The following is a 144,179-nucleotide window of genomic DNA, read 5'->3' on the forward strand; positions in this document are numbered from 1 at the left end:
AACAGTTGGAACTGGAGCAGCAGCACGGCCAGGTGAACTGGGGACAGCAAGGAGTCATCAAGCCAGGTAGTCCTGAGGCATGGTCCTAGGGCTCAGGTCCTCCGAGAGAGAGAAAGAAAGAAAGAGAAAGAGAGAATTAGAGAGAGCATATTTAAATTCACACAGGACACCGGAAAAGACAAGAGAAATACTCCAGATGTGACAGACTGACCCTAGCCCCCCGACACATAAACTACTGCAGCATAAATACTGGAGGCTGAGACGGGAGGGGTCAGGAGACACTGTGGCCCCATCCGATGAAACCCCCGGACAGGGCCAAACAGGTAGGATATGAATATGTCTCGCAAGATCACTTAATGATTCATTAGTATTTTACATAACAAACCGAATAGCAAAGATCATGTTAGGTTACTGTTAGACCTAAAAACACCACGTAATGTCTTATGACAATTTAGGATGATTGTGTTGAATTGTAAGTCAATGTTTTATCATGTGGCCAAACCCACCAGGCTAAATATGCTTTGATTGAAACAAAATACAGGTGGCTTCTTAACTCCATCTGCTCTAAATGGAACAGTATTAGGGCTACTTACATCATTCAAGAAGATCAAAATGCACATTCCCATGAAACTGATTGGGATCACATGGTTGTCATGCAGATGCAGCATGGACGTTTCACCTGTAAAACGTAAAGAATTATCATTCACGATTGACAGTGATGGTGGTCTAATTTAATAATAATGTAGGCCTAATTTGGTGTTTTAGTGTTTTAAAAATATATGTGTTTTCTCTGTGCCTCTAGCCTATGTGTATAGGCGTAGACAATTGTTCAATTTGGATGAGGCATTGTATATACTGTAGGTCTATATCCCAAAATTATATTATACAATATTTAGAAATGATTACATCATAAAAAACATTTTAAAAACGTGGTTGCGGTAGCTACAGATTGCAACACCAGATAATATGATTTAACAAAACATGTTTGGTATCATTATACTGGTAGTTACAAAACGTCGGCAGAGATTTTTCAACTAACCTGGTATTGGCCATACTATCTTCGTCCTTGATTCACGGGAAACAGGAGTCTCATAACATATCCAACTGCAGGGGTTCCGTTTGAATTTAGAATATGTTTTTGCTCCATGAAGTAATCCAACAATGTGTACACCGCCACCTTTTCTTTTTCAAATCTTTTCTCGTTGATTGAGATAAGTGGGTCCACCCCAAAGTGCCGCATGATGGCAGACACCTGTCTCGATCAATGCGAGAAGACTGGAAATAGACAAGATGGCGGCAACACGATGTTGGATTACTTCATGGAGCAAAACATTTTCTTATTTTAATAATGGAGCATTTTCTAAATTCAGACGGACCCCCTGGACAAAGTACTGGACTGTTTCCACGAATTGAGGACAAAGTATCGCCAATACCAGGTTAGTTGAAAAATCTCTGGTGCCGTTTTGTAGACATGTTGGTTAAATCACATAATCTGTGTATCTGTACCAGACCCAGTGTCCTTGTCAGTCTTGAATGAGCGTGGTGTGTGTGTGTGCGCGTCTCCAGGGTTATCTGAGACCATCCGTAGTCAGGAGAGAGACAGTTAAATGGCTTGCAAATATTTTTCGGCTTAAACACACTTTCCCCTTTCTCTCTCTCTCTCTCTCTCTCTCTCTCTCTCTCTCTCTCTCTCTCTCTCTCTCTCTCTCATTACACATCTCTCGTTCTCTCTCCCTTGCTCCCCTCAGGCTTTCCATGCCACACACACACACACACGCACAGGGATCCCACATTCTCACACACATAGCGGCTTAGATTACACCACCGTTTACATATAGTGTAGTCCTAACTGTCTGTCGTCATAACCACAACCCCTGGCCTATGTCCTAGTGGAACCCACAAAGCCTGTCAGTTAGATGTGCAGTTAGCAGTGCCAAGCCAGGCTTACCCTGCCATGTAACAGTTTCTGTCTGCTGTGTCCCTCTGCTGCTCTGTCCTCTCCCCCTATAAAGTCATCACATCCTCCAGACCTCTCTCTCGCCTCACAGTGGGGCTTAACACGGCATAGCACGGGACAGAGAATAGCAGCATCGGCAGGAGAGCAATGTGCTACCAGCCTGCCACGGGGCAAGAACTCCCGGGCGCTCAGATGCAGATACAGGCATTTGCGTGCTTAGACATACTCTGTCTATATCCTCTCTTTCTTTCTCTTTCTCCACCCCCCTTCCCTATCTCCGCCTCTGTCTCAATATTTGTCTCTCTCTCTTTCTATTTTTCTCTCCCTTTATATTTCTCTCTCGCTCTCTCACTCACTCTCTCTCTCTCACCATCTCAGTTCCTAGGCAGAGGTAATGAATGACAGTCTGATGGGGTCCAGATGTGCCTTTCAAAGCCACAGGAGAACAAAACAATTTGCTGTATTTGACTCCAATCTCCCTCCAGCACACACACATACACACACACATCGGAATCTTTCACGCACCCTGCTGATTATATGACAGCAAAACAAATGGACTGCCAGGGGATCAGGGGTGTTCTTACAAGTAATCACACTCTCTCATGCATATGTTCTCGGGTTCTTTTCATGTGATTAGCCTACTTTATTTGGATCCAAAAATAAAATATGAAAATAATTTGTTATGGCAAACTAAATAGTGTGCCACAAAATTCACCAGTTGTGGTGAATCTGCGGCAAAACTTTGGCAATAATAATATTTATTGTCACTGGTGCAAACAGTTTACCAGAAGCTGTTTCTGGTGAACACATACGTACAAGACCAGTAACCTTTGATGACCATTCAGGGTGAGAAGAAACATCTGTTGGAAAATGGAAACCAAGCTAACTATCAAAATAGTCCAGTGAGTGTTTAATTTATTAATTAAACTTCCTAATAAACTAAACAAAATGGTGTTAGCTAATTGATGCCTGGTTAGCAATGTCATGCTTTATGGGAGAGAATGAAACACATTTTGTTGCTGTATCAGTTTCAGTCTGTCAACACCACTGACTTGCTGGCTAGCTAGTGGCTAGAACTTAGATACTTCGCAAAGCACTTAGCTAGCTAGCTAATGTTAGCTATCATATATTGCAAATTAATATGATAGCTGGCTAGCTAGCTAATGATTTGCCTAAACACTTATATTTTTAGGTCAATATGTTGCTATCTTTTAGCTAATACCAATAATATGCATGTCAATATCCTAGTGTCCCTGTTCAGTAGCATGTTAGCTAGCAGAAGAGCCAAGATAACAACAATATGAGCTGACTTGGTGTTGGAAGAGGCTGCATTCAGAATGCATCAACACCCTGGAAAGATGTTTGTGGTGCACTCATTCATAACACTTTTTTCAGTGATAAATGAGTGTATTGTCTTCAAGCTTGATAAGGTAAGCAAATTAATGCTTAATTCTCATAAATTTAGCCTATACATTCTTTCTTTGTAACAATTAGATATGTCATTGCTTTAAACTAGTAGCTAGCTTATCTTGATCTTCCTTCTCTCTTTATTGAATCAATCAGTTACAAGGCAAAAAGACAGATTGAGGCCTTCAATCAAACTGAGGACAGAAAAATATGTCTGCACCAGACCAGGTCACGGCTTCTTGCATGCATGTATTTGAGGTGTAAGTTAACAATAATTCATTTTGGAAAAATAACATGAATTGCCATATTAGGTATAACTCAATTTGATTTCTCTTTTAATGATGAAGTCTCCAGTCTAGATTGAAATTAGTAATTAGTTGATTTGTTTGAATGAATTGCGTTGAGACATGGCTGGAGAAAAATCTTGTTTACTGTAGCTCTCTAAAAATAGTTGGCAACACATTTAAAGGTAGATTTAGTAGGCCTAGTCCCAGTTTATGTTGCTACATTATTTCCTTGCTGAAAAATACATAGAATAGCAGTTTCAGTGAGAAGCATATCAACATCAAGGCAACATTGTAATGGCTGACCCCATTTTTCCAAAGCCAGACCTGCCCATTAGCCACTGAGTCTACCTTTTTAAAATGCCAAATTAGAAAATAATTTTCAGTAATATTTTCAGTATCCTTATGTTTTTGTTTTGTGTTTTCTGATTGTTTCAGTGCATGCATTCAACAAGCTTTGGACTAAGGACTTCCACTGCGCCGCTATCTCCAAAGTTCACGCAAACACGCAATAGTTCTGAACTGGGCTTGATTTTGTTTCTGTTGTTTTAATTATTTCAATTTTGTTCATTCTCTTTTAAACATCCATCCATTGGTTGAAAGCTCATTGTAATATATACTGCTCAAAAAAAATAAAGGGAACACTTAAACAACACATCCTAGATCTGAATGAAAGAAATAATCTTATTAAATACTTTTTTCTTTACATAGTTGAATGTGCTGACAACAAAATCACACAAAAATAATCAATGGAAATCCAATTTATCAACCCATGGAGGTCTGGATTTGGAGTCACTCTCAAAATTAAAGTGGAAAACCACACTACAGGCTGATCCAACTTTGATGTAATGTCCTTAAAACAAGTCAAAATGAGGCTCAGTAGTGTGTGTGGCCTCCACGTGCCTGTATGACCTCCCTACAATGCCTGGGCATGCTCCTGATGAGGTGGCGGATGGTCTCCTGAGGGATCTCCTCCCAGACCTGGACTAAAGCATCCGCCAACTCCTGGACAGTCTGTGGTGCAACGTGGAGTTGGTGGATGGAGCGAGACATGATGTCCCAGATGTGCTCAATTGGATTCAGGTCTGGGGAACGGGCGGGCCAGTCCATAGCATCAATGCCTTCCTCTTGCAGGAACTGCTGACACACTCCAGCCACATGAGGTCTAGCATTGTCTTGCTTTAGGAGGAACCCAGGGCCAACCGCACCAGCATATGGTCTCACAAGGGGTCTGAGGATCTCATCTCGGTACATAATGGCAGTCAGGCTACCTCTGGCGCGCACATGGAGGGCTGTGTGGCCCCCCAAAGAAATGCCACCCCACACCATGACTGACCCACCGCCAAACCGGTCATGCTGGAGGATGTTGCAAGCAGCAGAACGTTCTCCACGGCGTCTCCAGACTCTGTCACGTCTGTCACGTGCTCAGTGTGAACCTGCTTTCATCTGTGAAGAGCACAGGGCGCCAGTGGCAAATTTGCCAATCTTGGTGTTCTCTGGCAAATGCCAAACGTCCTGCACAGTGTTGGGCTGTAAGCACAACCCCAACCTGTGGACGTCGGGCCCTCATACCACCCTCATGGAGTCTGTTTCTGACCGTTTGAGCAGACACATGCACATTTGTGGCCTGCTGGAGGTCATTTTGCAGGGCTCTGGCAGTGCTTCTCCTGCTTCTCCTTGCACAAAGGCGGAGGTAGCGGTCCTGTTGCTGGGTTGTTGCCCTCCTACGGCCTCCTCCACATCTCCTGATGTACTGGCCTGTCTCCTGGTAGCGCCTCCATGCTCTGGACACTACGCTGACAGACACAGCAAACCTTTTTGCCACAGCTCGCATTGATGTGCCATCCTGGATGAGCTGCACTACCTGAGCCACTTGTGTGGGTTGTAGACTCCGTCTCATGCTACCACTAGAGTGAAAGCACCGCCAGCATTCAAAAGTGACCAAAACATCAGCCAGGAAGCATAGGAACTGAGAAGTGGTCTGTGGTCCCCACCTGCAGAACCACTCCTTTATTGGGGGTGTCTTGCTAATTGCCTATAATTTCCACCTGTTGTCTATTCCATTTGCACAACAGCATGTGACATTTATTGTCAATCAGTGTTGCTTCCTAAGTGGACAGTTTGATTTCACAGAAGTGTGATTGACTTGGAGTTACATTGTGTTGTTTAAGTGTTCCCTTTAATTTTTTGAGCAATGTAGTTCCCCCTTTAAACATCCTAAGATCAACATCCCCATAGTGTTCGCATTTCTCTCATGTAAATGTTGAAGATACATTAAATAAACAATTTATTTGGGAAATGTTCAGTCTTTAAATAAAGTTAAATAAAGGTTAGCATGCTGATGATTTCAAGTTGTACTGGATATATTTTTATCTGTTAAGATGTTGAATACATGTTTAGTATTGTTGAGTTTTCTCTGAGAAGCAAGTTCATTTAAAGTTATATGTGATTTGGTTTATATAGATACAACATTTCAATGTTAACCAAAAACCTGATCTAATTAGCATATTCATAATGAGTTTCCAGCAAATTTGCACCAAACAGTAGAATGTTTGCCACAAGTTTCCCAGAATGTTTGCCAGAGGTTCACAAGTGTCTGCAAAATTGCCACAATGGTTTGCCACAAAACTAATTTGCATGTGAAAATGACATTACAACACATTTGCAGCAAATTGACCAAAGATTTGCCAGAAGCCTGTTTTTTTCGGGAGGGGGAAAAAAAACACGTATTCTGGAGGTTGTGAGTTAAGGATCTCTTACATACAGAGATACATCAAAGTAAATACACATTTGTAACCGATGTGAAATGGCTAGCTAGTTAGAGGTGGTGCGCGCTAATAGCGTTTCAATCGGTGACGTCAATCGCTCTGAGACCTTGAAGTAGTTGTTCCCCTTGCTCTGCAAGGGCCACGGCTTTTGTGGCGCGATGGGTAACGATGCTTCGTGGGTGTCAGTTGTTGATGTGTGCAGAGGGTCTCTGGTTCGAGCCCAGGTAGGGGCGAGGAGAGGGACGGAAGCTATACTGTTACACATTCACACAAAAGTAGAAATAGTCTCTGCTCGTCACTCATCCTGTGCTACGTGACTAACATCTAAAACATATTAGCCTTCTGCATTCCACACCCATGCCTCATTCCTTCCTCTGATGCTTCTCTGCATAGCATACCATCTTCTGATCTCTTTTTCCAGCCCTTTTAAACCTGTTTACAGTACATTCAGGGGTAATATGGTAAACTGTGTAATTATTTTTTAAGTGTGCTTGATACAATATCCTTGAGCTGTAGTCCCACAGCAGGCTAATGCAGATAATGAGTCTGATCTCTGAGTGTGGGTTGTCATGGGTGTGTGTATGGACGGGGGTCAGGAATGGGAATTTAGTTCTCTCTAATCAACACAAATTGTCTCCTGTGATTTCAGGAGGACCTTGGATGGACTTCTGTATGTTGGAGAGATATGTCTTGTCCCCTCTGTCTCTGGTTAGAGAGAGTTTATTGATTTAAACTGTGCAGGGCCAAGTACTGAATCGCGCTTTCTCGAAAACACACTCACAAAACATCTCCGGTTATATCTGATGTTTACAAGAAAAAGTTTAAAGCAGCATAGTCATGTATACATAGTACCATAAAATATACTGTACACACAACCACCTTGGAAGATTACAGAATTAGAATCGCCTTTATTCCCCAAATACGTTTACACATACCCAGAATTTGACTTAGTGAGGTGCTGCCAGCAAAAGACAACATACAAACAAAATACAAACACAAGTCCACATATACATAATACAGAATACAATACAAAGTCAGAACAGTAAACATAAAAGACAAAAGTAGTATAGGCTGACTACAGGGGGAAGCTAACATTTACAGAGGAGATATCTATATAAGCAGAGGGAGGGAAGCTGCCCTGATGAATATATCCAGATGCAGTATAGTGCAGATTTGTACAACAGGTTGTTGATGACAAGGTGCAGTAGTCGGCTAAATGCAAAGTCACTTAATCGCTATGAGCCTGATGGCCGGTTGATGAGGGCCACAGCATGGGGGAAGAAAATGTTCATGATTGACCTAAACTGTCTGCTAGAGGGGAGTCTTTGAAAGATGGGGTGTCTGGAGTGGGCAGGGTCGGTGATAATCTTTCCTGCACGCTTCCTTGTCCTGGAAGGCAGGTGACAGCCGGTAACCTTCTCTGCAGACCGGACAATGCGCTGCAGTTTGCCCTTGCGGCGGGCAGACCCAAACCAGACGGTGATAGAAGAGGTGAGGATGGACTCAATGATGGCCGTATAGAACCGAATCAGAATTGTCAGAGAGAGTTTGAGTTTCTTCAGCTAGCACAGATAGTACATCCTATGTCGAGCCTTCTTTGTCACCACTGTGATGTTGCCCTCCCACTTGAGGTTGTGGGAGATGATGGTTCCCAGGTATTTGAATGACTTGGCCTTGCTGACGCCTGAAGCATCAATATCGAGGGGGAGAGATGGTGGGGGACATTTTCTGAAGTCAACCACCAACTCCACAGTTTTGACTGTGTTGAGTTCCAGGTTGTTGCGACTGCACCAGGCCACCAGGCGGTCAATCTCTCCTAGTTTCTTGGACTCGTCACCATCTGAGTTGATACCGACCAGGGTGTTGTCATCAGCAATGTTGAGTAGTTTGACAGATGTGTCATTGGAGGTGCAGTCATTGGTGTAGAGGAAGGAGGAGAGAACGCAACCCTGCGGCGCCCCTGTGCTGACAGATAGGGAGTCTGAAAGATATTTTCCTAGCTTAACACACACACACACTACTGTTACACAAAAATAGCAGGTTAAAGGGTAGAGGAGAGTGAGCAGGACATATTTCCTGCATATTTCTGTATAATCCATGCCACTTCCCTGACAGTCTCTTTATCTTTCTCCCCCCTGCCTCTCTCTCAATCCATTTCTCTTTCTCTCCCCATTCTGTCCCTCTTTCAGTCTCCCCCTCCCACTTCTCGCGAGAGTGCTTCTCTATGAGTCTCTCTCTCTCTCCCTCCCTCTTCTCCCTCCCTCCCTCCTCTCTCCCCTCTTTCTCTCCGTCTCTCAGGCACACCATGTCTCAGTGAAGGGGATTCACCGTAACCAGCTGTGGCTTATTGTGATTCTCACCTCCGTCACTCTCTGCTCCCCGCAAGGAAACGTTCCTTTTTCTCCTCATCATTTCATAGATTTTTTTTTTCTCCAGTGGCATTTTAAAGCTGTCAACCAGACCTGTGGAAGGTACTCTCAAGAGGCACTGAGAGACAGAGAGCGTAGGATAAGTTTTACTCCAGCTCAAAAGACACCTTTCTTTTTTTTCAGATCTCGGATTCATTCACCTTTTGATTGACAGACTTTTTTACTATGGTAAACTAAAGATAGTGGTATTATAGCACAGGATTTTTCTAACCCAAACTCAATTTTTTTTTATTTATCTCAATTCAAATGCAAAGAATCACCAGATTCCCTGAAGATTCTGTGTGGACTTTAATGGCTCTAGAGATACCTGCAGTATGTGTGAAATTTGGGGGACCAGAGTGAGCAAGGTGATGGTTCAACGGGCAAACGGAGCTAGATGCTAAATTTTTCTGTTCAGGCTGCCAGTCTGTCTGCGGCTTACAATCAAGGTAAGGCATGCACGCACACACCACACACACACACACACACACACACACACACACACACCTGGCACTCCAACAGGCTGCCGGGCAGATAAAGAGTAGTTAATTAAATAGGCATCAGAGTGTAACTCCCAGACATTGAGTCTGTTCTTCAACGTCACGTCTGCTGGTGATGTGTCTGGCTGGTGTCGCACAGGGAGACTTAGAGCGGATTACATTTGTATTGATTTATGTCAGTTCTAAGAGAGAGAATCTGACTGAGGCAAAGTACAATTATAATTACATCCAGTCTGGAAAACAGTCTGCTGTTGTTTTGTTTTTATAGTCAATTAATATTTGATCTACTAGCTAATTAGAATACATTTTGTGGAAAATGTTTGCGTCATCCTCTGTGTATGTCATCAGAGATGGAGTATGTGGCCTGATTTGACTATCAGTAGATATCAGGTGATATGTAAATTACCTCTGTATGAACAGCTGGATTCAGGATCCTAAGGGAACAACCTTTCCCTGAGGATCCTGACATTGATAGTGGATTTAAAAGGCTATAAGAGCATGGATCTAAGATCAAACTCTTCCATCTAACTTTCATCAGAGTCTGAAGTGAGACTGCAGAATAGAAAAAAAAGCAGGTTCATTTTTATTTTTTATTTAAATAATTGTGTAGGGTTTGTTCATGTATTATATGTTATTAATATTATTTACCACGTATATACCATTTATTAAATTGATTTGTAGACATATGGACATCAAGACCAACGGGTTTTACACTGTAAGTTAATATAATTGTTCACAAACCATAGCAGTTATATTTATAAGCAATTTATAACCAGACCAATATAATCTATGATGATCTCCCCCTAACTACGCATGTCTTATTTGATTCCTATATGCTATTATCCTGATCCTAAACTCATAGACAAAAAACATAAAAGGGTTCTTCATCTGGTTCCAGGTAGAACCCTTCTGGGTCGAATAACAACCCTTTCCACAGAGGGTTCTACCTGGAACCAAAAATGATTTTCCAATGGGGAAAGCCCGAAGAACCCTTTTGGAACCCTTTTTTCTAAGAGTGCACTCCGTATTGAACCACAGTACTGCCACTAGGGCAGCTAAGGTCACTGACATTTGTATTCTAGTCAGTCAATGCAGTTAAGTATATCGACCCACCTTACCATATTTATTGGAACATGATTGCATTTCCCAATTGCTGAATAGAATTTCAGTGAATTTTACCTTAAGTCCGTAGAAAGAAGTTTCATGCTCCCTAAGATACGCTTCTTTTGAAAAAGTTTTACTTTGTTTCTCTTTCTCTTTCCTGGGGATTTGCTGTCCGATTCATCCCTGTTCTGCTCATTCTGCTATTACAGAAGCATAATCAGCTTTGGATTTCATGGAGATTGTTTGTGGAGATTGACTTAGATTTATTAAGGGCCAGTTAAACCAGTGTATGTCTACTCCTGGACTAAAACGGCAAAGGAGAATCTCCATGGAAAGTACCTTTTAGTTGAGGAATTGGCTACATCTGGGTCTGGGCAACCTGCGAATAAGGTTTGGAACACAAATGTTATCACCCAGAAGTATCTAATTATACTCACATTTCCAAATCTGGATTAGCGAGACCAGCAGAAGGTCTAATTCAAGATGAGACTTCACTGTTAATCAAATTGGTTCCATCTAGCGACACTTTCACCAGTACTACTTCGTATGTTCTCTCTCTCTATCTCTCCCTTTATATCTCGGTCATTCTCTCTAGCTCTAATCTATCTCTTTCTCTCTTCCTCTCTTTCTCTCTTCCTCTCTTCTCAAGCTCTCCATTTTGTTCCCTGTCTTCCACTCCTCTTTCCAGCGATGTCCACCGCATCCATGGAACCAATGGTGATCTTGGTGGAGTGATCGTTAAAGAAAATATCTATTTATTTACAGTGCCTTCAGAAATTATTCACACACCCTTTTTCCACATTTTGTTGTGTTACAGCCTAAATTTTAAATGGATTAAATTGAGATGTTGTGTCACTGGCCTACACACAATACCCCATAATGTCATTGTAATAATGTTGTTTTTCTAAGTCTTTACAAATTAATTAAAAATGGAAAGCTGATATGTCTTGAGGCAATAAGTATTCAACCCCTTTATGGCAAGCCTAAATAAGTTCAGGGGTAAAAATGCACTTAACAAGTCAGACAATAGGCTGCATGGAAACACTCTATGTGCAATAATAGTGTTTAACATGATTTGAATGACTACCTCATCTCTGTACCCCACACATACAATTATCTGTAAGGTCCCTCAGTCACGCAGTGAATTTCAAACACAGAGTCAACCACAAAGACCAGGTAGGTTTTCCAATGCCTCGCAAAGAAGGGCAACTATTAGTAGATACTGTAGGTAAAAATAAATATAAGCAGATTATTACACTTTGGATGGTGTATCAATACATCCAGTCACTACAAAGATACAGGCATCCTTCTTAATTCAGTTGCCTGACAGGAAGGAAACCGCTCAGGGATTTCACTATGAGGCCAATGGGGACTTTAAAACAGTTACAGAGTTTAATGGCTGCGATAGGAGAAAACTGAGGATGGATCAATAACATTGTAGTTACTCCAACAACATTGTAGTTCCTCCAAAATACTAACCTACATGACAGAGTGAACTGAAGGAATCCTGTACAGAATTAAATATATTCCAAAACATGCATCCTGTTTGAAATAAGGCACTAAAGTAAAATTGCAAAACATGTGGCAAAGAAATGTACTTTGTCCTGAATACAAAGTGTTATGTTTAGGGAAAATCCAACACAACACATTACTGAGTACCACTCTTCATATTTTCAAGCATGGAGGTAGCTGCATCATGTTATTTGTATGCTTGTCATCGGCAAGAACTAGGGAGTATTGTAGGATAAAAGGAAATGGAATAAAGCTAAGCACAAGCAAAATCCTAGAGGAAAACCTGATTCAGACTGCTGTCCAACACACTGGGAGACAAATTCACCTTATAACAGGACAACAACCTAAAACACAAGGCCAAATATTTTTACTTATTTTTATTTTATTTCACCTTTATTTTACCAGGTAGGCTAGTTGAGAACAAGTTCTCATTTGCAACTGCGACCTGGCCAAGATAAAGCAAAGCAGTTCGACACATACAACAACACAGAGTTACACATGAAACAAATAAACATACAATCAATAATACAGTAGAAAAATCTATAAACAGCATGTGCAAATGAGGTAGGATAGGAGGGGTAAGGCAATAAAAAGGCCATGGTGGCGATGTAATTACAATATAACAATTAAACACTGGAATGGTAGGGTGTGCAGAAGATGAATGTACAAGTAGAGACACTGGGGTGCAAAGGAGCAAGATAAATAAATAAATACAGTATGGGGATGATGTAGATTGGATAGGCTATTTACAGATGAGCTATGTACAGGTGCAGTGATCTGTGAGCTGCTCTGACAGCTGGTGCTTAAAGCTAGTGAGGGAGGTAAGATTTTTGCAGTTCGTTCCAGTCATTGGCAGCAAAGAACTGGAAGGAGAGGCGGCCAAAGGAAGAATTGGCTTTGGGGGTGACCAGTGAGATATACCTGCTGGAGCACGTGCTATGGGTGGGTGCTGCTATGGTGACCAGTGAGCTGAGATAAGGCAGGGCTTTACCTAGCAGAGACTTGTAGACGACCTGGAGCCAGTGGAAATGAAGTAAGAAGCAAGGGCCAGCCAACGATGGCCTAAAATTTGATTTTATTTGATTTACAGGTCGCAGTGGTGGTGTAATGCGATGCTACTGGTCGCAGAGAAGTCAGGCGCAGGAGAGCGGAAACTGATTTACAACGGTTGTGTTTAATAACAATAAACCACCGTCAACAGAACAATACAGTAAATGGGTCAAACAAAACCCAGTAAAATATCAGCACAAGCACTACAACAAACAATTACGGAAAAGGACATGGGGGGGAACATAGGATTAAATACACAACATGTAATTGATGGAATTGGAACCAGGTGTGATGGAAGACAAAACCAATGGAAAATTAAAAGTGGATTGGCGATGGCTAGAAGGTCGGTGACGTTGACCGCCGAACGCTGCCCGAACAAGGAGAGGGACCAACTTCGGCGGAAGTCGTGACAGGTGGGTAGTATATGGGGCTTTGGTGACAAAACGGATGGCACTGTGATAGACTGCATCCAATTTGTTGAGTAGAGTGTTGGAGGCTATTTTGTAAATGACATCGCCGAAGTCGAGGATCAGTAGGATGGTCAGTTTTATGAGGGTATGTTTGGCAGCATGAGTGAAGGATGCTTTGTTGCGAAATAGGAAGCCGATTCTAGATTCAATTTTGGATTGGAAATGTTTAATGTGAGTCTGGAAGGAGAGTTTACAGTCTAACCAGACACCTAGGTATTTGTAGTTGTCCACATATTCTAAGTCAGAACCGTCTAGAGTATTGATGCTGGACAGGCGGGCAGGTGCGGGAAGCGAACGGTTGAAGAGCATGCATTTAGTTGTACTTGCATTTATGAGCAGTTGGAGGCCACGGAAGGAAAGTTGTATGGCATTGAAGCTCATCTGGAGGTTAGTTAACACAGTGTCCAAAGAAGGGCCAGAAGTATACAGAATGGTGTCGTCTGCGTAGAGGTGGATCAAAGAAACACCAGCAGCAAGAGTGACATCATTGATGTGTACAGAGAAGAGAGTCGGCCCGAGAATTGAACCCTGTGGCACTCTTTTCGATGAAGGTTATGATATTGTTTAGGACCTTGAGCGTGGCTAAGGTGCACCCATGACCAGCTCTGAAACCAGATTGCATAGCGGAGAAGGTACGGTGAGATTCGAAATGGTCGGTAATCTGTTTGTTAACTTGGCTTTCAAAGACCTTAGAAAGGCAGGGCAGAATAGATATAGGTCTGTAGCAGTTTGGGTCTAGAGTGTCTCCCCCTTCGAAGAGGGGGATGACTGCTGCAGCTTTCCAATCTATGGGAATCTCAGACTATACGAAAGAGAGGTTGAACAGGCTAGTAATAGGGGTTGCAACAATTTCGGCAGATAATTTTAGAAAGAGAGGGGCCAGATTGTCTAGCCTGGCTGATTTGTAGGGGTCCAGATTTTGCAGCTATTTCAGAACATCAGCTATACGGATTTGGGTGAAGGAGAAGTGGGGGAGGTTTGGGCGAGTTGCTGTGGGGAGCGCAGGGCTGTTGACCGGGGTAGGAGTAGCCAGGTGGAAAGCATGGCCAGCCGTAGAAAAATGCTTATTGAAATTCTCAGTTATTGTGGATTTATCGGTAGTGACAGTGTTTCCTAGCCTGAGTGGAGTGGGCAGCTGGGAGGAGGTGCTCTTATTCTCCATGGACTTTACAGTGTCCCAGAACTTTTTTGAGTTTGTACTGCAGGATGCAAATTTCTGTTTGAAAAAGCTAGCCTTAGCTTTCCTAACTGCCTGTGTATATTGGTTCCTAACTTCCCTGAAAAGTTGCATATCCCGGGGGCTATTCGATGGCAATGAAGAACGCCACAGGATGTTTTTGTAGGATGGCCGGTGTTGTTAAACATGTCCCAGTTTAGGTCACCTAGCAGCACAAGCACAGAAGATAGGTGGGGGGGCAATCAATTCACATATGGTGTCCAGGGCACAGCTGGGGGCAGAGGGTGGTATATAGCAAGCGGCAACGGTGAGAGACTTGTTTCTGGAAAGGTGGATTTTTCAAAGTATAAGCTCGAATTGTTTGGGTACAGACCTGGATAGTATGACAGAACTCTGTAGGCTATTTCTGCAGTAGATTGCAACACCACCCCCTTTGGCAGTTCTATCCTGTCGGAAGATGTTGTAGTTAGGGATGGAAATTTCAGGGTTTTTGGTGGTCTTCCTTAGCCAGGAATCAGACACACGCCTAGGACATTGTGGCATTGTGTGCTAAAGCAGTGAATAAAGCAAACTTAGGGAGTAGGCTTCTAATTAACATGCATGAAACCAAGGCTTTGACGGTTACAGAATTCAACAAATGAGAGCACTTGGGGAGTAGGAGTGGAGCTAGGCACTGCAGGTCCTGGATTAACCTCTACATCACCAGAGGAACAGAGGAGAAGTAGGATAAGGGTACGGCTAAAGGCTATAAGAACTGGCCGTCTAGCACGTTCGGAACAGAGAGTAAAAGGAGCAGGTGTCTGGGCACGATAGCATAGATTCAAGGCATAACGTACAGACAAAGGTATGGTAGGAAGAGAGTACATTGGAGGTAAACTTAGGCATTGAGTAATGATGAGAGAGATATAGTCTTTAGAGACGTTTAAACCAAGTGATGTCATCGCATATGTGGGAGGTGGAACAACATGCTTGGTTAAGGCATATTGAGCAGGGCTAGAGGCTCTACAGTGAAATAAGACAGTAATCACTAACCAGGACAGTAACGGACAAGGCATATTGATATTAGGGAGAAGCATGCACAGCCAAGTGAATCGTATGGGTCCAGTGAGTGGTTGGGTTGGCTGGGGACACGGCGATTCAGACATTTAGCAGGCCGGGATAGCAAGCTAGCAGTTAGCAGGCCAGGGCTAGCAAGTTAGCAGAAGGGCCTTAGAGGGACGTCACGAATGGGGAAAGTCTGTTTTCGCCTCCTCGTGCAGTGACGTCGATAGACCAGTTGTGGAATTAGTAGGGTTCCAAGTAGCAGGGGGGTCCAAGTCCAAAATAGGTATAGTGGTCCAAGAAACTGGCCAATGGATCAGCTAACAGTCCAATATGCTCTAGATAGCTAGTAGGCCGCGGTTAGCAGAATCGGCCTTCAGGGGACGTCGCGCCTGAGGAGCCTGTTGGAATCCTCGAGCAGATTATGTCGGTATTCCAGTCGTGAAGGATCGGCGGGGTTCCGTCCCCGTACCGGCAGTAGAAGTGGTCCGGATATTGCAGCCGATGAGTGGGCTTCAGGAGCAGCCCAGGAGCCCTCCCCGCGAGATGGTCATAGCATGGGCTAGCCCATGCTATACACTGGAGTTGCTTACCAAGAAAACGTTGAATGTTTCTGAATGGCCTGGTTACAGTTTTGACTTATATCGACTTGAAAATCTTTGGCAAGACTTTAAAGTGGCTGTCTAGCCATGAACAACAACCAATTTGACAGAGCTTGAGGAATAAAACATTAAATAATGTGCAGATATTGTACAATCCAGGTGTGCAAAGCTCTTAGAGACTTATACAGAAATATTCACAGCTGTAATTGCTGCCAAAGGTGATTCTAACATGTATTGTGAATAAATGTGAATACTTATGTAAATTAAATATTTCTGTATTTCATGTTCAATAAATGTGCAAACATTTCTAAAAACATGTTTTAACTTTGTTGTGTATTGTGTGTAGATGGGTGCGATTATTATTTATTTAATCCATTTTGAATTTAGGCTGTAAAACAACAAAATGTTGAATAAGCCAAGGGTTATGAATACTTTCTGAAGGCACTGTATTTCCCATTCCTTTCTTCCCATAACCTAAAATCACCATAATATACATGGAACATCTGTTGTTGCTGCAGAAATGCAAATAATAGATATAATTGAATAATAATGATTGATAACATTTCCCTTGCTTATCTGTCTCTGCTCTCCCATGCCCCGCTCCCCCTCCATAGCGATGACCACTGTATCCATGAAACCCCTGCTGGTCCTGGTGGAGTGGATCCCCAACGCCACCGACTCGCCTTTTGACTCTGCCCCTTCCTCTTCTGAAAACACAGCCGCCACCTTCACCATAGGCTGTATACTCTCCCTCATGTGTCTGGTCGGCGTTTCCGGAAACATCTACACCCTCGTGGTCATGTGTCACTCCATGCGTTCTGCAGCGTCCATGTATATTTACATCATCAACCTAGCCTTGGCGGATCTGCTCTATCTGTTGACCATCCCGTTCGTGGTCTGCACGTACTTCCTGAAAGGTTGGTATTTCGGCGATGCTGGTTGCAGGATTCTGATCAGTATGGATTTCCTGACAATGCACGCCAGCATTTTTACGCTGACCATCATGAGCACGGAGAGGTACTTTGCCGTGCTGAAACCGCTGGACACAGTCAAACGGTCCAAGAGCTACCGCAAAGCCATTGCGGTGCTTGTATGGGTGGCTTCCCTGGTCCTTACTTTACCTATGATCCTCAGGATTCAGATGATGATGGTAGGTAGCAAGGCCATGTGCCAGCCGACCATCTCTCCGCTGTCCTATAAGGTGTACATCACTTTCCTGTTCTGTACCAGCATCGTGGCTCCGGGGATGATCATTGGCTTTCTCTACATCGGGCTGGCTCGCACCTACTGGATCTCTCAGACAGAAACCTTCAAACAAACCAAGAAACTACCAAACCAGAAGGTCAGTCAATCAAACTAACTATCTCTCTGCCTATCCATCATTTAGATATGTCAAGCAAAACAAGTGAATGTGATTGATTGCTGTAATCTTGTAAATCCCTGTCCAACAGGTCCTCTATCTGAGCTAGTTCTAACTCCATCTTGTATTTCTCTATTCTCTAGGTCCTCTACCTGATCTTTACCATCGTCCTGCTGTTCTGGGCCTGTTTCCTGCCCTTCTGGATCTGGCAGCTCCTGGGTCAGTTCCACCCCTCCATCGACCTCTCCACCAAGGCCAAGCGCAACATCAACTATCTGACCACCTGCCTCACCTACTCCAACAGCTGCATCAACCCTTTCCTCTACACGCTGCTCACCAAGAACTACAAGGAGTACCTGCGGAAACGTCAACGTACCTGCACCGCGGGCAGCTACTTCAACCGGAGGAACCGGTTCCAGCGCTCGCCCAGGAGGTCGCTGTCCTCCAGCAGCCAGCAGTGCACGGAGAGTTTCATACTCACACACACGCCATCACAGCGCACCATGCACAACAACAGCCTGTGAGGTAGGAGAAGATGTTATGGTCTAGGTCTTATTGGGCCCTTATCTCCACATGTCTGCTCATTTACAGAAATGAAAAACAGTGAACCCATTTATAGTGATGTAATGTATGTCTGATGGGGGTGAAGGAGGTGTGTTGTTGTGTGTAACTATGGTGAGGTCAGCCTGTGAGATAGGTCTAGTAAACAGACTATGACATAGGAGATCCATGCATAGTTTGGGCAATTCCCCTGATGTTATCTCACGTCTCTCCAAACATACTTGTTCCCATGGGAACTCCTTGTGCTTTACTGTAATGTAGACTACATTACGTCTGGTTGAAGGGAAGGCTGGTGTTTTTTGATTGGTTTGGCATGTGAATTAATAGTTTGTTTAGTCTGTTTTTAGTCTAATCTATGTCTTCGTATTGTTTGAGTTAGCGTTTGGATTCAAGATTTTATCCACATCACGGTTAGCCCTTGTGGCTGGGACTGCTCGAACCTGACCCGAGCTTGGATCCTATCGGCTAGCAGACTAGCAGTGCTAGCCTACCTGGGTTATTATACATGGCTGGGCCCAATTGTGACAGGTGCGAGATGATTTCCATGCAAGAGGAGGGAAAAGGGGGTAACTGATCGATGGACGGGGGTTCGTCTGCCCTATATGCATCACCATCAAGCAGCTTCAGGAAGAGATTCTCCTGTTGTTAGCTCAGCTGCGGTAGAAGCAGGTCCTGCTATCAAACTTCACCGACAAAGCGGCATCCCAGGCGAATCGCATCTCGGTCTTGAGTGCCTCCTACAGCCAGGGTGTCGATGAGTCGATTGATCTGTTCCACTCCACCAGACAGATGGTAAGATCAACTCTGCTGCCCATAAGAGATCACTAGCCAGGCATAGGAGGTCCTGGAGGGTGGAAGTCTGGCTGGTCTACATCTCTTCTGGAAGATCCAATTGGGCTATCAAACAGTTTTGTCCCAATGGAGGCAGACCTACCGGCCCTGGGAGTCGGCTCTGTTCCTGGGAATTGACCAACAGCTGGCAGCCGGCCAGTAGCTACAACCCCTGTCCATACCACCAGCCTACCACGCCTCTTGACGCCATCCAATGCTGCTAGTGCAGTTAGGCTAGCTTGGTTTGAATCAGTTCTGGTCTAATAACTCTAATATTGGCACCATCGTCACACATGTTGGGTTTAATGACATTCGCTTTGGACGACACTTGGAACTGAGGGAGGACTACAAAACTATGTTTTTAACACCCTCATTACCATAGGTGAGAGAATAATTATCTGTGGACATCTCCCATACTATCAAAGTGGTCCGGAACATTGCAGCTGCCTCGTTGCCCTAAACCAATACCTCATGGAACTGTGCAATATAAATATTGTTTCCTTTTGTGACTATTTTGATTTGCTATGGGAGCAACAGCGCTTTTTAAAATAGACAGGATTCACCCTAACTGGACAGGATAATTTCCAGCAACATGGCAAACTGTTTTAGAGACTGACGGTCTGGGTCTGTTAGTAACAAAGGACATGGAAAGCATGTTATGTCCCGTAGTAGTGTGGCCAATGTAAGTTCCCTAATTTATGTTCCTCTTAATCCTCTGAATATCTCTGTCAACCCGGCAGCTAGCTGTTAACTTGTAAAGGGTTATTAGTTGTATTGTGAATTCCACAAATATGGCGAACTCCTCGGTTTTCAAATAATGTAGAGGGCTTGAGCTGTTGCACATAAACTTGTGAAGCTTGATATCAAAGATGGACCTTCTTGATGTCTGGGTGCATGATACGAACCCTAATATTATGGTTCTCACAAAGACCTGGCCCAAGGGGCAACATATGTGTAATCAACTTGTGGCATCATGTTCTCTAACTATCAGTATGCCCAAAAGGTTTGAGTGTTTGTGATACATTTACATTTTAGTCATTTAGCAGATGCTCTTATCCAGAGCGACTTACAGTAGTGAATGCAAACATTTCATACATTTAATTTCAAGCATTTTTTTTGTGTGTACAGGCCCCCCGTGGGAATCAAAAATCAAACCCACAACCCTGGTGTTGCACACACCATGCTGACATTGAAAACACCATGCTCTATAAACTGAGCCACAGGAAACAGTGATACAGTGCCTTGAGAAAGTGTTCATACACTTTGACTTATACCAGAATTTGTTGTGTTACAGCCTGATTTCAAAATTAATTAATAAAAAATAACAAAAACTCACCGATATACAGTCGTGGTCAAAAGTTTTGAGAATGACACAAATATACATTTTCACAAAGTCTGCTGTTTCAGTTTGTATGATGGCAATTTGCATATACTCCAGAATGTTATGAAGAGTGAGCAGATGAATTGCAATTAATTGCAAAGTCCCTCTTTGCCATGCAAATTAACTGAATCCCCCCAAAACATTTCCACTGCATTTCAGCCCTGCCACAAAAGGACCAGCTGACATCATGTCAGTGATGCTCTCGTTAAAACAGGTGTGAGTGTTGACGAGGACAAGGCTGGAGATAAGTCTGTCATGCTGATTGAGTTCGAATAACAGACTGGAAGCTTCAAAAGGAGGGTGGTGCTTGGAATCATTGTTCTTCCTCTGTCAACCATGGTTACCTGCAAGGACACATGTGCCGTCATCATTGCTTTGCACAAAAAGGGCTTCACAGGCAAGGATATTGCTGCCAGTAAGATCGCACCTAAATCAAGCATTTATCGGATCATCAAGAACTTCAAGGAGAGCGGTTCAATTGTTGTGAAGAAGGCTTCAGGGCGCACAAGAAAGTCTAGCAAGCGCCAGGACCGTCTCCTAAAGTTGATTCAGCTGCAGGATCGGGGCTCACCAGTACAGAGCTTGCTCAGTAATGGCAGCAGGCAGGTGTGAGTGCATCTGCACGCACAGTGAGGCAAAGACTTTTGGAGGATGGCCTGGTGTCAAGAAGGGCAGCAAAGAAACCACTTCTCTCCAGGAAAAACATCAGGGACAGACTGATATTCTGCAAAAGGTACAGGGATTGGACTGCTGAGGACTGGGGTAAAGCCATTTCCTTTCTGATTGTTTGGGGCATCTGGAAAAAAGCTTGTCCGGAGAAGACAAGGTGAGCGCTACCATCAGTCCTGTGTCATGCCAACAGTAAAGCATCCTGAGACCATTAATGTGTGGGGTTGCTTCTCAGCCAAGGGAGTGGGCTCACTCACAATTTTGCCTAAGAACACAGCCATGAATAAAGAATGGTACCAACACATCCTCCGAGAGAAACTTCTCCAAACCACCCAGGAACAGTTTGGTGATGAACAGTGCCTTTTCCAGCATGATGGAGCACCTTGCCATAAGGCAAAAGTGATAACTAAGTGGCTCGGGGAACAAAACATTGATATTTAGGGTCCATGGCCAGGAAACTCCCCAGACCTTAATCCCATTGAGAACTTGTAGTCAATCCTCAAGAGGCGGGTGGACAAACAAAAACCCACAAATTCTGACAAACTCCAAGCATTGATTATGCAAGAATGGGCTGCCATCAGTCAGGATGTGGCCCAGAAGTTAATTGACAGCATGCCAGGGCGAAATGCAGAGGTCTTGAAAAAGAAGGGTCAAGAAGCAAATATTGACTCTTTGCATCAACTTCAGGTAATTGTCAATAAAAGCCTTTGACACTTATGAAATAGTTGTAATTATACTTCAGTATTCCATAGTAACATCTGACAAAAATATCTAAAGACACTGAAGCAGCAAACTTTGTGGAAATTAATATTTGTGTCATTCTCAAAACTTTTGGCCACGACTGTACACTCAATATCCTTTAATGACAAAGTGAAAACATGTTTTTAGAAATTTTTATACACTTATTGAAAATGAAATATAGAAATATCTAATTTACATAAGTATTCACACCCTTGATTAAAAACATGTTAGAATCGCCTTTAGCAGCGATTACAGCTGGGAATCTTTCTGGGTAAGTCTCTAAGAGCTTTGCACACTTGGATTGTATAATATTTGCCCAATATTATTTTCTAAATTGTTAAAACTCTGTCAAATTGGTTGTCGATCATTGCTAGACAACCGTTTTCCAGTCTCGCAATATATTTTCAAGCGGATTTAACCTGTTAGGGCTAGGGGGCAGTATTGACACAGCCGGATAAAAAACGTACCCGATTTAATCTGGTTACTACTCCTGCCCAGTAACTAGAATATGCATATAATTATTGGCTTTGGATAGAAAACACCCTAAAGTTTCTAAAACTGTTTGAATGGTGTCTGTGAGTATAACAGAACTCATATGGCAGGCCAAAACCTGAGAAGATTCCATGCAGGAAGTGGCCTGTCTGAGAAGTAGTGTTTATCTTGGCTCTTTTTATTGAAGACTGAGGATCTTTGCAATAACGTGACACTTCCTACGGCTCCCATAGGCTCTCAGAGCCCGGGAAAAAGCTGAACGATATCGAGGCAGGCTCTGGCTGAAACACTTTATCGCTTTTGGCAAGTGGCCGCTCAGAGTACTATGGGCTTAGGCACGTGCCCGAGTCGACCGAATGCTTTCTTTTCTTTTGTCTGTTTACCTAAACGCAGATTCCCGGTCGGAATATTATCGCTTTTTTATGAGAAAAATGGCATAAAAATTGATTTTAAACAGCGGTTGACATGCTTCGAAGTACGGTAATGGAATATTTAGAAATCTTTTGTCATGAATTGCGCCATGCTCGTAACCCTTATTTACCCTTTCGGATAGTGTCTTGAACGCACGAACAAAACGCCGCTGTTTGGATATAACGATGGATTATTTTGGACCAAACCAACATTTGTTATTGAAGTAGAAGTCCTGGGAGTGCATTCTGACGAAGACAGCAAAGGTAATAACATTTTTCTTATAGTAAATCTGACTTTGATGAGTGCTAAACTTGCTGGGTGTCTAAATAGCTAGCCCTGTGATGCCGGGCTATCTACTGAGAATATTGCAAAATGTGCTTTCACCGAAAAGCTATTTTAAAATCGGACATAGCGAGTGCATAGAGGAGTTCTGTATCTATAATTCTTAAAATAATTGTTATGCTTTTTGTGAACGTTTATCGTGAGTAATTTAGTAAATTCACCGGCAGTGTTCGGTCGGAATGCTAGTCACATGCTAGTCACATGCTAATGTAAAAAGCTGGTTTTTGATATAAATATGAACTTGATTGAACAAAACATGCATGTATTGTATAACATAATGTCCTAGGGTTGTCATCTGATGAAGATCATCTAAGGTTAGTGCTACATTTAGCTGTGGTTTTGGTTTATGTGACATTATATGCTAGCTTGAAAAATGGGTGTCTGATTATTTCTGGCTGGGTACTCTGCTGACATAATCTAATGTTTTGCTTTCGTTGTAAAGCCTTTTTGAAATCGGACAGTGTGGTTAGATTAACGAGAGCCTCATCTTTAAAATGGTGTAAAATAGTCATATGTTTGAAAAATTGAAGGTTTTGCATTTCTAAGGTATTTGAATAACGCGCCACGGGATTACACTGGCTGTTGAGTAGCGTCCCACCTAGCCCATAGAGGTTAAGTCAAAACTGTAACTCTGTCACTCAGGAACATTCAGACTTCTTGATAAGCAACTCCAGGGTAGATGTTGCCCTTTTGGTTATTGTCCTGCTGAAAGGTGAAATAATCTCCCAGTGACTGAACCAGGCTTTCCTCTAGGAGTTTGCCCGTGCTTAGCTCCAGGCTTCTTTTTTATCCTGAAAAACTTCTGATTCCTTAATGATTACAAGCATACACATAATGCTTGAAAATATGGAGAGTGGCACTCAGTAATGTGTTAAATTGGATTTGCCCCAAACATAACAGGATGCATGTTTGCCTTGTAGCAAACAGGATGCATGTTTTGGAATATTTGTATTCTGTACATGTTTCCTTCCTTTTACTCAATTAGGTTAGTATTGTGGATTAAGTACAATGTTGTTTTAAAGTCACCATCATTGGCCTCATGTTGAAATCCCTGAGTGGTTTCCTTCTTCTCCGGCAACTGGGTTAGGAAGGATGCCTGTATCTTTGTAGTGACTGGGTGTATTGATACACCAAATTCTAATTATTAACTTCACCATGCTCAAAGAGATATTCAATGTCTGCATTTTTTTCCTACCCATATACCATTAGGTTACATTCTTTTCGAGGCATTGTACAATCTTCCTGGTCTTCCTTATTATGTCCTACACTTATTTAGGCTTGCCATAACAAAGAAGTTGAATACTTATTGACGCAAGCCAGTTCAGCTTTTCATTTTTTATTAATTTGTAAAAATTTAGAAAAACATATTTCCACTTTGATATTATGGGGGATTGTGTGTAGGCCAGTAACAAAAAAACATCTACATTTAATCCATTTTAAATGCAGGTTGTAACACAACAAAATGCGGAAAAAGTCAAGGTGTGTGAATACTTTCTGAAGGCACTATAGATGTGGCCTTGTGCCAAAATACACTTTTGTTTGTACTGCCAGCCTGCTGCACTGATGGATGCATTTGATGCTATTTCTGAATATTTCAAACCTTTTCTGTCATCTGAAGGACATATTTTAGGAGAATTTAACCTGGATTTGCTTACCCCGGCCTCTGATGATTTGAAGAATATTTGTCTTGACTTTAACCTGACTCAACTAATCTCCAAACCTACATGGATTCACGTAAGAAACCCAGCAAACTCCTCGCTGATTGACAACATTTTGAAAAATAGACCCTACAAGTACTTATTGAGGGTTGTCTTTGCTAATGTCATCAGTGATCACTGTCCTATTGCATGTATTAAAGATACCCAACAGAAAAACATTCATCCTTGAATAATTGTTTTGTTTTTATTATCCCCAGGAGTTTCATGATATGTATTGCTTGTAGCTTTCCTCTATCATTTTTATTTTATTCAACTAGGCAAGTCAATTAAGAACAAATTGTTATTTACAATGACGGCCTACCAATAGGCAAAAGGTCTCCTGTGGGGAAAGTAACAAATAAAAAATAACAAGAGAAACACCACAATGCATAAAGACAGACCAAAGACAACAACACAGCATGACAGCGACACATGACAACACAGCATGGTAGCACCACAACAACAACAACATGTTAGCAACACAACATGGCAGCAACACAACATGGTAGCAGCACAACATTTTTACAAACATTGTTAGGCACAGACAACAGCACGAAGGGCAAAAAGGTAGAGACAACAATACAGTGGCAAGAACAAATATGAGAACCCTAAGGAATTCAATTTGATCTGATCTTCATCTAAGTCACAACAATAGACAAACACAGTCTGTTTAAACTAATAACACACAAACAATTATACGTTTTCATGTCTTTATTGAACACACTGTGTAAACATTCACAGTGCAGAGTGGGAAAAGTATGTGAACCCTTGGATTTAATAACTGGTTGATCCTCCTATGGCAGCAATAACCTCAACCAATTGTTTTCTGTAGTTGCGGATCAGACCCGGATCAGACCTGCACAACGGTCAGGAAGAATTTTGGACCATTCCACTTTACAAAACTGTTTCAGTTCAGCAATATTCTTGGGTTGTCTGGTGTGAACCGCTCTCTTGAGGTCCTGCCACAGCATGTCAATTGGGTAGAGGTCAGGACTCTGATTGGGCCACTCCAGAAGGCGTAATTTCTTCTGTTGAAGCCATTCTGTTGTTGATTTACTTCTGTGTTTTGGGTCGTTGTCTTGTTGGATCACCCAACTTCTGTTGTGCTTCAATTGGCAGACATTTTGCATTCTCCTGCAAAATGTCTTAATAAACTTGGGAATTCGTTCCAGGTCCTGAGGCAGCAAAGCATCCACAAATCATGATGCTCCCTCCACCATACTTTACAGTTGGGATAAGTTATTGATGTTGGTGTGCTGCGCCTTTTCCTTGTAAACAACTCAACTGTAGTTTCATCTGTCCACAGAATATTTTGCCAGTAGCGCTGTGGAAAATCCAGGTGCACTTTTGCAAATTTCAAATATTTTGGACAGCAGTGGCTTCTTCCGTGGTGTACTCCTATGAACACCATTCTTGTTTAGTATCGTAGACTCGTCAACAGAGATGTTAGCATGTTCCAGAGATTTCTACAAGTCTTTAGATGACACTAGGATTCTTCTTAACCTCATTGAGCATTCTGCGCTGTGCTCTTGCAGTCATCTTTTCCTTATGGCCACTCCTAGGGAGAGTAGAAACAGTGCTGAACTTTCTCAATTTATAGACAATTTTTCTTACCGTAGACTGATGAAAATCAAGACTTTTAGAGATACTTTTGTAACCCTTTCCAGCTTTATGAAAGTCAACAATTCTTAATCTTAGGTCTTCTGAGATCTCTTTTGCTCGAGGCATGGTTCACATCAGGCAATGCTTCTTGTGAATAGCCAACTTACATTTTGTGAGTTTTTTATAGGGCTAGGCATCTCTAACCAACATTTCTGATCTCGTCTCATTGATTGGACTCCAGGTTAGCCGACTCCTGACTCCAATTAGCTTTTGGAGAAGTCATTAGCCTACGGGTTCACATACTTTTTCCAAACTACACTGTGAATGTCTAAATTATGTATTCAATAAAGACAAGAAAAATACAATAATTTGTGTGTTATTAGTTTAAGCACATTGTGTTTGTGTATTGTTGTGACTTAGATGAAGATCAGATCAAATTTTATGACCAATTTGTACAGAAATCCAGGTAATTCCAAAGGGTTCACATACTTTTTCTTGCCACTGTACATCATGTGAAGCAGCCACAAGTCTCAGTAAGTGTCCATGATTGAGTCTTTTATTAACCTCTTGCATCTAGACGTTCTGCTAGCGGAACCCCATTTAAAGAGTTCTCGTGACCGCGCATTTTAAAGATAAGACTCTCGTTAATCTAACCACATTGTCCGATTTCAAAAAGGCTTTACAGCGAAAGCAAAACATTAGATTATGTTAGGAGACTACACAAATAATCACACAGCCATTTTCCAAGCAAGCATATAGGTCACATAAACCAAAACCACAGCTAAATGCAGCACTAACCTTTGATGATCTTCATCAGATGACACTCCTAGGACATTATGTTATACAACACATGCATGTTTTGTTCAATCAAGTTCATATTTATATAAAAAAACAGCTTTTTACATTAGCATGTGATGTTCAGAACTAGCATACCCACCGAAAACTTCCGGTGAATTTACTAAATTACTCATGATAAACGTTGACAAAATACATAACAATTATTTTAAGAATTCTTGATACAGAACTCCTTTATGCAATTGCGGTGTCCGATTTTAAAATAGCTTTTCGGCGAAAGCACATTTTGCAATATTCTGAGTATATAGCTCAGCCATCACGGCTAGCTATTTTGACATCCGCCAACTTCGGGGTCACCTAAACTCAGAATTACTATTAGAAAAATTGGATTACCTTTGCTGTTCTTCGTCAGAATGCACTCCCAGGACTTCTACTTCAACAACAAATGTTGTTTTGGTTCCAAATAATCCATAGTTATATCCAAATACCTCTGTTTTGTTCATGCGTTCAGGTCACTATCCGAAGGGTAACGCGCGAGTGCATTTCGTGACAAAAAAATTCAAAATATTCCATTATCGTACTTAGAAGCATGTCAAACACTGTTTAAAATCAATTTTTATGCTATTTTTCTCGTAAAATAGCGATCATATTCCAACGGGGCAACGTTGTATTCATTCAAAGAGAGAAAAAAAAAAGGCGAGTTCTCGTGACCGCGCATCTCCAGTCTCACTGTCTCCAGGCTGACCACTTACAAACTCTGCTCCTATACTTTGCCCAGAGACAGCAGACACCCCATTCCACTTTCTGGCGGCTTTAGAGAGCCAATGGAAGCCTTAGAAAGTGTCAGGTAACAGCACAGATGCTGTAATTTTGATAGAGATGCAACAGAAGGACAACAAATTGTCAGACAGGGCACTTCCTGCATGGAATCTTCTCAGGTTTTTGCCTGCCATATGAGTTCTGTTATACTCACAGACACCATTCAAACAGTTTTAGAAACTTTAGAGTGTTTTCTATCCAAATCTACTAATTATATGTATATTCTAGTTTCTGGGCAGGAGTAGTAACCAGATTAAATCAGGTAATTTTTTTATCCGGCCGTGAAAATACTGCCCCCTTTCACTACAAACCCTGGTTCGATTTCAGGCTTTAACACCACTGGCCATGATTGGGAGTCCCATAGGGTGGCGAGCAATTGTCCCAGCGTCGTCCGGGTTTGGCCGGGGTAGGCCGTCATTGTAAATATTAATTTGTTCTTAACTGACTTGCCTAGTTAAATAAAGGTTAAATAAAATCCAGATGTAGTTAGAAAACAGTGTATGTGGTGGGTTATGCAAAGTGATGGGTGAAGTGACATACCTCACAAACATCCATTAATAAATGGAAAGTCCCTAAACTTTGCAAGTGTCTATTGTACTGCTGATAGCCCATCAAAGGTGGATGGCTTCTTTTGTATTCCAATTTATTGGAAAGGCTGCTAAAACATTTACACTTGGCCCACAGCATTGTTGTGTACTTACAGTACAGTGCACATTCACTCCATTCTCAGCCTGAATCTGTGCCACCAGATGCTTCTTTCTATTGTTGTTATCTACTCGGTAACATTCCACAAGTAAATTTAATGAATAAAACACATACATTAAATAGCTTAGGTCTGAAAAATATGTTACTTGTTTTTTTATTTCACCTTTGGTAGGCCAGTTGAGAACAAGTACTCATTTAAAACTGCGACCTGGCCAAGATAAAGCAAAGCAGTGCGACACAAACAACAACACAGAGTTACACATGGGATTAACAAACATACACTCAATAACATAATAGAAAAAATCTATATCCAGTGTGTGCAAATGAGGTAAGATTAGGGAGGTAAGGCAATTAATAGGCCGTAGTGGCAAAGTAACTACAATTGAGCAATTAACACTGGGGTGATAGGTGTGCAGAAGATAAATGTGCAAGTCGAGATACTGGGATGCAAAGGAGAAAAGAAAAAAAACAATATGGGGATGAGGTAGTTGCATGGGTTATTTACAGATGGGCTATGTACAGGTGCAATGATCTGTGAGCTGCTCTGACAGCTGATGCTTAAAGTTAGTGAGGGAGATATGAATCTCCAGCTTCAGTGATTTTTGCAATTCGTTCCAGTCAATGGCAGCAGAGAACTGGAAGGAACGGCGGTGACCAGTGAAATATACCTGCTGGAGCGCGTGTCACAGGTGGGTGATGCTATGGTGACCAGTGAGCTGAGATAAGGTGGGGCTTTACCTAGCAAAGATTTATAGATGACCTGGAGCCAGTGGGTTTGGCGACGAATATGAAGCGAGGGCCAGCCAACAAGAGCATACAGGTCGCAGTGGTGGGTAGTATATGGGGCTTTGGTGTCAAAACGGATGGCACTGTGATAGTCTGCATCCAATTTGCTGAGTAGAGTGTTGGAGGCTATTTTGTAAATGACATCGCGGAAGTCAAGGATCGGTAGGATAGTCAGTTTTACGAGGGTATGAGTGACGGATGCTTTGTTGCGAAATAGGAAGCCGATTCTAAATTTAATTTTGGACTGGAGATGCTTAATGTGAGTCTGGAAGGAGAGTTTACAGTCTAACCAGACACCTAGGTATTTGTAGTTGTCCATAGTAGTGATGCTGGACGTGGGGGCAGGTGCGGGCAGCGATCGGTTGAAGAGCATGCATTTAGTTTTAAATGCATTTAAGAGCAGTTGGAGACCACGGAAGGAAAGTTTTATGGCATTGAAGCTCGTCTGGAGGTTAGTTAACACAGTGTCCAAAGAAGGGCCAGAAGTATACAGAATGGTGTCGTCTGCGTAGAGGTGGATCAGAGAATCACCAGCAGCAAGAGCGACATCATTGATGTGAAACAAAAAAGATATACTTTTATTGTGTGCATGCGGGACAGACGAAGAGCAATTCTTACACTATTGTTCTAAATTCAATCGCCTCTTTCTTCTTCATCCTCCTCATTCCGTTCATTTTGTAATTGTAATACATTTTGTCTCCAGCCCAACATCTCCAAATCGCTTTTGCATGTGCTCCAAAGGGATAACTTGAAATAACATGACATAGGTTAATTAAATAATCGAAAGGAAAAATTCGACTATTTAGCCTAGTGGATATAAGTATTTTAGGCATATCATGTGAAATAGGCCACATGTAAAGACATTGTCAAAGCGCAAGAGATACTGTTGCATGACAAACAGGTGCTGTTAGATTACAATATAATTTTTTCTGCCCGTTTGGAACAGTGTAAACAACACTAAATACATTTGAAGTAATACCAGTTCAAATGAAACAAAATTGTAAAGCCTTTTAATACAGCATAACAAATTGCTTTATCCAATATTTCGCAGTTTGGTGATCACAGAATCAGTAGGATATTAAACAAACACTCAAATAGGTAACAGAAGCAGGACCCCAAGCATAGGGCTGAGTGACTCACTAATTCCTGGCTTTCGTTCAAAATAAGTTATATTATAATGCAGGGTTACAGACACATTATTTTGGATTGTCTTCAGCATATACAGTTTCTTTCCTCTTGCTACAGCATATATTTGTAAGGGTAGATGTATTTTTCGTTAGGGCAATACAGGTCTGTGATATTGAATTACAAATGTAAAACTTTAGAGGACTTAAACCTCGAATACATGGCAAGTTTGCCCTTTTTGGCCATTAGGCTACACTTTACAATAGGACTCAACTCTGACCGCAGCATCTATCGGTCATCTAAACTGTGTCACAAATTGGGGGATTTTTATCACACCTTGCCAAGCTGTTAGACTATCCTTTTGTAAATTAATGGAGGTGTGAATGTTGAAATGAATTGATTAATTTGTTGGGTAACAGTTCTCGGAGCTCAGAAATAAAACATTTATTAAGAGGTGGCTTCTATCTTCAATATAATCATTCATTCAGAAGATTAACCTGTTAGGGCTAGGGGGCAGTATTTGCACGGCTGGATAAAAAAAATGTACCCGATTTAATCTGGTTACTAATCCTACCCAGTAACTAGAATATGCATATACTTATTATATATGGATAGAAAACACTCTAAAGTTTCTAAAACTGTTTGAATGGTGTTTGTGAGTATAACAGAACTCATTTGGCAGGCAAAACCCTGAGACATTTTCTGACAGGAAGTGGATACCTGATGTGTTGTATTACCTTTAAACCTATGCCATTGAAAAACACAGGGGCTGAGGAATATTTTGGCACTTCCTATTGCTTCCACTAGATGTCACCAGCCTTTACAAAGTGTTTTGAGTCTTCTGGAGGGAGATCTGACCGAACAAGAGCCATGGAACGATGATGGCCCATTAGACACCTGGCGCGCGAGTTCATGTTGGGTACCCTCGTTCCAATACGTTATAAAAGAGTATGCATTCGTCCACCTTGAATATTATTCATGTTCTGGTTAAAAAAGGCCCTAATGATTTATGCTATACAACGTTTGACATGTTTGAACGAACGTAAATATATTTTTTCCCCTCGTTCATGAAGTGAAGTCCGGCGGGCTTAGATCATGTGCTAACAAGACGGAGATTTTTGGACATAAATGATGAGCTTTTTTGAACAAAACTACATTTGTTATGGACCTGTGATACCTGGAAGTGACATCTGATGAAGAGAATCAAAGGTAATGGATTATTTACATAGTATTTTCGATTTTAGATCTCCCCAACATGACGACTAGTCTGTATCGCAACGCGTATTTTTCTGGGCGCAGTGCTCAGATTATTGCAAAGTGTGATTTCCCAGTAAGGTTATTTTTAAATCTGGCAAGTTGATTGCGTTCAAGAGATGTAAATCTATAATTCTTTAAATGACAATATAATATTTTACCAATGTTTTCTAATTTTAATTATTTAATTTGTGGTGCTGACTTGACTGCCGGTTATTGGAGGGAAACGATTTCCTCAACATCAATGCCATAGTAAAACGCTGTTTTTGGATATAAATATGAACTTGATAGAACTAAAAATGCATGCATTGTCTAACATAATGTCCTAGGAGTGTCATCTGATGGAGATTGTAAAAGGTTAGTGCATCATTTTAGCTGGTTTTATGGTTTTGGTGACCCTGTCTTTGAATTGACAAAACATTACACACAACTCTTGTAAATGTACTGTCCTAACATACTCTAAATTTATGCTTTCGCCGTAAAACCTTTTTGAAATCGTAAAACGTGGTTAGATTAAGGAGATGTTTGTCTTTCAAAGGGTGTAAAATAGTTGTATGTTTGAAAAATTTGAATTTTGACATTTATTTGGATTCAAATTTGCCGCTCTTGAAATGCACCTGCTGTTGATGGAGTGCACCACGGGGGGGACGCCTGCGTCCCACCTAGCCCATAGAGGTTAAACCCATAGGTCTTAGGCCTGGAGCAAATTACATTTGATTACGAGGTTCAGGTTATAATAATCCATGCCTTCTGGGAATTTTATAAGGTCCAAAAGTTATGGACTGTCACGACTCCCGCCGAAGTCGGTCCCTCTCCTTGTTCGGGCGGCGTTCGACGGCGTCACCTTTTCATTTTCCATTTGTTTTGTCTTGTTTTCCCGCACACCTGGTTTACATCCACTCATTACTCTACGTGTATATTATCCTCTGTTCCCCCAATGTCTGTGTGTGGTATTGTTTGTTGTAAAGTGTTTGTGCACTCTAGACTGGTTTGCGACGGGTTATTTCGACCCGTATTTTGTCGTTCTGGGTACAGTTTGTTTTGCCTTATTAAAGTGCTCCGTTGTACTTATTTCTGCTCTCCTGCGCCTGACTTCCCTGCAGCCAGTTACGCACCATTTACAGAATACCACACCTCTCATGTAGTCAGCAGGAGCAGGTACCCCTGTTGTTGGGGTCGAGGAGCGCGCCCGAGAGCACGGGAATTTTATCGACAGTGCATTCGCCCATAGTTTAGTGATCCCTATTGTTCCAGTGGTTAGGCCCATCCCAGTTCACGCTCTGGACAGTCGACCATTAGGGTCTGGGTTGATTAGGGAGGCCACCACTCCCCTGGGCATGGTGACGCAGGTGGGTCACGAGGAGAGAATAAGTCTCTTCCTCAATGGCTCACCTGCGTTCCCCGTGGTGCTAGGCCTTCCCTGGTTAGCTTGTCATGACCCCACTATTTCATGGCAACAGAGGGCTCTCACGGGGTGGTCGCGAGAGTGCTTGGGGAGGTGTTTAGGGGTTTCCGTTGGTGCTACCAGTCCAGACCAGGTCTCCATTGTGCGCATTCCCCCCCGAATATTCCGATTTGGCTCTAGCCTTCTCTAAGAAGAGGGCGACTCAATTACCACCCCATCGTCGAGGGGATTGTGCGATAAACCTCCAGGTAGACGCCGCACTTCCCAGGAGTCACGTGTATCCCCTGTCACAGGCGGAGACGGCGGCTATGGAAACAAATGTCTCCGAATCCCTGCGTCAGGGGTTCATTCAGTCCTCCACTTCACCCGCCTCCTTGAGTTTCTTTTTTGTGAAGAAGAAGGAGGGAGGTCTGCGCCCGTGTATTGACTATCGATCCCAAGACCAGATCACTGTGAAGTACAGTTACCCACTACCTCTCAAGGCCACAGTGATTGAGTCAATGCATGGGGCGCGCTTCTTCACCAAACTAGATCTCAGGAGCGCGTACAACCTGGTGCGTATCCGGGAGGGAGACGAGTTGAAGACGGCGTTCAGTACTACCTCAGGGCATAATGAGTACCTCGTCATGGCGTACGGGTTGACGAATGCTCCATCCGTCTTCCAAGCCTTTGTAGATGAGATTTTCAGGGACCTGCACGGGCAGGGTGTAGTGGTGTATATTGATGACATTCTGATATACTCCGCTGCACGCGCCGAGCATGTGTTCATGGTGCACAGGGTGCTTGGTCGACTGTTGGAGAATGACCTGTAAGTCAAGGCTGAGAAATGCCTGTTCTTACAGCAGTCCGTCTCCTTCCTAGGGTACCGCATTTCCACTTCAGGGGTGGAGATGGAGAGTGACCGCATTTCACCCGTGCGTAATTGGCCGAGTCCCACCACGGTAAAAGAGGTGCAGCGGTGTCTAGGGTTTGCCAATTACTACCGGAGGTTTATCCGGGTTTTGGTCAGGTGGCGGCTCCCATTACCTCACTGCTGAAGGGGGGTCCGGTACGTTTGCAGTGGTCGGCTGAGGCGGACAGGGCTTTTGGTCACCTGAGGGCTCTGTTCACCTCGGCTCCCGTGCTGGCCCATCCGGATCCCTCTTTGGCGTTCACAGTGGAGGTGGACGCGTCCGAGGCTGGGAGCCGTGTTCTCTCAGCACTCGGGCACGCCACCAAAGCTTTGCCCCTGTGCCTTCTTCTCGAGGAAGCTCAGCCCGGCGGAGCGAAACTATGATGTGGGGACCGGGAGTAGTTGGCTGTTGTCAAGGCGTTGAAGGCATGGAGACATTGGCTTGAGGGGGCTAAACACCCTTTTCTCATCTGGACTGACCACCGCAACCTGGAGTACATCCGGGCAGCGAGGAGACTGAATCCTCGTCAGGCAAGGTGGGCCATGTTTTTTACCTGCTTTGTTTTCACCCTTTCCTACAGACCAGGTTCCCAAAATGTGAAGGCAGATGCACTGTCCCGGCTGTATGACACAGAGGAGCAGCCCATGGATCCTACCCCCATACTCCCGGGCTCCTGCCTGGTGGCGCTGGTAGTGTGGGAGCTGGATGCGGACATTGAGCAGGCGTTACGTGCAGAGCACGCTCCCGTCCAGTGTCCCGCTGCGCGTCTGTACGTCCCGTCTGTTGGTCGTAACCGGTTGATCTATTGGACCCACTCGTCACCCTCCTCTGGTCATCCAGGCATCGGTCAGACGGTGCGCAGTTTGAGTGGGAAGAACTGGCGGCCTACCTTGGCCAAGGACATGAGGGTTTATGTTTCCTCCTGCTCAGTGTGCGCCCAGTGTAAGGCTCCTAGGCACCTGCCCAGAGATAAGCTACACCCCTTACCCATTCCACAACGGCCATGGTCACACCATTTCCTCACAGATCTTCCCGCCTCACAGGGGAACACCACGATCCTGGTCGTTGTGGATCGTTTCTCTAAGTTCTGCCGTCTCCTCCCTCTGCCCGGTCTCCCTACGGCCCTACAAACTGCGGAGGTCTTGTTTACGCATGTAAACTGGTCTTGTTTACGCTTGTTTACCCAGTTCACGTCGAGGGTCTGGAGGGCGTTCATGGAAAGTCTGGGGGTCTCGAGGTTTTCAGCCCGAGAGCAATGGGCAGGTGGAGAGAGGGACGCGCTCATGTTCACCTCCAGCGGGCCGTGCTGCACCAGAAAGCCAGTGCAGACCGTCACCGCAGTGAGGCCCGGGTGTTCGCACCGGGGGACCGGTTCTGGCTCTCGACCCGAAACCTGCCCCTCCGCCTGCCCTGCCGGAAGCTGGGGTTTGTGGGGCCATTTAAAGTCCTGAGGAGACTAAACGAGGTTAGTTACAGGTTACAGCTTCCTCCCGATTACCGTATTAACTCCTCGTTCCATGTGTCTCTCCTCAGGCCGGTGGTGGCTGGCCAGGAGTCTGAGGTGCGGGAGGTTCCTCCGCCCCCTCTGGACATCGAGGGGGCCCCGGCGTTTTCCGTTCGCTCCATACTGGATTCGAGGCGTCGGGCGAGGGGCCTTCAGTACCTCGTGGAGTGGGAGGGGTATGGTCCGGAGGAGAGATGTTGGGTTCCGGTGGAGGACGTGTTGGACCCTTCACTGCTGCGGGAGTTCCACCGTCGCCGTCCGGATCGCCCTGCACCTCGCCCTCTGGGTCGTCCCCGAGGCCGGTGTCGGTGCGCTGCTGGAGCCGCGCGTCAAGGAGGGGGTACTGTCACGACTCCCGCCGAAGTCGGTCCCTCCACTTGTTTGGGCGGCGTGTGGCGGTCGATGTCACCGGTCTTCTAGCCATCGCCGCTCCACCTTTTCATTTTCCATTTGTTTTGTCTTGTTTTCCCGCACACCTGGTTTACATCCCCTCATTACTCTACATGTATATTATCCTCTGTTCCCCCCATGTCTGTGTGTGGTATTGTTTGTTGTAAAGTGTTTGTGCACTCTAGACTGGTTTGCGATGGGTTATTTCGACCCGTATTTTGTCGTTCTGGGTATAGTTTGTTTTGCCTTATTAAAGTGCTCCAGTTCTACCCATTTCTGCTCTCCTCCGCCTGACTTCCCTGAAGCCAGTTACGCACTGTTTACGTGGACGGTGTTAGAAAGTTGGCTGTCAGAAGTATTACAATGGAAATTAACTTTTAATCCGTTTGTCTGCATAATTCAAGACATGACATATAAGGATGCAATGAGATACCCTGTGGGTTGGATGATACATTTCTCATCAATCTTCTCGTAAAAGCGTTTAATTAAAAACTGAAAATCAATACAATGTCAGCTTTTAAATGCTTTATCATCCAAATGTTTAAAGTGCGTGGGTGATGGAGAGAAACAAAATTATGCAGTTTGAGGCCTTGTGCCCTGTGTAGCTCAGTATGTAGAGCACGGTGCTTATGAGACCAGGGTTCTGGGTTCAATTCCCACAGGGTAGCAGTATGAAAAGAGTATGAAAATGTATGCACTCACTACTGTAAGTTGCTCTGGATAAGAGCATCTGCTGAATATCTAAAATGTATATGTATTGTGGCAGAGAGTGAGGTGTGAGTCTGGGAAGGTGTGATTTAGTTGTCATTTGTATGTGCATGTTTTGTAATGTCTAAAAAAACTAAAATATATACAATAATACAAAAAAAGGAGAAATGACAAACTTGCAACACACATCTGATTATTCATTATGAATAAGATGTATTTGATTTATTTCGTTTCCATTCTTTATTTTAACCACAATATCACAGATAATTGAACATATACACAGACACACAACATGTGCAGATTAACTTGGCCAAAACATTTCTTTAATGTAATGATTTATTTTAATCCAAAGCCACGAATGACTGAGTCACTCAGCTTTATGCTGACAAATATAGCTTTATGCTGCAAAATAACCTACTAAATAGGCCAAGCCTAAACTAATATATTTCATTTCCTAAATGAACTAGTACATTTCATAAATAAAATAAATAAATTAAGTAACTCAGGTCTTCAAAATATGGGCAACTTTTTTCCCCTCCCTATCCTCGCTGGACTCTCTTTCATTCAGTTTCTTCTTCACAAGAGCAAAGAAGGACTCCATGTTTCAGAAACTTACTGTATTTAAAGGGGGTACCACTCTTTCACACTGTGGTAAATAAAGCCAGTTTGTTATTTATAATTATTTATTTATGTTTTTAGAGGGAGAGAAACCAAAAGCCCACCGTGCCTATTTTTAGAAAATGTCAGTCCACATGTTATCTATAATTCCATCATTGTATTTACCCAAGTTCTATCTCAACACCCACCAGCTATTTTTGTTGTTGTTGGACACTAGTGCCAGAGTAGAGAGACTCTCAGACTGAAACATGTACTCCTCCATTAATTTACCAAAGGATAGTCTAATAGCTCATCTCGGTGTGAAAATCCCCAAATTTTACCACCGTTTAGACTACTGATAGATCAGTGTTCTAACTCCCCCTTGTGATAGTGTGGCGCGAGGACAGAATTATGCAGATTACCACCATATGCCACAAACTGTTGCGTTATAAGCTCTAAACTTGATACCACTGTAGGGGCAGCAACCTTAAAGAAGAAAGGATCTAAACCATCTAACCCAGATGTTTTTTGGGGTCAAGTTTAAGGAGCTCCTCTAGTACCTTAGACTCAGTGACAGCCTGCAGGGAGAAGCTGTGTAGCGGGGCAGGGGGAAAAGAGGGAAGTGCATCAGGGCTAATCGCATTAGAAGGGCTGGGAGATGAGGAAGTGTTGAACGGGAAAAGAGGCATGACTAAGTCAAATAGGAATCATGACTTAATGAAGTTGTGATTAACTTCTATGGGCTACGTGGGACGCTAGCGTCCCACCTGCGGGACACAGCTAGTGAAATATCAGGGCGGCAAATTCAAAAACAACAAAATGTCATAATTCAACTTTCTCAAACATACACTTCTCCTTGATGTAACCACATTGTCCGATTTCAAAAAGGCTTTACAGCGAAAGCAAAACATTAGATTATGTTAGGAGAGTACATAGACAAAAATAATCACACAGCCATTTTCCAGGCAAGGACATGTGTCAATAAAACCCAAAACACAGCTAAATGAAGCACTAACCTTTGACGATCTTCATCAGATGACACTCCTAGGACATTATGTTACACAATACACGTATGTTTTGTTTGATAAAGTTCATATTTATATCCAAAAACAGCATTTTACATTGGCGCGTGATGTTCAGAAAATGTATTCCCACCAAAAACATCCGGTGAATGTGCATATCAATTTACAAAAATACTCATTATAAACGTTGACAAAATATATAACAATTATTTAAAGAATGACAGATAGACTACTCCTGGATGCAACCGCTGTGTCAGATTTTAAAATAGCTTTACGGAGAAAGCACATTTTTCAATATTCTGAGTACATAGCTCGCCATCACAGAAAGCTATACAGACACCCGCCAAGTTCGGGGCAACCTAAACTCAGAATTAGTATTAGAAATATTCTCTTACCTTTGCTGATCTTCGACAGAATGCACTCCCAGGACTGCTACTTCCACAAGAAATGTTGTTTTTGTTCGAAATACTCCATATTTATGTCCAAATACCTCCGTTTTGTTCGTGCGTTCAGAGCACTATCCAAAGGCATAACGCGCGAGCGCGGTACCAGAGACGAAAAGTCAAAATGTTCCATTACCGTACTTAGAAGCATGTCAAACGCTGTTTAACCTGTTGGGGATAGGGGGCAGTATTTGCACGGCCGGATAAAAAACGTACCCGATTTAAACTGGTTACTACTCCTGCCCAGTAACTAGAATATGCATATAATTGATTTGGATAGAAAACACCCTAAAGTTTCTAAAACTGTTTGAATGGTGTCTGTGAGTATAACAGAACTCATTTGGCAGGCCAAAACCTGAGAAGATTCCAAACAGGAAGCGCTCTCTCTGACTATTTCTTGGCCTTCTTGATAATCTCTAACCAAAACAGGGGATCTCTGGCATAACGTGACATTTTCTAAGGCTCCCATAGGCTCTCAGAAGGCGCCAGAACGATGAATGGTGGCTTTGCAGGTCATGGCTGAAAAACATTAGCGCATTTGGATAGTGGTTGATCTGAGGACAATGAGACTGGAGGCGCGTGCACGAGCCGACACCATGTTTACTTTCTCTCTCTTTGAACGAAAACAACGACTCCCGGTCGGAATATTATCGCTTTTTTTACGAGAAAATAGCATAAAAATTGATTTTAAACAGCGGTTGACATGCTTCGAAGTACGGTAATGGAATATTTAGAATTTTTTTGTCACGAAACGCGTCGGGCGCGTCACCCTTCTTTACCCTTCGGATAGTGTCTTGAACGCACGAACAAAACGCCGCTATTTGGATATAACTATGGATTATTTTGAACCAAACCAACATTTGTTATTGAAGTAGAAGTCCTGGGAATGCATTCTGACGAAGAACAGCAAAGGAAATCAAACTTTTCTAATAGTAAATCGGAGTTTGGTGAGTACCACACTTGGTGGGTGTCAAAATAGCTAGCCTGTGATGGCCGGGCTATCTACTCAGAATATTGCAAAATGTGCTTTCACCGAAAAGCTATTTTAAAATCGGACATAGCGAGTGCATAAAGGAGTTCTGTATCTATAATTCTTAACCTCTTACATCTAGACGTTCCGCTAGCAGAACACCTGCTCCAATATCCAATGATGGGCATGGCGCGAAATGACAAATTCTTCTAAAATCCGAAAACTTCCATTTTTCAAACATATGACTATTTTACAGCATTTTAAAGACAAGACTCTCGTTAATCTAACCACACTGTCCGATTTCAAAAAGGCTTTACAGCAAAAGCAAAACATTAGATTATGTCAGCAGAGTACCCAGCCAGAAATAATCAGACACCCATTTTTCAAGCTAGCATATAATGTCACAAAAAACAAAACCACAGCTAAATGCAGTACTAACCTTTGATGATCTTCATCAGATGACAACCCTAGGACATTATGTTATACAATGCATGCATGTTTTGTTCAATCAAGTTCATATTTATATCAAAAACCAGCCTTTTACATTAGCATGTGACGTTCAGAACTAGCATACCCCCCGCAAACCTCCGGTGAATTTACTAAATTACTCACGATAAACGTTCACAAAAAGCATAACAATTATTTTAAGAATTATAGATACAGAACTCCTCTATGTCTGATTTTAAAATAGCTTTTCGGTGAAAGCAGATTTTACAATATATAACATAATGTCCTAGGATTGTCATCTGATGAAGATCATCAAAGGTTAGTGCTGCATTTAGCTGTGGTTTGGGTTTATGTGACATTATATGCTAGCTTGAAAAATGGGTGTCTGATTATTTCTAACTGGGTACTCTGCTGACATAATCTAATGTTTTGCTTTCATTGTAAAGCCTTTTTGAAATCGGACAGTGTGGTTAGATTAACGAGAGTCTTGTCTTTAAAATGGTGTAAAATAGTCATATGTTTGAGAAATTGAAGTAATAGCATTTCTAAGGTATTTGAATATCGCGCCACGGAATTACACTGGCTGTTGAGTAGGTGGGACGCAAGCGTCCCACCTAGCCCATAGAGGTTAAAATCAATCTTTATGGTATTTTTAACGTAAAATTGCGATAATATTCAAACCGTACAATATTCAAGGAGAAAAAGAAGGAACGGCACGCTCGTGTGACCGCGCATATCCAATCCCTTTGTTGCCAGGCAGTCCATTCAGAAACTGAGCTCCTATTATCTGCCCAGTGACAGGAGAATGCTCAAACCACTTTCTGAAGGCTTTAGACAGCCAATGGAAGCCTTAGGAAGTGCAACGTAACCCCACGGATACTGTAGTTTCGAAAGGGACTAGAAAGAAAAACTACAACTCTCAGATCCTCCACTTCCTGGTTGACTTTTTCTCAGGTTTTTGCCTGCCATATGAGTTCTGTTATACTCACAGACACCATTCAAACAGTTTTAGAAACTTCAGAGTGTTTCCTATCCAACTCTACTAATAATATGCATATTCTCGTTTCTGGGCCAGAGTAGTAACCTGTTTAAATTGGGTACGTTTTTCATCCGGCCGTGAAAATACTGCCCCCTAGCCCAGACAGGTTAAAGACCTCAGCCATGTGCTTCTTGTCAGTAACAACCATATCATCAACATTATGGGACATGGGACATGGGCAGCTGTGAGGAGGAGGGTATATTCTTCAGGTCTTTCACCGTTTTCCAGAACTTCTTGGGGTTAGACCCACAGAGATAGAACTGCTCCTTATATTAATCTTACATCTAGACGTTCCGCTAGCGGAACACCTGCTCCAATATCCAATGATAGGCGTGGCGCGAATGACAAATTCCTCAAAAATACAAAAACTTCAATTTTTCAAACATATGACTATTTCACAGCATTTTAAAGACAAGACTCTCCTTTATCTAACCACACTGTCCGATTTCAAAAAGGCTTTACAGCGAAAGCAAAACATTAGATTATGTCAGCAGAGTACCAAGCCAGAAGTAATCAGACACCCATTTTTCAAGCTAGCATATAATGTCACAAAAACCCAGAAGACAGCTAAATGCAGCACTAACCTTTGATGATCTTCATCAGATGACACACCTAGGACATTATGTTATACAATACATGCATGTTTTGTTCAATCAAGTTCATATTTATATCAAAAAACAGCTTTTTACATTAGCATGTGACGTTCAGAACTAGCATACCCCCCGCAAACTTCCGTGGAATTTATTAACAATTTACTAAATTACTCACGACAAACGTTCACAAAAAGGATAACAATTATTTTAAGAATTATAGATACAGAACTCCTCTATGCACTCGATATGTCTGATTTTAAAATAGCTTTTTGGTGAAAGCACATTTTGCAATATTCTAAGTACATAGCCCAGCCATCACGGGCTAGCTATTTAGACACCCGGCAAGTTTAGCCTTCACCATAATCAGATTTACTATTACAAAAGTTTGATTACCTTTTGTTGTCTTCATCAGAATGCACTCCCAGGACTGCTACTTCAATAACAAATGTTGGTTTGGTCCAAAATAATCCATCGTTATATCCAAATAGCGGCGTTTTGTTCGTGCGTTCCAGAAACTATCCGAAATGGTAAATCAGGGTCGTGCGCATGGCGCAATTCGTGACAAAAAAATTCTAAATATTCCATTACCGTACTTCGAAGCATGTCAACTGCTGTTTAAAATCAATTTTTATGCAATTTATCTCGTAAAAAAGCGATAATATTCCGACCGGGAATCTCCTTTTCGGTAACCAAAGGAAAAATCACAAAGACGGGGGCGGCCAGTGCACGCGCCTAAGCCCACAGTCCCTTGATCGGCCACTTGAGAAAGGCGATAATGTGTTTCAGCCTGGGGCTGGAATGACGACATTCAGGTTTTTCCCGGGCTCTGAGAGCCTATGGAAGACGTAAGAAGTGTCATTTTAGAGCAGAGATCCTTTGTAATGGAATGAGATGTCAAAGAAAGACAATAAATGGTCAGACAGGCCACTTCCTGTAAAGGAATCTCTCAGGTTTTGACCTGCCATTTGAGTTCTGTTATATTATCACAGACACCATTCAAACAGTTTTAGAAACTTTGGAGTGTTTTCTATCCAAAGCCAATAATTATATGCATATTCTAGTTACTGGGCAGGAGTAGTAACCAGATTAAATCGGGTACGTTTTTTATCCAGCCGTGAAAATACTGCCCCCTAGCCATAACAGGTTAACTAACTTTGGCCTTCCGGATACCCTGAGTGCACTTATTTTAATTTGCCTGAACTTCAGCCAGTCAGCCTGAGTATTTGTGTGGCAAGCCTTTCACCAAATGATGTTATTGAGGTGGATTAACTGCCAGATCACGGTCAAACCAGGCACTGAACCTGTTTTTAATTGTAATTTTCTTTATGGAGGCACGCTTGTTAAAAATACCACTGAAAATATAAAAAAGAGTATCCTAGCATCTTCAACAGCATGTATCAAGCTGATTCTATATCAAATCACAGAGGCCAGGTCATGAATGAAAGCTTGCTCATTAAGGTTGTTAGCAATTGATGTTATCCTTCAATAACACAAACTCCAAAGTAAATCAGGGGGAGAAAAATAGGTTTATTTGAGAAGGACAAATCAAGATGTTATGCTGGGAGGTAGATGTTCAGTCTCTCCTGTCCTCAGCTTTTCTCCACTGAACAAAGGAACAGGATGTTGTTTATAACCCCCCCAATCTAGCCTGGTGTTGACCAAACAGAAGTCCTTGCAGTACAACTTGGCCAATGGCCAAATAACAAGTATCCTGCTCCCGACTCAATGTACAGAACGTAGCACACGTAGCACACGTAGCTCTGAGTTCAGGAGTGACATTCCACAGATTCTAAACAGCTGTTGAACTGAGACCCAACTCCTATTTACAATTCCCTATTGACCATTAGTACTCTAGTTTTTAGTCCTCTCATCCTCTGCGTTGTGTATTTATCTTCAAAATATTCTTATAAAGTTTTGAAGCAAGCAAATCAGGACAGGTCGTTTAACTGAGCAGCCATTACGAACACAGGCCGTAAAACAGTGATCACTAAGGTCAATACAGAAAACATCAGATTGATACCTGTCAGGATTATTTGTGAGGATAACATCAGAGAGTAGCCTTTTCTAGGTGATTGCTGTCATACCTTGTGGGATTGGTAATAATCTGAGAGAGATTTAGGGAGTCTCATTGTCTTAAGAGTTGGTCAGGTGGTTTAACACTAGATCTGCCTGGCCTTTCAGCATATAAGTACCCGCTAGTGAACATTGCCGGTCATCCCCTTCAGCATATGCATCAAATGCATATCAACCTGCAAGGAGCGCAAACATGCTTGATAAATAAATGCTTGAAAAATAGTGCATTAACTATTGTAAATTATAAATTCAATGAAGAAATACTCATGGAAATATATCAATAAAAAAAAGAGTCAAGGAAATGGTTTGTCTAATTTTAGGCCTATAGTCTATTTTTATTTCCCATACAATAAAAACATTACATGTCACGCCCTGATCTGTTTCACCTGTCCCTGTGATTGTCTCCACCCCCTTCAGGTGTCGCTTATTTTCCCCAGTGTATTTATCCCTGTGTTTCCTGTGTCTCTGTGCCAGTTCGTCTTGTATGTTTTTCAAGTCAACCAGCATTTTTCCCGTTCTCCTGCTTTTTGCTATTCTCCTTTTTCTAGCCCTCCCGGTTTTGACCTTTGCCTGTTTCTGGACTCTGCACCCGCCTGCCTGACCTTTCTGCCTGCCTTGACCACCAGCCTGTCTGCCACTCTATACCTCCTGGACTCTGATCTGGTTTTGACCTTTTGCCTGTCCACGACCATTCTCTTGCCTACTCCTTTTGGATTAATAAACATTGTAAGACTCCAACCATCTGCCTCCTGTGTCTGCATCTGGGTCTCGCCTTGTGTCATGATAATTACAGTGTAATCCATTTGATTAGTAAGAGTTATACTAATTAATATTAGTCCAGCTACAGCTCCTTTTGACAAAGTAGAAATTCGAAAAATGATAAAAATAATAATATGGGGCCTCTCGAGTCGCACACTGCATCGCAGCGCTGAGGCATCAATGCATCCTGGGGTTTGATCCCACAGCCGGCTGTGACCGGAAGTCCCATGGGGAGGCGCACAATTGTCCCAGAGTCGTCCGGGTTAGGGGAGGGTTTGGCCGGGGGCTTTCCTTGGCTCATCGCAATCTAGCGACTCCTTGTGGCAGGTCGGGTGCCTGCAAGCTGACGATAGTCGTCAGTTGAATGGTGTTTCTTCTGACACATTGGTGCGGCTGGCTTCCAAGTTAAGCGAGCAGGTATTAAGAAGCGGCGCAGCTTGGCGGGTCATGTTTCGGAGGACGCATGACTCAACCTCTGCCTCTCCTGAGCCCATTGGGGAGTTGCAGTGATGAGACAAGATTGTAACTACCAGTTGGATATCACAAAATTGGGGAGAAAAAGGGGGTAAAAAATTAATTATATAAAAAAAATATTAATATAACCAGGTAGGTGCGCAGGGGAAATTATTTGTAGTATTCCTAAACAAAAGCACCAGTGCATGAACAATTGTAAAGAATTAATTGCATAAAGAAATATTAATAGAAAAATATTCATGACAAGAAATAAAAACAGTAATTTGTTGATTGAAATGCTCATATACCCGTGCTTTTAGTATTTAATCAATCTTGTCTTCTCTTTATGCTTCGGGTCCAGAGTCAGCACACAGCTTCGGGGCTTTGTGTGAGCAAGCCCTACAAACAAATCAGTTGCACTGCACATAGTTTTCATGGGCATTGTTTTGTGTGCACCTGCCGACTTGACATTGTGTCTTATTTTTCCCTGAGTGGGAACTGTGGTGCTTGGGAAAGATGGACAGCAGGACCTGCGGCCTGCTTTGTGGCTGTAGCTTCTTTCTTGGCGTTCATGTGGTTCTCATGAAGCTCACATGCTAGACCCATGGGATGCATGGTGCTCAGGATGCAAACACTCTTATTTCTTTTACATCTTGTCACCGTGAGTGTTGCTTTACCGCTCTCCATCATATGGAGTTTCTGGTATGATTTGTGCGGAGGAGGGCAGCTCCCGCCTTTTTGTTCACTGTTCCAAGCAGGCTAGTCTTCTTTGCAAACAACTTGTCTACCAGGGAAATTTATGTGAATTAGTTGCCCATGGTCACATCTCTGTCTTTGCCCATGTAAGGCTCCCAGATTCTCAAAAACCACAGTCTCAGACAGTCGGTAAGTGTCATAGAAACTGCAGAATATGCTCAATCAGATACCATATAGAAATCACAATGTTTTACCTGCACGTAACTGAAGGAAGATTTGATAAAGCGATGTTCCTTTCCCTGCATTTGTCAATTACAAGATGCGCCCATTTCTTCATGTACAATTTGACAACTGATAGGCATAATATTGTCACTCATCAGATTGTCTAGGCTAACTCTTGGTTTTCCTAGATATAGCTATTATATTATGATCACTATATCCAATGGGTGTGGATACTGCTTTAGAGCAGATTTCTGCAATAGTAAAGATGTGATCAATACATGTGGATGATTTAGTTCTTGTTCTTTTTTTTAAATTCCCTGGTAGGTTGACTGATGACTTGAACCAGATTGCAGGCACTGGTTACAAATATTGCCTTTTAGCACTTGATTGTATATAGCAACGTCCTATGAGAATATGCTTTAGGTGAGGTAGATGAACCTCTAGCCATATTACTTCCACATCATCTGACATTAAATCCTCTCTCAGCCAGGGATATGACACTGAACATACATGTCCACACCTGCTCCATTTGCATTTATGTCTTTCCTATACATTCTATAAACATGTATGCAGTAGCTACTTCTTCATCATCAAATCAAGTATCTAAGTGTGTTTCAGAGATGGCAAGAAAATGAATGTTTTCTGATGTTAATAAGTTGTCAATTTCATTAATTCAATTACGTACTGTCAAAGCTAAAATACCACTTCTGCAGGATTAACAATTCAACTCGCCCCTGCCTACCCAATCCTCATTAATCCCTACAGATCTGATAGATGCTGCTCTGCCTTATCACTGAGCTGGTCTACAGTTAGGGACTGTCCTTAGGCAATCCCCGAAGTTGAGTGCCTATGCTCCCTGAATCGTATAAACTCGACGCCTTCTCAGGATCATCCGGGCCAGAGTTTCAACCTTGGCACACCATGAGCGGGTCGTCCTGCTCTGGCTTTCGCCTAGAGACACCCCTCACTAAGAGTCCTACCAATGCACTCAGTAACTATTGTTGGGTATCAGGTTATGTTCCTTTATACCAGCTACTCGGGTTCCCGATGGAATAATTAACCAAGAAAATTAGCTGGAGATCCTCAAATAATCAAGCCTTCTTCAGAAACCTAGAGTAAAACTACATGCACTTGTATGACTCTTTGAGGACACAGGATTTCAGAACAATTTAGCACATTTATTCAAAATTCCAGAAACAGGCATAAAAAAATCCCAGATTAGTCAATCAATCACAAATCAATATCACAAATTAATGATGAGCAAAAATGTACAGTAAAATAAATTGATAGACCACCTTCAGTGCCCTTAACTATACCCCTGTTGGGGAGTGGCAATATATATATATTTTTTGTCTATTACAATTTTATGAGAAGCACAATATTTAAAAAGAAAAAATGTTTCTTACCTTCTACACCTATTTAACCTGTCTGGGAACGTGGGACGCTTGCGTCAACAGCCAGTGGAATCGCGTCGCGCGAAATACAAAACCCCATAAATGCTATAACTTCAATTTCTCAAACATATGACTATTTTACACCATTTTATAGATACACCTCTCCTGAATCGAACCACGTTGTCCGATTTCAAAAAGGCTTTACAGCAAAAGCAAAACATTAGATTATGTTAGGAGAGTACCCTGCCAAAAAAAATCACACTGCCATTTTCAAAGCAACTAGCATGCATCACAAATACCCAAAACACAGCTAAATGCAGCACTAACCTTTGACAATCTTCATCAGATGACACTCCTAGGACATCATGTTACACAATACATGCATTTTTTGTTCGATAAAGTTCATATTTATATATAAAAACAGCATTTTACATCGGCGCGTGACGTTCAGAAAATATTTTCCCTCAAATGCTTCCGTTGAATCAGCGCTACAATTTACAAAATTACTATTCGAAAACATTGTTAAAATTTAATATTGTCATTGAAAGAATTATAGATTAACATCTCGTGAATGCAACCGCATTGCCAGATTTAAAAATAACTTTACTGGGGAATCACACTTTGCAATAAACGACGTGGTGTGCTCAGAAAAATAGGCTAGGCGATACATGTTAGCGCCATCTTGGAACCATCTAAAATCAAATATACTATTGTAAATATTCCCTTACATTTGATTATCTTCATCAGAAGGCACTTCCAGGAATCCCAGGTCCACAACAAATGTAGTTTTGTTTGAAAAAGTTAATAATTTATGTCCCAATAGTTCCTTCTTGTTAGCGCGTTCCGAAGGCTACTCATAATGTACTGAAGCGCGCGGGACTTGTCATCACGAATGTGCAAAAAATATATATTTACGTTCATTCAAACATGTCAAACGTTGTATAATATAAATCTTTAGGGCCTTTTTCAACCAGAGCTTCAATAATATTCAAGGTGGACGATTGCATCGTCTTACTAAACGTTTCGGAACAAAAGGGTTCCCATGGGCGCCCGCGTCATAGTAGTAATGGCCCTCCCCCTGTGACCAACTTCCCAAGCCTCTCTTTGGGTCAGTTTCTACCATAGAAAACTCTAACCACTTTGTAAAGACTGTTGACATCTAGTGGAAGCCTTAGGAAGTGCTAAATGATTAATAAGTCCCTGTGTGTTTCAATGGCAAAGGCTTGAAGTGATTCCACACATCAGATTTCCACTTCCTGTTAGGATTTGTCTCAGGGTTTTGACTGCCATATGAGTTCTGTTATACTCACAGACACCATTCAAACAGTTTTAGAAACTTTAGAGTGTTTTCTATCCAAATCTATATGCATATACTAGTTACTGGGCAGGAGTAGTAACCATATTAAATCGGGTACGTTTTTTATCTGGCCGTGCAAATACTGCCCCCTATCCCCAACAGGATAAACAGTTTTTTTGCTCCCCCTAAGGATGATCAGTCTCTAAGACGAAGTCTAAAACAACTATTTTACCAAACCTCTATCAATGAGGTAACCTTAAGGATTCCTCCTAGAATTGTAATAGTTTTCCCCCCCTTTTTTCGTGATATCCAATTGGCAGTTACAGTCTTGTCCCATAGCTGCAACTCCCGTATGAACTTGGGAGAGGCAAAGGTCAAGAACCATGCGTCCTCCAAAACACTACCCTGCCAAGCCACACTGCTTCTTGACACACTGCTCGCGTAACCCAGAAGCCAGCTGCACCAATGTGTCGGGGGAAACACCAACCGCCCAAACTCTCCCCTAACCCGGATGACACTGGGCCAATTGTGCGCCGCCTCATGGGTCTCCCGGTCGCAGCCAGCTGCAACACAGCCTGGGATCAAACCCGGGTCTGTAGTCACGCCTCTAGCACTGCGATGCAGTGCCTTAGACCACTGCACCACTTGGGAGACCTAGAATTTTACTTTAACTGAGTATAAAAATCTAAATATAAGTATAATAAAAGTCCCAAGCTCAAAGAGAGTACCCATCCCAAAAATCATAGCTCTTTTTTACCCTCCATTCTTCTTTCTGCTAACTCATCATGACTGACACCTGCTCCGATGACGCATTCAGTGGTTAACACCTAATGCGGACAACGCTCCTTTCCTCCCAGGATGCCCACCTTGACAGGATGTCTCTTCCTAGCCGCTCTGACCAGGCAACTTCCAATGCAAGCTAGCATTCTTAATGTACTTTATTAACCTTATCTTTTGAAACATTAATTTTTAAATATTACCATTCCCCACTTAGCTCCATTACAATCCCACTCTAACCTAACTTATTACTTCCCTTAGCTCTTAGATATCCAACAAGTTAAACATCCCATCATTACAACATTTCAGCGTTATATAACCTTTCATTATCAACCTCCTACAGGCCCTACGGCCTTGTTCCTATAGGCTTAAAACACATTGTCTATATTCATCATACTTTAATGCAAACAACATTATAACATTGTTATCCCCTTTACTGCATTACTCTAATCCCCCTTTAATAATATTTTCCACTATACATTTCCAAATGCTTTCAAACTTTAACATTTAAAATATTTAACCTTTAAACATTATTTTGGTAAATTCCAGTCCCAATTTATTTATTTTACTTATTTTTCTTATTTTCCCTCTTCAATGTCAATTCTCTCTTAATGTTCATTCTTCTTTGTGCTCCGTTTGTGTGTGAAAGGAAAACTTCTTCATGAGTGAGTGCGTGGGTGGGTGTATGTAAATTTGTCTCTAAAATGTCACAGAGAACTGGGCCTTAGCCTACTACTCTTGACAGTGCGTATGATTAATGCAGACAGTACCATCGTAGCATTAAAGGAACATAGATTAGGTTACTTACATTTCCTGCACTTCTATTTCTCTGTGATATAATACGATTTCCATGTCCTCTGTTGCTTCCCTGTAAAAACAAGGGTGTTCAAGAGAATGTTGTAGTCCTTCTTCAGTTACTCAGATTGCCAAAAGCGAATGTCAATAAATCTGAAGTGAGTGACAATGGTGCCAATATTAGAGTAGTTGGCTAGATCTGTGGGGTGAAGGGAGTTGATGTCTTGGACACGGGCGCATGGGTAACAAAATCTCTCACCATCAAGCTGCCCACGACAATGATGGTTGTGATGGAATCCGATGGGGAAAGAAGAGGGGGAACAGAACGGGCCTGTCTTGGGCAGGGGGTGTACTTTGACTCATGCCAGCCTGACTCACCGCACATGTAGCAGTGGATGGCGTCGGAATCCTCAGAGAAATGGAGGAGGGTCCAAGACCTTGTTTTCTTTGGTCAGCGATCGGTTGAGCTGTGGAGGGTGCCCCTGGATGGCTACTGGCTGTTGGTGTACTCCAAGGATAAGAGCTAACCTCCCAGGGCCGGTATGTCCGCCTCCAGCGGGGAAAAGCTGTTTAATAGCTGGATCTGATCTTCTATGATATATGGAGGCTGACCAGACTGCCTCCCACCCGACCTCCTTTGCCTTGCCAGTGTCCAGTCTCCCACTGGCCGCGGAGATGAGCTTACCATCTGTCCAGTGGATTGGATCAGGTCAGTATTGCCCGACTTATCAACCCCTTGGCTGCATGAGGCATTCAGAACTGAAATTCTGTGTGTCTTGGCTGCATCAAAGTACTTAAAAGCACATCTTGTTTATCCTACAGCTGAGCTAGCAGACAGATAATCTCTTCCCTATGCTGCTTGATGATGATACATTTAGAACAGACAAAGAATTTATGTTCAGTCATCACTTCCACCTAATTTTCCATACTTTACAGTCACAAGGATCGAACTACAAGTCTGCACCGGACTGATTTCTTCATCCCGCCCGCACTCGCAGCTTTTCATACTGCACCAGCTTTCTGTCAGACTCCCACCCGCTCAAGAACTGGTCTCGAACACACCTACAGTCCCCTAATGTTACTTTAGACGTATGTGACGCACTTTTCTTGCCAGCCACTGTGCCAGCTATTTTGCGCTCTATAGGTAATATCAAAATGTACAAATATAACCTAAGAAATAGGTTAAATTACCAGAGATTCTCACATGGCCCATTATATTAAGCTATCGTATTACGCGGTTAGATCAGCCAAAAGTCTAGATGTAGTTTGAAGAGAGCAGAGTTGGAAAGAGAGCGAACACTTGCACTTTATTTTGAGCTACGTTTTGCCTATAGCTTACCTTTTAGGAGCAGGACAATTTTCAGACAGAGACAAATATAGGTGACAAATATTTATTTCTAGGCAATGTAGTAAACTATAACCTAATCATATTTAGGGAGTGCATTTCCTTGGAAAGATAACTGTCCTGTGCTTCTCCACCCATGCATAGGCTATAGCCTAGGCTACTCTATTTAGGCCTAATTGAGAAACAACGTTCACCTGATCTTGCATGCCCAACTCCGCCTATGCAGCCTGCTCTATTTCATTGAGACCACACATACTGTAAGCGCACTTGATCTCGCACGCCCAACTTGGAGAGGAGAGGTTGGCTACTGAACTTGAAGCAGTGAATCTGCGAGTGTGTGTATAATGCTACAGAGGTGTTTTTGATCATTGAGATCATGAAAAATGCTGACCACGCCACAATGATCTCTGTCGGGACCCGAGATGCAGCCCTCTAGATCAAACTCCCAACCTTCCACTCTCATGGTGGACACTGTAACCACAAGGCCACACCTTATTGCAAAACTCTCCCAACTCTTAACTCCCGCCATATTTACCTATTCATCCCTTTTCCTAGACTTTAAATGCACACATGTCCACCCTGGGGGAATATTCCACTCTCCGCCCATCTTAACAGGGTCCTGTTTATAGTTAAGGTTTTCTTGCTTCAACTTCTGCTTTTGTGTTTCTTCATCTCTGTTTCCCTTTCTGGGTTCTTTTTCTGGTAAGAATCTATGGAGTGGAAGTTGGAAGCTGGTTCAGCTTTGTGGTGAGGAAATGTTGTCGTTGAAGGTGTTCGTTTAAGATACGAGAGCTTCTTAAGCAGCTCGCAGCTGAACAAATGTGCGCATGGAGTGTGTGGGGAGATGCTCTGTGTGGTGTGTGTAAGTGTGTGTCTCTGCATATCTGTGTGTGTGTGTGTGTGTGTGTGTGTGTGTGTGTGTGTGTGTGTGTGTGTGTGTGTGTGTGTGTGTGTGTGTGTGTGTGTGTGTGTGTGTGTGTGTGTGTGTGTGTGTGTGTGTGTGTGTGGCTGTATGTGTGGTAACCCTGTGACTTATATGTGCCTTGGCAAGGAAGCAGGGGGATTCAGAAGAGCTGATTGCAGTGAAGAGGAATGCAGGGTGAGAGGAACAGGGGAGGAAGGATAGGGGAAGAGGAACGGGGGAGGGAGTGAAGGGAAAGATAGGAGACACGGTGGACACAACGACACCACTCACCACGGAGAGCTCTGTGCTACTATCGTGTTCCACACACACACACACACACACACACACACACACACACACACACACACACACACACACACACACACACACACACACACACACACACACACACACACACACACACACACACACACACACACTCTTCCTCTCCCTCTGCCTCCTGCCTCTCTCGCACTTAATCTCTCCCTTTCTATCTCTCATTTCCTCTGTCTCTCTCCTCTCCACCATTGCAATACACTTAGTGGAAAATATAGGTGTTAACAAGCTGTGGAAAATATAGGTGCTAGGTGAAAACTGTGGGTGCTAACAAAGACAATCACTACAAGGCAGAACGGAGGGGAAATCTAATATGCTCTTCTATTACATTTTTTATATAAATCAATCAGTAGCATTTATGTCTTGCATACATATCGAGACATACTGAAAGGATATGCATTTTCAATCTTTGTTATCAGAACAAATGTGGTCATAACTAGGATCAGACTGTGTGTGTGTGTGTGTGTGTGTGTGTGTCTGTCAGTGTTGAGCTATAGCTCCTTGCCCTAGAATACAGCCTGCTGTGTATAACACACACACACACACACACACACACACACACACACACACACACACACACACACACACACACACACACACACACACACACACACACACACACACACACACAATACAGTCCCACAAGCCTGGGCACCCTACTGCGGGGTAGAGACCTAGCTATCTATCTGACACACTCCACTTTCCCAAATGTATGTTAGTCATATAAACACCTAACTGCACCGCGAGGGTTCCGTGCCTGTCCCATGAAAAGACCCACACACACATAGTTATTTTAGAGCTAGAGTCCCTCTGAAGGACATAGCATTGTACTGTGAACTGAACTCACTGTAGAGTAGCCAGTTGAGTTGTGTTTGCATAGAGGGACAAGTAGAAACTGTGATCTAAGAAGTAAAAATGATATTGATGATGTTCATTTATCAACAATAATAATTTACAAGCTAATTAATACTGTTCTTTCAGACCAGGGAAATAAAGTGTCTTCCCAATTTATTCAGTGCCTTCTGAAAGTATTCAGACCCCTTGACTTTTTAGGTTACAGCCTTTTTCTAAAATGGATTAAATAAAATAAAAAAATCCTCAGCAATCTACTCACAATACCCCATAATGACAAAGTGAAAACAGGTTCTTCAAAATGTTTGGTAATTTCAAAAAAATGAATACAGAAATACCTTATTTACATACGTATTCAGACCCTTTGCTATGAGACTAGAAATTGAGCTCAGGTGCATTCTGTTTCCATTGATCATCCTTGAGATGTTTCCACAACTTGATTGGAGTCCACTTGTGGTAAATTCAATTGATTGGACATGATTTGGAAAGGCACACACCTGTCTATATAAGGTCCCACAGTTGACAGTGCATATCAGAACAAAAACCAAGCAATGAGGTTGAAGGAATTGTCCATAGAGCTCCGAGACACAGATCTGGGGAAGGATGCCAAAAAAATTCTGCAAATTCTGCAAAGTTGTCATCAAGTTAAAGTTTGGCTACTTTGAAGTAACTAAAATATAAAATATATTTAGATTTGTTTAATTGACACTTTTTTGGTTACTACATGATTCCATATGTCTTATTTCATAGTTTTGATGTCTTCACTATTATTCTACAATGTAGAAAATAGTACAAATAAAGAAAAACCCTTGAGTGAGTAGGTGTGTCCAAACTTTTGACTGGTACTGTATAAATTGCACATCAAAGAATAGCCTCTGAACCCAGTGACATCTGTTGATAGATTATCAGCTGCCTCATCGTGCTGGCAGAATATTCCATACTTAATGCACACAGATACCATCACATGTAGACACAACACTTCCTAGTGCAGGAAGTAGCCATAGGACAATCTCCTGAGCAGGACATAGGAACACAGTTTGTTTAGAAACTAGCACACATACAATATGGCCTACTAGGCAACTGTATACTCAGCACTCAAATTGCTGTCGTATTATTTCATAATGAATTCAACCAACTATCACATTCAAATTGGACACTAATTGTGGATTCAGCATGTATCTCAAGTACACTTTTAAAAACATCTAAAAGCATGAAGGTTTGGTAATAGAAGTGGAGATTGCTCTGCGGTTTGCAATGGAATGAAATCAGATTAGTTATCGGTGGGAAGGAGTTATGTCCTCGTCTTTTCATTTACTTTTAATATCATCCATTCCTGTGTGTCGAGGGAAACAGGTACACACACTGTAGTGGTTAGGACTGTCTAGAGGCACACAAAACAGAAACAGATATCCACTGGACATTCCTGTGACTTCTAATAAAGTGCAGCTGCATATTGCATAGAAACACAGTTTCCACAAAGAGCACTACTAACAAATAAACAAACAAACAAACAGATTACAAACAGATTACGAATAGCGGGCACAATATTTTGAATATTCCCAAGATTTCAATTTCACCTAACCCTATACAGTAGACTGACCCGCTCTCAGAAAGGCCAAAAACAGGGCAGTATATCTTTGTTGCATATCTAAACTCTTCTGTACAGCTATACCCAAGCTGTATCAAGTAGAATTGGCTAACACCATACCTTACCATAGCTCTCACAGATAAGATTAGATGTAGACAGAGGTGACAAATGGTAGATAGTAGACATGGTACTGTGATGGAGTGCCCTCTTACCTAGAGGTGTCTTACCGTATGTCCTTTAACTACCTCGTTATTTCATGTTATTACAGCCCTGTACAATGCATTGTTGATTCTGTGCACCCTGCTCCCTCAAGTACTTCACTGTTGTTGGGGCAAGGACGGCGCCGAAGAGGATGGCTGACATTTTACATGCTCCTAACCAATTGTGCTATTTTGTTAGTTTTGTTCGTTTGTTTGCGTTGTTTGTAACTTATTTTTAAACTTATTTTGTACATAATGTTGATGCTACCATCTCTTATGACCGAAAATAACTTCTGGACATCAGAACAACGATTACTCATCACGAACTGGTAGAAGATTTTTCCTTTAATGAGTCCGACGAGAAGGATATACTGCTCTCCCAGAAACAGGCCCAAATCCCCATCATTTGCATGAAGAAAAGATGGAGGAAAAGAGGACACAGATCAGACTGCCTTCTGGGAATCAGCAGGCGAGCGAGTAAACTCCCACTACCATCCATTCTACCTGCTAACATGCAGTCATTCGAAAAATAAAATTGATTACCTACGATTACGATTATTATATTATTACCAACGGAACATTAAGAATGGAGTCGTTGCTGAATGACGACACAGATAAGAAAAACTACGTCTGGTAAGATGAGGGGTGGGGGTGTGTGTCTTTTTGTCAATAACAGCTGGGGCATGATGACTAATATTAAAGAAGTCTTGAAGTATTGCTCGCCTGAGGTAGAGTACCTTATGATAAGCTGTAGACCACACTATCAGCCAAGAGAGGTCTCATCTCTATTATTCGTAGTATTTACAACCACAGACCGATGCTAGCACTAAGATCGCACTCAACCAACTCTATAAGGCCATAAGCAAACAAGTAAATGCTCACCCAGAAGCGGCACTCCTAGTGGCCGGGGACTTTAATGCAGGCAAACTTAAATCAGTTTTAACAAATTTTTACCAGCCTGTCAAATGTGCAACCAGAGGGAAAAAAACTCTAGACCACCTTTACTCCACATACAGAGATTTGGCAAAATCTATCCTCCTGATTCCTGCTTACAAGCCAAAACTAAAGCAGGAAGTACCAGTGACTCGCTCAATACGGAAGTGGTCAGATAACGCGGGTGCTACACTACCTGACTGTTTTGCTAGCACAGACTGGAATATGTTCCGAGATTCATCCAATGGCATTGAGTATACCACCTCAGTCATTGGCTTCATCAATAAGCTCACCGACGACGTCGTCTCCACAGTGACTGTACATACATATCCCAACCAGAAGCCATGGATTACAGGCAACATCCACATCAAGCTAGAGCTGCCGCTTTCAAGGAGCAGGACACTAATCCAGATGATTATAAGAAATCCGCTATGCCCTCAGATGAACCATCAAACAAGCAAAGCGTCAATATAGGATTACGATTGAATCCTACTATACCAGCTCTGACGCTCATGATATGTGGCAGGGCTTGAAAACTATTACGGACTGCAAAGGTAACCCAGACGCGAGCTTCCATGTGACGCGAGCCTTCCAGAAGAGCTAAATGCCTTTTATGCTTTGCTTCGAGGCAAGTAACACTGAAGCATGCACGAGAGCACCTGCTGTTCTGGATGACTGTGTGATAACGCTCTCGGTAGCCAATGTGAGCAAGACCTTTAAACATTCACAAAGCCGCGAGGCCAGATGAATGACCAGGACATGTACTCCAAACATGCATGGACCAACTGGCAAGTGTCTTTACTGACATTTTCAACCTCTTCCTGACTGAGTCTGTAATACCTACATGTTTCAAGCAGACCACCATAGTCCCTGTGCCCATGGAAGCGAAGGTAACCTGCATAAATGATTACCGCCCGGTAGCACTCACGTCGGTAGCCATGAAGTGCTTTGAAAGGCTGGGCACTGGTTCACATCAACAGCATCCTGATACACTAGACCCACTCCAATTCGCATACCACCCCAACAGATCCACAGATGATGCAATCTCAATCGCACTCCACACTGCCCTTTCCCACCTGGACAAAAGGAACACCTATGTGAGAATGCTGTTCATTGACTACAGCTCAGCATTCAACACCATAGCGCCCACAAAGCTCAACACTAAGCTAAGGACCCTGGGACTAAACACCTCCCTCTGCAACTGGATCCTGGACTTCCTGACGGGCTGCCCCCAGGTGGTAAGTGTAAGTAACAGCACATCTGCCACGCTGATCCTCAACACTGGGGGCCTCTCAGGGGTGTGTATTTAGTCCCCTCCTGTACTCCATCCAGAGCATGCTGACTTGTTGCATTACCGCCTGGTATGGCAACTACTCAACATCTGACCGTAAGGCGCTACAGAGGATAGTGTGTACGGCCCAGTACATCACTGGGGCCAAGCTTCCTGCAATCCAGGACCTATATAATAGGCCGTGTCAGAGGAAAGCCCATAGAATTGTCAGACTCCAGTCACCCAAGTCATAGACTGTTTTCTCTGCTGCTGCACGGCACGTGGTACCAGAGCACCAAGTCTAGGACCAAAAGGCTCCTTAACAGCTTCTACCTCCAAGCCATAAGACTGCTAAACAAGTAATCAAATGGCCCCCTCCATTTGTTTTGTAAACTGCTGCTACTCGCTGTTTATTATTTATGCATAGTCACTTCACCCCTACCTACATGTACAAATTACCTCAACTAACCTGTACCCCCACACACTGACTCGGTACCAGTTCCCCCTGTATATAGCCTCGTTATTGTTATGTTATTGTGTTACTTTTATTATTTTTTATTTTAGTTTATTTGGTAAATATTTTCTTAACTCTTCTTGAACTGCACTGTTGGTTGAGGGCTTGTAAGTAAGCATTCCATGGTAAGGTCTGCACTTGCTGTATTCGGCGCATTTGACAAATAAAGTTATTTTCTATTTGATTTGATTGTGCTTGGTGACTTTTCACCCCCAAAGACAATAGTTCAGTGCAGAGCTGTAAACGGCATGCATTGATGTGTGTGTGTGTGTGAGTGCGTGTGTCTGTGACTGACCCAAGACAGCTGTATGTGCTTATAGGCCTCAGGTCCTCAGTCCGCCCGCACGCACACTTGTAAATAGCTTTCCTCTGATCCTGGGCTTGAGTGTCTGGCATTTGTAGCTTCTTCAGTTGTTTCCTACACACACACACTCATTGCCTATGACAAACCTTACATACTACTTTTCCCACCTATTAATAAACCCTAGCCTCCAATTGGCTAGGCTAATGCCTAGGCTTTAGCTCAGAGGGTCTTCTTGTGCCAGAGGTCACACTTAAGCCTATCCATTCCTCTCCCATCTGCGAAGAAAAGCAATAAGGATCAAGTGGAAGGGAGTGATGTTTTGGAATGGAATACAGCTGTGATTTCCCTCGAGAGGTATCCAATTCTGTCCCTGTCACCTTAGGCTTGTTCTTATGTTACGGCCAGGGCTGTGTTTCTGTGTTTAGCATTCGGTGTCTGTCTGAATTACCTTTTTACCAAGCAACAATTGAATTAGATTGAGTTACTTCAATCTCATGCCTCAATCACACAACCCATTCTGTCCTTGAATGTCGTTAGATAATTCATCTATTGGTTGTAATGAGAAATGAATAGGGCTGGCTCAATCTAACATCAATCTAATTATAATGGCTACATTCATTATAATGAGACAGAATTGAAGTGAAATGTGTTTTCTGCCGTAACCCTGCCACTTCAAGGCCACACTGGAGAGGAAATTACACTTTCATTTTCCAAACCTCCCCTTTTCTTGAATATAGCCTTGTGATGTTAATCACTCAGTGAGGCTTGATTTTGTGGCTATCAGATAGTGTCAGACAGTGTGTGTGTGTGTCAGGGTACAAGGAGATCTCAGTAAACAATTTTCCTAAATCTAATGGAATGATCAATGGCGGTGAGTGTGTGTTTGTTAGTGATGCAAGGGTTGACTCATAACCCGCAGACCCTGAGGTTATATCATCGCGGCGGGCGAGTTAAGGGTCAAGAAATATTGTGTGGATGAAGGGCAGGTGGGTGGCAGGCGGATTGAATAAAGACAAACCAATGTATAAAAACATCCATGAATGTATAATTATTGTGCAACTTATATCAATAGGCTACATTGAGGTTTTTCTTTCATTATTTGTATCTGCCGTAGCCTAAGCTTTATGGCGTAATTGTAAAAGGCTTTGTGGCGTAATTGTAAAAGGCTTCTACGAACATGGGCAGAAAAGTTAACATTGATCCACTGAGGCAAAAAGGACAATGTTAGAGTTTAATTCAATCAGAGAAAATCTGCAAAATGGAGAGTTGAAAATAAACAGAAGGGAATGCCAGAACAGTAGTCTAATGTTTGGGAAAGATTTAGTGGTTAAAGAACATGATAGCAGCACCAGCTATGTTATGTGTGATGTTTGTGAGGCGCTATACCAATTTGACAGTCACAAGACGGGAACTTCAAAATGGCATGTCAAGGGAACTGTACTGTTCAGATTGGTTAAATGGAATAGTAGCCTAACTGAAATCTGGACACTGACTGTAGTAACAGCCTGTTACATTTTGAAGTGGTTGCCGTAGATTTAAATGTGACATTTTTTTGGGGGGGGGTTAATTGCTTGACTGCGCTGAGACCTCCGGGGTCCAGGCAAGAAGGAACTCTCCAGGGAATTATTTACATTTTCAGTTACAATTTCCTTTTACCTCATAATACCTTCCATGATATTGATCAAAGCCAGGCTTGTTCTAACTTTAGGGTAGCTAGTGTATGCCTAAGTTCCTATCTAGATATGGTTCAGCTAAATGTCTGCATTAAGCTACAGCACGTTTACGTGAGGATGCATAAAAAAAGAATGTGTTTAGCTAGCTAACATTACCTGCTGTGTAGCGTACATTGCCTAAAGAAAGTATTCACACCCCTTGACTTTTCCATGTTTTGTTGTGTTACAGCCTGAATTTATGGATTCAATTAGGTGAAAGTGGTATTGTGTTTTTACAAATAAATTAAAATGAAAAGCTGAAATGTCTTGAGTCAGTAAGTATTCAAGCCCTTTGTTATGGAAAGCCTAAATAGGTTTAGGAGTAAAAATGTGCTTAACAAGTCACATAATACGTTGCATGGACTCTGTGTGCAACAATAGTGTTTAACATGATTTGAGTGAATAGCTCATCTCCATCACCCACACATACAATTATCTGTAAGGTCCCCCAGTCGAGTAGGGAATTTCAAACAGATTTAAACTCAAAGACCAGGGAGGTTTTCCAATGCCTTCGAAAAGAAGGACACCTATTGTTAGATGGGTAAAAATAAAAAAGCAGACATTAAAATATCCCTTAGAGCATGGTGAAGGTATTAATTACACTTTGGATGGTGTATCACTACACCCAGTCACTACAAAGATACAGGTATCCTTCCTAACTCAGTTGGCTGAGAGGAAGGAAAACAGCTCTGGGATTTCACCATGAGGCCAATGGTGACTTTAAAACATTTACAGAGTTTAATGGCTGTGATAGGAGAAAACTGAGGATGGATCAACAACATTGTAGTTACTCCACAATACTTACCTAAATGACAGAGTGAAAAGAAGGAAGCCTGTACAGAAAAACAAATATTCCATATTCACTAAAGTAAAACTGCCAAAAATGTGGCAAAGAAATTAACTTTGTGCTGAATACAATGCGTTGTTTGGGCAAATCCAACACAACACATCATTGAGTACCACTCTTCCCATTTTTAAGCATTGTGGTGGCTGTATCATGTTATGGGTATGCTTGTCATCAGCAAGGACTAGGGAGTTATTTAGGATAAAAATAAACAGAATAGAGCTAAGCATAGTCAAAATCCTACAGGAAAACCTGGTTCAGTCTGCTTTCCAATAGAGACTGGGAGACAAATACACCTTTCAGCAGGTGAATAACCTAAAACACCTGGCCAAATATACATTGGAGTTGCTTACCAAGATGACATTGAATGTTCCTGAGTGGCCTAATTACAGTTTTGATTTAAATCAGCTCAAAAATATGGCAAGATTTGAAAATGGCTGTCTAGTAATAACCATCAACCAACCTGACAGAGCTTGAAGAATTCTTTAAAGAATAATGTGCAAATATTCTACAATTGTAACGGCTGTCTTCGTGAAGAGAGGACCAAGGCGCAGCGGGTTGCGTGCTCATCATTATATTTATTGAATGTGAACACCAAAAAAAAAAAAAATGAACCGACGACAGGAAACAGTTTTGCAGGCTACACCAACACAATGCAAAAACAACTACCCACAATTAACAAACAAAACACATCCCTATATGTAGGACTCTCAATCAAAGGCAACTACAAACACCTGCCTTCAATTGAGAGTCCAACACCCAATTACCTAACATAGAAAATACTAAACTAGAAAGAACATAGAAATACAAAAACATAGAACATAACCCAAAACCCGGAAATAATAAATCAAACACGCTTCTAAACAAACCACCACCCCGAACCACATAAAACAAATACCCTCTGCCACGTCCTGACCAAACTACAATCACAAATAACCCCTATACTGGTCAGGACGTGACAACAATCCAGGTGTGCAAATCTCTTAGAGACTTACTTACCCAGAAAGACTCACAGCTGTAATCGATGCTAAAGGTGCCTCTAACATATGTTGACTCATGGGTGTGAGATATTTCTGTATTTCATGTTCATTTTTAAAATTAAATAAATACATTTTTTAAAACATGTTTTCACTTTTTAATATAGGTTATTGTGTGTAGATGGGTGAGAGAAACCCCCCCAATTTAATTCATTTTGAATTCAGGCTGTAACACAACAAAATATGGAATTAGTCAAGGGACATTAATACTTTCTGAAGGCACTGTATATTATAATAGAATGACAATATGATAGCATTACTGTGCTTTTATATTTGTATTAGAGGGGTAAACATTAAGTATTGATTTGCTATCTTTACTTGAACATAAAGCATGTTTTTAGTTTGCTAGATAGCTGGCTAGCAGGAATTAGCTGTGAATTTTCAGCTAATATAATGTGTACGGATGAGAAAATCAACCTATTAATTTTCTGCACATGCTTGTGGATTGTTGCATTATTCAAGAGTGGAATAAGGTTTAGTTTCATTATTAATATTGCAGTATGTTTTAGAAGAAAATTTGCTCAGATTCATAAATAGTTTGAGTTTACTGGCTTGTGGCTACTGTGAAATTAACAGTCAATTTGTGATGCGGACCAAGAATGTTGCGTTGCCAGCCACATTGAAAGCTAAAGCAAGGATGTTATGTGAATTTAAAAGTAGAAATCTCTTTCTCCACCCCACTCTTCAGTCTCTCCTTCATCTCTTGTAGTGGGAATAGGGCCATCGGGGGGTTGCGGATTGGTGTGGGTGTCACGATCCTCTTCGTCAGAAGATATGTTGAAATCGCTGTCGGAAAAAGTGGACCAATATGCAGCGGATTGCGTGCTCATCATAATTTATTATAATGTGAACACCACGAACAAAAACAATGACCGCCAGGAACAGTATAGCAGGCTACACACGTATAGCAGTGCTAAAACAACTACCCACAAACAACAAGACCAAACACACCCTAATATATAGGACTCCCAATCAAAGGCAACTAGAAAACACCTGCCTTCAATTGAGAGTCCATACCCCAATTAACTAACATAGAAACAGAACAGATAGAAAACCCATAGAAACACAAACATAGAAAAGAAACCCAAAACCCCGGAATACATAAACGAACTACCCTCTGCCACGTCCTGACCAAACTACAATAACAAATAATCCTCTATACTGGTCAGGACGTGACAGTGGGTGAACAAACAGCTGACCTGCGCATCACTAGTGTGTGCGAGGTTGTGTGGTGTGTGTCAAGGTACAAGGAGATCTGTGTAAAGAAACAGCACCAACTTTTCCCCAGCTAAATATAACAGGATGACCAATGACTGTGTGTGTGTTTGTGTGTATGTGTTAAACAGATAGTCTGGGAGGTGTGTATAATCCATCACTAGAAATACGGCAGAGACATAATGCTATGATGTGATCAATAGGATGTCTGGATGTCTGTGTCCTCAGAGTCCAGTTTTTTGTTCATACAAGAAATCTAACTCTGTTATATATATTCCACTGATACTGTTTCACTCACTTACTCTCAGCAGAATTCGCCCATGAGAGTTGCAAAATTGTGGGGCAACTCTCCCAACTCTCTAGTTCTATCTCAGTCACACAGGGTTTATAAACAGGGATATGCACAATCTGCATCTTTGAGTTACATTCAGCTTGTTTTACATCCGCAAGGTGTTCCTTAATATGGATGCGCACAAGGCAGACTGTGGCCCCTGAGTTATGTTCAGCTTGACTGCACTGTTTCCACCTGTTGTCAAGTATTGATTAAAGCACAAAAACAGATTGGGAAACCATTCTTCTGTGAGAAGACACAGCTCTAAACACTCCTAGAGCAGTATACAGCGAGACGAAGATGTGAGACAGCTGGCAAGTGTAACTGCACCCAAAATCTGTTTTGGAACCACTCTGAGCTGTCCATAGACCCTAGCTGTTCCAGTAGGCTATGTTACAGAAATTTAAGCTGAAAGCTAGATCTTGTGAAATGTTACTTATTTACAAAATTGTATTGGTAAGATTGCTGTTTGTGCAGTATAGTTGTGTAAGAGGACTTGGATGAAGCAATTAGGAAACACAGTACAGCAGGGATTTTTTCAAGTTTGGTCTGAATATGAAATTATGCATCCACTCACCCCAAGACCACTGCTCTCAGACGCAAAGAGGGGTGAGAGACGTTGACCCTGATGGTAATGGGTGGTTCAATACATTCTGTTGATTGTAAGATTCTTCACCTCCTATCTCCTCTTTTATATTCTAAATTCCTTTCTGCTGAAATATGCAACATTGTTATAAAATGGTCATCTTTCTAATCTATCCTACTTCCCCACAGTGTCACAAAACTTGTGTCTATTTCAACCCTGACTATTGTGACATGTATGTTTCACAGAGAGGGAATACGAATATAGTGTTGCACTTGTCGGCGACCTCCAGTCCACATAAATAAATGTATCTCAACATAAAAAATATATCTCGTCATTGCTTGAGTGTGTGTGTGCGCGCTTGTTTGTGTCTTGTCTCGGCTGCAACTTGAGAAATGTCCCTTTGGCAGCCTTTATAGAGACTCTCAGAACTTTCTATTAGTGCTTCATCACAAGATGCCAGTAAGCTGCACACATCCTTTCTGCTTGACGCTCCACCTCATGGACAAAAAAAAAACTGTTTTATGGTCCAGAAATTCATATGGTGAGAGACTGAGTCAGGGGGATAATGGTGCCCACCCCTTACAGAAAAAACACATGATTTCACGTGGATAATCATATGAATTCACATTAAATTTCATATGTGAAATCATGTGAAAATGTGTTTATGGAACACCACATGCGATCACGTTTTCACATCTGTAGTTTTATGTTATCACAAATTGCTTTACATATTGTAACATTTTATCACAATAACTTCACATAAGATCACGTAATCACATGAAAACGTGTTTGTGGAACAATTCACACGTTATCACGTGAAATTAAAGTGGTTTTCCTGTAAGGGACACCATTCACATCATCATAATGGCGCCAACAGAAGATAATGGAGCCGACAGAGAGAGATTTCTCGCTCTTAGGAAACTTTGCAGTATTTTGTTTATTTATAACTCACCAGCACTACCAGCATTACGACCAGGAATATGACTTTCCCAAAGCAGATCCTTAGTTCGCACCCCCCAGGGTGATTGAACTGATTCCAGAAGCCAACCCAAAACAACACCTGCGAAGGAGAGGTACTCGGAGCTGTCCTCTAGTCTGACTTAGGAGGCCCTCACACCACCCACCGCTTCGGAGTATATTACTCGCAAATGTTCAGTCTCTGGATAATAAAGTTGACGAGATCAGGGTGAAGGCTTCTTTCCAGCGAGACATCAGGGATTGTAACATACTCTGTTTCACGGAAACATGTCTCTCTCAAGAAATACTGTCTGAGTCGGTCCAGCCAATTGGGTTGTCAGTTCATCGCGCAGACAGGAATAAATATCTCTCCGGGAAGAAGAAGGGCGGGGTGTATGTTTCATGATTAATGACTCATGGTGTAATTGTGATAACATGCAGAAACTCAAGTCCTTCTGTTCACACGACCTAGAATACCCCACAATCAAATGCTGACTGTGTAATCTCCCAATATAATTTTCTTTGGTTATTGTCACGGCCGTGTATATCCCCCCTCAAGCCGATACCACTACGGCCCTCAAAGAACTTCACTGGACTTTATACAAACTGGAAACCACATATCCTGAGGCTGCATTTATTGAAGCTGGGGCTTTTAACAAAGCAAATTGGAGGAAAAGGCTGCCAAAGTTCTATCAACATATCGACTGTAGTACTCGCGCTGCAAAAACACTTGACCACTGTTACTTCCCAGATGCATACAAGGCCCTCCCCTGCCCTCCTTTTGGCAAATCTGACCACAACTCCATTTTGCTCCTCTCTTCCTATAGGCAGAAACTCAAACTAAGGACTATCCAACGCTGGTTTGACCAATCAAATCCACGCATCAAGATTGTTTTGATCACACGCACTGGGATATGTTCCGGGTAGCTTCAGAGAATAACATTGATGTATATACTGACATGGTGACTGAGTTCATCAGGAAGTGTATAGGAGATGTTGTACCCACTGTGACTATTAAAACCTACCCTAACCAGAAACCGTGGATAGATGGCAGCATTCACCCAAAACTGAAAGGGCAAACCACCACATTTGACCATGGCAAGGTGACTGGGAATATGTCAGAATACAAAGTGTAGTTATTCCCTCTACAAGGCAATCAAACAGGCAAAACGTCAGTATAGAGACAAAGTGGAGTCGAAATTCAACGGCTCAGACACGAGAAATATGTGGCAGGGTCTACAGACAATCACGGACTACAAAGGGAAAACCAGCCACTTTGTGGACACCGACGTCTTGCTTCTGGATAAGCTAAACACCTTCTTCGCCAGCTTTGAGGATAACACAGTGCCACCGACGTGGCCCGCGACCATGGACTATGGGCTCACCTTCTCCGGGGGCCGACATGAGTAAGACATTTAAGCATGATAACCCACGCAAGGCTGCCGGCCCAGACGTTATCACTAGCCGCGTCCTCAGAGCATGCGCAGACCAGCTGGCTGATGTGTTTACAAACATATTCAATCTCTCCCTATTCTAGTCTGTTGTCCCCACATGCTTCAAGATGGCCACCATTGTTCCTGTACCCAAGAAAGCACAGGTAACTGAACTAAATGACTATCGCCCTGTAGCACTCACTTCTGTCATCATGAAGAGCTTTGAGAGACTAGTCAAGGATAATATCACCTCTACCTTACCTGTCACCCTAGACCCATATCAATTTGCTTACCGCCCCAATAGATCCACAGACGATGCAATTGCCATCACACTGTACACTGCCCTATCCCATCTGGATAAGAGTAATACCTATGTAAGAATGCTGTTCATTGACTATAGCTCAGCATTCAACACCATAGTACCCTCCAAGCTCATCATCAAGCTCGAGTCCCTGGGTCTGAACCTCGCCCCGTGCAACTGGGTCCTGGACTTCCTGACGGGCAGCCCCCAGGTTTTGAAGATAGGAAACAACGCCTCCAATTCGCTGATCCTCAACACTGGGGCCCCACAAGGGTGCGTGCTCAGCCCTCTCCTGTACTCCTGGTGCACCCATGACTGCGTGGCCAACTCAATCATCAAGTATGCAGACGACACAACAGTAGTAGGCTTGATTACCAACAATGATGACACAGCCTACAGGGAGGAGGTGAGGCCTCTGGGAGTGTGGTGCCAAGAAAATAACCTCTCACTCAATGTCAACAAAACAAAGGAGATGATCATGGACTTCAGGAAACAGCAGAGGGAGCACCACCCCTATCCACATAGACGGGACCGCAGTGGAGAAGGTTGAAAGCCTCAAGTTCCTCGGCATACACATCACTGACAAGCTGAAATGGTCCACCTACACAGACAGTGTGTTGAAGAAGGCGCAACAGTGCCTCTTCAACCTCAGGAGGCTAAGGAAATTTGCCTTGGCACCTAAAACCCTCACAAATATTTACAGATGCACAATTGAGAACATCCTATCAGGCTGTGTCACAGAACGCGTCTCCTTCCTGAGCGGTATGACGGCTGTGTGGTCCCATGGTGTTTATTCTTGCGTACTATTGTTTGTACAGATGAACGTGGTACCTTCAGGCATTTGGAAATTACTCCCAAGGATGAACCAGACTTGTGGAGGTCCACCATTTTTTTCTGAGGTCTTGGCTGATTTCTTTTGATTGTCCCATGATGTCAAGCAAAGAGGCCCTGAGTTTGAAGGTAGGCCTTGAAATACATCCACAGGTACACCTCCAATTGACTCAAATGATGTCAATTATCAGAAGTTTCTAAAGCCATGACATAATTTTCTGGAATTTTCCAAGCTGTTTAAAGGCACAGTCAACTTAGTGTATGTAAACTTCTGACCCACTGGCATTGTGATGCAGTGAGTTATAAGTGAAATAATCTTTCTTTAAACAATTGTTGGAAAAATTACTTGTGTCATGCACAAAGTAGATGTTCTAACCGACTTGCCAAAACTATAGATTGCTAACAAGAAATTTGTGGAGTGGTTGAAAAACAAGTTTTAATGACTCCAACCTATGTGTATGTAAACTTCCGACTTCAACTGTACATAGACTTGAAATCACTGGCCACTTTAATAAACGGAACACTAGTCACTTTAATAATGTTTGCGTATCTTGCATTACTCATCTCATATGTATACACTGTATTTTATGCTAGTCTACTGTATCTTAGTCTATACCTCTCTGACATGGCTCGTCCGTATATTTATATATTCTTAATTACATTCCTTAACTTAGATTTGTGTGTATTGGGTATATGTTGTGAAATTGTTAGATATTACTGCACTGTCGGAGCTAGAAACACAAGCATTTGCGCTACACCCGCAATAACATCTGCTAAACACGTGCATGTGACCAATGCAATTAGATTTGATTTGAGTAAAATTGTTTAGCAAAGAAGTATTGTGTTAATATGCCTCTTAGCCTACTCTGTCGATCGTTCACTTTTAATTGTCCGAGAGAGAGAGCCCACAGAGAGCAGTTGAGCCCATTGGGTCTTCCACAATCACTGAGAATCACACAGCAAATTGGCCAGTATTCATTTTTCAGTAGAACATTTCTAGTGTTGATTCAGGAGTTCAATTCACTCTGTACAGTGCCTTCAGAAAGTATTCATACCCCTTGTCTTATTACACAGTTTGATGTCTTATTTATATAAGTATTGCTAGCCAACTGTTTTCAGGTCTTGCCATAGATATCCAAGTGGACTTAAGTTAAAACTGTAACTCGGCCTTGTCTTGTAGGTTGTGGTCCTGAAAGGGGAATTCATCTCCCAAACATAATAATTTGTATTCAGGACAGAAAGGGATTTATTGCAGTATTACTTTAGAGACTTTTGTTGCAAACGGGATGCATGTTTTGGAATATTTTTATTCTGTACAAGCTTCCGTCTTTTCACTCCATCAATTAGGTTAGTATTTTGGATTAACTACAATGTTGTTGATCCATCCTCAGTTCTGCTATCACAGCCATTAAACTCTGTGACTGTTTTTAAGTCACCATTGGCCTCATGGTTAAATCCCTAAATTCACTGTTTGAATGAATTAAACACTATTAATTTAAAGTAACTGTCAACAAGATTTCAGTTCTGTTAGAATGTTGGGTTAATTCAGAATGTTGTGACTTTGTTTTTTTACTATGTGTAGAGAGAGAGAGAGAGAGAGAGAGAGAGAGAGAGAGAGAGAGAGAGAGAGAGAGAGAGAGAGAGAGAGAGAGAGAGAGAGAGAGAGAGAGAGAGAGAGAGAGAGAGAGAGAGAGAGAGAGAGAGAGAGAGAGAGATAACCTAATAACCTAATAGTAGCTTATAACCTCTGGACACCTAAAACCTTCAGAAACTGTAAGCAAAACAGATTTTCTTTAAACTTCGCACTGAACATTACACCCCATCTGCCATGTCTTTCTTCAGACTTGTAATCATATTACATCCTTACCTGTTGGTGTCCCGCTGTCCCCTTGATTACCTCAGACTACTTCAAATACCCTTGAAAACTCCGATAACCGACTACTGAGAACTGGTGAAACATTCATGCTCTGGATTTTTTTAAACATTTTTTTCAAGTCAGCAGCAGGCAGTTACATTTTTTCCGCTCTGTCGATCAAAAGATCTTCAGAAGAGAAGAGCAGAGTGATATGAAAAGTTGGCCTTGTCGGCGCTTTGATTTGTTTAGAACCGTGAGGTGAGACGGATTTGACTTCAAACAACTTGAATCTGTGTCTGTTGTGATTGCTAATGCCTCAATGATGGCCATGAACAGCAATGATGGCCATGAACATACTAAAGCCACTTATGGTCCCATTGAAAGATGGTGCCGATGGAGAAAGCCGTCATTTTATGAGTTTCAACCCGACTTTGCTATTTAGTGACTTTTTTCGTGTTTATCTTTTTTGTACGGAAAGTTCATACTATTATCCCATATGACCGCTGAGCACTTTTGGACATCAGATCAACAGTTACTAACCTCGATTTCGACTTCAAATCCAACTTCAAGTCCGACTGAGCTGGTCCCTTTTTCACACCAGATGCTATTCCTTTGTTTCATGGGCTACCACAATGCGGCAGGTGTAGACAGGCTGGCGTCCTGGTGAGACTGAGATGTAGAGAACATTTTAAATTTTTTTGGACCGGCACTTCCCTCCATTTGATTGGCAAATGTCCAGTGACTCGAGAAAAGGATGGATAATTTTCGTTCTACGCTCTATAAAATGCTGGGATAAAAACAACCCAATTTGGGTAATCATTGGACAAAACACATGTTGGGTTATTTTGACCGAGCCAGTTGGGCCACTCAGTTGGGTTATTGATGCTGGATCAGATCAGAAGACTGGAGGTGTGGCTTAATATTGGCATGAGAGTAAATGTCTTTCTGGTTCATCTGTTCTGTTGTATTGCCATCACATACAGGCCTGGTGTTGGAGTCATGTGTGGCCACGCAGTCATGGGTGAACAGGAGGGGACTAAGCACATACCCCTGAGGGGAAAGGGGGAGAGTCAGTTGTACAACTGAAATGTGTCTTCTGCATTTACCCCAACCCCTCTGAATCAGAGAGGTGTGGGGGGCTGCCTTAATCAACATCCACGTCTTTGGCGCCCGGGGAATAGTGGGTTAACTGCCTTGGCGAGGGGCTGAACAACAGATGTGTACCTTCTCAGGTCGGGGAGTCGATCCAGCAACCTTTTGGCTACTGGCCCAACACTCTAACCGCTAGGCTACCTGCCACCACCATGTTGAGGGTCAGCATGGCAGAGGTGTTATTGCCTACCCCTGGGGCCAGCCCGTCAAGAAGTCCAGGATCCAGTTGCAGAGGGAAGTGCTTATTCCCAGGGTCCTGAGCTTGGAGGGGTCTATGGTATTGAATGCTGAGCTGTAGTCTATGAATAACATTCTCACATTGTCACGTCCTGACCATAGAGTGCTCTTATTTTCTATGGTAGAGTAGGTCAGGGCGTGACTGGGGGGTTTATCTAGTTTATTTTTTATATGTTGTGCTCTAGTTTATTTTTTATATGTTGGGGTTTTTGTATGATTCCAATTAGAGGCAGCTGGTCATCGTTGTCTCTAATTGGGGATCATATTCAAGTAGTTGTTTTTCCCACCTGTGTTTGGGGGAGATTATTTTGAGTTCGTGCATGTTGCACCGCTGTCGTCACGGTTTGTGTTTTGTTTAAAGTTTATTGTTTGTCTTGCAAAGTTTCACATTCTAATAAAAGATGTGGAACGATACTCACGCTGCGCCTTGGTCCGTTTCTACACACAATCGTGACACACATAGTTATTTCCCCTCTTGTCCAGGATGGGAGAGGGCAGTGTGAAGTACAGTTGAGATTGAATCATCTGTGGATCTGTTTACGTGAATTGGAGTCCAGGGTGTCTGGGATGATGGTGTCATGACCAGCCTTTCGAAGCACTTCATAATTATAGATGTGAGTGCTACAGTGCGGAAGTTATTTAGCAAGGTTACCTTGGATTTCTTGGGAACAGGGACAATGGTGATTAGCTTCAAACATGTTGGGATTTCTAACTGACAAGGAGAGATTGAAAATGTCTGTGAAGACATTTGCCATCTGGTCAGTTAGCCTTAGTGTATGTAAACTTATGACCCACTGGAATTGTCATACAGTGAATTTTAAGAGAAATAATCTGTCTGTAAAACAATTGTTTGAAAAATTACTTGTGTCATGCATAAAGTAGATGTCCGAACCGACTTGCCAAAACTATAGTTTGTTAACAAAAAATTTGTGGAGACATTGAAAAATGAGTTTTAATGACTTAAGAGTATGTGAACTTCTGACTTCAACTGTACAGTACATGCATACATGCATACATACATACATACGGTGTGCTACAGTAGAAAAGACAACACAATATACAGATACTATAATGATAATGATAAGGCACTTGCTTTGATAGAAATGCACACATGTCCAAAGTTATTAGTAGTGAAGGCGAAGTGAAAAATGTGCCAGGGAGGAAAAAGTTTGTGCTTGGGCTCTGGTTGAAGAGAGAAGTTTGTCCTGCTCAGTAATGCCTCCTACGTAAATTGTCCGCAACGCTGAAATGGGCTAATTCTATGTGAATTAATGAGGCGGAACACACCTCAATAACACATCACACAAATGCACACGTGGTTGTCACCCGCAGATTGCAGCGCAGTTATTGAAAAATTACACTGAATACTTAGTAAGGCATATTTGAAGGCCAAGCCTAACCTTCATGATGTGAGAGTGGTGGTATTTCAGACAATTACTTGTAGCTTTCATTTGCGAGGACAGATAAGCAATACATTTGTGAAAATAGCTAATAGGACAGAAGTTCAGAAAACAGATGATGCATGGTTTGGAAATGCCTGAGCTGTATAGGGTCAATCTCATCCTACCCCCCTTCACTCAGCAGTGTTGTATCTATGAACATGATCTCACCAAGCTCTTGCCCAGTGGGCAGCGGTGGAAAGAGGACTGAAAAAACTACAAGTAAAAGTAGCTCATTTAAAAAGTACTTAATTCGTTTTACTCTGAGTTGCTTTTAAAATTAAAATATTGCATTAAATTGCAGTAAATTGAAAAAGGAAGAGAAAAAAATGAATGTACAGTAGGAACTAAGTTCCTTTATTTTATGAGTTGCAACAAGGCACATCTTACGTCCTGACCAGTAAAAGGGGTTATTTGTCATTGTAGTTTGGTCAGGGCGTGGCAGGGGGTGTTTGTTTTCTGTGTTTCGGTGTTTTTTGTTTAGGTTCTATATTTTCTATTTCTATGTTTAAATCTAGTTTTCTATTTCTATGTTGGGGTTTTGGTAGGACCTCCAATTAGAGGCAGCTGGTTGTTGTTGCCTCTAATTGGAGGCCATATTTAGTTGGGGTTTGTTTCACTTGTGTTTTGTGGGTGGTTGTTTCCTGTATATTACGCACTCCTGCCACCATCATTACGCACACCTGCCTTCCCTCGTCACGCACATCAGCGATTCACTGGACTCACCTGGACTCTATCACCTATATCTGTCTGTTCCCCAGCTCCATTCCCCGCTTCAGCATTAATTGTCGTCTGTCTTTGTGTTACCATTTCTGACGCTGTTCCTGTCCTGTTGCATGTCCGTTCCTAATTAAATGTCAACTCCCTGTACCTGCTTCTCTTCTTCAGCATCAGTCCTTACACCCTCCCTCCCACCCCCCTCCCTTCCTCCCTCCCACCCTCCCTCACACAAACTACCTTTCACTCAGTCACCAGTGGTGGAAAGTGTACTGGAATATCCTACTCAAGTAGAAGTACTGTTACATTAATTACATTTTATCAAGTAGAAGTAAAATTACTGACTTTGAAAAATACAAAAAAAAGTACAAGTACTTGGAAAAGCTACTCAATTACAGTAACGAGAGTAATTGTAATTAATGACTTAAAACCTCTGCCAGCGGGTGATGTCATATTACTGTTCTGTGATCCAGTGACTGGTCATTAGATCATCACATTAGGACAGATAAGAGGACCTATTCTCTACAACTACAAAACACATTTAAGTTTCGATTTAATCCGATCCACTTAGCCAACATCTGCATATCAGTTGTTTTGACTGTGTCTGAGGTGGAACTGTGTTAGAGGTGCCAAATCCACAAGTTTTTCCTGGCATTATACCTAAAGCGGACATTTCAAATCAAATGTACTTATATAGGCCTTCTTACATCAGCTGATATATCAAAGTGCTGTACAGAAACCCAGCCTAAAACCCCAATCAGCAAGCAATGCAGGTGTAGAAGCACGGTGGCTAGGAAAAACTCCCTAGAAAGGCCAAAACCTAGGAAGAAACCTGGAGAGGAACCAGGCTATGAGGGGTGGCCAGTCCTCTTTTAGCTGTGCCGGGTGGAGATTATAACAGAACATGGCCAAGATGTTCATGTTCATAAATGACCAGCATGGTCAAATAATAGTAATCACAGTGAACAGGTCAGGGTTCCATAGCCGCAGGCAGAACAGTTGAAACTGGAGCAGCAGCACGGCCAGGTGGACTGGGGACAACAAGGAGTCATCATGCCAGGTAGTCCTGAGGCATAGTCCTAGGGCTCAGGTCCTCCGAGAGAGAGAAAGAGAGAATTAGAGAGAGCATACTTAAATTCACACAGGACACCAGATAAGACAGGAGAAATACTCCAGATATAACAGACTGACCCTAGCCCCCCGACACATAAAGTACTTCAGCATAAATACTAATGCAGCCTTGTTTACAAGTTCAAACAGTCGAACGTGAGATGTAATCTACACCTCCATTAGGATGATAGAAATCCTCATTATTTAGTTGACAGATTTTTTCAATTTGAGAGTAATTATTTCTAAATAGCCTACAATTTCTCGTTCTGATCTAACAGGAGTTGGGTGGATGTGGCTTTGTGACAATGATCACAAGAGCAGCTGCTCACCGATTTGATGGTTTCAATGCCGTTCCACCCCCGGCGCCCCCAAAACATCTACTATGCGGGTGTCTGCTGATTGAATCTAGGCCTTAAGCTGGAAACGATTACATGGACATCTGTTGAGTTGCCGCTAGCCGCACTTCCTCCTAACTTACTACTTCCAATTGTGTTCTGCTTCCTTCTCTTGCCTTGGACGACAGTCAAACAGTGTTTAATGATATGACATGACACTGTCTCGTCGCAGCATATCCTAATAAAGGCTTGCCGTACCGTCTCTGGTATTTGCCTCGGATGGTCTGGAAACCAAACCTGGCTGTTGCTGGCTTCCCATCTTATGAGCGTTTCCCAAACTTTTCCACCGCTAAAGTTTTACTGTTGCCCTCCATCTGTTGGTGTTGTTTTAGGCAAGGTAATTCGTTTATTTGGGAACTTAAGTTGAGTGGAGCGAAGGCTAGTTCTGGGGATACACAAATGAAATGACTCAATAAATAAACTAATCTCAATAAATAACAACTCTCTCTGGCTGGGGTTGATTTTGATCGAGTGCTTTTGATGAGGCACAATTTTTCAGGCTTGACCATTAATGAAAACCCAAAGGAATTATTGGATATCATAATTAAACTCCAAAACCATCTCCCTCTCCGTCCATTTCCTATCAAAGTCTGGCCCAAACCTTTTATGTCCTACCTGAAGTTTGACACTAAGGAGTCACAGCCAAGCCATTTCTGTGAAAATCACTTTAGTCGTCGGCACAAATAAATAAGCCAAGAATCAGACTGACTTTCCCAGACTGACCTCGCAGTCTGAAACAGGCCCAGACTCACAGTCCCACCTCAGTAGTTAAGCCAGTTAGACTCACTGTCCCACCTTGGTAGTTAAGCCAGTTAGACTAAGCCACTTTCTTGTTTTTCCCATAACTTCAGAAATAAATGAATAACACGTTTGACCTGAAGGTCATTAATGAAATAAAATAATGAAAACAATAACAGTGTCATAAAAGTAAGTCTGTATTCTTTTCAGCCAAAAGGGCAAAAAACTGATTAGAGTAAAGCCATTGAAACCCCAGTGAGAGCGATATCTGATATAGAGAAGAGTGTGTGTGTGTGTTCAAGGGCTTGTCTGGCAGCTTTGGCCCATTAGGAAAAGCCACTTCTCAGCCAACGCCACTAAAAGAGAGAGAGAGACAGAGATGAAGGGGATGTTGATGATTGTATTGTATCTAGTGAAAGCACTTTGCTGCTCTTTCTCTCTCTCTCTCACACACACACACACACACACACACACACACACACACACACACACACACACACACACACACACACACGTATGTACTTACAGAGGGATGAGAGACATAGAGCTGAAAGCAACAATCCGTAGTGTGAGACCCAAGCATTTTTGAAAATGCGTTTTTGCCTTCACTGACAAAAATACCTCTAGTTCTGGCTCAGAATATTTGTTTCTCGATTATTTTTTTCTTCATGTCACTGAATTATAGAGAAGACTGGACACACAACAAATGCTACTAATAAATACATCTGGATCTAAGGAGATGAACTATGTAGTGTTGGACATGAGTTTAGGACCTGTTGCATTTTTGCAACCAGGGATCTCACAGGGTTAAAGCCGTTCACTCAATCAGTGTCATTACAGTGTGGACAGAGTGACACAATAGATCAGAGAGAGCGATGACACTGCACCAGCAGTGAGGTCGGTGGCTGGGTAAATACTGGCTATTATCAAAGCCAGATTTACTCACAAATAAACCTTGATGAAGCCCAAGTTCACCATACAATAGATAGCTCCAACAACCAGAGTGACATAGGCTACAAACCGAAATTGACCAACCATTTTCACCAAATGTAAATACCAATGTAGCCAAGATAGACAAGCAATAGCCTCGGGTGCCGGCATATTTCAAATCATTCTACAAATTGACACACTGATCAACTCAGCTCAGCCATAGACCTATTTTGCATTTACAGTTATAACTGAAAGGTGGCACTAAAATACCAAAATATGGACACATTTCATCTGAATAATTCATAATGAAAACACAATAGCCATTCACAATGGATTTATAATTCTTCCAATCTGCGGTGCATGTAAACACCATGGAACATAAGGCTTGGGCCCACATTGAGTGGCGGGAGAAGCCCCATTCCAACTGCGTCCACAAAGCAAAATGAAATGCACAAGATGTGAAAAGTCTGGGTAAAAAGTATTAATTGGTAATGACTTTTCAGACAAGTGGATAGTCCATCACTCACTGTTCGCCTGCCCGACAGCAGCAGTGAGGGAGATGGTGGTTGACTTCCTGTCAGGAATAAAATCACGTCTTGTATGCTGTATCCTGCCTCTGTCTGGTCTTAACTGTCATTATAGTTGACATTCCAAAGGTGGAATAGTTGTATGTACATGGGAGGGTGGGATGGAGAAAGTTAAGAGATGTACATGGGAAGATCTTTTTTTTAATAAAGTTCACGTTTCCCTCTTCGAATCCCCCAAACAGTTTATTACATGATTATTCTAACTTGGAAAATTGTTTGAGGTGCAGTACAGTGGTGTCCATTTATCAGGTTGTTTTTGCTAGCAAGCTAGCATTGTTTAGTTCAAGGGATGCTAGTGCCAAATTATGCTTACACGCCCAAATGTGCACAGCTTATCCCAGGCAATTACCCACAGAAAATGTTTAGGCAATACGCATGTGCAAAATATGAAATCGGCTCAAGCTACTTAAAGTTACTGTAGGCAAAACAGTATTTTTGCTATGCTGACCATGCCTGGAGTCAGGAAAGGCTGTGCACAAGATTTTAATGGATTCGTGCGCCTTTTTTGTGTGCAGTTTTAGCAAAATGTTTGATTTTGAGCATAAAATCCACCTGAATCTTTCAGAAAAAACTGATAATGGGAAATAATTATGAAAATGTGTTACATAATTATTTTTTTATTTGGCTTTTCATAATATTTTTTTTATTAGAATATCACAGAGTATTCACTGCCTAGCCTGACTACACGTCACTGTGCTGCACAATTCCACTGGTACACAATGCAGCCATTGATTCCTTAAAAAATAAATAATAATAAAATATTTAACCAAGTGGGCTAGTTGAGAACAAGTTCTCATTTACAACTGCGACCTGTTCGACACATACAACAACACAGAGTTACACATGGAATAAACAAACATACAGTCAATAATACAGTAGAAAAAGTCTATATACGGGATGTGCAAATGAGGTAAGATAAGGGTGGTAAGGCAATAATTAGGCCATGGTGGCGAAGTAATTACAATTGCAATTAAACACTGGAGTGATAGATGTGCAAAAGATGAATGTGCAAGTAGAGATACTGGGCTGCAAAGGAGCAAGATAAATAAATACAGTATGGGGATGAGGTAGTTGGATGGGCTATTTACAGATGCAGAGATCTGTGAGCTGCTCTGACAGCTAGTGCTTAAAGTTAGTGAGGGAGATATGAGTCTCCAGCTTCAGTGATTTTTGCAGTTCGTTCCAGTCATTGGCAGAAGAGAACTGGAAGGAAAGGCGGCCAAAGGAAGAATTGGCTTTGGGGGTGACCAGTGAAATATACGCGTGCTACGGGTGGGTGCTGCTATGGTGACCAGTGAGCTAAGATAAAGCAGGGCTTTATCTAGCGAAGACTTGTAGATGACCTGGAGCCAGTTTGTTTGGCGACGAGTATGAAGTGAGTGCCAGCCAACGAGAGTGTACAGGTCGCAGTGGTGAGTGGTATATGGGGCTTTGGTGACAAAGCAGATGGCACTGTGATAGACTGCATCCAGTTTGTTGAGTAGAGTGTTGGAGGCTATTTTGTAAATGACATCGCCGAAATCGAGGATCGGTAGGATAGTCAGTTTTACGAGGGTATGTTTGGAAGCATGAGTGAAGGATGCTTTGTTGCGATTCTAGATTACATTTTGGATTGGAGATGCTTAATGTGAGTCTGGAAGGAGAGTTTACAGTCTAACCAGACACCTAGGTATTTGTAGTTGTCCACATATTCTAAGTCAGAACCGTCCAGAGTAGTGATGCTGGACGGGCGGGCAGGTGCGGGCAGCGATTGGTTGAAGAGCATGCATTTAGTTTTACTTGCATTTAAGAGCATTTGGAGGCCACAGAAGTAGAGTTGTATGGCATTGAAGCTCGTCTGGAGGTTAGTTAACACAGTGTCCAAAGAAGGACCAGAAGTATACACAATGGTGTCATCTGCGTAGAGGTGGTCAGAGAATCACCAGCAGCAAGAGTGACATCATTGATGTATACAGAGAAGAGAGTCGGCCCAAGAATTGAACCCTGTGGCACCCCTATAGAGACTGCCAGAGGTCCGGACAATAGGCCCTCCGATTTGACACACTGAACTCTATCAGAGAAGTTGTTGGTGAACCAGGCGAGGCAGTCATTTGAGAAACCAAGGCTGTTGAGTCTGCCAATAAGAATGTGGGGATTGACAGAGTCGAAAGCCTTGGCCAGGTCGATGAATACGGCTGCACAGTATTGTCTCTTATTGATGGCAGTCATGATATCGTTTAGGACCTTGAGCGTGGCTGAGGTGCACCCATGACCAGCTCTGAAACCAGATTGAAGCCCTGCTGAAATGAATTGAGTCAAATAGACTTTAATTCAGTCAAGCAGAAATGTGTTAAGTCAAATTGATTTAGAATTTAATGAATGGGGAAGGAAGTGTTTGACAGATCTCTGTGTGGAAGCATGGACTGCTGCTCAGAGGAATTTATGTTGTATGGATGGCACTCACAAAAGCCAGAGCTAACAGCCTGTAAGTTGTTATTGATGGAGGTTGTAGTAAATTGAATAAACAACTTAGCAGTAATTGTATTAGACAGCCGAGAGAGGTAACGCAAACCAATAGATCCAATAGCTCTTGGTAACTGTTGCCTGCATGTTGCTTCATGTTTATCGCACAAACCCAGACCCATATTTCCATTTCCCATTGCCAGTTGTCACGTTGCATGGTGCGATTCTGTTGTGACTTGCACACTATGGAGAGTTAGAGACTACGCTAAAACCATTTACATTTAAGTCATTTAGCAGATGCTCTTATCCAGAGCGACTTCCACAGCTCGCGTGTGCTGGGCGAGAAAGGAATAATATTAGGGGTAAAGGCAAGCGGGATCATTAAAATACACATAGTCTGAGGACAAATCCTGGTCGACATCATCTTCTTGGGATGAAAATCTCTTCTACATGTCAGCAGAGCTACAACAGGGCTAGCACTCATCATTGACTGGAGTCCACTCATTATATAGTCTGCTGATGTCTTAGTTAGGAATCCAAAGCGTGTTGCAATGTAGACTGTTGTTGTCTGGGTGTGATTAATCAGGGTCATAAAATCACACTCTTCAGGGGTTTAGTCCTTGTAATGAACTGAACTGAAAAATGTTTCCACCTTAGAGAAAGGAGGCCACAGGGAGAGAAGAGTGATACATCTGCGGTCTGCAGGTGTGTGGTGTGTGAGTATGAGTATGCACATACACGCACAGACACACACATGTATACATGCATACTTACAGGCTCAGCAGGATAATGGAGAGCAGGTTTACAAAATGAGAACAGATAATCTGACCTAACCAGACAGGAATCAGAGAGAGAGAGAGAGGCTGTTAAATGGATGTAGAGAAGAGAGGAGAGAGAAAAACCATTAAACTGAAGTAAAGAAGAGGAGGGAGAATGGCTGTTAAAAAGACGTAAAAAAAAAAAAAAAGACGATCGGAGTGAAAACAGCTTCAGTGAATCTCATGCCAGCACATACTACAGGCCACTGACCACATGTGACTCTGTAGTAGTAGGATAAGGGCACAGCTAAGACAGACAGTGAGCTCTCCAGACTATTCCTCTGTGAGTGCGCACAGTAGAATGTGTGAGTGTGTGTATTCGTAAGGCCTTATTTCCTGCGCTCGGGGAGCCCTTTACAACCTGTTACAATAGGGCTAGCACTCATCATTGACTGGAGTCCAGATAGATGTGATGGACTCTATTGGACCTGCTAGAACAGACACACAAACTCAGACATGCACATACACTCACATATTCAGAGCAGTTTGTGATGGATTGCTATGTCATGCTGCTATGTGTTTAGCACCAACCAGGGAAACGTGGTGCTAGTGAATTTATCCTGGGGTAGTTAGCACAGGCCTCAGCTGGTCATAGACTGCTGTCCGTGCTATATTCTTATGTGTCTGTGTGTGTCTCTCCACATCTGCCTGTGCTGGGATGAGAATCCTTCGTACCATCGGTGTTCTGAGCTACAGGGTGTCTCTAAAATGCTACACTGTAAAACCATGAAGCATGAAACCATGTGATACATTTATAACCTAAACGTCAGTGTTTAAAACTTAAACATTATGCATTTAGATTTGCTAATAAGTGTTCGGATCTTAAACACAGGCATTCAGAATGCAAGATTGAACATGAAAGTCAGCTTTTTCCAGACAGTTTCTTACTAGGAGAACACATACAGTGCCTTCAGAAAGTATTCACATCCCTTGACTTTTTCCACATTTTGTTGTGTTACAAAGTGAGATTAAAATTGGTTAAATGTTCTTGTTTTTGTAAACGATCTACACAGAATACTCTGTAATGTCAAAGAGGAAGAAAAATGATAGCATTTGTAGAGCACTTAATGACAAATAAAACACTAATATATATTGATTAGGTAAGTACTCAACGCCCTGAGTCAATACATGTTAGAATCACCTTTGGCAGCGATTACATTTGTGAGTATTTCTGGTTGTGATGGAAATGACATTTCTACAGTTTCTGGAGAAAATTGACAGACAGCTTAGCATGCTTTGATTAGTATTACAGCTAGCATATCGTTTACACTAAACACATAAAATATTTTAAAAATGCAAAAGTTCTACCACAAATTAAAGAAATTATAGCCTGTACGGAAATGACTGACAATTCAAATATTCTCTACACAAGCAATATTTACCACGTTTTTTCTTCAAATTCTGGACATCACATCTGGAACAACTGTCCACTGCAGCCATGTGCTTGTGTCACAATATGTTTCCATGGTAACTAAATTAACATCCTCTTGAAAAAACGTTATTAATGAGGAATTTGTCCTCAGTGGTGGAAATGACACCACTCCCAAAGGACAGGTATACTGTGTGTAAAACAATATATAAAGGGCATACTCTCTAAGAGCTTTCCACACCTGGATTGTGCAACATTTGTCCATTATTCTTTTCACAATTCTTCAAGCTCTGTCAAATTGGTTGTTGATCATTGCTAGAGAACCATTTTTAAGTCTTGCCATACTGTAGCTCTTCTAGCAGATGTAAGTCAAAACTGTAACTCGGCCACTCAGGAACATTCACTGTCTTCTTGGTAAACAACTCCAATATAGATTGGGCCTTGTGTTTTAGCTTATTGTCCTGAATTAATCTCCCAGTGTCTGGTGGAAAACAGACTGAACCAGGTTTTCCTCTAGGATTTTGCCTGTGCAAATCGTTAAGGACTCCCCAGTCCTTAACAATCATACCCATAACATGATGCAGCCACGACTCTGCTTGAAAATATGGAGAGTGGTACCTAATTATGTGTTTCATTGGATTTGCACCAAACATAACACTTTGTATCCTTTGATCAGGTGAATTTATGAAGTGAGTGGACAGAGAAATACAGCTTCACTCTACCCAATTAGAGCAGCCGGATCAACGTACAGCCCACCCTTTTCTTTACAGACAAGTAAACTAGCCAGTTGAGTTACTTAGACCATGTAGCACCTTACTTGACTGACTGACATGAGAAAGATGTGTTTGTGCTGGCACCCGAAAATGTTTATTTTTCACATCACGGATAATTACAAAAAAATACTCAGATCATAATTGTATCCAGAAAATTGCCCATATCTGTTATGATACTCCTTTTGTCCGACTACTCGGCACACCTCTAGTTGAATTTTGTATTTTTATTTAACCTTTATTTATAAAGTCAGTTAAGAACAAATTCTTATTTACAATGACGGCCTACCCCGTCCAAACCTGGATGACACTGGGCCAATTGTGCGCCGCCCTATAGGACTCCCAATCATGGCCGGATGTGATACAAACCATTGAAGAGCAGTTATGCAGACAGACAAACGGATGGATGATACAGACGGACAGGAGGGTAGACAGACAGACAGGTGTGTTTCGGGGTGCTGCAGATTAGAGATGAGAGAAGAAGATAAGTAAATCCACCCCAGTGGGATTAGCCCTGTCTGCACTGGGGCACCTGGGAAAAGTCTGGAACAAGTTCAGCGAGCATGTGTACAGTATGAGCCAGCAGGGAGTGGACCCGGACACAAACATTCGGGAACACCAGGCAGGACGTGATCTCTCTGCGAGCACACCACTTTATTCCTGACTGCAGAATGGCAGTTGGCCGCTTAGACGTGAGTCTTTCTGTGTGAGATACAGAACAATAAGAAGAGTAAAAAACATTGTAATTCCTCCAGTAAATGTAAACCTCAATAGTATAATCCATCTGATTTGTACAGCTCTGCTAATGTGCTCTGTCTAATACTCAGGTGTATGACTACTTATACTGGAAGAACTCCAGATGAATTATGTCTAAAAGGAGGCATCTAAGTAGTCTAAAGTGCATTCCTTCCCTTGTCTCGTCTTTACTGATCTGAAAAATTACAGTGTGGTGGACACCTACTAGGTGGGTGAGACTATTGAGATATAGTGGGTTATGATATTACTGACACCCTTAATGAAGATGAGCAAAAATGTATCAAAAAATAAATAAATAATAATAATAAAAATACAAAGCTATATTGTATGCTAAAAAAATAGGGACATTATATTATTTTATACTAATGCATTGCATTCTGCGTTCTCATTTCGACGCCAAACCCACCATTGGTGTGCGTGGCCAAAGAACTGTATTTCTATCTCATCCCAGAAATGTAAAAGCCTGGAGTTTGCTAAACGGCATTAGTACTTGGATTGGAACCGGTGCTTAGGCCAGATGACAAGAAAAATAAACCTCTTTTGGCCATGCACACCAGTGGTGGGTTTGGAGTCAAATTGAGAATGCATGAGCAGAAAATAACTACCCATATCTACTGTAAAATATGGTGGTGGGTCTTTGATGTTATGGGGCTATTTTGCTTCCATTGGTCCTGGGGTCCTTAAGGTCAATGGCATCATGAACATTACCCAGTACCAGGATATTTTTACCAAAAACCTTGTTGCCTCTGCCAGAAGGCTGAAACTTGTCCGCAAGTGGGTCTTCCAGCAAGACAATAACCCCAAGCATACATCAAAATCCACAAATAAGATGTTATTTGGCCACGAAATCAACGTCTTGCAATGGCCATTCAGTCTCTGGACTTGAAACCCATTGATAACCTGTGGTTTGTCCATAAGCGCAGATGAAGGATCTTAAGGATTCTGCATGGAGGAAGGATTTAAGATCCCTCCCAATGTGTTCTCAAACTCATAAACCATTTTAGAAAAAGGTAAAGTGCAGTTATCCTCGCAAGGTGAGGTATTGAAATGTATTGAAAACAGGGGTATCAAAACATTTTAGCCCTACGTTTTTTTGAAAACAAATGTTTACTTGTTATGCAAAATGTCTTTCTCTGAGCAATCATACAAGTATTAAATAATATTCCAGTTCTTTGAGCCTACAAAAAGCTCAGTATTTTTTTGCTCACCTTTACCAACGGTGTCAATAATTTTAGACCCCACTGTACATCCATAGTCTCAGCCTCCCTGATGGAAATTGTCTGGAATCAGTGAGTCATTAGGATATCCAAAAGTTGAAATTTGTATTCACCCACAACCTGCATTTATAATGATTGCCAGGGTTAGGAACAGCTGGAGGAGACTACCTAAGCCATTTAAACTGGAATAAGCATTTCAGTAATGGGTGCAAATTTTCTAACTAAATGATTGGATTAGTTCAGAAAAGTGTATGTTATTTATCTTTGTGTAGCATAATATTAATCATGCAATGTACTATACATGCAAAAAAACAGATATTAAAAACAATTTATAAAAATTTGACCTGCAGCAGAGCATGCTGGGATTTTTTTTAGTTTGTTGTCATATCTTTAAAAAACTGTTGGAGTGACTTCTCATTTAGTTTGGAGTCAGTACCACAAACAGTTTAAGTAATAATGACTTTTTATTGACTTAGAGTTCAACTTACTATTAGTATTTGAATAAAAATGCCTTTACAGTGCGTGCACACACACACATCCCTCTGCGAAACCCTGAGAGCGTGGATAAATATTTTCCCCCTAGAGAGGGTTTTTAAATTTCCCCCTAGAGAGGGTTTTGAATTTCCCCCTAGAGAGGGTTTTGAATTTCCCCCTAGAGAGGGTATTTAGTCCTAAGCAGGGATAAGCAGAGAAGAACTCAGAAATCACACCCCCCCCCCAGAGCTGCTGAGAGAGAGGGACTGAACACCATAGATGACCATGTCTCAACACTCTATATTTCCTCATTTTTCTCCAACCATACAGTCCTTGGGTCTAACCATATAATTAGATTGGAATGAATCACAAATGAGACATCAGACATTCTAATTTCAAGTCAGTGTTCCACCATTATGTAATGTCGGAATGTCTGTGCATGACCAAGCACTTCTCAGTGCTGAGGGCTAACTCCTAACTCAGCAGCATCAGACACACTGGCTGGGTGCTTCTGCGTGGTGGCTGGAACAAATGTATCAGTCTCTCTCTCTTTCTCTCTCTGTGTGCTTGATTTTGTATTTGTTTACTTCTGTGCATGAGCCTAATGGTTAAAGGTCTTTCTCCAACTCAGGAAATTAATACAGCTTGGCATTTATAACCACATCCATAACCTTTAAAGGATAACAGGAGTATGAATAACGTCAATGCAAAGACCAACATTTCCTGGATGTATAACCTTTAGTTCCAGATTAATATACTTATAGGACACAGCATTTCTCATTTCTATTGGTGCTTATGCCCAGCTGTTGCGATCTAGAGAAAGACTAGCCCTTACAACTGATATCAAGCTACTGTGTGTGGGATTGGGACTCCCTGGTACAGTGTGAGTTGGGTTTGGCGTGGGGAGTGGGGGGTCCGTGGGTGTTTTTTAACAATTTCTTTGGATTCCTCATGTCTTACTTATTGTTAGAAAAAGGTTTGGTCCAAATCGGATGTTAGGTACTATATTTATTGAATACTATATGAATCCCATAAATTGAAATGGCCAATTTGGGTGCAATCAATTAGCTTAATTTCTCAGAGATAAAATTATATTTAAACAAAATAATGTGCTAATCGTATATGTTTAACTACCAAAATGATTTCAGAACAATCTGAGATGGTGGGTGTCATGGCTTGCAGAAATGACATTTAGCGACCCCTTGGCGCTTATGCCCAGCTGCTGAGGTCTAGTAAAAGACTAGCCCTTCCTACAGCTGATATCAAGCTACTGTGTGTGGGATGATCGGGACCCCCTCGTGCAGTGTGAGTTGTGTGGGATTATTTCTGGGTCATGGAAAGAAATAACTACAAACACTGTTTATTCAGGTCAAAGGGGAACTCTGAAAGCTCTTGGTGGATCGCAAAACACAAAAACTGCTCTAGACTCTAGCGGAATGGGTAGCTCGGATTAGAGTAAACAGAGAATGCTGTTATAGGAGAGAGACAGCATTGTAACAGAATAGAGAGACAACATTGTAGCAGAATAGAGACAGTGATTATTAGAATGACAATGACGACAGTGCAGGTAATCTGTGAGCAGCAGGGATGGGTAGTGCCACCGTATGGCAGGGGGAGTTGGGAGTGTGAATGCCACCTCTCTGATCCTCATTCTCTCTGATTATACCACGGTAGCGAGAGAGACAGACGGGAAAAGAAAGTGCAACTCTCCACCAATTATATAGCAATTGACAGCTCAATCTATTCTAGCTTCCATTTCCAATCTTTCTCTGAAGAGTCAAAAGTGACATCCTCTCTTTGTCTCACGGGTGTGTAGAATGAGTTCCATCCCAGCACAATCACACCTGATTCAACTAATCAACTGATCATCAAGCCATTGATTAGTTAAGTAAGGTGTGTCAGAGGCTGTGTTTACACAGGCAGCCTAATTCTGATCATTTCCCACAAATCTGTCTTTTGACCATCAGCCAATAACTTGGCAAAGGATCAGAATTGGAATGCCTGTGTAAACGCAGCCTGCTGGGCTGATGTGTATTAGTGAGATACAGCCACAGTGAGAGCATACATTTTATAGAGAGCTCCTCTCAGCACTTCCCATGCCAACAGCGACGGCACAAACCGGGTGGAAAATAAGACTCTTTACAAGGCCCTCTGTAAAACCCATGCTAAGCGCTCGCTCTCTCTGTGTGTTTGTGTGTTTCTTCTTTAACGATAGGGGAAAGTCTCTCATTCAGGGGACTCGGTGGTGTTAGTCGTTCCAATTAGGAACTCCTGTAAACTCATGTGCATGTGGAAACAGTTTTGTCCGGACACTTGTTAAACAGGAGTACTGCACATGTACACAAACATGCACAGAGACACACACACACACACACACACACACACACACACACACACACACACACACACACACACACACAAACACACTGTAAACGTGTATATTTCTCTTGCCATAATGACCTCGTATTCTCCTCTATGCAGCAGTGCTCATGATATTCCATTAACTCAGAAGTAAAAAAATACGCTGTAAATAGTGACTGTTTGAAGAACAATCTGTAAGTTCTTCATGGTAATGGGAACCTTTTAAAGTATTTAAAAGTCAGGTGCACTATGGTACTATAACTCTGCAAGGGCATAGTAACTATAATCAATCCCCATCCATCTACCCTTAGGTAATCTGGGCATTGATAGTGTGTCAGCTTTGCCCTCCTGCCCATGTTAACATTATTACACTGAGATTAAACCCTCTGTGTGTGTGGGTGTTTGTGTGTGCACCTCCATCTGGGCAGGCTAACAGAAGGTCTGATCCTCAACACATAGGCTGTGTCCATCACCTCCAAACACGCACTGTGCCAGATAACCACTATCCAGTTCTGTGTGTTAACAAAGCTGTTAGGGACAACTAGAGAATACATATGGCAGACGTGTGTGTGCAAACAATAGCAGAGATAGAGGCGTTGATATACAGAGGAAGGTGATGCTATTTGCTTGAGTGTGTGTATGGGGGTTGAGTTTGTGTACAGGGAGATGAACGGGGTTTGCTGTGCCACCTCTACGCTTTGGCATTTCTCTAGAAGCTCTGGAGAGACCTGTCTTGCCTCTCAGATTTACAGCCACTGTATTAATGGTCCTTTCTCCTCTGTTTCACTCCAAGGTTCAGAGGGGACAGGAGGAAAAGGAGAAAGAGAAAGGAGTGGACATAGCAGATCCTACTGCTTAAACTCGTCATCATGGAACTAGAAAGAGGAAGACGATGAGGTGAAGGAGGGGGATAAGGAGGGAAGAAAGTGCAGTGCACTCAGCAGACCTCACTCGTTCTTTAGAGGAAGAAGCAAGATGAATCTGGATGCTTCTTGGACTAATGTAAAGACGTAACAATCTTAATTTGCCCTCCAAACCAGCCTCCACTGAGCGACGGCAGTGACTTCAACACAAACAAGAACCATAGAGCTTGACAGCTCTTGGCCAAGATTCAATTCAGAACGAAAAAGTGTAGGCCATATAGAAATAATGACACGAATTGAAAATCATTAAACAAAATAATAAGTATTAATATCGGCCTAACCAAGGTGTAGATTGCATCACACATTCCAGTGTTTGAACTTGTAAAACAGCTGTACAGGAGTTCTACTCCCTGTGATAATTATATCGCTGGGAGCCGCTTGTGGATTTGACAGCTCCATACCAGTTACACCGCCTAAACAAAAGCAATGATACGTTATGTGTTTGTTGTTCACCACGGGTTACTGTTGATCTGATTGAATATTGTCCCTTGTTTCTTTACGCTTGTTTATAAAACACACGCTATGTTCTCAGCATCCTGTTTAGGTTGTGTGTGTCACGCACAGACTTCCTGTGGATGACTGTTTCAGACAGACATTTTGGGGAGTGTCAGACATTCTCCCTTTACATTAATCCCGTGCGGCGCTCCATCAGAAACCCTGTTCAATCTGTCACACAATTTGAAAACTTTGGGCCACAAGTGTTTAAGCCCATCTCTATGTAGTGTCGGGATTTTCTGCTCTTTTGAGTTCACATTATTTTTGTTTATTCCAAATTCAGTTATTCATAGAACAAAACGAGGACAATGTTCTATATCGAAGTTGATTCAGTTTAATTGACATTCTGTTTTTCTTCTGTGCAGGTTGTACATGTTTCATGTTGAGGGAGACAATGAAATATATATTTTCTGCTTTTGTTCTGTTCAATCAGAAAAGTTTTGTGTGTATGACTCTGGGTGGGCTCATGTATGCAGGTTTTCATCAATCAACAATGTTGTCAATTACTAAGTACAGAGGGAGAAAAAAAGTTATTAATGAACAAACAAAGATGAGACTCTTTACTATAAGCCTTCAACCGTTTGGTTAACACAATACTCTTTTCTTCAAAGACCCACGCCAATCACACCAGGAAGACTGAAACTGACAGTTCTAATATAATGTCAGTGAAGGAACAATTCAGCAAGATGCGTCCGAGCCAAAGGACTATGAAAGGGCTTCAACTGTGGCAGATCGAGGTTTGACATATGCTTTCTGAATATATCGTATCTGATTACATCAATCAGGCGAAGTGTTACAGAACTAATTTGTTTAAAATCAAGACAAGGGTAGAATTCTGTTTTTAAAGACATTTACCGAACAAGATACATTTGTTGGCAAATGAAATATATGGACGCTGTACATTTTTCAGTCGTCGTGATTGTTGTTGATGTTGTAATTGTAATGTCTTTGCAAAAATGCTATCGTTTACGCAACTATCCAAATTCCTTTGCATGTCAGGCTGTCTAATATGCAGACAAAATCATATTTACCCATGGCACATGCGCGCACGCACACACACACACACACACACACACACACACAAGAGCCCTGCACAGGCCCAATCGCTTCTGCCAAATGTAAGGCAGAAATAACTTCATTATTACGTAAATCCATTAGCTACTCCTCTCTATGTGTCACCCGCTCCCTGCGCGCAGCTCACTCTGCATGCATTCTGGTTCTGTCGGCTCTGCGTGTGTGTATTTCCATAGCAACGTCTCCGCAGCCACAAAGTTATAAACCAGCCTATTTTTAAATCTTATATTAAACCTAACCCTAAACTTAACTCTAACGTTAACCACACTACTAACATTATGCCCAACCCTAACCTTAAATTAAGACCAATAAACACATTTTTGTTTTCATGACTTCTTACGATATAGACAATTTTTGTTTTTTGGCTGTATTATCTAAGAGAGAACTTTTGCTTGGCCTGCTCTGCTCAATTACCAGACATTAGAGAGCACTTAACTGTCAGCTAGCTACTTTTTGTCAATCTAAACAACGACAAAACCAAATAAACATTTTCTGTGAAAGCACTTCTGACACCATGTTATGATCTTACTAAGATATGTCCATACCGCGCAGCAGAGCAGGTGATCAATTTAGTGATACCCGTGCCCCACCTGTACCTTAGTTATTGGCGACAACAGGCCCTACCCATCCCTAACATGATGTGGAATGTCAGGACCCGTCGGGCTCATGTCGGATAGCAGAGCTCTAACACACACCTCCAGGGAGATGCACTTGGCTTTTCACAGGGCAGACATCTGTGCCTGGAGACTGATAACAACTCTAGCAGACCCTGCTCCAGTCTACTGCTTAACATGTTAAAGGAGAAGTTTTCTTTTTTTACAACCAAATCTCTATTTCTGATGGAAATGGCATGTTATAGAATGTTCCAGACACATTTTTTTATGATTTCACTTGTTTTTAATGTTGTACACATGAAATGGTGTCATTCTGAACTTTTGCGCATACATTTCGGAATGACACACCTTTATGGGCGGCAGCGTAGCCTAGTGGTTAGAGCATTGGACTAGTAACCGAAAGGTTGCAAGTTCGAATCCACAAGGTACAAATCTGTCGTTCTGACCCTGAACAAGTCAGTTAACCCACTGTTCCTAGGCCGTCATTGAAAATAGGAATTTGTTCTTAACTGACTTGCCTAGTTAAATAAAGGTAAAAAAAAATGTATACCACATTTAAATACCTGCATCACTATACTGAGAGTTCTGCTGTTTCTAAAAGGACGTTTTACATTTTGACTTTGTTAATGTTTTTTGATTCACGGTTTGGGGTAAGTTTCTAAAAAACTGAAAGTGAAATCACAAAAAAGTTATAGTTTGTGCGACTCGAGCCATTTCCAGTACGCAGGTGTGCAAGCCGGGTGTATGTACTATTTTATTTTATTTGATAAAAAAACGAGTGAAATCACAAAAAAAGGTGACTGCACCCTTCTATAACATGCCATTCACATCAAAAATGTTGATTTGGTTGTAAAAAAGAGAGCTTTTCATTTCATGTTTTTGTCATATCGGGAACCAAGATGTTTTCTATATTTCCTTCTGGCTAACACAAATAACATAGCTGTATTGCGCTCTTTGGCTCCGATTTGCTCCCTTGATCACACCCATACACACACACACACACACACACACACACACACACACACAGAGAAATGTACACACACACCTCTTTTGTGGTGGCAAATACTCTCAGATGGGATATTCACTTTTGAGTCGCTCCCCATTTGGAAGAGTGGAAATGTAAACAGCTTAGTTTTGGGTCAGGGCCAGGACCAGGGCCACAAACACACACACACCCTGATCAAATGCTGATTGTTTTCTTTTTCCTATTGTTGGGCTTAGTCAGTTTGCTTTGCTGGTGTAAACGTGTTGCTTCAGTTCCTGCCATACTTTATTTAAGACAACCGCCAGCACTGAGCTGTGTCCATCTACAATATGAGCACTTATTAAAAAGAACTCTGTTTAACTCCTCCGAGTTTCCAGCTTTTTGTATTTCGGGTTCAAATGGGCCAAGCAGAGATTTAAAGGGTCGTTAGTCGGAGTTATATAATCATAATTATATAACTAATATACTTTTTCAAAGTAAAGTTGAAAGATTTTCAAAGTTGAAAGATTTTGATGACTAAACAGAAAAGTTGTTAAATGAGAGGACAGCTCACTGACCATTTTATTCGCCCTAGCAGAGCTGGTTAGGCTGTTTTTATGTTATCCAAAGTATTGGTGACTGCAACTGTGCTGCTGGCAACAATTTACACTTTTTTGCCAATGTTTACTGACACCGGCCATATTCAACGGGTGTTGAGCATTCGTAAATTGCACACTCAGACGAGGGTGGTCTAAAATTGGAGTAGATAGCCAGAGCGAATATACCAGCAACGTCTATCAACAGTTGTCGCAGTGAAATTCTATTGAAATGGTTACTTGCATGGTGGAGTATTTTGTTAAGACATGTAGCTAGCTAGCTAGGTAAAAAATGAACCATAATCCCAACTCATGATGTTACTACCCTGCACAAATCTGCAGGTAGCTAACCAACCAGGTTCAATGTTAGCCAGCTATCGTTAGGCTATAACTAGCAAAGCAAATGGCTCTGAGATAAGAATAATAAGATAATACATGTAATGTTAGCTAGCGAGACAGCCAGCTAATGCTAGCTAGCTAACAGTACACTTTAACTTGAAATGAAAATGACTTTGTCAAAATTAGAAACGTGTAATTTCTGAAAATGGAGCTAGCTAGACTATCTTACCCATATAAATCATTCATGGATGGATGCGTCTCCTGTTGGATGCCATGGCTGCCCTTAGTTTGAAGATGTAATCAGGAGACAGGTGTCCTTATCTGTCATACTCTAATTCCACTGATTTCAAAACTCGGTCCTCCAGAAAGTGGAGAACAACACTTATGCAGTTCTACTACGCAATATATTTCAGAAAAAGCCACGTTAGACAGGATTACCTAGACATACTGACCAGCTCAAATAGACAGAAGCGTGCTATATGGCAGACCAATCTGAACTCATCTCTCGGCATGTCCAGCCCACTCATTATCTCAGCCAATCATGGCTAGCGGAAAGGTTGCTACCTTTTTCTATGGCTAAACCAACTAGGCTCATAATTTAACAATTTTATTTGTATTTACAGATGGCATACAAGTTTGTTATTAATTAAAGGCACATGAAAGTTCATATGTTCCAGAAAGCATTTATGTCAAAAAAATGCATTTAGTTAAAAAAACAAGTTTATGTTCAAATGGCGCTCCTGTGAATTAGTGACACACGGCATACGCTTAGTTTCCTGAAACGAGTCACAATGTATGCACTTACTTAAGTCGCTCTGGATAAGAGCTGTACGTTTCAAGCTTTTTTCAGTAGCACTAGTGACAGCTCTTAACCTGTTGGGGGTAGGGGGCAGTATTGACACGGCCAGATAAAAAACGTACCCGATTTAATCTGGTTACTACTCCTGCCCAGTAACTAGAATATGCATATAATTGGCTTTGGATAGAAAACACCCTAAAGTTTCTAAAACTGTTTGAATGGTGTCTGTGAGTATAACGGAACTCATATGGCAGGCAAAAACCTGAAAAGATTCCTTACAGGAAGGCCCTCTCTGACAAGATCTTGTTCTTCTTGTCTCTGTTTATTGAAGACTGAGGATCTTTGCTGTAACGTGACACTTCCTACGGCTCCCATAGGCTCTCAGAGCCCGGGAAAAAGCTGAATGATATCGAGGCAGCCCCAGGCTGAAACACATTATCGCTTTTGGCAAGTGGCCGATCAGAGGACAATGGGCTTAGGCGCGTGCACGAGTCGACCCCGTGCTTTATTTTCTTTCGTCTTTTTACCTAAACGCAGATTCCCGGTTGAACAAAACATGCATGTATTGTATAACATAATGTCCTAGGGTTGTCATCTGATGAAGATCATCAAAGGTTAGTGCTGCATTTAGCTGTGGTTTGGGTTTATGTGACATTATATGCTAGCTTGAAAAATGGGTGTCTGATTATTTCTGGCTTGGTACTCTGCTGACACAATCTAATGTTTTGCTTTCGTTGTAAAGCCTTTTTGAAATCGGACAGTGTGGTTAGATTAACGAGAGTCTTGTCTTTAAAATGGTGTAAAATAGTCATATGTTTGAGAAATTGAAGTAATAGCATTTCTAAGGTATTTGAATAACGCGACACGGGATTTCACTGGCTGTTACGTAGGTGGGACGAAATCGTCCCACTGGCCCTAGAGAAGTTAAACCTAAGCAGTAGCGCCAGTCTCCCCATCAGAGCTAATGGTTCCTCTTCAGTAGCAGTACTCACACTCTCACTGGCTGTCTATCTCTGTCTCCACAGGACATTAGTAACTTCAACACTTTAAGACCAGATAAGAGATAAGAGACCAATAGAAGCCCAGAGCTTTGCTGGGGGTCTGAATAACTATTTCAGAGTCTTTATTTTATTTGTATTTTTTATTTCACCTTTATTTAACCAGGTAGGCCAGTTGAGAACAAGTTCTCATTTACAACTGCGACCTGGCCAAGATAAAGCAATGCAGTGCGACACAAACAACAACAAAGAGTTACACATAGAATAAACAAACATACAGTCAATAACACAATAAAAAAGTATATATACAGTGTGAGCAAATGGCGTGAGGAGGTAAGACAATAAATAGAAATTACAAAGAAATGACAATTTAGCAAATTAACACAAGTGATAGATGTGCAGATGATGATATGCAAGTAGAAATACTGGTGTGCAAAAGAGCAAAAAAGTAAATAAAACAATATGGGGATAAGGTAGGTAGATTGGATGGGCTATTTACAGATGGGCTGTGTACAGCTGCATCGATCGGTTAGCTGCTCAGATAGCTGATGTTTAAAGTTAGTGAGGGAGATATAAGTCTCCAACTTCAGCGATTTTTTTGCAAAACGTTCCAGTCATTGGCAGCAGAGAACTGGAAGGAAAGGCGGCCAAAGGAGGTGTTGGCTTTGGGGATGACCAGTGAGATATACCTGCTGGAGCGCATGCTACGGGTGGGTGTTGTTATAATGACCAGTGAGCTGAGAAGGTGGAGCTTTACATAGCAAAGACTTATAGATGACCTGGAGCAAGTGGGTCTGGCGACAAATATGTAGCAAGGGCCAGCCGACGAGAGCATACAGGTCACAGTGGTGGGTGGTATATGGGGCTTTGGTGACAAAACGGATGGCACTGTAATGGACTGCATACAATTTGCTGAGTAGAGTGTTGGAGGCTATTTTGTAAATGACATCGCCGAAATCGAGGATTGGCAGGATAGTCAGTTTTACTAGGGTATGTTTGGCGGCGTGCGTAAAGGATGCTTTGTTGTGAAATAGGAAGCTGATTCTAGATTTAATTTTGGATTGGACATGTTTAATATGAGTCTGGAAGGAGAGTTTACAGTCTAGCCAAATACCTAGGTATTTGTAGTTGTCCACATATTCTAAGTCAGAACCATCCAGAGTAGAGATGCTAGGCGGGCGGGAGGGTGCGGGCAGCGATCGGTTGAAGAGCATGCATTTAGTTTTAATAGCGTTGAAGAGCATTTGGACGCCACGGAAGGAGTGTTGTATGGCATTGAAGCTCGTTTGGAGGTTTGTTAACACAGTGTCCAAAGAACGGCCAGATGTATACAGAACGGTGTCGTCTGTGTAGAGGTGGATCAGGGAATCACCCGCAGCAAGAGCGACATCGTTGATATATACAGAGAAAGGAGTCGGCCCAAGAATTGAACCCTGTGGCACCCCCATAGCAACTGCCAGAGGTCCGGACAATAGGCCCTCCGATTTGACATACTGAACTCGATCTGAGAAGTAGTTGGTGAACCAGGCTACGCAGTCATTTGAGAAACCAAGGCTGTTGAGTCTGCCGATACGAATACGGTGATTGACACGGTCGAAAGCCTTGGCCAGGTCGATGAAGACGGCTGCACAGTACTGTCTTTTATCGATGGCGGTTATGATATCGTTTAGTACCTTGAGCGTGGCTGAGGTGCATCCATTACCAGCTCGGATACCGGATTGCACAGCGGAGAAGGTACGGTGGGATTCGAAATGGTCAGTGATCTGTTTATTAACTTGGCTTTCGATGACTTTAGAAAGGCAGGGCAGGATGGATATAGCTCTGTAACAGTTTGGGTCTAGAGAGTCACCCCCTTTGAAGAGGGGGATGACCGCGGCAGCTTTCCAATCTTTAGGGATCTCGGACGATACAAAAGAGAGGTTGAACAGACTGGTAATAGGGGTTGCAACAATGGAGGCAGATAATTTTAGAAAGAGAGGGTCGAGCCCAGCTGATTTGTACAAGTCCAGGTTTTGCAGCTCTTTCAGAACATCTGCTTTCTGGATTTGGGTGAAGGAGAAGCTGGGGAGGCTTTGGCAAGTAGCTGCGGGGTGTGCGGAGCTGTTGGCCGGGGTTGGGGTAGCCAGGAGGAATCAAGGGGACTGACTCTTATTAAATATGGATAGGGGGCAGTATTTTCACGGCCAGATGAAAAAACGTACCCGATTTAAACTGGTTACTACTCTTGCCCAGAAACGAGAATATGCATATTATTACTAGATTTTGATAGAAAACACTCTGAAGTTTCTCAAACTTATGGCAGGCAAAAACCTGAGAAAAAGTCAACCAGGAAGTGGAGGATCTGATAATTGTAGTTATTCTTTCTAGTCCCTTTCAAAACTACAGTATCTGTGGTGTTACGTTGCACTTTCTAAGGCTTCCATTGGCTGTCTAAAGCTTTCAGAAAGTGGTTTGAGCCTTCTCCTGTCACTGGGCAGAGTATAGGAGCTCAGTTACTGAGTGGTCTGCCTGGCAACAAAGGGATTGGAAATGCGCGGTCCTGCGAGCACGCTGTTTTTTCTTTTTCTCCTTGAATGAATACGCTATTGTCCTGCTGGAATATTATCGCAATTTTACGTAAAAAAAAACATTAAAATTGATTTTAAACAGCGTTTGACATGCTTCTAAGTACGGTAATGGAACATTTTGACTTTTTGCGTCTCGAATTGCGCTCGCGCGTTACCCTTTGGATAGTGACCTGAAAGCACAAACAAAACGGAGGTATTTGGACATAACTATGGATTATTTCGAACAAAAACAACATTTCTTGTGGAAGTAGCAGTCCTGGGAGTGCATTCTGCCGAAGATCAGCAAAGGTAAGAGCATATTTCTAATACTAATTCTGAGTTTAGGTTGCCCCGAACTTGGCGGGTGATGGCGAGTTATGTACTCAGAATATTGAAAAATGTGCTTTCTCCGTAAAGCTATTTTAAAATCTGACACAGCGGTTGCATAAAGGAGTTCTGTATCTATAATTCTTAAAATAATTGTTAAATATTTTGTCAACGTTTATGATGAGTATTTTTGTAAATTCACGGGATGTTTTTGGTGGAAATACATTTTCTGAACATCACGCGTCAATGTAAAATGCTGTTTTTGGATATAAATATGAACTTGATTGAACAAAACATGCATGTATTGTATAAAATAATGTCCTAGAAGTGTCATCTGATGAAGATCATCAAAGGTTAGTGCTTCATTTAGCTGTGTTTTGGGTTTTTGTGACATATATGCTTGCTTGGAAAATGGCTGTGTGGTTATTTTGGTCTATGTACATAATCTAATGTTTTGCTTTCGCCGTAAAGCTATTTTGAAATCAGACAATGTGGTTACATCAAGGAGAAGTGTATTTTTAAAATGGTGTAAAATAGTCGTATGTTTGAGAAATTGAAATTATTGGATTTTTGCGCCACGCTGTTCCATTGGATATTGGCTAGGCATCCTCAACAGGTTGGGGACTGAAGAGCAACATCCACACAGCGGCCAAATTGAATTTTACTGTGTTATGTTTTATCTTAGATGTCACAACGTCTACTGAAGGTGGCTCCTCTCCCTGTTCAGGCGGCGCTCGGCGTCACCGGCCTACTAGCTGCCACCGATCCCCTTTTCATTTTCGTTTGGTGTTGTATGTCTTGTGTTATCACCTGTTTTGAGTTGAGTTCATTAGTGGGGTATTTAGGCTGGCTTTCTAGGTTTAGGTTTGTGCGGGATTGTTAAGTGTTTCCTGTTGTTGGGTTTCGGGGATTGTTTTTACTCTCGTGTATTTTGTTGAAAGGACGTTTATCCTGGGCTGTGTCCCGACTCTGTACTGGTGGATTTTTCCCAATTGGGTTTCCTTGTTCCCTGCCTAGTATTTGGCATTTTTGGACTCGGTAACAAATAAACGTTCTACTACGTACCTTTGGTCTCCTGCGCCTGACTTCACCCCTCCTTCACTTCTAGTGCATCGTGACATTAGATCCTTGCTCCAATATTTAACTTGACAGAGGATAACTTTGTTTTCCAGAATTATTCTTTAGAGGCTGATGATTGTGGGATAGACGTTCCGCTAGCGGAATGCCTCAACAATATCCAATGGTAGAGCGTGGCGCAAAATACAAATACCTTAAAAATGCTATAACTTCAATTTCTCAAACATATGACTATTTTGCACCATTTTAAAGACAAGACTCTCGTTAATCTAACCACATTGTCCGATTTCAAAAAGGCTTTACAGCGAAAGCAAAACATTAGATTATGTCAGGAGAGTACCCTGCCAAAAATAAATCACACAGCCATTTTCAAAGCAAGCATATATGTCACAAAAACCAAAACCACAGCTAAATGCAGCACTAACCTTTGATAATCTCCATCAGATGACACTCCTAGGACATTATGATATACAATACATGCATGTTTTGTTCAATCAAGTTCATATTTATATCAAAAACCAGCTTTTTACATTAGCATGTGATGTTCAGAACTAGCATACCCACCGCAAACTTCCGGTGAATTTACTAAATTACTCACGATAAAAAACATAATTATTTGAAGAATTATAGATACAGGACTCCTTTGTGCAATCACGGTGTCAGATTTTAAAATAGCTTTTCGGGGAAAGCACATTTTGCAATATTCTGAGTAGATAGCTCGGCCATCACAGGCTAGCTAATTTGACACCCACCAAGTTTGGTGCTCACCAAACTCCGATTTACTATAAGAAAAATTGGATTACCTTTGCTGTTCTTCGTCAGAATGCACTCCCAGGACTTCTACTTCAACAACAAATGTTGTTTTGTTCGAAATAATCCATAGTTATATCCAAATAGCTCCGTTTTGTTCGTGCGTTCATGTCAGTATCCGAAGGGTGACCCGCGGGCGCATTTCGTGACAAAAAATGTCAAAATATTCCATTACTGTACTTCGAAGCATGTCAAATGCTGTTTTTCTCGTAAAATAGCGATAATATTCCAACCGGGCGACGTTATATTCATTCATAGACTGAAAGAAAAACATGGAGTCGTCTCTTGCACGCACACTCCATTGTCATTGTTCCCTGCCTGACCACTCACAAAAACTCCTGCTTTTTTTCGCCCAGAGACTGCAGAGACGTCATTCCGCTTTCTGGCGCCTTCTGAGAGCCAATGGAAGCCTTAGAAAATGTCACGTTACAGCAGAGATGCTGTATTTTTGATAGAGATAGAAGGAGAACAAATTGTCAGACAGGGCACTTCCTGTATGGAATCTTCTCAGGTTTTGGCCTGCCATATGAGTTCTGTTACACTCACAGACACCATTCAAACAGTTTTAGAAACTTTAGAGTGTTTTCTATCCAAATCCACTGATTATATGCATATTCTAGTTTCTGGGCAGGAGTAGTAACCAGATTAAATCGGCTACGTTTTTTATCCGGCCGTGAAAATACTGCCCCCTATCCCAAACAGGTTAATTATTTATTTGTTTATTTATCTCGCTGACAGACAAAACAGACTAACTGCCAAGTAAATCATGAGCACATATGTCATATGGCAATAAACGGAAGCATATGAACATCTCAACTTTCCCACAGTAAATTTTATGAAATGCTGTGCAAATTTGCAGCATTTAAATTATATGGCATTTTAACTTGCAGGGATTGGCACTCTCATATGTCTTAATTACAGGCTACCACAACTCTCTGTTTCATATTTCTAACATGTTAAATATTAGCAACTATCAGTATCGACCAACAGTAGGTCTAAAAAACATACATATTCAACTACCAATTTACTGTTAGTTCTCTTCAGTTGGTATAGCCTACATTATCATTACATTTAATTACATTGTTTAGTTTGCTTCCTCTGTAAATCCTGTCACAGCCGTGTGGTTGTTACTGAGGATCATTAGTAACTGTTGATAATATAAAAAAATAAGACATGTAAGCTAATTAAAACATTATGGAGCAGAGCGCAGACCAAGCCTCAACAGTTTGAATGCATGGTGCAATACCTGGCCTTGTCATTTTACAGTTCCATTGTTATTGCAGGCAAAAGATGAGAGTACGGCCTACTATTGTACACTATTCTCCATATTATAATTCTATGTACACCATCTTCCAACATTACCATTTGTCGAAGAACTGAATGTGGCAATGTTCAGAATTAATCAAATCGCAGTTTTCTTCCTTTTGTACGTAAAGGCTCTCCAAACCTGCATTTTGTGATTCAGAAATACTTTCCTAAACCTAAATAATCTATACGATCTGAGTATTTTAAAATCTACCAATTGATGCTGAAACGTAGACGAATATGCATATATTTAGATCGCTTTCTTTCATTGATCCCTAATATTCTGAACCTGTTCTGTCGAGATATTCTACTGAGTGTCGACAAAATTCTAACTAAAAGGTACACCCTATTTAAAGGGATGGCTTAAGATAAATGTACTGAAAACCCTATTGAATGAAAAATCCACGGTTTTCAGTGGTTGAATGACATTTTATTCAGAGCGCGCAAGGTAGCCACTCCTGCAGAGTGTGTTACGCAACTGAATAAGGTAAGTCTGAATACCAAATACTGAGAAGTGCGTCGGAAAAGGTGTAAATGTCCTAAGTTTGAATCAGCCCCTAAATTATTATTGTTTTGTCTGTTGGAGAGGATATGTGTCCATTTGGCTGAATAGTAGTCTGAATACACAAAACAACATGCAGCTCACACAGCCTGATCACTTGGCCTAGAGCCGGGACAGAGATGACTTAACCAGAAGAGAAGATAGACAGATGCACACAAACTCACACGAAATACTGCCCAAACATAATATAGTCTGGATAACTGTCCTTATTCATAATGTCTGTACTTCTCCGGGCACTGAGCGTAGACCGTTCAGTCATTCTAGAAGGTTCTATGAATGAACCCTCTAATTCTCATTCCAGGGGTTCCGAGGGGTATTCTGTTACCTTGGCTACGGATGTGTGCAACAACGAAAACAGAGGGAATCGTAGTTCCCCTCTTCATGGCCTTTTTAACACAAGTAGTCCAACGACAACAAATAAAACAACGTCGCACAGACTCACAAGATGGATGAGAGGCGTATCAGAATAAATTTGCAGCGAGGTACAAAGACAAACAGTGAATGTTTGTCTGTCGGCTTTAAATCAGCAGACTCATGCTCCAACAGTCTTAAATTGGTCAGGAAAAAAGCAGAAGAAATTGTTCTTCTCTTTTGGCAGAGGTTTAGGGACATTTAACACCATAAGTAGGGCCTCTTGGCAGTGGCCTCGTTCTAAAGTACTTACTGTGGCATTTAGAAGAGCTGGTATGGTGCTATCTGTGACTGTCGAGTGACTCGCAGGTCCAATGTAGTAAGAAGAGGAGTCCAATGCTAATAGCCCTTATAATCATTAAATGAAATTAAAGTTTAAAGTTTCCTTTTTTTGTCAAAACCTTTCGAGAGACATATGACCACCCTGGCATACACTTAACATCTGCCACTGTGTATTCCCAAGAGCACAGAGCACAGACCCTCTAAACTCCCCTCCATCCTGACTAAGCTCTTTAATATGATTGGAGTTCATAAACTGGACATCATCTTGCCGTAATAAAGTCATAAAAGACCAGCAGACAGTGTATCTTTATTCCTGCGCTGTGCTCCAGTCCTGTAGGTCTGCACACGCACGTGCACACACACACACACACAGGCTCAAGTGTAGGTATGTCCTGCGCTGCTTCCTGGCTCTGGGTCAGAGACACTGACGGACGCTGAGTGATTCTCCAGGTCTGTGTCGACTCACAGCCAGTCCACACGCACGCACGCACACACACACACACTCACACAGCCCCGTTCCAAAAAGGCCAGACCGACCATTCCTAAACAACTATTCCTCTATCCTAATGTGTCAGGGACGTCTGCTGAATGTGTCCCCCAATTATGAACTCACCATCTCCTGCCTGGTCGGTTCTGTTGGGATTCAGGATGGGTGTGAGGGAGGGCTTGAGGTTTTGCTACTTTACTGAACTGTACTTTCTGACTCTTCCTTCTCTATTTACCTTTCCATACCCAATGCCAGCGTTAAATTAAAAAAGGTCCTGGTTTTTCAATCCCGCCGGTCGCGGCAGAGCAGCCATCAGAGGTAATTTGCTGCGGCAGAAGAGTGCCAATTCCCCTGCCACTCTACAAAGCTGTCAGCGCGCAGCGTTGGGGTTTTAAAAAATATAGCAGAAATCGAGAGAATTTATAGGAGGAAAAACAGTCAAGGTCATTGTTTGTAGCTTACTGGTTTCTTGCTATATTTACCTCGTTATCATACAGCGTCGAGGGAGATTTATTGGCCAAAGTTCTAAGAAACTGATGGTGGCCGTATTGTTCAATTAGCTGATAATGTTATCGCCTTTCAAACTGTACCTGAATAAATTATAGAGGCGTTAGATAACTCCTGCTGGAGCAATTTGTGTCCTTTTCATAGACAGAAAACACACTGTGAAATAAAGAATGTGGAATATAGAATGTGGAGAAGTAGCAGCTCTTAACTGTAATAGGATTTCAAGGTAAGGCACAATTACTCTACCCTTTCTAACTTTCTTCACCTCCATTTTCCTCTCTCTCTCTCTCACTTTCTATCACGTTCTCTCACTCGCTCTCTCTTTTAATGTTTCATGTTTTTAATTTAAACTGTAACTGGCAGCGTTTTAGCAACATGAAAACCTGTTCATATACACCCCCAGGAAAAATATGACAACTTTATTTTTGACACGCGAGTACTTAGATGTGGTCATTTTCACGTTTTCATAAATTCATAGAATGTTTGGGAATGAGGCATTTGTGAAAATTCTATAGAAATATATAGTTGGAAAATGGCGTTTTGACAATTAATAGGCACAGCAGTAAATAAAACCTAATAAAAATATCTGTCTTGTCCAGGACCGAAGTCTGCACAGACCTTTTGCAGACTTTTATTTTCACACAGGCTTGCAGTAGCACGACCTTTGATCATTTGAACACATTCGCCAAAAGCCACAAAATACATCTGAATGGATTTCTGCTTAATATGTAGAGTTGAAGTTGGAAGTTTACATACACTTAGGTTGGAGTCATTAAAACTCATTTTTCAACCACTCCACAAATTTCTTGTTAACAAACTATAGTTTTGGCAAGTCGATTAGGACATCTACTTTGTACATGACACAAGTCATATTTCTAACAATTGTTTACAGACAGATTATTTCACTTATAATTTCACTGTATCACAATTCCAATGGGTCAGAAGTTTGCATACACTAAGTTGACTGTGCCTTTAAACAGCTTGGAGAATTCCAGAAAATGTCATGGCTTTAGAAGCTGCTGATAGGCTAATTGACATCATTTGAGTTAATTGGAGGTGTACCTGTGGATGTATTTCAAGGCCTACCTTCAAACTCAGTGCCTCTTTGCTTGACATCATGGGAAAATCTAAAGAAATCAGCCAAGACGTCAGAAAAAACATTGTAGACCTCCACAAGTCTGGTTCATCCCTGGGAGCAATTTCCAAATGCCTGAAGGTACCACATTCATCTGTACAAACAATAGTACGCAAGTATAAACACCATGGAACCACGCAGCCGTCATACCGCTCGGGAAGGAGACGCATTCTTTCTCCTAGAGATAAACGTACTTTGGTGCGAAAAGTGCAAATCAATCCCAGAACAACAGCAAAGGACCTTGTGAAGATGCTGGAGGAATCAGGTACAAAAGTATCTATATCCACAGTAAAACGAGTCCTATAGCAAGGAAGAAGCCACTGCTCCAAAACCGCCATTAAAAAAGCCAGACTACGGTTAGCAACTGCACATGGGGACAAAGATCATACTTTTTGGAGAAATGTCCTCTGGTCTGATGAAACAAAAATAGAACTGTTTGGCCATAATGACCATCATTATGTTTGGAGGAAAAAGGGGGAGGCTTGCAAGCCGAAGTACACCATCCCAACTGTGAAGCACGGGGGTGGCAGCATCATGTTGTGGGGGTGCTTTGCTGCAGGAGGGACTGGTGCACTTTACAAAATAGATGACATCATGAGGCAGGAAAATTATGTGGATATATTGAAGCAACATCTCAAGACCTCAGTCTGGAAGTTAAAGCTTGGTCGCAAATGGGTCTTCCAAAATGGACAATTACCCCAAGCATGCTTCCAAAGTTGTGGCAAAATGGCTTAAGGACAACAAAGTCAAGGTATTGGAGTGGCCATCACAAAGCCCTTACCTCAATCCTATAGAAAATTTGTTGGCAGAACTGAAAAAGCATGTGCGAGCAAGGAGGCCTACGAACCTGACTCAGTTACATCAGCTCTGTCAGGAGGAATGGGCCAAAATACACCCAACTTATTGTGAGAAGCTTGTGGAAGGCAACTGAAATATTTGACCAAAGTTAAACAATTTAAAGGCAATGCTACCAAATACTAATTGAGTGTATTTAAACTTTAATTTCTTTATTTAAAGAAATTAAAGCTGAAATAAATAATTCTCTCCACTATTATTCTGACGTTTCACATTCTTAAAATAAAGTGGTGATCCTAACTGACCTAAGACAGGGAATTTTTACTAGTATTAAATGTCAGGAATTGTGAAAAACTGAGTTTAAATGTATTTGGCTAAGGTGTATGTAAACTTCCGACTTAAACTGTAAATACCACGGAAGTCTTCTTACATTTGGGAACTTCACAGTCCTATTGATCAAACAACCATGAAAAGGTAGTCTCTCTCTCTGTCTATCTCTCAGTTGCCTATGCAAATCAATTACAACAAGACCAACAACTAATGCTAGCCAGAGCGAGATAAGCTAAAATCTAACGAGGGAATATAAGACAAACCTTCTTAACTTGTTAAGCTAATTGTGTCCCGATTCAGGAATCTAGGTGTATGTCACAAGTCACGATTTCACAGGAGAGCCTTTTGAATGTAAAAAAAATATTTTTCATCAACATGAGTTTTTGGCAGAAATGCCTTCTCGAACATGTGAACTTTCATGTGCCTTAATATCAAACGTGTATGCCATCTGTAAATATGAATACAATTGTTAAATAATGAGCCTAGTTGGTTTAGCCATAGAAAAAGATGGTAACCTTCCCACTAGCCATGATTGGCTGAGAGGGCTGGACATGCCGAGAGAATGGATTGGTCAGTGTTGCATCTTGTATCTATAAAATGAGCTGCTCGTACTGCAGTGTTTTTTGAAAGATATTAGCCATGGGTGTTAGCCATGGAGAACAGAAAATATTTTGCTAATGCTCTCAATAACATTGCTGCCCTGAATTATCAGGCGCTATCGACAAAGGTCAGTGGGATAAAGTTGTGATGGACTACTTTCTGGACGATGATCATGCCATTCAATGCTGACTCTCTCATTTCATAACATGTTTTGAAATCAGTGGAACACAACGGGCCAAACAAGCTGTGCAAACTAAACAGAAACAACACAGGAGGTCTACAAAAAATGGCTTGCAGTCTGTCGTGAAGCTTTCATCCATGTATACAGGTAAGAATCTAGCTACAAATTCAGATATTATCCGTTTCTAATTTTGTCAGAAAGTTGTTTTCATTGCAAGCGAAAGCTTGCTGTTAGCTAGCCAGCTGGAGTATGATGGCTGGCTTGCAAACTAACAATGAACCTAACGTGAAGCTTTCATCCATGTATACAGGTAAGAATCTAGATTCAGATATTATACATTTCTAATTTTGTCAGAAAGTTGTTTTCATTGCAAGCTAAAGCTTGCTGTTAGCTAGCCAGCTGGAGTTCGATGGCTGGCTCGCTAACTAACAATGACAATCGGTTTGTATTGCTAGTAACGTTACTCTATGGATTGGGATCATAGTTAATTTAGCTATCTTGCTTATGTTATCGTGACATGTCTAAACAAAAGATCCCAAGTTAAAGCTGTCTGCTAGCTAGCTAACATTAGCTGAGGTTAGGTGGCTGTCTTGCTAGCTAACATTAACTTGTGTATGAAGTGTGTGTAACGTTAGTGATGTTTTCTCAGAATGCCCTTTCGCATTGCTAGTTATAGCCTAAAGTTAGCTAGCTAACATGGAACTTATTGGTTAACTTTAGCTAGCTGTGACAATCGGTTTGTATTGCTAGTTAAAGCTTGCTGTTAGCTAGCCAGCTGACGTTAGAAGGCTGGCTAGATACAGTAGCTAACATTACCTATATGAACTGTGTGTAGTGATGTTATCTCAGAATGCCATTTCGCATCGATTGTATAATAATGCTAAAATATCTGGATTTGTCTTTCAGCATCAATTAGTAGAACTAGCCTGACTCTAATCCACCAGCCATACAGTCATCAAAAAGAGAGCTGGCCAAAGCAAGCAAAGGCAGCAACACAGTCATCAACTACATGCACCATTTCTTCAACTATAGAGTTGTGAAAACACGTGTGGACCTGAATTGTGATAACTGCAGTGGCCAAAAAAGGACAAGTTTGTGCTCTGGTATTGTGCCTGGTGGACCATGCACAAGCTCCACCACAATCTGGCCCTTCACTTCCTGATCACAGGCCACACCAAGTTTGCCCCTGACTTGTGCTTTGGCCTCATCAAGCAGTGCTTCCGAGTGAACACTTTGTCTGAGATTGCTGGTATTGTGAAGAACAGCACTGTGACAGGGGTCAACATCCCACAGCTGGTTGGACTGGAGGATGGTACGGTGCTGGTGGAAAGCTATGGCTGGCAACAACACCTGACTCCGTAATTCAGGCCACTCCCACAGATCAAGCAGTACCAGCACTTCAGGTAAAACATCATTTTCTTTGTATGAGGTTATTCTTATCTAAACTTGGGAGGTGAATTGATGTTGTGCAGGGTTGTAATGTCTTCAGATTTTTTGTTATTCCCTGTTTTACAGCTTCGATGCTCTGAAGCCTGGTGTTCTCGCCAAGGAGCGTTCGGACTGTCGGGACCAGGTTTCAGCTGCTGCGCATTTGCTGACATCCTTCCTCCCATAGATGGTCTGCCTGTAAAAGCACAACCTGGACTGGACACAGCTAGACAAACTATCTTTTTGACAAGATCAGGGAGTTTTGCGACAAAGAGGCTATGGACACCACATGCCCTGCACCAAAGTCAACGGCAAGACGGAAACAGGCTCTCCGAATATAGATTCCCTTGTTCATGCGTGGTTTGGACAGACCAGTCATCAGCACTATCTGCGGTGCCTCTATTCACATAACTCTCTCCTGACACACACGCCATAAGTTGCTGCTATTTTTTTTTATCCTGCTGCTCAGCCACTTTACCTCTGATTGTATGTATATAACTACCTTGTCTATCACTGACATCGTTAGTGTTCTTGTACATACTGTATATTTTATTTATATTGACACTATCTATTTCTGATATTGCTACTATGCAAGTAACCATTTGGCTGTACCGTTTACACCTTCCGTTGAGACCATCCTGTCAAGTGTCAGTTGTGCAGAGGTGAGAACAGAGTCAAGCGCAGGACACAGAACTGAGTAAAATAACGTACTTTACTCAGAAAAAGAATCAGCCAATAAATCCACGCAGGGATAACAAACCCTAACACAAAAGACTAACACAAAACCAAGAAACAATCACACACAAAACATAATGAGAACCAGAGAGTTAAATAGGGAAATAATAATAACGTAACGGGAACCAGGTGTGAACAACCAAGACATAACAAATGGAAAAAGAAACGTGGATCGGTGGCAGCTAGAAAGCCAGGCGACGACGACGACCGCCGAACGCCACCCGAACAAGGAGAGGCACCAACTTCGGCGGCAGTCGTGACACATCCACTTAGCAAGACTTAGCAAAATATTGATATGTGCGGTCGTAACATGATTTTGTGACATACCACAACAATATCATGTGACCGTATCAAGTGTCCACCACTTAAATATATGGAGCGTACATCTGTTTATGTACTGTACATGTGCACCTCACTCAGGTTTCAACTCAGGTTGCATGGCCTTAACTTATGTATGGAATACTAGGTGATAAGCGCATGTGTAACAGTATATAAAGTATACTATTGTACTGGTGTGAATGCATTTGAGCAGTGATGTAAAGTACTTCTTACATTTTGACAGGAAAATTGTCCAATTCAAACACTTATCAAGAGAACATCCCGGGTCATCCATACTGCCTCTGATCTGGCAGACACACTAAACACAAATGCTTCGTTTGTAAATGATGTCGGAGTGTTGAAGTGTGCCCCTGGCTCTCCATCAATTAAACATAATACAATTGTGCCGTCTGGTCTGCTTAATATAAGGAAGTTGAAACGGTTTATATTTTTACTTTTACATTTGTTACGTTGTACCCCTGGTTATTTTTAATTTTTTTAAACAATTGTGCCGTCTGGTTTAATAGGGAATTTGAAATAAATTAAACTTTGACTCAAGTATGACAATTTAGTACTTTTTCCACCACTGGATGTGGCTGAGGGTTATAGCATTGATTTCACAGGACCCATCAATTTAGACAAGTGTGTCTGGGTAAGCGTCATCTATTTCAAAAATATGTTTATCTTGACACTTTCTGTTTATCTGGAATTTTTCCTTGTTGTAGGCTACTACCACTTTTAATCTTTAGCACATGACATGTGAATCCTTAAAGAGATGGGTGGGGCTGGCTTAAGAGGGTGTGAACAATGCTGAATGGGTGTAGACAAAGGAGAGCTCTCTAGTAGGTACCAAAACATTCAAAGGCCCTTTTCTCAAAAGTGAGTTTACCAGTGTATCAACTTTCAAAGTAGAATTACTTTCCCATTGTTCCTCAAAAATGCTGTGTTTGATATACCATTTTGTAGCTCTGAGTCTCTACTTTTATGAAGCAAAATTCAAATTTTGCTTCATAAGACCAAATCCAGGTGGTGAGTCACAATTGACCGTCAAAATTGCATTGAAGCGATGGGGAATAGTAGCCTGCTCGACCTTCTGCAGCTTGCCTGCCAATGCATGCTTGTCCCATCCCACGTTTTGAAAACTGAATGGGAACTAGCCGGCCTGCCAGCCCCTTTGATTGATGCCAAATACATTTTATTGACAAATCGATATGTTAACTGTGGATAACAGTCATTCAAGATCAGCATAGCTAGCAAAGTGATTCACATTTCTTGCTAGCTAACCAAATGACACCTGCATCTCAAGCTGTAGCCACTGCAAAAACAATATGACGGGAAAAAGTTGGTCATTCACCCACTCCTCCAATTACATGACATCATCCCAGCAGCTAATATTAAGTTCTGCGTTTTAAGATAGCTACATAAATAGATACGCTAGCCCAGATGTGTCAAACTTAATCAGTGCATGGGGCATATTGATAAAACACAACAAATTCACGGCCGAGACATAGTCTATTTGTTTTTACCAAAAAACTTGCATCTGCGACCCAAACTGGTCAATCTTTTATTAGAAAACATATGGCCCTTTATAATGTCCACTTATGTACAGTTGAAGTCAGAAGTTTACATACACCTTAGCCAAATACATTTAAACTCAGTTTTTCACAATTCCTGACGTTTAATACTCGTACAAATTCCCTGTCTTAGGTCAGTTAGGATCACCAATTTATTTTAAGAATGTGAAATCTCAGAATAATAGTAGTGAGAATGATTTATTTAAGCTTTTATTTCTTTCATCACATTCCCAGTGGGTCAGAAGTTTACATACACTCAATTAGTATTTGGTAGCATTGCCGTTAAATTGTTTAACTTGGGCACAAGCTTCCCACAATAAGTTGAGTGATTTCTGGCCCATTCCTCCTGACAGAGCTGATGTAACTGAGTCAGGTTTGTAGGCCTCCTTGCTCGCACATGCTTTTTCAGTTCTGCCCACACATTTTCTATGGGATTGAGGTCAGGGCTTTGTGATGGCCACTCCAATACCTTGACTTTGTTGTCCTTAAGCCATTTTGCCACAACTTTGGAAGTATGCTTGGGGTCATTGTCCATTTGGAAGACCCATTTGCGACCAAGCTTTAACTTCCTGACTGATGTCTTGAGATGTTGCTTCAATATATCCACATAATTTTCCTGCCTTATGATGCCATCTATTTTTTGAAGTGCACCAGTCCCCCCTGCAGCAAAGCACCCCCACAAAATGATGCTGCCACCTCTGTGCTTCACAGTTGGGATGGTGTTCTTCGGCTTGCAAGCGTCCCCCTTTTTCCTCCAAACATAACGATGGTCATTATGGCCAAACAATTCTATTTTTGTTTAATCAGACCAGAGGACATTTCTCCAAAAAGTACGATCTTTGTCCCCATGTGCAGTTGCTAACCGTAGTCTGGCTTTTTTATGGCGGATTGGAGCAGTGGCTTCTTCCTTGCTGAGCGGCCTTTCAGGTTATGTCGAAATAGGACTTGTTTTACTGTGGATATAAATACTTTTGTACCTGTTTCCTCCAGCATCTACACAAGGTCTTTTGCTGTTGTTCTGGGATTGATTTGCACTTTTCGCACCAAAGTACGTTCATCTCTAGGAGACAGAATGCGTCTCCTTCCTGAGCGGTATGACGGCTGCGTGGTCCCATGGTGTTTATACTTGCGTACTATTGTTTGTACAGATGAATGTGGTACCTTCAGGCGTTTGGAAATTACTCCCAAGGATGAACCAGACTTGTGGAGGTCTACAATTTTTTTTCTGAGATCATGGCTGATTTATTTGATGTCAAGCAAAGAGGCACTGAGTTTGAAGGTAGGCCTTGAAATACATCCACAGGTACACCTCCAAACGACTCAAATGATGTCATGTAGCCAATCAGAAGCTTCTAACGCCATGACATCATTTTCTGGGAATCTCCAAGCTGTTTAAAGGCACAGTCAACTTAGTGTATGTAACTTCTGACCCACTGGAGTTGTGATACAGTGAATTATAAGTGAAATAATCTGTCTGTAAACATTCGTTGTAAAAATGACTTGTGTCATGCACAAAGTAGATGTTTGTAAACAATAAATTTGTGGAGTGGTTGAAAAACAAGTTAACTTCATTAGCATACTGGTTTTTGTCCGGAATTTCGGATGACTTGACGTGCCCAAAGTAACCATCTCTGCAGCACCACCAATCAGGCATTCATGGTAGAGTGGCCAGATGGAAGCCACTTCTCAGTAAAAGGCACATAAAAGCTCGCTCGGAGTTTGCCAAAAGGCACCTAAAGGACTCATACCATGAGAAATAGGATTGCTATGGTCTGATGAAACCAAGATTGAACTCGTTGGCCTGAGTCCCAAGCGTCACGTCTGGAGGAAACCTGCCAACATCCCTACAGTGAAGCATTGTGGTGGCAGCATCATGCTGTGGGAGTATTTATCAGCTGCAGGGACTGGGAGACTTGTCAGGATTGAGGGAAAGCTAAACGTAGCAAAGTACAGAGAGATACTTAATAAAAACTTGCTCCAGAGTGCTCAGGACCTTAGACTGGGACGATGGCTCACCTTCCAACAGGACAATGACCGTAAGCACACAGCCGAGACAAGTCTCTGAATGTCCTTGAGTGGCCCAACCAGAGTCCAGTTTTGAACCTCATCGAACATCTCTGGAGAGACCTGAAAATAGCTGTGCAGTTTTTGCTTCGTCATTATGGTGTATTTTGTGTAGATTGATCAGGAGGAAAAACTATTCAATTACAGAAAATAGCTCATGGTTGTGAGTGTGACAAAATAAAAGCAGGGCATTCTACCAGATAATTATTTTTCTTGGACACTGTCTCATTGGCCTAACATTATATCCTAATTTTGACTCTGGTGCAGGTCATGTTGTTCTTCACATTACCGTCTCTAGTAAACACACAGTATATCAAATAAAATCAAAGTGTATTTGTCGCATGCACAAGCTACAGACGGTGTGAACGTTACAGTGAAATGGTGTCGTGTCTTTGGGTTACCATTAAACGGAAGATATGTTTATCAATTAGCTCCCTGTAATTATTATCACGCGATTAAACTGATTAATCGTTTAATTGTAATTAACTAGGAGATCGGGGCACCAAGGAGAATATTCAGATTACAAAGCTATAATTTTCCTAATATAACTTTCCTGTACTATAATATTATATTCTATTATAGTATAGGTCGATTATCTTCTAGTTTAAATGGTGTATTTACCTCTAGTCCAGTCTCATTCCAAAACGTCGTAAATTGTTGTATCTGCACGAACCCAGTCTTTACTAAAATCATCCATACATCAATTGTCTTAAAATCATTTATTTACTACACTAAGTAATTAACAGAAAAACATACAAACAGTAATTATCGTCACAAAGGATTGGTATCGGAATGTGCCCTACTGGCTAAACAGGCAGGTCGGCCTGTTGAACAATGGATCATAAAAGGTCGGCTGAGAAGTTACACAGGGTTCATTAATATTAACAATTGACAATTGAAGGCTCACTCATTCGGGAACAATTGCAATCAATATATATTTACGCTCAGTGTGTCGTTCTGATTCTTGTTGGAGAGTTCGGTTCTGTTGGGAAGTTTTGTCCGCGTTCTCTCTCTCTCTCTCGGTTAGAATGGATCTTTCAGAGCGACATTCATTAATGTCGTCATCGAATGGTTGTTTCGTTGGTCTTCGCGTCCAATGATATAATTTACTTAGCTGCAGACTAATAATTAATATCAAAGACTTGTTCTTATTCTGTCAGTATCGATAGTCTAAAAGTTAACCACGTGGTATGGTTCACTTTCAGTAGAGGAATTGGAAGGTAAAACCTATTAGCCAACGGAGTGTAGGCCTGGTCTGAGGAAATGTAAATCCGGGGGTGTTTTATAGTGCCCATAGAACAGCTTGTCAAATGACGCCTGGTCCTGTATGGGTCCCTGGGGGCGTGCCTATGACTGAGTTAGATTTGGTTACAGAAATACAATTCTATCACATTACATCAGTACATAGCATCTCAATGTCTTACAAAAGCTTTATCCTTATTAATACATTCCATACACCCATATGATGCAAGTCTTAAACTGAGTCTATTATATAAACAGTTTTATGGTAATATGGCTATATTGTCTCTTCTGAGTATCACAAAATGGTACCAAGCGGATCAGTTCGTAGCTGGATTCTTCACCAATCTTCCATACCTTCTCCAGAACACAAAATGTCGCTTGGCTCTCCAATTCTATGAGTTGGAAGAGTTTCCTGTGTCTCTCTATGGGCCATGTGGCCAGAGACTCTCCTGGAATTTTAGAGTTTTTACGACCCTTTACACACAGGGTGGATTGTGTGCAAAAGGGAGGGGTCAACTGTCCTCCCTGTACCAAAAGAGGCCAACGTCATGACAATGGTTACTTGCATAGTGGAGACTTTTGTTTAGACATGTAGCTAGCTAGCTAGCTTAACAATGAACCACAATCCCAACTCATAACGTTACTTCCCTGCATGAATCTACGGGTAGTTAAAGCTAACCAACTAGGTTCATTGTTAGCTAGCTAGCTAACATGAGGCTATAACTTGCAATGAGATATGAATAATATTACTACACAGATGATACATGTAATGTTATCTAGCTAGCTAACAGTACGCATTAACTTGCAATGAAAACAACTTTCTGACAAAATATTTGACAATGTTGCTAGCTAGACTCTATTACCAGTACACATGGATGAACACTTCTCCCTGTCTGTCATGGATGACATGGTTGTCCTTAGTTTGAAGATGTAATCCAGAGATAGGTGTTTTATACAACAGCCTTCTTTGTGTTCTCTTTTTGATTACCTCAGCATATTTGCAATCAAACGCCAGAATCTCCTTAGCTATCATACCCTACTTCCACTGGACATTCCACTGATTTCAAAACTCAGCTGTCCAGAAAGTGGAGAGCATTAGCAACACTTTTGCAGTTCTTTGTGATATATTTTTTAAAAGCTGTATTAGAAAGGATTACCTACACATACTGAGCAGCTCATGTTATAGACAGAAGCATGCTACGTGGCAGACGATTCCAAACTCATCTCTCGGCATATCCAGCCCATCCATTATCTCAGCCAATCATGGCTAGCGGGAAGATTCCTGTCTTTTTCCATGGCTAAACCAACTAGGCTCGTAATTTAACAATTTTATTTGTATTTACAGATGGCATACATGCTTTTTATTAAGGCACATGAAATTTCACATTTCAGAAGGCATTTCTGCCCCAAAACACATTTTGATTGGCATTTCTTTTTACATTCAAAAGCTTCATCTGTGAAGTAGTGACGCGCAACATCGACCCTTGCGTCACAAATCAACCCTTGCGGGACACCCTTCGTAATATCTTTGGAAACCAGACTTAACACCATCAGAAAATACACACTGTGTCCTGTCTGTCAGGTCATCTTTAAAAGATTCACATGATGCCTGACCCATGCCTATTTTTGACAAACTTAGTAACGAGTGGTCAACAGTGACAAAAGTATTTGATAGGTCAGTAAAGAGGGCGGACAGTGCTTCCTTCTATCCAAACTCTTTACAACATCATTTGAAAACCAATGTTTCACATTCTTATTCTGTGTTAGAACACAAGCTACGTAGCAGGTGTGTTTGAAAAGTTATGGTTGATTTCTTTGCTTAATTCCCTTGTTTTACAAAGCTTAGCAACCGGTACACTCTGAATTGCTTTTGCTGAATTGCTTACTCTAATGGGCTAGCTCAAACCCTGAACCAACTCTATCCTCTTGTTTTATAATCTGAAACGTCCAAACTGCAGCATGTTAGTAGCCATCCGACAGAGAGCAGCAATGGTAAAAGGCAATTGGCTCAGCTACATTAATTTGCTTAAACTCTCATCTGTGTTAGATTCCTATTGAAGGTGACATGGGGCAGGAGGTATACCGCCCTGTGAGTGATTAGGTGCTTGTGAGGAAAAGCAGGTCGGGTCTAAGCACCAATTAAAGCTTTGCGTTATCCATGAGCACACTCTAAATGTTGAATCTATTATCACAATGTTATCTGGATAACAGACACACACTATCTTGACTTTTGATTCTAACCTGCTAATCAAATGCTTAGAGGTCCGGGTCATGTGCTGAATACCATTACACTTATGTCATCATCCCAACAAATGGTTTTGGATGGAAACATAGACCAACAACATCACAAGCTAGATTGGTGAACTTTGTTTCATATGTAGTTTACTGGCAAAGTGTTACTGACAGTGTACTTAATGACCACCAACATTAGGATCCTGGTCTATTACTTTGAGCAATGGGCATTATTCTTTCCCCAACTGACTCTTGGTGCCTTACACCTTGTAGCAGATTTCTTTAAAAGATAAGCTGTACGTTTCTCCCGAGAAGTCTTTGGTGTTTCTTAAATGTACAGGTTGGGAGTTTTATAGAGCGAGGAACAATCTTTCTGCTCAAGCACATGCCAGGGCAGAACACGTCTTACTCAATGAGACCCAAATACACTCACTTCACGGATACATTGTTTTAACATCTACCATTGATTAGGCCTGAATAACGTATGTGGTCATCAGGTACTATAACTGAATAATTAATGGAAAGGAAGCTGCGATTGTGTAAAAGGTCAGGTATGTTTCTGCCTGCCAATTCTAGAAAATGTCATGCAAATTATGTTGTTGATCAAATACAGATACTTTTTAATTGTATTTTTCACCGAGTCACTGTCACACCCTGATCTGATTCACCTGTCCTTGTGATTGTCTCCACCCCCTCCAGGTGTCGCTTATTATCCCCGGTGTATATATCCCTGTGTTTCCTGTCTCTCTGTGCCAGTTTATCTTGTTTGTCAAGTCAACCAGCGGTTTTCCTTGCTCCTATTTTTCCAAGTCTCTGTTTGTTTCTAGTCCTCCTGGTTTTGACCCTTGCCTGTCCTGACTCCGAACCCACCTGCCTGACCACTCTGCATGTTCTGACTACCAGCCTGCCTATCCCCTTGTACTGTTTTTGGGCTCAGATCTGGTTTCTGACCCCTGCCTGGCCTGACCTCAAGACAGCCTATCGTCTGGTACTGTTTGGACTCTGACCTGGTTTATGAACTCTCGCCTGTCCCCGACCTGCCTTTGCCTACTCCCTTTGTTATAATAAATATCAGAGCTCTAACATCTGCCTCCTGTGTCTGCATTTGGGTCTCGCCGTTTTCCCTTATTATCACAGTTTCACAAAAAGGAGCAAAAATAAGTATGTTTAGAAGATCTCACGTTTGCACAAAACACCTCATAAAACTTTTAATGAGTTTATCTGATACTGCCACATTTGAAACATCCACTATGGATGTGTAGATAGGAAGTCTATACTCACTGCATAAGAAATCAATTATAACTGGTCCATACAGGTGCTGGTCCACACAGATAAAGAATCATGAATAGGACACCAATCCCGAAAATATATTTTGGAGTGGTAGCATTTAGGATCCTTTACCATCTTCATTGTAGCAGACAGTGTTTGGTTGCAGGGGTTTGAGGCTATTGGCTCTCTAAACCAGAAATGAAACACATATAAAGATAATCTTTTCATTTCTCCAAGTGCTCTTGGGGGGAGGGGATTCTCAGACAGCAGGAGGGGGGCACTGTTGTTGTTCACTTAGCCTACTTATTTGATCATAGGTTATTTACTCACTTCACTTTTGTTCAAACTTCTCATGTAAATAGTGATTAGTCAATGTGCTAGAATTACTATTATTGTTGCAGATCATGTCCATGTAAGCTTGTTACTGTAACTACAATGGCACTCTTGCACTGATATTTAAAAGTTTAGGTGGCTACTGTCAGAGACTGGATGCGGGTCCAGTCCATCCAATCAGCATGTATTGTGGATGTAATAACAAAAGCCCTTGTTTTTTAGCCAGCTAGCATCAGGGACACATCCCAGCAATTCAAGAATGGTGAGTTGTAATGGTTTCAGTATTCTTCAGAGTGAAGTTTTCTTGCTAGATGAAAAGAAGTGACAGTGTATGTAGCGCTGTGCAATATATGATCGCTTGTTTGGGTCGTGTGCGCCATGCCGCGTGCTGTTCCGAATTCAAACAGCACCCCCTCCAACTCACCTCACCCCGGACCATGAAAATATTTATGTTTGCTCTGGTCTCCGTTGAAAAAAAGGTTTCTCTAATCCCATACATCAATGGAAAGGATTGAAATAATACAGTAATGACAGAACATAAAGGTGTGTGATATGTTCTGAGAGAAAAGTAGGGAAAATTAACGGCAATTAATTACCATACAAAGAAAAGTAGCGCACTTCACAACCCCTGCTATAGAATACCAGAGAACAGGGAGACATAGAGCCGGAGTCCAGTCTAGTACCTGAGAATGAGTCACAGACCAGCTATTTTCCTTCTTCTGCAGACTGAACACTATAAAGTTGCAGTGCAATCATAAAGTAGCCTACTTGGTACTCTTTTATCTGTGCACCCTATCATCTGTGTACTCACAGTCGATGTAGACCAGTTAAATAACCCATATTAAGCTACAATAACCAATATTAAGCTACAATAGCCAACATTCAACCACAGGGAATGACTTTAAAAGCTCACTTCCTCCTCAAGTTTGCCTGCTGAAAGCTGCCTGTGTGTCCACCCCCTGGTTCCCAGTCTGTTGGTGGTCTCAGTGGATTGTCCCTGACCAAACAGCCTGATAAGACAGCCATAGACTAGAGGAAACATACTGTAGTTAAAGTATCTCGAATCTCATAATGGACAACTTTAGCATTTTGGCTAATTAGCTACTTTGCAACAACTTAATACAATTAAGCTACTTTTCAACTACTTATCATGTTAGTTAACTCTAACCTTAGTCCTTTAACCTTAACCTAACTAACGTTAGCCTCCTAGCTATTGTTAGCGTTAGTCACCTAGCTACCTAGCTTACGTTAGCCACAACAAATTGGAAGTTGTAACATATCATACAAAATGGAAGATGGACATCCACAAATTAATACATACCATACAAAACGTAACATATCATATTTAATATTTGTCCGGTAGACTAGCGGTTAAGAGTTTTGGGCCAGCAACTGAAAAGTTGCTGGCTCGAATCCCCGAGCCGACTAGGCGCAACAGATGTTTATCTTGTCAACTCGGGGATTCGACCCAGAAACCTTTTGGTTATTTTCCCAACACTCTAACCCCTAGGCTACCTGCCATCCCATAATACTGATTCTGCCTTTAAGTAGTCTCTCTCGCTCTTTCTATCCCAATTTCTTTTTATCCCGGACTCTGGAATCTAGGAAGCTCCAGGAGGTGCAAAAAGACATTGGTTGACCTTTCAATGACCTCCTGGTGACTTTCACAGCTGGACATAGACACATGGACACTAGATCATAACCCTTTCTGCTTAATGTAGACCTTTTCCCAGATAAGCAGTGCTGCTAGGACAGAGCGACAGTGTATGCAGTGCATTTGGAAAGTATTAAGACCATTGACCCTTTAAGACCCTTTTTCCACATTTGGCTATGTTACAGCTTTATTCTAAAATGGATTAAGTAAAAATGTCCCCTCATGAATCTACATACAGTACCCCATCATGAGAAAGTGAAAACAGTTTATTAAAAATATAAACAGAAATACCTTATTTACAAGTATATAACTGAGCAATTGGTGGAGAATAGCCTTGGTCGGGGAGGTGACCAAGATTGAACTCTTTGGCCTGAATGCCAAGCTTCACATCTTGAGGTAACCTGGCACTTCCTGCTGTGGGAACATTTTTCAGCAGCAGGGACTGGGAGACAAGTCAGGATCGAGGGAAAGATGAATGGAGCAAAGTACATAGAGATCCTTGATGAAAAACTGCTCCAGAGCACTCAGGACCTCAGGCTGGGGTGAAGGTTTACCTTCCAACAGGACAATGACCTTCAGCACACTGCCAAGACAATGCAGGAGTGGCTTCAGGACAAGTCTCAATGTCCTTGAGTGGCCCAGCCAGAGCCTGGACTTGAACCTAACATCTCTGGAGAGACCTGAATATAGCTGTGCAGCAAAACTCCCCATCCAACCTGACAGAGCTTGAGAGGATCTGCAGAGAAGAATCGGAGAAACTCCCCAAATACAGGTATGCCAAGCTGGTAGCGTCATACCCAAGACGACTCAAGGCTGTAATCGCTGCCAAAGGTGCTTCAACAAAGTACTAAGTAAAGGGTCTGAATACTTATGTAAATGTGATGTTTTTTTTTCATACATTTGCAAAAATGTCTAAACCTGTTTTTGCTTTGTCATTATGTGGTATTGTGTGTAGATTGATGGGGAGGTTTAAAAAAAAAACAATTTTACAATAAAGGTTGTAACGTAGCAAAATGTGGAAAAAGTCAAAGGGTCTGAATACTTTTCGAATGCAATGTATTTCCAACACAAACAAACAGACTCCATCCAGGGGAATTATAATGACAAGAGAGTCACAGAAATAACAGTTCCATTTTGCACCTTTCTCTGTACCCTTAATTATTGTAATTATTGTATTATTCACAGGTTTTAGATGTCCTTTAAAGTCCTGTTGGGAGGAACTCAAATTGAACTGACAAGCTGCAGAAAGAGAACAATTTTGTTATTTTATGAGTTGATGAATTAACATACTGTGCTTCTAAAGGATTTCCTTTTGACATAGTTGATGTTGTTGGCTCCATAATTTATTCCCAAATGTTGTCTTTTAGACATATTCCTTTTTTCTCCAAGTAATGTGTTGGGTACATAAGCATGGATTGACTTGTTTTATTGATTAATTGTCATAGCCCCGGGCCTTAAGTAGCTTAGTAAAAGCCAAAATCCTTCATGATCTCTATTATATTTATTTAATGTAGACAGCATTGAAATGTAGCAATTATTTTGGAAAGAATAAGCCATTATTTTACTGAAGGACTTTTATTATCTTTGACAACGTAGCAAGTCTGGTTTAATAATATTTTTTTTCTTAATACATGGAGTGGTCGTGTGAACAGCTCGTAGTACATGGAGAAAGGCAACAGCCATCCAGATAAATGTATAATTTTTTTGATTATAAGTGCTCGAAACCCAAGCCAGCTGGGCTAAAGCAAGGAAAGAGAGGGTAATATAATAATAATAATAATAATGCATGCCAATTAGCATACGTTGTTATCCTAACTTACATCAGTGAGTGCACATAAGACCTTAATTTGAGCCAGTTTTCTACAGCAGGAATGTAATCCTGCAGCAACAGGATTATATTATATTGATTATAGTTAATGGACATTTTTGTAGGGGTTGATTAATTTTTTGTTAAGCGAAATCAAATCTGACATTTCAAAGTGGAAATTACAAACTTTTGAAGCCTTTTTAAAACTCAAATACACTACTAGATAGCATTTTTTGCTGTGCAGGACATTTTCAGCAACAAAAGAGTGATGAAACGCCTACATCTGTAATACATTCAAATGGGTGGACCCAGCGGGGACCAAAACCAGTATCCGAGCATTGCTAACAGCATGCGTTTACCAACTGAGCCACACAGGACCACAGTGGGTGAGAGGAAAGGTTGTGTTGTCATACTATTCACTCACGCTGGCTGTCGCACTAACCGACCATTGACAGCAAAATAGTTCCAATACTCATCTAAGGAATTAAAGCAGTATTGAAAGGTGAATGCAGAGAGTTAAATACAGACTGACAGGGGTCGGAGCAATTAAGTCGTTATCCTAATGTTGTCTCAGCAGCGCAACCAAATGCAAAGCGCAACTAAATGATTGTCTTTCTATAAATCAGGGTTAAGGGTCAGAAAGGAGAGACTGGAAATTAATGTAACATTTTTACAGAATGAAAAATAAAGTAATCAACGTGGGGTGCAATCCAGGAAATATTTCCTGGATTGCTGGATAAATCCTTCAAGTGAGAAGGAAGAAGGGGAGAGGAGATGAGAGATGCGTGAGGATGGAGAGAGTTAGGGGAGAGGAGGAGGTGAGGTATGAGAGGGACAGAGGAGTAGGGACAAAGAAGAGACAGTTGGAACAAAAGCAAATATGAAATAAATACAATTTGAAAATGACAGAAAGAGAAAGAGGGGGAGAGGGGAAAACAGTGACAGTGAGTGAGGACATAAACCATGACGGAGAGAAAGTCAAAAAGAGACGTTGAATCCCTACATCGCCGCCTTCAACACTCTCCAAAAAAAGTGCTAGTTTGTACCAAAAAAGTGTTCTTAATTTTGTCCCTGTAAGCAAACCCTTTTTTGTTCTAAATTTTGTCCCTGTAGGGGAACCTTTTTTGGGCTTTTTATATTGGTCCATCTGCGGAGGGTTCTTCATTACACTGAGGGTTATTCACTACACTGTTAAACATTTCCCGGCTACTGATTGCAGTGAAAATATGGTAAATATACAAAAAGTAACTGTATTTTTTAACTCAGACTATTTTAGTAAATATCTTCTTGAAGCTGATGTGAAGTGGAATAATATTTTTAGCAGCTGTTGGGAAGGTACCAGCTGTTTTGTTCGCTTGGATGCTTTCTCCAGTGAGATACATCCCCAGCCTCCTGAAACACAGAGACAAAATATCAATTATTGGATTTTTTTTTTTCTTTGTCATTTTTTTGAGGAAGCCTGGCTTCCCTTGGCATCCATGAATACACACCACTGCAAAAAAATTGTCCAATAACTGACAATAGTAGGCCATTTTTTACCACTGTCATATTGACACTTACGTTCAATAAAATGCTATTATTGCTTTTGTGCTGATTTTCACTATTCACAAGCTTGGCGCCTATACTGATGTTTAGACTACTGTTATTTTCTTAATTGACCGCCTGCATGTCTTGCAGTTTGGAAGTTTTTATTTGTTTTGTCATTATACAAGTAAGCTTTTACTGTGTTTCATCAAACATTTTTGTTTAATAGTTGTAACAAAGGCACTGTACGAATAAAATATATTTTACACTTGAACTTCTGTGTTTTAGTGGTTTTTCATTTTTACATATAGCCTACAGTAATATAGACTAATGAAAATGTTAATTTTAAGACCCCTTTAAGTATCAAAAAAATTATTTTATGAATATGATATGCTCTGGAGCAGGTTTTCATCAAGGATCTCTCTGTAGTTTGCTCCGTTCATCTTTCCCTCGATCCTGACTAGTCTCCAAGTCCCTGCAGCTGAAAAACATCCCCACAGCATGATGCTGCCACCACCATGCTTCACCGTAGGGATGGTGCCAGGTTTCCTCCAGACGTGACGCTTGGTATGCAGGCCAAAAGACTTCAATCTTGGTTTCATCAGACCAGAGAACCTTGTTTCTCATGGTCTGCGCGTCCTTTAGGTGCCTTTTGGCAAACTCCAAGAGGGCTGTCATGTGCCTTTTACTTAGGAGTGGCTTCAGTCTGGCCACTCTACCATAAAGGCCTGATTGGTGGAGTGCTGCAGAGATGGTTGTCCTTCTGGAAAGTTATTCCATCTCCACATTGGAACTCTGGAGCTCTGTCAGAGTGACCATCGGGTTCTTGGTCACCTCCCTGACCAAGGCCCTTCTCCCCCGATTTCACAGTTTGGCCGACGGCCAGCTCTTGGAATAATCTTGGTGATTCAAAACTTCTTCTATTTTAAAATGATGGGGCCACTTTGTTCTTGGGGACCTTCAGTGCTGCGGACATATTTGAGTATCTGTGTCTCAACACTTTCCTGTCTCGGAATTCTGCGGACAATTCCTTCAACCTGATGGCTTGGTTTTTGCTCTGACATGCAGAGTCAACTGTGGGACGTTAGACAGACAGGTGTGTGGCTGTCCAAATCTTGTCCAACCAATTGAATATGCCACAGGTGGACTCCAATTAAGTTGTGGAAACATCTCAAGGATGACCCATGGAAACAGGATGCACCTGAGCTCGATTTCGAGTCTCATAGCAAAGGGTCTGAATACTTATGTAAATAAGGTATTTCAGTTTTATATTTGTAATACATTTGCAAAAATCTCCCAAAAACGTGTTTTTTGCTTTGTCATTATGGGGTATTGTGTTTAGATTGATGAGGAAAAAATGTATTTAATACATTTTACAATAAGGCTGTAATGTAACAAAAGTCAAGGGGTCTGAATACTTTCTGAATGCACTGTATATATTCAACTGGTACTGGGGACCTTCAGATGAGTCTTGTGAGGCTCAAAACAACCGACTTGTATATGTTCGTGAGAGTCTCACCTTTACACAGATGGGTCATATTACTGTGTAGCCCAAAGTGTTTGGACACTACAGACAGTAGTTGGCAGATTGGCTCTACCGAATTCAGACGAGTCCCAAGATGCTTGAGTGGGTCGAAGATCAAAACCACTGTGTTCAAATCAAATTTGATGTCACATGAGCCAAATACAACAGGTGTAGACCTTACTGTGAAATGCTTACTTGCAAGCCCTTAACCAACAATTTGGTTTTAAGAAAATAAAAGTTAAGAAAATATTTACTAAATAAACTACATTTCGTGAGAGTCTCATCTTTACATATAGGTGTCATAATACGCCATGATCTGACAAACACAGCTCTGACTCTGTCACCAGTCACACGACATCAGCGGATGCGGTGGATTGAGATACATTCAATGCAAAAAACACATCTCTAGTTAAACTGACAGATTTTTATGGGGATTTGTTTATTATGCTAATACAGTTTCAACAATATCAATTCTAGGAGGTTAAACTGGTACAACACTTCCACTGATGGTTGGCACAATTCCACATACAGTGGGGAGAACAAGTATTTGATACACTGCCGATTTTGCAGGTTTTCCTACTTACAAAGCATGTAGAGGTCTGTCATTTTTATCATAGGTACACTTCAACTGTGAGAGATGGAATCTAAACAAAAATCCAGAAAATCACATTGTATGATTAAGTAATTAATTAGCATTTTATTGCATGACATAACTATTTGATACATCAGAAAAGCAGAACTTAATATTTGGTACAGAAACCTTTGTTTGCAATTACAGAGATCATACGTTTCCTGTAGTTCTTGACCAGGTTTGCACACACTGCAGCAGGGATTTTGGCCCACTCCTCCATACAGACCTTCTCCAGATCCATCAGGTTTCGGGGCTGACGCTGGGCAATACGGACTTTCATCTCCCTCCAAAGATTTTCTATTGGGTTCAGGTCTGGAGACTGGCTAGGCCACTCCAGGACCTTGAGATGCTTCTTACGGAGCCACTCCTTAGATGCCCTGGCTGTGTGTTTCGGGTCATTGTCATGCTGGAAGACCCAGCCACGACCCATCTTCAATGCTCTTACTGAGGGAAGGAGGTTGTTGGCCAAGATCTCGCGATACATGGCCCCATCCATCCTCCCCTCCTCAATACGATGCAGTCGTCCTGTCCCCTTTGCAGAAAAGCATCCCCAAAGAATGATGTTTCCACCTCCATGCTTCACGGTTGGGATGGTGTTCTTGGGGTTGCACTCATCCTTCTTCTTCCTCCAAACACAGCGAGTGGAGTTTAGACCAAAAAGCTCTATTTTTGTCTCATCAGACCACATGACCTTCTCCCATTCCTCCTCTGGATCATCCAGATGGTCATTGGCAAACTTCAGACAGGCCTGGACATGCGCTGGCTTGAGCAGGGGGACCTTGCGTGCGCTGCAGGATTTTAATCCATGATGGCGTATTGTGTTACTAATGGTTTTCTTTGCGACTGTGGTCCCAGCTTTCTTCAGGTCATTGACCAGGTCCTGCCGTGTAGTTCTGGGCTGATCCCGCACCTTCCTCATGATCATTGATGCCCCACGAGGTGAGATCTTGCATGGAGCCCCAGACCGAGGGTGATTGACCGTCATCTTGAACTTCTTCCATTTTCTAATAATTGCGCCAACAGTTGTTGCCTTCTCACCAAGCTGCTTGCCTATTGTCCTGTAGCCCATCCCAGCCTTGTGCAGGTCTACAATTCTATGATAAAAATTACAGACCTCTACATGCTTTGTAAGTAGGAAAACCTGCAAAATCGGCAGTGTATCAAATACTTGTTCTCCCCACTGTAACTCAGTAACTTGCTGTTGTTTACCATACTTTCACTGCAACCAGTAGCCTGAAGTACTGTAAAAATACAGTAACTTTTTAACAGTGTTACATTTCATGGCATAAAAGAAAACATGGTGGAGAGGTAAAGGACAGGGTGGTTCTTCACAACCATCACAGAAGTAATTAATCCTACCTGATATGCCAAGAACCATTTGGTGAAAATGGTTTCACATCACTGTCACCCGACTAGAGGCCTGCACGGGCCTGAATTTTAAGCCCTACCCATGCCACTATGTTTCGGCCTTACCCTGATTTCTTCTGCCAAATTTAAGGCCCCAAAACACAAAACTAGAAATGATTTCTTCCTTTAGTAAATCCATTAGCTGCTCCTCTCTCCCGCTCCCTGCGCTCAGCTCACTCTGCATTCGCTCCGCTCATGGCGGCTCTGAGTCTGTGAGTATCCATAGCAATGGCTCCGCTTCGGCTGCTCTGCTCAATGAAGAGACACGAGAGAGCAGTTAGCTTCTCTTCGTCACTCTAAACTCGACAAAACTCTAAGGAACATTATTATTTTCTGTGACATAATCTCTCCTTTCTTTTATTTGTATAGGTTGAAGCACTTATGACACCTTCATGATCTTAGTCAGATATGACTGTACTGTGCAGCAGAGCACAAGCAATTGGCTCAGCTTCAAAATGTTAGTGATCAATTTAGTGATACCCGAACCCTGCCAGTACCTTAGTTATAGATGAAAAAACAGACCCTACCCGACCTTAACCCAATGTGTAATGTCGGTGTCCATCGGGGACAGGTAGCAGAGTTTTATCTCTGACAAAGTACCCCTCAATAACCTTTTTCTTTGTTGAGTGTAGATAAAATAGGGGTAATCAGGGCAGTGGAAGAAAAACATACCCTCTGTCACTTTTATTCACATCCTCTCTTGGTTCTCTGTAAACATGAGGCCCTCTAAGTATTATTCTAAGGTGCTAGATTAGCCTCAGCATCACTGCTAAACTATCCCTTTAGCACATTCAAGCTTCTAATAGCTTCATAATTGCATACTTCTGATACCAATGCAGTAAAGTCAGGGGGTGGTCAGACATCAGATTTCAGTCAATCAGACATGGCGCTGGGTTGGCCTGTAACCCAGGGTCTGTAACCCAGTTGTAAAATCAGCTGGGTGCTGGGATCTTGCTAAGCACTAGATCAGCATTCAAATATTAGCTCAGTCACATAGTTCATATACTCTGTCAAGTCTGACACGTGTGTGCCTTGAACACGAGGCCTTGCGGTGGTCCGCAATGTGTTGTGGATGTGTCGTGTGTCCGTAAGGGTTGTTGGGGAAAGGGGATACCTAGTCAGTTGCACAATTGAATTAACTAAACCGAAATGTGTCTTCCACATTTCACCCAACCCCTCTGAATCAGAGAGGTGCGACATCCTCGTCATCGGCGCCCAGGGAGCAGTTGTTTGCCTTGCTCAAGGGCAGAACGGCAGATTTTTCCACCTTACCAGATCTGGGATTCGAAACAGCAACCTTTTGGTTACGGGCCCGATCTTAACCGCTAGGCTACCTGCCGCCCCGTGACAGTTAATGGCCACCCCTGCTGCGTTTACTGGAGAACCCCTCTGACTTGGTTCCACAGCCAGAATGCCATTTTAGTACCCTTACAGAAAAAACACATGAAATTTCACATTAAATCGTATGAAAATGTGTTTTTGGAACACTTCACAGGTCATCACATGTTTTTGTTGTCACGTTATCACATTAACCTCACATAAGATCACATGAACACTTGTTTTTGGAACATTTCACATGTTCACATGTATAATTCATGTGATTTTTCCGTAAGGGTAGCACATTATTACAGTAATAGGTGTAATCAGAAAATACATGCCATTAATATATATTTTTTTAATAAAATAACTTTCAGATCATTTTCCAAAACAGTTTTGACCTAGAAAGGAAATTGCTTTCCTATCTATATATTTTCTTTCAACCTCTCTTCCCTCTTTCCTTCCAAATATGTTCTCTGCTTTTCCTTTCACCGTTTCTCTCCAATTGAGAACATTCTGGGAAATTGTACGGTAATACCTTGCAGGTCCGTAACCAGGAGCCAAACCCCTTAAGTTTCGCATTTTACATTTTTTTACGAGGAATGTTTTTTTTTCCAGACTAAACTCACTTTTTGAATCTCCTTTTTCATCTATCTGTGATTATGTCCATGTTCTTCCACAGACCCTGCCAGCAACCTGGGGCTGCAGGTGTGTGTCTGTATGTGTGCGTGCATGCGTGCATGATAAACTACAGGTGTGAGTTAGCGAGGTAGTGAGAGAATGTCACAGAGCACTGGACATAATCCCATTCATATACTGCTGCACCCCAGTTCAGAGATAATGAATCATCAGCTAAATGCCAAATGTATACCTTGTACCTCGTCTTATATCAGCTATTCTCTTTTTTATTTCAATATAAATTCAATGTAATATTATTCTGTAATGAAATATTAAAATGTCTGCTTCCTATATAGTGCAATAATGGAACTGTACTTACTGTATGGAAATGTATTCTCTCTATCTCCCCTCTCATTCTCTCTCTCCCTCTTTTTCTTTCCATATTCTTATCACAGTAAGCACAAAGGAAAAAGCCTTCCTTATCAAATAACACCCATTATTTGTTGAATTTTAAATTGAACCTTTATTTAACTAGGCAAGTCAGTTAAGAACAAATTATTATTTACAATGACAGCCTACCAAAAGGCAAAATGCCTCCTGCGCGGACGGGTGCTGGGATTAAAAAAAAATGCAATACACACATCACGACAAGAGAGACAACCCAACACATCATAAAGACAGATCTAAGACAACAACACAGAAAGGAAAAACATCATTTTTATGTACAATGGCTATTGTTTTAATAACCACAGTGTTGTTGTTCAGAGAAATGGGTTCATAAATTGATACAATCTGTAGTGAGAGAGATTGGCGGGTGATCATTTGGTATTGTTTCATTCAGCTTTATTCACTGTGGGTTCTACTTAACAGATACATCCTAGAGAAACGTGATGGTTATAACGTCACTGTATGCCTTCATGTCATTCTAGTCATTACCATATGAATTGATTCCAGTTCTATGACCATTCTTCCCAGTTCTATGGCTTAGTTCTATCCCATTCCATCATGGTTCCAAATCTGACCCTGAATAATTCTGTATTGCCTCATGGGTGACTCCATGGATGTGTCTAACAAATAAAACTGTTTGTGACATGCAATGACCCCATATCAAAATATTAATTTTGTTTAGTTAGTTTTAGATTAGTTAGTGGCTATATTACAAACATTTCATTTTCAACCAACATATCCTGATCTCTTTATGTGAAAGACTGCCCCCTAAGGGTCCATCATGAACTGAACACTGATTCACTGTTGGCTCCCTACGTTTTCTATAACTGCAATATGGACTCAACAAACTCAAGTAATATTGATTTGAAAGTCATATTGAAGTTCATATCAGCCATATTCTAAACATCTCACAATTTTGCTCAACTCATCTAACTGCTATTCAATGACTCATGTCATCCCTTTTTCTCTATCCCTCCATCCACCCTCCATTTTCTCTCTATCCACCCATCGCCCCACTCTTTTTTCTTTCCATCCTGCATGCCCACCGCACCAGCATTTGTGTAGCACTGCCATTATTCAATCAATGGTCGTACGAGAGTATCAAATAGGGCCTACTATTGTATCCGTTCCCACACTCATCTTAGTGGGTTTTCTCCATCCAGTCAGCTTCCCACCATACCTGCTCACAACAACCCTCTGGAAAACATTGTTGGAGTCTTTGACCTTATGGTGAAGGCATAGTCACTAATTAATGTACGCATGGGGGGGAAATAAAGATATCAGAGCTTTGACATCACTTAAACATTACTTTAAAGCTACAAATTGTAACATTACTTCTTCACCGTCTCTTTTGAAACATCAAGCTTTATACCAGAGGTGCGTGAGATCTGAAGTAATAAAAACAGCTTATGGATGACTGGTAATGTATGGGTGCAAGAGACTGGGGTAGACAGAGGAATTTCTTGGAAGTCTTGGAAAACATGGAAGAGTTTGAATAGCTTCTCCCGTGTCCCAGGCTTTGTAAGCAGTAGTCAGGTGTTATTACACTGGAGCTGAATGGAATGTAAAGGAGCAACTGAATCCTTCAAAAACAAGAGAGATCAAGTGATGGCTAGACTGGAGATGGAGGGCAAGAGGGCTTGAGCAAACAATAGCTACTACTATGAAAAAGTGAGACAGTGAGTGATAGGCTTCACTATAGAGTTTAACTGACCGGGGAAAGTTATCTTTATCTTCACACATACACACGCACGCGCACGCACATGCACACTAGCGAGATCACACCAGACAGCCTTCAGTATTCAACGTTTGTCCAGGTCCCAAAGCGTCGGGAGATGCCTTCAATACTAGTAGGTACGCACTCTTCGGCGCAGAGGATCGTGGGTTCACTCTCAGTGTGACAGTGACATCTTATTGCGCACACACGCAGGCACAAACATACATACTGTTCACACACTCTTACCACACCACACACACTTACACATACAATGTCTGACAGGAGGAAATGGAGCAGCAACACACAGAGCCTCTATGGAACTAAGAGAGAGACTTTCTGGAACTCTCATGTCCAACAAAATTCCTCAATCCGTCACAGCGGCAGAGAGACAGAGAGACAGGCTTGGCAGGGCCGGCTAGGATCTTTACAGAGAAACCTGTGGGATGCTGCCAAAAAACCCTCTAAAGTTCTGAGAAGGCTGATGATAGAAAGAGGCAGGGCTAGTCTACAAGGGAGAACATACAGTTTAATATCCATTGTTTGACAGTAAATGTGTGAGATTCTACCATCGCACACTGTATTGTGGAGGGCAACAGACCTCTCTTCTAAACTACATAACTGTTATCATCTGTAAAAAAAAAAAATCTAAGGGTCCCTTTGCCATAGTCAATGTTAAGTATGGTGAGTGAAAATATTCCAGCATGTTTATGCGTATTGAAATGAGTCACTTGATCATGGTGTATTACATTCCACTCTGACAAAGGCCATTAACAAAGACCTGGAAGCTGGACCTGACAATGTGACAAAGAAGAAATAGGCCTACGGTGCTTTCAGCCTGCCTGAGGAATCGAACTAAATAAATAAACAAAATAAATACAGGTTTGTTTCCGTTCTAACTTATGAACATAAAAGCAATAAAATCAAAGGATATGGATTTATTGTAGTCAAGGAGGGAAGCTTCATGGAGGAACATTCTGTGTGTGCATGTATGCATTTGTGCCCGCGTGCCAGCCTGAATGCATGCGTGTGTAAGTGTGTGTGACTCTGACAGCTATATAGAGACGGCTTCATCTGGAGAGTGTTAATGAAGTTAGCTGGCCAGCTCTGTTCAGCCTTATTGATGACTAAACTATCTGCTTTCAATCAGAGGAGCGAGCGAGAGAGGAGAGGACAGGGAGAGCGGGAGGGATGGAGGGGAGAGGAGAGGCTCAAGCTGAGGAGTAGGAGCAGGAGGAGATTCAAAACTGAAGAGGGGGAGATGGGAGGAGGAAAGGAGGAGATATAGGAGAGCGAGAACTGGCTTTCACAGGAGAGGAGTGTTGAAACTAAAAGCGTCTACCAGGAGTTTAAATAATAATAAAGTACTGTCCCTGCCACTGCTTCAGAAAAAGCTGAGGGAAGAGGCTGGAGATATGTAAGCACTCTCAAATTCATAGACAGAGCTATGGATGGAAGGAGTGACCATTCATGATATCAAATGTATAGTTTTAACAATTTTTTGAGGCTACAAAGTGTTTGTTTATATTTACTTTATTGACAAACATTGGAGTAAAACAAGCTTATAGTTTGTGTTCTGATGGGGTACGACAGTTGAACTAACCTCATAAGTCATTTATAAGATATATTCTTCAAGCATCAGTGGGTATATAACATTCATTTGTTTGTCCCAAAATTGATGTAGCAACTGCAGATTGCCCCTTTAAGCCCTGCATGATCAGTTTGACTTATAGTCTCGATGAATCAACCTGCGTATTCCCCTCCAAGACGTAGGGCAAATCAATCAAAGATGGCCCGTTTAAAATGAGATGACTACTGCTGGGCTTCCTGAGACCTTAGATAACCCAGAGGCCTGGATCGAATTATGCCTCGACTGTTGTGAATTTTCAATGACACTAACTTTATTTATCTCCAAGAAGTATTTTAAATCAGAAAATCAGTAACCAGGATGGAAATTGTGCAGGCCAGGCTCCAGTGGATTACGTTCTGTAAAGCCTTTATTATAATGGTGAAGTTACGTGATGGCTCGTCATTTTATTTCCATGGCAAATATAACAAACACGAAGCATACTAAACTTGTTGGTCCGTTAAAAACCTGCTGTATGTAAAATATTGTGTGCTATAGCTTGGAAAATAAACAAATGTGACTCTGCATGACAACATCATGATGTTTGTTTCCATTATTAGGGCTGTTTTCCTAAAGAAGTTAAATTTGCTTTGTGTTTTGGTTCCTTGCCACCATATTACCGAGTATTGCGATACTGGTATCGTCCCTGCACTATTTATACAAGATATTACATGGATTTATACATGTTACTATTAACATGGACCATCAAACGTTTTGATTATCTGTTTCTCTATTTTAGTAAACTTGAGGGTATCAGAAAGAAATGTGTAAAATAATTTGACGAATCTTTAGAATCTGACCCTATTGCCATTATCTCAATAAACGTTTTAGCACAAGATATGTCAAATCAGGTAATGTCAAATTTCAGTCTGAAGGAAGTATTTTTAGAGTGATTAAAATTTATCAGAAAGGTATTTAGAAAGTCATCAAACAATCTTATGTATTAGGGTCTGTGAAATAAATGTTAGACCACGTTAAACAGTAATGGAAACCGTTGCAGTAGAGTTATGACAAAGTAAGACTGTGTTAGGCATTAGTTAGGATGCAGGCAGGGATGAATAAAGGTTTGGGTTTGACCAGTGTTGTTTTAGCTATCCATCCACCTGGCCACGGAGAGGGTGGACAAACGCCAAGCCTCCAAGCCCGACAGGCAGGCCTTCGCTAATCAGGCATAGGGGCTAGTCTGCCAGTGTTTCCTCCACACACACACACACACACACACACACCAGCTCAACTGGTGGAGTGAATGAAGCAAGGTTGCCAGTGGCTTCCAGTGCAGAAAGACAGCATCTAGAGCAAACACACAGTCGGTCTGCACATGCATACACCCAAATGAGTCTGCCATTTATTGGGAACGTACAGTGCTTGGTGAGCCAGTGGCTAACTACCAATCTTTCGGAAGGAATGCCATAATTACTTTTGTAGGGTAAAAAGAGAAAGAAAGACCACATCAGACTAGATTCTCTAATAACACAGTCTCTGTCCCTCTGTGGAGCCCATTCTTAATTTCCATCCCTCAGGGATTAGTGAATGCCAATTCTCTGATCCACAGATTGAAAAGGTTAAATAAAATACAAAAATACGAAGGCCTGTTTATCTCTCTAACAAGTATCAATATCTACGTTTTTACTGTTGTTTCAACAAAGACTTTTCCAGTAAAGGACTAATGACTGCCTCCCCTGACACGTCTGCAGCCTCCTAAGGGAGTACTTGTCTTTCATGAATGTCAATGGGAATAAACAGCGCTACTCTTGATAACCCTCGTGAACATACTTATACAGTGGCTTGCGAAAGTATTCACCCCCCTTGGCATTTTTCCTATTTTGTTCCCTTACATCCTGGAATTACAATAGATTTTTGGGGGGTTTGTATAATATGATTTACACAACATGCCTACCACCTTTGAAGATGCAAAATATTTTTTCTTGTGAAACAAACAAGAAATAATACAAAGAAACAGAAAACTTGAGCGTGCATACAGTGAGGGAAAAAAGTATTTGATCCCCTGCTGATTTTGTACGTTTGCCCACTGACAAAGAAATGATCAGTCTATAATTTTAATGGTAGGTTTATTTGAACAAAAAAATCCAGAAAAAAACTGCATGTCAAAAATGTTATAAATTGATTTGCATTTTAATGAGGGAAATAAGTATTTGACCCCTCTGCAAAACATGACTTAGTACTTTGTTGGCGATCACAGAGGTCAGACGTTTCTTGTAGTTGGCCACCAGGTTTGCACACATCTCAGGAGGGATTTTGTCCCACTCCTCTTTGCAGATCTTCTTCAAGTCATTAAGGTTTCGAGGCTGACGTTTGGCAACTCAAACCTTCAGCTCCCTCCACAGATTTTCTATGGGATTAAGGTCTGGAGAATGGCTAGGCAACTCCAGGACCTTAATGTGCTTCTTCTTGAGCCACTCCTTTGTTGCCTTGGCCGTGTGTTTTGGGTCATTGTCATGCTGGAATACCCATCCACGACCCATTTTCAATGCCCTGGCTGAAGGAAGGAGGTTCTCACCCAAGATTTGACGGTACATGGCCCCGTCCATCGTCCCTTTGATGCGGTGAAGTTGTCCTGTCCCATTAGCAGAAAAACACCCCCAAAGCATAATGTTTCCACCTCCATGTTTGACGGCGGGGATGGTGTTCTTGGGGTAATAGGCAGCATTCCTCCTCCTCCAAACACGGCGAGTTGAGTTGATGCCAAAGAGCTCACTTTTGGTCTCATCTGACCACAACACTTTCACCCAGTTGTCCTCTGAGTCATTCAGATGTTCATTGGCAAACTTCAGACGGGCATGTATATGTGCTTTCTTGAGCAGGGGGACCTTGCGGGCGCTGCAGGATTTCAGTCCTTCACGGTGTAGTGTGTTACAAATTGTTTTCTTGGTGACTATGGTCCCAGCTGCCTTGAGATCATTGACAAGATCCTCCCTTGTAGTTCTGGGCTAATTCCTCACCGTTCTCATGATCACTACAACTCCACGAGGTGAGATCTTGCATGGAGCCCCAGGACGAGGGAGATTGACAGTTCTTTTGTGTTTCTTCCATTTGCGAATAATCACACCAACTGCTGTCACTTTCTCACCAAGCTGCTTGGTGATGGTCTTGTAGCCCATTCCAGCCTTGTGTAGGTCTACAATCTTGTCCCTGACATCCTTGGAGAGCTCTTTGGTCTTGGCCATGGTGGAGAGTTTGGAATCTGATTGATTGATTGCTTCTGTGAACAGGTGTCTTTTATACATGTAACTAGCTGAGATTAGGAGCACTCCCTTTAAGAGTGTGCTCCTAATCTCAGCTCGTTACCTGTATAAAAGACACCTGGGAGCCAGAAATCTTTCAAATACCTATTTCCCTCATTAAAATGCAAATCAATTTATAACATTCTTGACATGCGTTTTTCTGGATTTTTGTTGTTGCTATTCTGTCTCTCACTGTTCAAATAAACCTACCATTAAAATTATAGACTGATCATTTCTTTGTCAGTGGGCAAACGTACAAAATCAGCATGGGATCAAATACTTTTTTCCCTCACTGTAACTATTCACCTCCCCAAAGTCAATACTTTGTAGAGCCACCTTTTGCAGAAATTACAGCTGCAAGTCTCTTGTGGTATGTCTCTATAAGATTGGTACGTCTAGCCACTGGGATTTTTGCCCATTCTTCAAGGCAAAACTGCTCCTACTTCTTCATGTTGGATGGGTTCCGCTGGTGTACAGCAATCTTTAAGTCATACCACAGATTCTCAATTGGATTGAGGTCTGGGCTTTGACTAAGCCATTTCCAAGACATTTAAATGTTTCCCCTTTAACCAATCGAGTGTTGCTTTAGCAGTATGCTTAGGGTCATTGTCCTGCTGGAAGGTGAACTTCCGTCCCAGTCTCAAATCTCTGGAAGACTGAATCAGGTTTCCCTCAAGAATTTCCATCCATCATTCCTTCAATTCTGACCAGTTTCCCAGTCCCTGCCGATGAACACATCCTCACAGCATGATGCTGCTGCTGCCACCACCCTGCTTCACTGTGGGGATGGTGTTCTCTGGGTGATGAGAGGTGTTGTGTTCGCGCCAGACATAGCGTTTTCCTTGATGGCCAAAATGCTCAATTTTAGTCCCATCTGACCAGAGTACCTTCTTCAAATCAAATCAAATATTTTATATAGCCCTTCTTACATCAGCTAATATATCAAAGTGCTGTACAGAAACCCAGCCTAAAACCCCAAACAGCAAGCAATGCAGGTGTAGAAGCACGGTGGCTAGGAAGAACTCCCTAGAAAGGCCAAAACCTAGGAAGAAACCTAGAGAGGAACCAGGCTATGAGGGGTGGCCAGTCCTCTTTTAGCTGTGCCGTGTGGAGATTATAACAGAACATGGCCAAGATGTTCAAATGTTCATAAATGACCAGCATGGTCAAATAATAGTAATCACAGTGAACAGGTCAGGGTTCCATAGCCGCAGGCAGAACAGTTGAAACTGGAGCAGCAGCACGGCCAGGTGGACTGGGGACAACAAGGAGTCATCATGCCAGGTAGTCCTGAGGCGTGGTCCTAGGGCTCAGGTCCTCTGAGAGAGAGAAAGAGAGAATTAGAGACAGCATACTTAAATTCACACAGGACATCGGATAAGACAGGAGATATGCCAGTTTTGTTGAGCGGCCCTCTCTTGGCAGGTTTGTTGTGGTGCCATATTCTTTCCTTATTTTAATAATGGATTTAATGGTGCTCCAATGGGATGTTCAAAGTTTCAGATTTTTTTTTATAATCCAACCCTGATCTGTACTTCTCCACAACTTTGTCCCTGACCTGTTTGGAGAGCTCCTTGGTCTTCATGGTGCCGCTTGCTTGGTGGTGCCCCTTCCTTAGTGGTGTTGACTCTGGGGCCTTTCAGAACATGTGTATATATACTGAGATCATGTGACACCTAAACAAAGTCCACCTGTGTGCAATCTAACTAATTATGTGACTTCTGAAGCAAGTCATTTTTTAAATTTCACTTCACCAATTTGGACTATTTTGTGTATGTCCATTACATGAAATCCAAATAAAAATCTATTTAAATTACAGGTTGTAATGATACAAAATAGGAAAAACACCAAGGGGGATGAATACTTTTGCAAGGCACTGTAAATTAGTGAATGTAGCTGGTTTCCTGAGGCAGAGTGTGGCTAAGGGTTTCTTCTCTCTCTCTCTTCCCTGTTGGCCCTCTCTTTCTCTCACCCTCTTTTGAACTCCCTTTTTAACCTCTCAAGCCCACTCCAAGTCCCCTCTCCTCGTTCCCTCTCCCCTCTCTCTTCACAGATCTATTGCAGAGAGGTTGCACGTCTGTGTCACAGCAGATGTTTTCTTAGTTTTGACTCATTACTCTGCTACTCGCTGTGCCTGTGAAGTCACACACACATATGCACACACACACACTACACTGCCATGCCAAGGTTGCTGGTGCACCCCTCTCATCTCAGAGTATTTAGTCCCCAGGATTCTGGTATCTATGATATCATAAGGAGGTTTCCAGGTGTTATTTATTAAATCAGAAAACATCTTTAACGCTAATTGACTTTCTCTCTGATTGTTACTAAAGTTTCACTCTGAGATAGAGGAGAAAAATGGTTTTGCCTGCAAACTTCTTCTAAATTCTGGTTTTAATATAACCGGTCCTAACCCAGACAGACCGGACGTACCCAATGTCTCCTGAGGTGACAGCCTGTGTGACAAGCTGTGGTGACTGATCTATCGTAGGCCAACTGGGGTGGCCAACTCTGGACAGCCAACTTTGAGAGCCCAACACTAACACACCTGTTTCCAATAATTGTGATCTAACTTTAAGACCATGATCAGCTGAATATTAGAATCAGATGTGTTACTGTTAAAATGCCTGCACACACAGCAGCTCTCCAAGAGCATCTGTGTTATAACAAGTCACAGTTTTCAAAATCAGTGCTCCTGATAATCGATTATAACGTTATTCCAGCCCAGTCTGGTTCAGATTTCCATCAATGTGACCACCATGAAAAACTCTGATGACACCCTTTTCCCCAGATAGTATTCTACTTCCGGCCAAAGCCTTGTAAATAGGGTATCATTTGAGACGCATCTAATCACCTCCAAACCAACACTTTTTTGGAAGCTCAGACGAGAAATTCCATGACAATTACAGAGGTACTGTCTGTGCTTTATATCGTTTCACAGCTGTCTGATATGTCCTTCACAGTTCTGTGATCTATCTTTTACAAGGGGATAATTGATGCACTGTCCTCCAAACTAAAGTCAATAAATACCTGCATTGTATTCATATTGTAAAAGTTTCCATCACCTTTAAATAACAATAACTGCTGGGATACACAGAAAGCGGACCAGATACAGAACCAGTCAAAAGTTGTGACACACCTACTCATTCAAGGGTTTTTATTTATTTGACTATTTTCTACATTGTACAATAATAGTGAAAACATCAAAACTATGAAATAACACATATGGAATCATGTAGTAACCAGAAAAGTGTTAACCTCTCTAGGGTCGGCGGGACGAAATCGTCCTACCTACGTAACAGCCAGTGGAATCCTGTGGCGCATTATTCAAATACCTTAGAAATGATATTACTTCAATTTCTCAAACATATGACTATTTTACACCATTTTAAAGACAAGACTCTCGTTAATCTAACCACACTGTCGGATTTCAAAAAGGCTTTACAACGAAAGCAAAACATTAGATTATGTCAGCAGAGGACCCAGCCAGAAATAATCAGACACCCATTTTTCAAGCTAGCATATAATGTCACATAAATCCAAACCACAGCTAAATGCAGCACTAACCTTTGATGATCTTCATCAGATGACACACCTAGGACATTATGTTATACAATACATGCATGTTTTGTTCAATCAAGTTCATATTTATATCAAAAACCAGCTTTTTACATTAGCATGTGACGTTCAGAAATAGCATACCCCCCGCAAACTTCCGGTGAATTTACTAAACATTTACTAAATTACTCACGATAAACGTTCACAAAAAGCATAACAATTATTTTAAGAATTATATAGATACAGAACTCCTCTATGCACTCGCTATGTCAGATTTTAAAATAGCTTTTCGGTGAAAGCACATTTTGCAATATTCTCAGTAGATAGCCCGGCATCACAGGGCTAGCTATTTAGACACCCAGCAAGTTTAGCACTCACCAAAGTCAGATTTACTATAAGAAAAATGTTATTACCTTTGCTGTTCTTCGTCAGAATGCACTCCCAGGACTTCTACTTCAATAACAAATGTTGGTTTGGTCCCAAATAATCCATAGTTATATCCAAATAGCGGCGTTTTGTTCGTGCGTTCAAGACACTATCCGAATGGTAAAGAAGGGTGACGCGCACGACGCATTTCGTGACAAAAAAATTCTAAATATTCCATTACTGTACGTCGAAGCATGTCAACCACTGTTTAAAATCCATTTTTATGCCATATTCCGACCGGGAATCTGCGTTTAGGTAAAAAGACGAAAGAAAATAAAGCATGGGGTCGACTTATCGCCTTTGGTAAGTGTCCTCTGATCGGCCACTTACCAAAGGCGATAATGTGTTTCAGCCAGAGGCTGCCTCGATATCATTCAGCTTTTTCCCGGGTTCTGAGAGCCTATGGGAACCGCAGGAAGTGTCACGTTACAGCAAAGATCCTCAGTCTTCAATAAAAAGAGCCAAGATGAACAAGAACTTGTCAGACAGGTCACTTCCTGTATGGAATCTTCTCAGGTTTTTGCCTGCCATATGAGTTCTGTTATACTCACAGACACCATTCAAACAGTTTTAGAAACTTTAGGGTGTTTTCTATCCAAAGCCAATAATTATATGCATATTCTAGTTACTGGGCAGGAGTAGTAACCAGATTAAATCGGGTACGTTTTTTATCCGGCCGTGTAAATACTGCCCCCTATTCCCAACAGGTTAAACAAATCCAAATATATTTTATATTTGAGATTCTTCAAAGTAGCCACCCTTTACCTTGATGACAGCTTTGCACACTTTTGGTATTCTCTCATCCAGCTTTACATGGAATGCTTTTCCAACAATCTTGACGGAGTTCCCACATATGCTGAGCACTTGTTTGCTGCTCTTCCTCTGCGGTCCAACTCATCCCAAACCATCTCAATTGGGTGATTGTGGAGGCCAGCACTCCATCACTCTCCTTCTTGTTTACACAGCCTGGAGGTGTGTTTTGGGTCATTTGTCCTTTTGATAACAAATGATAGTCCCACTAAGCGCAAACCAGATGGAATGGCGTATCGCTGCAGAATGCTGTGGTAGACATGCTGGTTAAGTGTGCCTTGAATTCTAAATAAATCACAGACAATGTGTCACCAGCAAAGCACCCCCTCCTCCATGCTTCACGGTGGGAACCACCAGAGATCATCCGTTCACCTACTCCGCATTTCACAAAGTCGCGGCGGTTGGAAGCAAAAATCTCAAATTTGGACTCATCAGACAAAAAGGACAGATTTCCACCAGTCTAATGTCCATTGCGTGTGTTTCTTGGCCCAAGCAAGTCTCTTCTTATTGGTATCCTTTAGTAGTGGTTTCTTTGCAGCAATTCGACCATGAAGGCCTGATTCACACAGTCTCCTCCAAACAGTTGATGTTGAGATTCATTTCACATGTGATCAGGCAACAACATTTGAGCAGACATTTGAAAACACGATCTGGTGAAAGAAATTTGACAACATGGGGATGCAAAATGTCAACATGTGATACCTGATACAATGAAACTACACGTGACAACATTTGAGCTAGACAAAAACCTCCATGGGACCATGACACAACATCCCAAGAACGTCATTAAGGACCATGTTAGGACATTTGTAAAATGTTCTCAAGACATTTGTTTTACCAGTCGTCAGGACGTCACGTGATGGTCCCTGTCATGGAGCTGGTGTCAGTCCATGCCTTATATTCTACCTGACATTAAATAAAATACCAGACATTGAAACGGTATATGGGTTTATGTTCATGCACATTCATTTGTTTGAATATTATGTGTATAATATCATGTCCTTCAGTGCTGTCGTTGTTGTCTTTGTAGAGAGAAATATGTATGTTAAGAGATTGGTCAGTCACTGGCAATTCAACAGATTTTAGTGTGCAAATCCATTGTTTGTCGCTACACTATTTTACTCTTTCAGTCACATCTTTTCTTTTATGTAAGTTGCCTTATAAAGTGCACATTGTAATGGTAATTACATAGCTATTTCGACATGAATGTCTTAAAAACGTACCTCTTAACCATCGTTGATTGAAGAGGGAAATTCTTTGTTCCTGCTGTGTCAGGTGTCAATCTAGGTCTTCTTCTTCTTCTATGGTATTATGGCGGTCCACAAACAAACGTTATAAGTGTATGCCGCCAGTGCTTAATTTGTAAATTGGGCAGTGCATGAAAAAAAATCTGCATTGCATGCATTATCATCACTTTTGCGTAATGGCATAGAGCAGTAGAGTAGAAGTGCTTGCAGAAGTTGCACACATGGGGAAACATTTTTGTAGCCTAGGGTCTGGGAAAAATGTGGCCTTGTATAAACGCATTTCAATACCTCACAAATGATCGAAATGACTGTTTACTTTGACACTGACAAATGGAGAATCTGAGATCAATAAAAACAACAATGTCTTGAATCCATCAAAAGCCTAGGCTTAGGTGTGTGGAGACATACATATTGTACAATATCAGGAGGAAATTATATTCCTAAAAAAGCTTTCCAGTTTCACTGACTCATCCAATGATGCGCAGCTCACGCTTGTGCCAAAAGCTTCTCTCTCTCTTCTTTTACTTTGTAATACAATGCTGTTCGCCCAATAGACCTATTTGGAAGTTGATAACTTGGTATACTACAGACAGCTTAGTCTTCTCTTTTCAGCAGGATGCATTTGCTTTCCAAACTGTGTTTTCCCGCGATTGTATTTTAACTATTGTGAAAGGCCTGTTTTGGCTGCATGCTGTTCATTGACAGATTTGCCCCGTTCCGACACTAGGCATACCTTGTAATTGGGCTACACACAATCCCCAGATAGGCTTTAAAACATTTTTAAAAAGCTATTGATCCTCTGTGGCTAACTTATAGACTTATTCCTGGTGTAGTATTCTGAAGTATTTTATTTATTTCCGAACAGACAGAAGTAATTCTATAACTTGGCAATGGCTATGCGTTGGTCTATACATGCTGCAATGTTGTGGAAACCATAAACCCGGGCCGGCCCAGCATGAATGAATCCTAAGAATATCATGCACGTTTTCACATTACGATTTTTTAGGGGGCAGGAGCATTACAGAGGAGTCAACTTGAATTGCTATTATTAGATTGTTTACATTGCAAACAGTTACAATTATTTTTCATACCAGGAGAGGTACCGGATCCTGACAAATAGGTTCCGGAACGAAACAGTTCGAAACTAAATGGTGCCAGATCCCGTTTGGGCAGGATCTGGTTCAAATAAATCACTGCATGTCACCACCAACTGTACTGGAGTGTGTAGTCAATCACAGCTTACAGACTAAATTAATAAAGAAACAAACATTTAGAAAATCTTAACCCTCCTACCTAATTCTGTACTACTAAGAAAATAAAAAGCCCCTTACTAACTTTAAACAATAAATATAATATAAAAATAAATTATACATTTTTGATATGGAACATGAGTATTATGTCATATAAACTCAGCAAAAAAATAAACATCCTCTCACTGTCAACTGCATTTATTTTCAGCAAACTTAACATGTGTAAATATTTGTATGAACATAACAAGATCCAACAACCCAGACATAAACTGAATAAGTTCCACAGACATGTGACTAACAGAAATGGAATAACGTGTCCCTGAACAAAGGGGGAGTCAAAATCAAAAGTAACAGTCTCAAGTAAGAGTATCAAGTGTGTCCACCAGCTGCATTAAGTACTGTAGTGCATCTCCTCCTCATGGACTGCACTAGATTTGCCAGTTCTTGCTGTGAGATGTTACCCCACTCATCCACCAAGGCACCTGCAAGTTCCCGGACATTCCTGGGAGGAATGACACTAGCCCTCACTCTCCGATCCAACAGGTCCCAGACATGCTCAATGGGATTGAGATCCGGGCTCTTTGCCGGCCATCGCAGGACACTGACATTCCTGTCTTGCAGGAAATCACGCACAGAACGAGCAGTATGGCTGGTGGTATTGTCATGCTGGAGGGTCATGTCAGGATGAGCCTGCAGGAAGGGTACCACATGAGGGAGGAGGATGTCTTCCCTGTAATGCACAGCGTTGAGATTGCCTGCAATGACAACAAGCGCAGTCCGATGATGCTGTGACACACCACCCCAGACCATGACGGACCCTCCACCTCCAAATCGATCCCGCTCCAGAGTGCAGGCCTCAGTGTAACGCTCATTCCTTCAACAATAACCGCAAATCCGACCATCACCCCTGGTGAGACAAAACCGTGACTCATCAGAGAAGAGCACTTTTTGCCAGTCCTGTCTGGTCCAGTGACGGTAGTCAACGTTGTTGCCGGTGATGTCTGGTAAGGACCTGCCTTAAAACAGGCCTACAAGCCCTCAGTTCAGCCTCTCTCAGCCTATTGTGGACAGTCTGACCACTGATGGAGGGATTGTGCATTCCTGGTGTAACTCAGGCAGTTGTTGTTGCCATCCTGTACCTGTCCCGCAGGTGTGATGTTCGGATGTAGCGATCCTGTGCAGGTGTTGTTACATGTGGTCTGCCACTGCGAGGACAATCAGCTGTCCGTCCTGTCTCCCTGTAGCGCTGTCTTAGGCGTCTCACAGTACGGATATTGCAAATGGCCAAATCTGCAGTCCTCAAGCCTCCTTGCAGCATGCCTAAGGCACGTTCACGCAGATGAGCAGGGACCCTGGGCATCTTTCTTTTGGTGTTTTCAGAGTCAGCAGAAAGGCCTCTTTAGTGTCCTAAGTTTTCGTAACTGTGACCTTAGTTGCCTACCCTCTGTAAGCTGTTAGTGTCTTAATGACCATTCCACAGGTGCATTTTCATTAATTATGTATGGTTCATTGAACAAGCACAGGAAACGGTGTTTAAACCCTTTACAATGAAGATCTGTGAAGTTATTTGGATTTTTACATATCTTTGAAAGACAGGGTCCTGAAAAAGGGGCGTTTCTTTTTTTGCTGAGTTTATTAAGAAGCATAAAGTCAGTTTTGCCTAGTTCCCGTTTTATTCAGAGGACGTTTTTTAAGTCTATCTTGGGATGTTGTGTCATAGTACCCTGAAGGTCACCTAAACATCCTTGGGACGTTTTGTCATGGTCCCCTGGAGGTTTCTGTCTAGTTTCCGGTCGCAAAGAAACATTCCCAATTCCCCCCAGTTTCATTACACATCACCCCTTGTTCCTGTTGCCAAGACTGATCACTGATTGGTAAACCACTGATCCAATGACAGATCTTTATCTTTTGGAAATGTTAGGGACACCCACACACACAAGTGCTTTTAACATACAGTATTTTCAACTAACATATTTGACACACTTTGGCATACATGATTACATTGTGTTTGTTTATTCATAAAGTAATTATTATTTAACATGTTCTCACCTGGCATTTGAACTCTTGGTTCATGGCATTCTAATATTCCTGCTACGCCACCATGTCTATATCAATTACTGATTTCACCTGTAGGCCTATTCCTACACTTTGCACTTCAAAGTACATCTCATCTCTGTAAAATAATGTAATAAATACACTATAAAATCCACTATACATTTTTGACATGGAACGTGAGTATCTTGCAATATATTAAGAAGCATAAAGTCAGTATTGCCTTTCTGCAGGAGACACACATCTCTGCCGCTGGCCACGAGAATCTTAAAAGGGCCTAGGTTGGGAATGTCTTTTAGTCCTCTTACACAACTAATGCAAGGGGGGTTGCCATCTTAGTAAATAAAAATATATTGTTTCAGCCCGAAGAAGTAGTGTTTCGATACAGAGGACGACATGTATTGATAAAGGGTGTTTTGAATCAAGAGGAAGTTGTGTTACTCAATTTCTACTGCCCTAATCAAGATGATCGTAAGTTCGTAAACAATATTAGCTTAAAGTTAAATGATTTTAAGATCCAAGTAATCTGGGGGGGTGATTTTAATTGTACTTTTGATACAACACTTGATAAATCATCTACAAGGGGAGGCTCTCTTCTAAATGTGGCCAAGGCCTTGAGCCACAATGCTATAGATCTGGGTCTTTGTGAAGTGTGGAAAACACTACACCCCACAGTCAGGGACTACTCCTATTACTCCCAGGTCCATGATTCCTATTCTAGGTTTGACTTCTTCCTTATCCCACTCAATCAATTGCATATCAGAATGTGAATACCTCCCAAGA

General features: G+C 41.7%; 1 protein-coding gene across 4 annotated transcripts; it reads left to right on the top strand.

Moving 5' to 3' along the window:
- Positions 1-8,702: 8,702 nt before the first annotated feature.
- uts2r (urotensin 2 receptor) lies at positions 8,703-91,643 on the top strand. Of its 4 annotated transcripts, none has more exons than XM_014179473.2 (5): positions 8,703-9,273; positions 16,895-17,622; positions 17,784-17,859; positions 17,945-18,165; positions 87,982-91,643. In XM_014179473.2, the coding sequence occupies exons 1-5, from the start codon at positions 9,222-9,224 to the stop codon at positions 88,045-88,047; spliced, it is 1,143 nt and encodes a 380-aa protein (XP_014034948.1). In that variant the 5' UTR covers positions 8,703-9,221; the 3' UTR covers positions 88,048-91,643. The 4 variants fall into 4 exon arrangements, with proteins under 4 accessions (XP_014034948.1, XP_014034952.1, XP_014034946.1 ...); XM_014179477.2 differs by lacking the exon at positions 87,982-91,643 and adding an exon at positions 44,484-44,523; XM_014179471.2 differs by having other exon boundaries at positions 17,784-18,165.
- The last annotated feature ends 52,536 nt before the right edge of the window (positions 91,644-144,179 follow it).

This window comes from Salmo salar, chromosome ssa28, assembly GCF_905237065.1.
Source record: "Salmo salar chromosome ssa28, Ssal_v3.1, whole genome shotgun sequence".
In the NCBI taxonomy this organism is placed as follows: Eukaryota; Metazoa; Chordata; class Actinopteri; order Salmoniformes; family Salmonidae; genus Salmo; species Salmo salar.

Coding starts and splice junctions, on each gene's coding strand:
- uts2r (XM_014179471.2), top strand. CDS start 9,222: ATGCTAAATTTTTCTGTTCAGGCTGCCAGTCTGTCTGCGGCTTACAAT. Junction 9,274..16,894: donor GTCTGCGGCTTACAATCAAG/GTAAGGCATGCA, acceptor CCCCCTCCATAG/CGATGACCACTGTATCCATG. Junction 17,623..17,783: donor AGAAACTACCAAACCAGAAG/GTCAGTCAATCA, acceptor TCTATTCTCTAG/GTCCTCTACCTGATCTTTAC.